This window comes from Xenopus laevis, chromosome 5L (assembly GCF_017654675.1).
Source record: "Xenopus laevis strain J_2021 chromosome 5L, Xenopus_laevis_v10.1, whole genome shotgun sequence".
Classification (NCBI taxonomy): Eukaryota; Metazoa; Chordata; class Amphibia; order Anura; family Pipidae; genus Xenopus; species Xenopus laevis.
In genome coordinates, this window is record NC_054379.1 from 24,051,629 (window position 1) to 24,183,073 (window position 131,445).

At 43.6% G+C, this 131,445-nt stretch overlaps 4 protein-coding genes and 1 long non-coding RNA gene across 10 annotated transcripts in view; 2 read left to right on the plus strand and 3 right to left on the minus strand.

The window, feature by feature from the left end:
• Window positions 1-23,930: 23,930 nt before the first annotated feature.
• On the minus strand, window positions 23,931-37,457 carry LOC432208 (uncharacterized). Its single transcript, NM_001091662.1, is given in 4 exon segments — window positions 23,931-25,219; window positions 27,308-27,465; window positions 27,545-27,741; window positions 37,282-37,457. Coding segments are annotated over 4 exon segments (1,320 nt in total). The 5' UTR covers window positions 37,311-37,457; the 3' UTR covers window positions 23,931-24,283.
• A 5,868-nt stretch (window positions 37,458-43,325) lies between these two features.
• Window positions 43,326-56,097, minus strand: nfkbie.L (nuclear factor of kappa light polypeptide gene enhancer in B-cells inhibitor, epsilon L homeolog). The gene is given in 7 exon segments (NM_001096126.2): window positions 43,326-44,734; window positions 45,011-45,259; window positions 46,304-46,392; window positions 46,583-46,784; window positions 49,313-49,415; window positions 55,036-55,445; window positions 55,897-56,097. Coding segments are annotated over 6 exon segments (1,050 nt in total). The 5' UTR covers window positions 55,377-55,445; window positions 55,897-56,097; the 3' UTR covers window positions 43,326-44,668.
• Window positions 56,098-56,222: 125 nt separating this feature from the next.
• LOC108716555 lies at window positions 56,223-62,882 on the plus strand. Its single transcript, XR_001935694.2, has 2 exons — window positions 56,223-56,412; window positions 61,662-62,882. It is a non-coding gene; the product is annotated as an uncharacterized LOC108716555 (long non-coding RNA).
• A 146-nt stretch (window positions 62,883-63,028) lies between these two features.
• Window positions 63,029-99,496, minus strand: LOC108716554 (spectrin beta chain, non-erythrocytic 5). Of its 5 annotated transcripts, XM_018262752.2 has the most exons (32): window positions 99,195-99,496; window positions 98,049-98,383; window positions 96,115-96,552; window positions 85,312-85,446; window positions 83,415-83,555; window positions 82,496-82,687; window positions 82,005-82,088; window positions 81,028-81,146; window positions 80,624-80,738; window positions 80,268-80,351; window positions 79,670-79,785; window positions 78,764-78,896; window positions 78,556-78,671; window positions 77,297-77,381; window positions 76,775-77,025; window positions 76,268-76,385; window positions 76,008-76,181; window positions 75,349-75,504; window positions 74,649-74,869; window positions 74,351-74,525; window positions 74,101-74,244; window positions 73,686-74,006; window positions 72,333-72,446; window positions 70,302-71,828; window positions 67,901-67,978; window positions 67,545-67,631; window positions 67,283-67,374; window positions 66,793-66,878; window positions 66,626-66,695; window positions 66,249-66,349; window positions 65,363-65,500; window positions 63,029-64,813 (listed from the first exon to the last, which is right to left on the minus strand). In XM_018262752.2, exons 3-32 carry the CDS (start codon window positions 96,535-96,537, stop codon window positions 64,596-64,598), a joined length of 5,814 nt encoding a protein of 1,937 aa, XP_018118241.1. In that variant the 5' UTR covers window positions 96,538-96,552; window positions 98,049-98,383; window positions 99,195-99,496; the 3' UTR covers window positions 63,029-64,595. The 5 variants fall into 5 exon arrangements, with proteins under 5 accessions (XP_018118241.1, XP_018118242.1, XP_018118240.1 ...); XM_018262753.2 differs by lacking the exons at window positions 98,049-98,383; window positions 99,195-99,496 and adding an exon at window positions 97,018-97,216 and having other exon boundaries at window positions 77,297-77,378; XM_018262751.2 differs by lacking the exons at window positions 98,049-98,383; window positions 99,195-99,496 and adding an exon at window positions 97,018-97,214.
• Window positions 99,497-109,458: 9,962 nt separating this feature from the next.
• Window positions 109,459-131,445, plus strand: part of capn11.L (calpain 11, (mu/I) large subunit a L homeolog) — a 33,821-nt gene continuing 11,834 nt past the window's right edge. The window contains 14 exon segments of one of the 2 annotated variants that reach the window (NM_001089681.1): window positions 109,459-109,501; window positions 118,982-119,235; window positions 121,749-121,818; window positions 124,550-124,668; window positions 125,027-125,160; window positions 125,309-125,477; window positions 125,955-126,038; window positions 127,002-127,087; window positions 128,544-128,618; window positions 128,806-128,966; window positions 129,301-129,470; window positions 129,838-129,849; window positions 130,276-130,487; window positions 131,399-131,438. In NM_001089681.1, coding sequence (NP_001083150.1) covers window positions 118,990-119,235; window positions 121,749-121,818; window positions 124,550-124,668; window positions 125,027-125,160; window positions 125,309-125,477; window positions 125,955-126,038; window positions 127,002-127,087; window positions 128,544-128,618; window positions 128,806-128,966; window positions 129,301-129,470; window positions 129,838-129,849; window positions 130,276-130,487; window positions 131,399-131,438 — 1,578 coding nt within the window. In that variant the 5' untranslated portion in view covers window positions 109,459-109,501; window positions 118,982-118,989. 2 annotated transcript variants of the gene reach the window in all.

Below are 131,445 nucleotides of genomic sequence, written 5' to 3' on the forward strand. Positions count from 1 at the left end.
TGCCTCCAGACAGACGGCATTACCAGCTGAAGACGCAGCCTTTAGAGAACCATTACATTGCCGTATGGAATTCACACTTAAAAAATCATGTCCAGGCAGCAGCAAAACTTTGACCAGTGGCTGCCTCAGCTGATTTGACTCGTATAGCCAGATTTTGGGCACAGGAGTTGGCCAAAAACCACCATCATCAAAACAAAAATTCCAGGTGGAAGTGGACAGACTAATGGCTGCACTCTCATTCCTTGCAGAGGCAGCAATGGAAATAGTAAAATTAGCAGCCAAGTCAACAGCAAATTCAGTTTTCACAAGAGGTGCCCTATGGCTCCTGCACTGGTCAGGGGAGACAGCCTCTAAACTCAGATTATTCTTAATGTTTACAGATGAGTCACTGTTTGGGCCCGATCTAAAAAATTATAGCAGAGGTAACTGGAGGGAAGAGCACATTCCTACATACGGGAAAGAAACAAAGGTTTGATACTCCAAACAGATTTTCTAGTAGAAGAGGTTGGACAACTCAGTCCAGACCTTTTTGCCCCTTTCAACCTACCTTTCGTTGCCTCACAACTGACCGAAACAAAACACCTTGGCAACAACAAGGTCGCCTCAACACCAAATAAACAGCCACAAACAGAACATCAGCCTGACTCGGTCCCTCAAGGACCAAAGTGGGAAGGGGGCAGATTGCAGAGATATCTCGGAGAATGGGAAGCACATGTAACAGACTCTTGGGTACTGACTATAATCCCCTTTTCACACCTACCACCAAAGAGGTTCCGTACATCTTCCACCACACCTCAAAGAGAACATCTCTTACAAGTGGTTCAACTGCTCCTCCAAACAGGCGTGATACAAGATGTCCCACGCAGTTAAAAATACAGAAGGTTCTACTCAAAAAGTCAGGAAGAAACAGGATACCTTCAAACCCATACTCAATTTATAGATTTCTAAACCTAATGGTCACCAATCAAAGGTTCAAGATGTTTGTCTGGTCAGTCATCGCTGCCATGGAACCAAACAATTTTATGACTTCCATAGACTTACAGGACGCCTACCTACACACACCAATTTCTCTAGAATCTCACAGGTTCCTCCTTGCTATCAGGGACCGCCATTACCAATTGACAGCATTACCCTTTGGACTCTGTACTTCGTCACATGACCACGCGCGTTGGGCAGACCGAGCAGAAATCCGACAGTTTTTTAAGCGCGTAGCCAGAATACGTCCCCCGCTGAAGCAACCACTCCTGAACTTGGACTTACCACTTTTGCTGACTGACTTGCAGAAACCTCCTTTTGAACCACTGACATTGTGCGACCTAAAGTGGCTGTCACTAAAAGTGGCATTCTTGGTAGCAATCACATCTGCAAAATGGGTGTCCGAATTGGCCGCCCTCTCATGCAAGGAACCATGGACCTCTCTCCATTTAGACAAAGCTGTACTTAGTACTGTCTGGGCTTCCTGTCCAAGGTAGTGTCCACATTAACCATGACATTATATTACCGTCATTTTTCCTGCAGCCGACACACGAGCGAGAAAAACACCTATAATTACTAGATGTAGTAAGGGCCCTGAGAGTCTACTTAAAAAGATCATCGCGTACAGACGTGCCGACAGCTTGTTCGTCTCCTGTTTGTATGCTGTTAAACATAAAGGGCTAGCGTTATTGAAAAGAACAAATGCCCGCTGGGTGGTAGAGACTATCAATACGGCTCCCCTGTCTTCTTCCAGCGCGTCCTATGGCTACACGGCTGCCTGTTATCTCAGTAAGTAGTATCCATCTGGGCGCACATGTATTATGTTTCATTTCCAGCAGCCCTCAAGACTAGATACATTAAAGTGTAGCTTTGGTAGGCGAGTGTGTTACAATGTAACTAATTATACATCCCTGTCGCAATACAAGCAGAAGATGTTACTGTTACAAATGAGTGTCCAAGTCCAGGGACCTGCCTGATAGGAACTGGTAAAACTGGGATAAAATGCAAATTTCTTTGACCTGGAGGAGAATTCTTCGCTGGGCAAGGGGTTGCTGGGCTCTGGGTATTTCTCGGCCGGATGATAAGAGCAAGTTTTCTGTAAATTTATGTTGTGGGACTGAGATAACCGGCAGCTGTAGCCAAATGACGCGCTGGAAGAAGACAGGGGAGCCGTGCATTGCCTCGCGGCTTCTAGAGAGGTAATGTCCGTGTACAGAGGTCCTTGGCCTCGCGGCTTCTAGAGAGGTAATGTCCGTGTACAGAGGTCCTTGGTGAGATCCAAATCCAATCCCACCAGAATGGCGCCACCAAAGCCGGGTGAGAGATAAAATCCCGACAGTGGCTGCTTGCACAGTTCCCACTCAGTCCTTCCATGGCTGTGCTTTTCCTGGGATTCTTTTCATTCAGGCTGTTTCATACAGTACATCGAGGTATCCGCAATGCACAACGCAGCTTCACACGCTGTCAGTACAATATGGGCGATAGCCAGGGAGAAGAAATAGAGCGCCGCAGGATGGATCATCGCCGTGTCGCCTTTTCTGTACAGGAGCGGAAGTGGAGATTCGGTAAGTTATTTCTTAATAAAGGCTTTGCAATTTTAAAGTTTTATTTGGGTTGGTGTATATTTTTTGATGTATACTAACGAATTTTTTAAAAAAAATTTTTGATGTTACTGGTCCTTTAAGTTTTACAAATTAAATGTTTTTGCGTTACAACTTGCCGCGTTTGGCGTTTGAAAAGTTCTTCAGGCTGCCAATTCCTAGTAACCTATGAAAAGGAGATTTTGGACTCACCTGAAAATCTTTTTCTCGTAGGCCAGAACTGTCAGTGCAGTAAGTCCCACCGAGGCTGATTTTAGTATGTTGCTATCATTTATATCTGTTGTCTCTTGATCTTCTTTCTATCAATACTGTCTCCACTGACTGAGCTTTCCAAAAGAACTGAGGTGACGAGGTGGAGCCAGACCATATACAAGGGGAGGGACCAAGACACAACATTCGTCTGTCCTGCCTCCAAAGTTGAAGGGTGACATAACCCATGCGTCTGCAGTTTGGGCCTACAAGAAAAGGATTTTCAGGTGAGTCCAAAATTGGTGTATTTCCACATTTCAAAACAATGTATCTCACATATAATTAACAACAGTATCAATTTAGACCAATATATCATGTCGGAACACGCATATATACCTGTGTGAAAAAAGTCCCATCACCAAAAGTCCAATATATTTTCTTTAGGAATCTGGGTTTTTTAATCAAATTAATTGTACTAAAACAAATCTAAGATTGACTCTACATTGTAATTTAAATGATATTGCATTTCTAGACACTACAAATACCCGGATGGGTGATGAATGGACTTCAAACCTATATGTGTAACCAACAGATAAGAATACTTTATTGCCTTGTAAATCGTTTCATCCCCTACAGATAAAGAAATCGGTACCATAATCTTAATTTAGTAGGGTTAAGAGAATAGTGTCTGATGCATTAAAAATCCAGATGGACCAGATGAAGAAACAATGGTTAAACATAGAAAAAGGTGATAGTGGTATAAAAAGGCAAAAAACACAGGAGGATAGGATTGTTTTTGTTTCTCGATACAACATAGTGGGGGTCATTTATAAAGTTTGCGCAGCACATATTTTTGCAAATGGTTGTATTGCGCATGTTTTTTCCTGAATGCTAATATATTGCACTGCTCTGCCCGTCTTTCCGTTTTTTGCGAATTTGCAGTGTGAATACATTATCGCGAATGGTGCGACGGGAGTTTGCACGAGTGCCCCCAATGTGCGAGGTTGTTGTGTGCAAAAATAGCGTTGACAGTAACTTAAATTCGCAGTTTGCAAAACTGTTTTGAATCGCAGAGTGTGCACATAAAGATTCGCAATTTGCGAATTTTGATATATTTATAAAGCTCCTATAGACATTCGCATTGTGAAAAAAAAATTCGCAATTCTGTTTGCACCCTCTTATTCAGCTTTATAAATATAACCATGCGCAGGTAAAATATATTCACTTTGCGAACCAATCTGCCCTGTGCAAAGTTTATAAATGACCCCCAGTAAGTTCTCATTAGGGATGTAGCGAACGTCGGAAAAAAAGTTCGCGAACATATTCGCGAACTTGCGCAAAAATGCGAGCGGTTCGCGAACGGTTCGCGAACCCCATAGACTTCAATGGGAAGGCGAACTTTAACATCTAGAAAAGACATTTCTGGCCAGAAAAATGATTTTAAAGTTGTTTAAAGGGTGCAACGACCTGGACAGTGGCATGCCAGAGGGGGATCAAGGGCAAAAATGTATCTGAAAAATCTGCCTGTGTGTGCTTGGAAGAGATAGTGTAGGGGGAGAGCTGTTAGTGATTTCAGGGACAGATGATAGTAAGCTTGCTGGCTAGTAATCTGCTTGATACTGCTCTGTATTGGAGGGACAGAAGTCTGCAGGGATTTGAGGGACATTTTAGCTTAGGTAGCTTTGCTGGCTAGTAATCTACTGTTCTCTTTAAACAACTGCCATACGTTGACCTTGTAGGCATTGTTTGCCCAGTTTTTTTGGACGCAGCCACTGAAGCACAGTTGCCAGAAAAAATATGCCATATAAATGCTGAAAATAGTAATTTTTCGCCATACGTTGACCTTGTAGACATTGTTTGCCCAGTTTTTTTGGACGCAGCCACTGAAGCACAGTTGCCAGAAAAATTATGCCATATAAATGCTGAAAATATAAATTTTTTTGGTTGCAGCCACTGAAGCACAGAGGCCAGAAAAATTATGCCATATAAATGCAGAAAATATGCATTTTTTTGGTCGCAGCCACTGAAGCACAGTTGCCAGAATAATTATGCCATATAAATGCTGAAAATATAAATTTTTTTGGTTGCAGCCACTGAAGCACAGAGGCCAGAAAAATTATGCCATATAAATGCAGAAAATATGCATTTTTTTGGTCGCAGCCACTGAAGCACAGTTGCCAGAAAAAAATATGCCATATAAATGCTGAAAATAGTCATTTTTTGCCATATACGTTGAGTCAACGTATGGCAAAAAATTACTATTTTCAGCATTTATATGGCATATTTTTTCTGGCCTCTGTGCTTCAGTGGCTGCGGCCAAAAAAACTGGGCAAACAATGCCTACAAGGTCAACGTCGTTGACCTTGTAGGCATTGTTTGCCCAGTTTTTTTGGCCGCAGCCACTGAAGCACAGAGGCCAGAAAAAATATGCCATATAAATGCTGAAAATAGTAATTTTTTTGGTCGCAGCCACTGAAGCACAGTTGCCAGAAAAATTATGCCATATAAATGCTGAAAATATAAATTTTTTTGGTTGCAGCCACTGAAGCACAGAGGCCAGAAAAATTATGCCATATAAATGCTGAAAATATAAATTTTTTGGTTGCAGCCACTGAAGCACAGAGGCCAGAAAAATTATGCCATATAAATGCAGAAAATATGCATTTTTTTGGTCGCAGCCACTGAAGCACAGTTGCCAGAAAAATTATGCCATATAAATGCAGAAAATATGCATTTTTTTGGACGCAGCCACTGAAGCACAGTTGCCAGAAAAAATATGCCATATAAATGCTGAAAATAGTCATTTTTTGCCATACGTTGACCTTGTAGACATTGTTTGCCCAGTTTTTTTGGTTGCAGCCACTGAAGCACAGAGGCCAGAAAAAATTAAACCAGTAGGGTTTGCACCCTAGTTTGTAACGGTGGCGGAGGGAGGAGGAGGACGCTAAAGGACAGCTGTGTGTGGAGTCATGAGGCTTGAAGAGAAGGACAGCTGCATAGAAGTCAGAACAAGTCTTCCGGCGTGCAGTAACCCTCCGAGATCCACCCCTCATTCATTTTAATAAAGGTCAGGTAATCGACACTTTTGTGACCTAGGCGAGTTCTCTTCTCAGTTACAATCCCTCCTGCTGCACTGAAGGTCCTTTCTGAGAGCACACTTGAGGCTGGGCAAGACAAGAGGTTCATGGCAAATTGTGACAGCTCTGGCCACAGATCAAGCCTGCGCACCCAGTAGTCCAGGGGTTCATCGCTCCTCAGAGTGTCGATATCTGCAGTTAATGCCAGGTAGTCCGCTACCTGCCGGTCGAGGCGTTCTTTGAGGGTGGATCCAGAAGGGTTGTGGCGCTGCCTTGGACAGAAAAACATTTGCATGTCTGACGTTACAGACTGGCCAAAGGGCTTTGTCCTTGCAGGTGTGCTCGTGGCAGGATTACTGGCACCTCTGCCCCTGGAATGTTGATGAGTTCCTGAAGTGACATCACCCTTAAAAGCATTGTACAACATGTTTTGCAGGCTGGTTTGTAAATGCCGCATCTTTTCGGACTTGTGGTATGTTGGTAACATTTCTGACACTTTATGCTTGTACCGAGGGTCTAGTAGCGTTGCGACCCAGTACAGGTCCTTCTCCTTAAGCCTCTTGATACGGGGGTCCTTCAACAGGCATGACAGCATGAAAGACCCCATTCTCACAAGGTTGGATGCAGAGCTATCCATCTCCGCTTCCTCATTATCAAGGACTGCATCATCCACGGTCTCCTCCCCCCAGCCACGTACAAGACCAGGGGTCCCCAAAAGGTCACCACTAGCCCCCTGGGAAGCCTGCTCCTGTTGGTCCTCCTCCTCCTCCTCCACAAAGCCACCTTCCTCCTCTGACTCCACTTCTGGCACCTCTCCCTGCGTTGCAGCAGGTGCCTGGGTTCGTTCTGGTGATTCCGACCAGAAATCGTGCGCTTCCAGCTCCTCGTCACGCTGGTCTACAGCCTCATCTGTCACTCGTCGCACGGCACGCTCCAGGAAGAAAGCGAAGGGTATTAGGTCGCTGATGGTGCCTTCGGTGCGACTGACCATATTTGTCACCTCTTCAAAAGGTCGCATGAGCCTGCAGGCATCGCGCATAAGCACCCAGTAACGGGGGAAAAAAATCCCCAGCTGTGCAGATCCAGTCCTACCACCCAGTTCAAAAAGGTACTCGTTGACGGCCCTTTGTTGTTGCAGCAGACGTTCCAACATAAGGAGCGTTGAATTCCAGCGAGTCTGGCTTTCAGAAATCAAACGCCTGACTGGCATGTTGTAGCGCTGCTGAATGTCAGCAAGGCGTGCCATGGCTGTGTAGGAACGTCTGAAATGGGCCGACACCTTTCTGGACTGGGTGAGAACGTCCTGGAATCCTGGGTACTTGGAGACAAAAACGTTGGACTATTAAATTTAACACATGTGCCATGCAGGGCACATGTGTTAAATTGCCTAGTCTCAACGCTGCCAACAGATTGCTTCCATTGTCACACACCACTTTTCCGATCTGCAGTTGGTGTGGGGTCAGCCACCGATCGGCCTGTGACTGCAGAGATGACAGGAGTACAGATCCGGTATGGTTTTTGCTTTCCAGGCACGTCATCCCCAAGACAGCGTGACAACGGCGTACCTGGCACGTCGAATAGCCTAGGGGGAGCTGGGGGTGCACAGGTGTGGAGGAGGAGAAGGAGGACCCAGCAGCAGAGTAAGAAGAAGAAGAAGACGAGGTAGAGAGCGATGGAGGAGTAGAGGTGGTGGCAGAACCGCGTGCAATCCGTGGCGGTGACACCAACTCCACTGTTGTTGTTGAGCTACCCATTCCCTGCTTCCCAGCCATTACCAAGTTCACCCAGTGGGCAGTGTAGGTGACATACCTGCCCTGACCATGCTTGGAGGACCATGCGTCAGTAGTCATATGGACCTTTGGCCCAACACTAAGTGACAGAGATGCGGTAACTTGGCTCTGCACATGTTGGTACAGGTGTGGTATTCCCTTTTTAGAAAAAAATTGCGGCTGGGTACCTTCCACTGCGGTGTCCCAATTGCTACAAATTTGCGGAAGGCCTCAGAGTCCACCAGCTGGTATGGTAAAAGCTGGCGGGCTAAGAGTGCAGACAAGCCAGCTGTCAGACGCCGGGCAAGGGGGTGACAGTCAGACATTGGCTTCTTACGCTCAAACATGGCCTTCACAGAAACTTGGCTGGTGGCAGATGACTGGGAATGGGAACAGGTGGTCAAGGTGGAAGGCGGAGTGGAGGGTGGTTCAGACGGGTCAAGGAGAGCAGAGGTAGAGCAGTAAGATGCTGGACCAGAAGGAGTGTGGCTTTTAGTTTGCCTGTTGCCTTTGAGGTGTTGCTCCCAAAGTGCTTTGTGCTTGCCGCTCATGTGCCTTCGCATAGAAGTTGTACCTATGTGGCTGTTGGGCTTACCAAGGCTCAGTTTCTGACTGCACTCATTGCAAATTACAATGCTTTTGTCAGAGGCACACACATTAAAAAAATCCCACACTGCTGACTTTTGGAAGTGTGCGATCTGGCGGTAACAGTAGAAGTTGGCGGAGTTGGCGGTATTGGCGGCAATGGCGGGTGCGTTGGCCGGCTGAACACAGGTGCCGATACATGTTGTTGCCCTGCTGATCCCTGCGGGCTGTCCTCCCTGCTTCTTCTAAGTCTTATTCTCCTACTGCCTCTCTGACTCTCCGTCTCTCCATCTGAACTACCCTCCTCTTGCTCTCTTCTACTAGGCACCCACAAAACATCAATCTCCTCATCATCATTCTCCTCAGATGCATCAATTTCTTCTGACACATCACAGAAGGAAGCAGCAGCGGGGACCTCCTCCTCATCACTCATTATGTCCATCTCTATCGTGTTCTCTGCCAGAATTAAATCTGGTGTAAGGTCCTCATCTCCTTCATCTTCTTCTGGCAATAATGGTTGCGCATTACTCAGTTCAAGAAACTCATTGGAAAATAACTCCTCTGACCCCAGTGAAGAAGGGGCACCGGTGGTGGAGGAAGTGTTACGTGGGGTGGCCATAGCAGTGGAGGATGAGGAGGATGTTGTGGTAAAGTTAGAAACGGTAGAGGATGGGGTGTGCTGTGTAAGCCAGTCAACTACCTCTTCAGCATTTTGGGAGTTCAGGGTCATTGGCTTTTTAAAACTGGGAAATTTGCTAGGGCCACAGGATTGCATAGCAGCACGGCCCCTAGCACGGCCTCTGCGTGGCGGCCTGCCTTTGCCTGGCATTATTTTTAAAAAAACAACAACAACAACAAAAACTCAGTTGGTTTTTCTGGAAACGATAATACACACAGCTAGATGGCGGGTTGAAGAAAACACTGTGCAAATAATGCCTACAAAGTCAACGTATACACTACTACAGCGGTGGATACGGATTACGTAAAATATATGAATGCTGCTTGAAAAAAAGTAACTCAAGTGGTTTTTCTAGAGACGATAATATTATCAATATTTAGACAAAATGTGAACAAGGTCACACAGCTCGATGGCGGGTTGAAGAAAACAGTGTGCAAATAATGCCTACAAGGTCAACGTATACACTACTACAGCGGTGGATACGGATTACGTAAAATATATGAATGCTGCTTGAAAAAAAGTAACTCAAGTGGTTTTTCTAGAGACGATAATATTATCAATATTTAGACAAAATGTGAACAAGCTCACACAGCTCGATGGCGGGTTGAAGAAAACAGTGTGTAAATAATGCCTACAAGGTCAACGTATACACTACTACAGCGGTGGATACGGATTACGTAAAATATATGAATGCTGCTTGAAAAAAAGTAACTCAAGTGGTTTTTCTAGAGACGATAATATTATCAATATTTAGACAAAATGTGAACAAGCTCACACAGCTCGATGGCGGGTTGAAGAAAACACTGTGCAAATAATGCCTACAAGGTCAACGTATACACTACTACAGCGGTGGATACGGATTACGTAAAATATATGAATGCTGCTTGAAAAAAAGTAACTCAAGTGGTTTTTCTAGAGACGATAATATTATCAATATTTAGACAAAATGTGAACAAGCTCACACAGCTCGATGGCGGGTTGAAGAAAACAGTGTGCAAATAATGCCTACAAGGTCAACGTATACACTACTACAGCGGTGGATACGGATTACGTAAAATATATGAATGCTGCTTGAAAAAAAGTAACTCAAGTGGTTTTTCTAGAGACGATAATATTATCAATATTTAGACAAAATGTGAACAAGCTCACACAGCTCGATGGCGGGTTGAAGAAAACAGTGTGCAAATAATGCCTACAAGGTCAACGTATACACTACTACAGCGGTGGATACGGATTACGTAAAATATATGAATGCTGCTTGAAAAAAAGTAACTCAAGTGGTTTTTCTAGAGACGATAATATTATCAATATTTAGACAAAATGTGAACAAGCTCACACAGCTCGATGGCGGGTTGAAGAAAACAGTGTGCAAATAATGCCTACAAGGTCAACGTATACACTACTACAGCGGTGGATACGGATTACGTAAAATATATGAATGCTGCTTGAAAAAAAAGTAACTCAAGTGGTTTTTCTAGAGACGATAATATTATCAATATTTAGACAAATGTGAACAAGCTCACACAGCTCGATGGCGGGTTGAAGAAAACACTGTGCAAATAATGCCTACAAGGCCAACGTATACACTACTACAGCGGTGGATACGGATTACGTAAAATATATGAATGCTGCTTGAAAAAAGTGACTCCGGTGTTTTTTCTGGAGACGGTAATATTATGGATATTTAGACAGAATGGGAACAAGGTCACACAGCTCGATGGCGGGTTGAAGAAAACAGTGTGCAAATAATGCCTACAAGGCCAACGTATACACTACTACAGCGGTGGATACGGATTACGTAAAATATATGAATGCTGCTTGAAAAAAGTGACTCCGGTGTTTTTTCTGGAGACGGTAATATTATGGATATTTAGACAGAATGGGAACAAGGTCACACAGCTCGATGGCGGGTTGAAGAAAACAGTGTGCAAATAATGCCTACAAGGCCAACGTATACACTACTACAGCGGTGGATACGGATTACGTAAAATATATGAATGCTGCTTGAAAAAAGTGACTCCGGTGTTTTTTCTGGAGACGGTAATATTATGGATATTTAGACAGAATGGGAACAAGGTCACACAGCTCGATGGCGGGTTGAAGAAAACAGTGTGCAAATAATGCCTACAAGGCCAACGTATACACTACTACAGCGGTGGATACGGATTACGTAAAATATATTATGGCTGCTTGAAAAAAGTGACTCCGGTGTTTTTTCTGGAGACGGTAATATTATGGATATTTAGACAGAATGTGAACAAGGTCACACAGCTCGATGGCGGGTTGAAGAAAACAGTGTGCAAATAATGCCTACAGGGCAAATAATGCCTAAAAGGTCAACTTATACACTACTACAGCGGTAGTAAAATAAAAAAAAGTAAAATAAAAAAAAAATGAATATTAAAAAAAAAAAATTAAAGTTGGTGCTGCTGAACTACTAGGAGCAGCAGATTAGCACACCAGTCCCACTCCCCAACACTGCTAGACTAATAGCACTGGGCTCTTATAGTAGTAGTAGTAGTAGTAGTAGTAAAACAACAAAAAAATAAATAAAAGCAGTCCTTACAAGGACTACTGTTATTGCAGCAGTCAGCAGATGAGATCAGAAGCAGGACAGCTGCCCACTGCAGCTACATACAGAGCACTGCAGTAGAAGGTAGATTACTAGCCAGCAAAGCTACCTAAGCTTAAATGTCCCTCAAACCCCTGCAGACTTCTGTCCCTCCAATAACAGAGCAGTATCAAAACGATTACTAGCCAGCAAACTTTCAACTGTCCCTGAAATCACTAACAGGCAGCAGCTCTCTCCCTACACTATCTCTTCAGCACACACAGGCAGAGTGAAAAAACGCTGCAGGGCTTCGGTTTTTATAGGGAAGGGGAGTGGTCCAGGGGAGAGCTTCCTGATTGGCTGCCATGTACCTGCTGGTCTGGGGTGAGAGGGCAAAAAAAAGCGCCAACAATGGCGAACCCAAAATGGCGAACGTCGCGCGACGTTCGCGAACTTCCGGCGAGCGCGAACACCCGATGTTCGCGCGAACAAGTTCGCCGGCGAACAGTTCGCGACATCTCTAGTTCTCATATAGGGAAGGCCATTGAAAAGCATTGGCCCCTTCTTAGGGAGGGTTTGCCAGAGATAAATGTTTTTATAAATCCCCCGATCATTTCATACAGGAAATTTAAGACAATCGGATCTATGACTGTACGATCCGAAAATGGGGGCGTTCACTACCAGGAGCGACAGCTGTGTCCTAGTAGGAACGGAACATATCTGTGCCTTGGATGCAGCTGCTGCTCTAATTGTCAAAAAGGTGAATTCATTTACCATCCAAGGAAGAGGACAGCGATTAAGATTATTGGCTTCTACATATGTGAAAGTGCCTTTGTAATATGTTATAAAGTGCCCATTTGGGTTAGTTTATGTTTGACAGACCTCAAGAAGTGTTAGAGAATGCATAAGAGAACAGCTATTGATACTAAAAAGAGTGTTTAAGCAGTTGCAGGTCATTTCCTTATTGTGGGCCATGGGGTACAGCAATTAAAATAAATAGGATAGTGTCCCCAAAACACATCAGGTGGAGATAGAGTAAAAATTAGGGATGCACCAAATCTACTGTTTTGGATTCGGCTGAACCCCCAAATCCTTTGCGAAAGATTCAGCTGAATACCGAACTGAATCGGAATCCTTATTTGCATATGCAAATTAGGGTGTGGGAAGGGGAAAACATTTTTTACTTCCTTGCTTTGTGACAAAAAATTCAAGCAACTTCCCTCCCCATTCCTAATTTGCATGTGCAAATTAGGATTTGGTTCGGCCAGGCCGAAGGATTTGCCCGAATCCAAATCCTGCTGAAAAAGGCCGAAGCCTGGATTCCGTGCATCCCAAATAAAAATGCTGCTCAAAAAAGAAAGCTAGATGGATTCGTAAATTAGAAACATTAGCTCCCATTGGCCTCAATAGGGAATATGACTTAAGTAAGATTTATTGGTAATTTGTATACCTTTTAAATACAGTGGTATGTCTTTCATTTAACAGGAACATCTGGGGTGTTTTCTGAACAAAGTTTTTTAGTAAAGCAGTATTCAGTAGTATGAAATTAAATTAAATGTGTAAAACTGGCTGTGCAAAAATTTGGGTGCCCTTGTAATTTTGCTAATTTGAATGCATGTAACTGCTCAATACTGATTACTGGCAACACCAAATTGGTTGGATTAGCTCATGAAGTCCTGAACTTCATAGGCAGGTGTGTCCAATCATGAGAAAAGGTATTTAAGGTTGTCAATTGCAGGTTGTGCTTCTGTTTAACTCTTCTCTGAAGAGTGACCGTATGGGATCCTCAAAGCAACTCTCAAAAGATCTGAAAACAAAGATTGTTCAGTATCATGGTTTAGGGGAAGGCTACAAAAAGCCATCTCAGAGGTTTAAGCTGTCCGTTTCAACTGTAAGGAATGTAATCAGGAAATGGGAGGCCACAGGCACAGTTGCTGTAAAACCCAGGTCTGGCAGGCCAAGAAAAATACAGGAGCGGCATATGCTGAGGATTGTGAGAATGGTTACAGACAACCCAAAGATCACCTCCAAAGACCTGCAAGAACATCTTGCTGCAGATGGTGTATCTATACATTGTTCTACAATTTAGCGCAATTTTCACAAAGAACATCTGTATGGCAAGGTGATGAGAAAGAAGCCCTTTCTGCACTCACGCCACAAACAGAGTTGCTAGTTGTATGCAAAAGCTCATTCAGACAAGCCATAGTCATTTTGGAACAAAGTGCTTTGGATTGATGAGACAAAAATTGAGTTATTTGGTCATAACAAAAAACGTTTTGCATGGTGGAAGAACAACACCGCATTCCCAGAAAAACACCTGCTACCTTCTGTCAAATGAAATGAATTCAACCCAATATCAACAAATGCTTCAGGATAATGTTCAAGCATCAGTCACTAAGTTGAGGCGACGATCCATCGTGTGCGGGGCTGGATTTCTCCTCCCTGGCAATCTCCCATATTCTGCTGACAGCATGTGAAAGAGGGTGGTCCTTGGTAAGAAGCAGGCAGCCAACCAGATGTCTAGGATTCAAGGGTAGATGGAGCCATGGGGTAAAGCCGTGTGCCGCTACTGTTCCTGAGCGCTGGGCCAGTGGAAGTGTTGGGTGGCAAGGACTGTACCAGTGCTGTTAGCGCTTCTCTGTGCCTGGTTCCCCTCACGTGTAGTGGAATACTCAAAAGCAAAGAGAATGCAATCCGTGCCGAAGGGAAGAAAAGCGAAGCCAGCGCAAAATGCCAACTTCTCCAAAATGTTCTTCTGGTAAGAGAGGCAGCGAGTCTGCGCTGTATCCGGTTGCTAATGCCACACACAGCATTTACATTCTACCTGTCATGTGGCGCAGTCATTTCAGCAGTAATAATAATGGCAGGAATTAAGAGTCTCGACTGGGGCTCAGTGCACTTTGTTTCATGACTTTCTGTCATTCTGGGGGATAGATGAGACAGACATGGAGCCCTGTTGCTGGATGACCTACCGCCAGCACCGGGAGGCCACATAGTTACATAGTTAAATCGGCTTGAAAAAAGACAAAGTCCAACCCCTCCACATGAAAACCCAGCATCCATACACACACCCCTCCCTACTTTCACACAAATTCTATATACCCATACCTATACTAACTATAGAGTTTAGTATCACAATAGCCTATATTCTGTCTGTCCAAAAAATCATCCAAGCCATTCTTAAAGGCATTAACTGAATCAGCCATCACATCACCCGGCAGTGCATTCCACAACCTCACTGTCCTGACTGTGAAGAACCCCCTACGTTGCTTCAAATGAAAGTTCTTTTCTTCTAGTCTGAAGGGGAGGCTTCTGGTACGGTGATCCTCTTTATGGGTAAAAAGGTCCCCTGCTATTTGTCTATAATGTCCTCTAATGTACTTGTAAAGTGTAATCATGTCCCCTCGCAAGCGCCTTTTTTCCAGAGTAAACAACCCCAACCTTGACAGTCTCCCCTCATAATATAAATCTTCCACAGCTTTAACCAGTTTAGTTACACGTCTCTGCACTCTCTCCAGCTCATTTATATCCCTCTTAAGGACTGGAGTCCAAAACTGCACTGCATACTCCAGATGAGGCCTTACCAGGGACCTATAAAGAGGCATAATTATGTTTTCATCCCTTGAGTTAATGCCGTTTTTTATGCAAGACAGAACTTTATTTGCTTTAGTAGTCACAGAATGACACTGCCCAGAATTAGACAACTTGTTACCTACAAAAACCCCTAGTTCTGCACAATTTAGTATCATCTGCAAAAATAGAAACAGTACTTTCAATGCCCACCTCCAGGTCATTAATAAACAAGTTGAAAAGCAAAGGACCTAGTACAGAGCCCTGTGGTACTCCACTAACAACACTGGTCCAATTAGAAAATGTTCCATTTACCACCACTCTTTGTAGTCTATCTTTTAGCCAGTTCTCTATCCAGGTACAAATACTATGTTCCAGGCCAACATTCCTTAAAGGATAAGGAAAGGTTAAAGTTAATTCTGTTTTATTTTAACATGATTTTCAAACAGTGTTCTAAGCACTCACTGTTTCCCCTCACCTTGCTTCCTTTCTCTCTGTACGCTCCAGTCTTCCAAAGCTCTCCTTAGAAGTACTGTGACATCACTGCACTGCTAGCATTCCACACCCCCACTGCCAGGGGCAGTATCTTTGTTGTCTCTCATTATGGCGCATGCTCCATCTGATCCTTCATGCTCCTTCTGTAGAAGGGACTTTAGCGCATGCCCAAAAGGGTCTACAGTTTGGACAGATAGAGTCATGATTTATGGGTAGCTGAATGCCTTTACAGCAATAAAAAACTAGCAATTCACTACACTATCAGGAGGTCATACATTCCAGCAAACTATGTCGGGTAAGCTTTCGTTCTCCTTTAATTTAACCAGTGACCTTTTGTGTGGCACTGTATCAAATGCATTAGCAAAGTCTAAGTGAATCACATCCACTGCCATCCCAGAATCGAGGTCCCTGCTTACCTTCTCATAAAAAGAAATTATGTTAGTCTGGCAAGATCTATTATGCATAAAACCATGCTGGCACAAACTCATAGTATTATGATTTGCTATAAAGTCCAGTATCTTATCCTTTAATAACCCTTCAAAAAGCTTTCCTACTACTGACATCAGACTAACTGGCCTATAATTTTGAGGCTGAGAACGGGATCCTTTTTTGAATAGAGGCACCACATTAGCAATTTGCCAGTCTCTCGGCACTATGCCAGACCTCAATGAATCCTGAAAAATTAAGTAAAGAGGTTTGGCAATCACAGAGCTAAACTCGCTAAGTACCCTGGGATGAATACCATCTGGCCCCGGACCTTTGTTTATCGTAACATGTTCTAGTCTCTTTTGAATTTCCTCATGTGTGAACCATGCATCATTAGTTGTATTACTAGAATTGGGACTATTAAGAAGAAAACCTTCAATAACTGGTTCCTCATTTGTGTAGACAGACGAAAAATATGAATTCAGAATCTGCGCTTTTAATTTGTTTTCATCAACCAGCTGACCCCCCTCTGAAACTAAAGGTCCCATCCCTTCCTGCTTAATTTTTTTTTAACTATTAACATATTTAAAAAATAATTTTGGACTATTTTTACTGCTTGCTGCAATATCCTTTTCCATATCAATTTTAGCTTACCTTATAGCTTCTTTGCATGATTTATTGGCCTCCTTGTACCTTATAAATGATTTGGCTGTCCCAGCTAACTTGAAAGCCTTAAAAGCACGTATTTTCTTACCCACCTCAACACCAACACTTCTACTGAACCAAAAAGGTTTTGCTTTGCAATGTTGTTCCTTGCTTCCAAGGGGAATATACTGATGTATATTTATTAAGCATCATTTTAAAGACTTCCCATTTTTGTTCTGTGTTTAACCCTGTGAAAAGCATTTCCCACTTAATATGTTGCAGAGATGCCCTTATACTGTCAAAGTTTGCACGTCTGAAATTTAGTGTACTGCTCTGACTGCAAACCTGCAGAACTGCCGGTATTATCCCCTCAGAATAACGCACTTGAGACTAACTCTGATTTTAGGGGCCCATAGGGTTGAGGAGACACTATCCTAAGGTGACATTCACACTCCTAAGCACACAACTGATCTAGATCAGCCAATCACACCACAGCTCTCTCCTCAGATAGGGGATTTCCTAGTGTGGATAAAGTCCACTTTTCAATCACCTCTTGAACAGTCTTAGGCAGTAAAATGTAATGCACATGTGGCATTGGCTGACCTCTCAGACTCTGATGAGGGCCCAGCATCTAACCTAGATGCCCTGTCCATGCAGGAGTCAGAACTACAACTCTCAGATCAAGGTGATTCAAAGACACAAATTGACTCAGACACTGAGCAGAACACCGTTGCAAAGCAAGAGATCTCTAGAAAGCTCCTGGGAGATATGCTAGAGACACTATATATCAAAGATGAGTCGGTTACAGTCTCAAAAGCAGATAAAGGGGTTGGTGTCCATCAAAAAAACAGGTGCATTCCCTTTGTTTAAATCAATCACTTAGACAGTAAACATGAACAACCGGACCACTGGGAGACTATAACAAAATGTTTCTATGATACTTTCCTGTTTCCGGAGAAACAACATAAGTTATGGGATAAACCTCACAGGGTAGACTCAGCCATTGCTAGATCCATGTGCTACCATACCTTGACGACCTCCTCCTGAAGGCACCATCGGAGAACCAGGCAAACAAAACATTAATAGCTATACAGGTTTTAACACAGCACAGATGGCTGATAAATCACTCCTAGAGTCCATCACAATGAATACGCTTCTTGGGACTACTGTTCGACTCCAGACATCAGTCAGTACAGCTAAGGTAGGTCAAAGTCGAGACTATAGTTTCCAGCACACAACACTTTCTAAGAAAGCATCACAGCAGAAGATTGTCATCCCATATGCCAGATTCCATTTATGACCACTACAACACAACTTCCTGCAGTGCTTGAACAAAGATCACCACAACCTTCAACAGACCATTCCACTCTTCCCACAGACAAGGGGTAGTCCCTCTTGGTGGACAGTCCAACATGTCCATATCCAGACCATGGCGGCTCCCCCTACGTCCAGATCTACTACTCAAGGGGCCAGCTCGACACCCCAATCTGACCTTGCTCCGTTTGCGGCTTGGCACTAGAGACCAAACTGTAGATCCAGAGGGGATTTTTACCACCAGCGATAAACATCCTCATTCAGGCTCGTAAAGTATCCACAGCAAGAGCCTAACACAAGGTCTGGCAAACCTTCCTTTCCTGAGAATTCCGCTAGACTGCTATTCTGGAAACATAGCACGCCACAAATAATAACAGAATTCCTCACTTTAGGATTCAAGAAAGGCCTGGCACCAAACACTCTTAAAACACAGGTTTCGGCTCTGTCCGTACTATTGCAAGTCAAATGGGCTGAGAACCCCAATATTTAACAACTCATACAAGGGGCTCTAAGACTTAGGTCCCATTGTGGTGTGGGATCCCTGAAGTGGCTAACTCTAAAGGTCACATTCCTTATTGCAATTACTTCTGCCAAAAGAGTCAAATTAGCGGCCCTTTCACATAAGGAAACTTAGCTAATTATCCACACCGATAGTCCTTGGAACAGTTCCTGGCAAGAACTCATCCTACCGTCATTCTGCCCAAATCCGAGGAACGACAAAGAAAAACAGCTCCACAAACTAGATGTAGTAAGAGCGGTGTAGATTTAAAAAAAAAAAAACAAACAGCTGCCTTCAGGCGCTCAGATTGGCTCCTAATATCCTACTCACTGACAAACAAGGGCTTGGCGGTATCCAAGCAGACTATTATAAGGTGGCTGGTGGAAACAATCGACCATGCATACACTCTGCAGAATAAGAGAAGACCAATTCACATTGAAGCTTGGCTCCTAATATCCTACTCACTGACAAACAAGGGCTTGGCCGTATCCAAGCAGACTATTACAAGGTGGCTGGTGGAAACAATCGACCATGCATACACTCTGCAGAATAAGAGAAGACCAATTCACATTGAAGCAAACTCAACGAGGGCACAAAGCACTTCCTAAACTCTTTAAAAATTGTCTAAACCTGAACAAGTCTGTAGTGCAGCCACATGCATGCGAGAATTTGCGCTCGCGTGCGCATGTGCGAGGTGGAGTTTGCTCCCATGTGCAGAAGTGAAAAAAAAACGATAAAAAGTACAGAGAGTCGGGCAGAGAAGGGAACTGGACTTGGGTAGGCAACAGAGGAGGTACGTGCCTGGCGACCCCCAGCTTTGTGCCCTAGTCACGTGCCTACTCTGCCTACCCCTAGTTCCGGCCCTGATTCACTGAAAAATCCTTTTCTAGTAGGCCAGAACTGTCAGTGCAGTTAGTTCCACCCAGGCTGATTTTATTATAGGAAAAAGGGGCTCTATTCTTCTTATCTCTCTATCACTATTTCATACTGTTGTCTCTTGTCCTTCCTTTGTACTTGCTGTCTCACAAATCACCTCACCAAGCTTTACAACAGAACTGGGTAACAGAGGCAGAGCCAGCCTATATATCCTAAGGCAGGAGCAAAGAGACCAATTCTTCTGTCCTGCCTCCAGAGGTGAACCTGGGCATAACCCATCAGTTCGGGAAAACTAGAAAAGGATTTTTCAGCGAGTACAAAATCCCTTTATCTTGAAGATTGTCCCTTTAAATTAGAATTTGGGGGAGCACTGTAAAAGCCTCGCGTGAGAGGTCAATAACTATTGGATGGGGGGAGGCTGACAAAACCCTTTGGCTCTCCAGAGGTAGAAAAGTAGAAAAAGTACCTGAAATGTGAGGGTTGCACCCCTGCACTCAGTCAAGCCAAGCCATTACTGCAATTTATAACTATATTGGTACATGGGAGCAGCACTGTTGCTTAACATCAATGATTTCTCCCTGAAGTGTCCCAGGGTACTCAGTAGGACTTGTGCTATTATCACACAGAAACAATGCATTAGGAGCATTTTATTAAAGGGAAAGTTGCCTCACAATCTGCCATTATATGAAGGGGAGGGGTTGGTGGTCACCAAATACATTCCACTGCCAGTCTGATATCTGCAAAATCCAACAACACAGCCAATAAGAATATGGCCTACTTTAAAGACTGGTGCAGTGCTGGAGCTGCCGTTTGGGTTATGGGCACATTCAGAGGGAAAGAATGGGGCCTTCCAGATTTGCCCTTTTGATATAAAATGCAGTCTCTGTCCTGGAATTATATTGGCCCAAAAGACTTCCTATTAAATTTGTTTGCTACATTTTTCAGTTTCTCCCATCACTAGCTAATGAGCAAAGTGGGGGCACAATTGGCCGAGAATAATTTTAACCCTCATTTCCTTCATCCACCAGTTTCTATGCCATGTGGTGGCCCTCCAGCCTCACCTCATGTGGCAGTTGCCTTGGGCGCCAAACTGAGGGCCCCACCCAGGGCCGCCATTAGAAATCACGGGGCCCCGTACAAATTTTCAGGGGCCCCGCCCACGCCAGCCCCCAAGCCCCATCCCAGATCCCGCCCACTCCACATTACAGTTAAAAGACCACACAGACATCAGAGCTAAAAAAGGTAACCCCCCCGCACACACAAGTTGTAAAAAACTATTGATGGTCAGTCCCCCTTATAAGTGAAAAAAAACTGTGGTGCCAGGGCCCCCCATATTTTTTTTTTAAAAAAACAATTGGTGGTCAGGGCCTCCCTACAAGTAAAAAAAATAATTGGTGATCAGGGCCCCATAAAAGTTTTTTTTTTTAAAAAAACATTGGTGGCAAGAAAAAAAAATGATGGCCTGCCCCCCCCCCCCCCACAAGATAAAAAGCCATTGTTGATCAGTGCCCCCCTACAAGTTTAAAAAATAATTGGTGATCAGGGCCCCCCTATAAGTTAAAAAAACATTGGCGCCAGGGTCCCCCATAAAAGTTTTTTTTTAAAAAAAATAAAACAAAACAGTGGTGACAGGGCCCCCCTTACAAGTAAAAAAAAAATTTGATGGTCTCCCCCCCCCCCACAAATTATAAAAAGCCATTGGTGATCAGGGCCCCCCCCCAATCCCCAATGCAGATTTACCGGGACTTATTCTTAAAGGAATAGTTCAGTGTGAAAATAAAAACTGTGTAAATAGATAGGCTGTGCAAAATAAAAAATGTTTCTAATATAGTTAGTCAAATATGTGATATATAAAGGCTGGAGTGAACAGATGTCTAATAAAACAGTCAGAATCCAACTTCCTGCTTTTCAGCTCTCTAACTCTGAGTTAGTCAGTGATTTGAAGGGGGGCCACATGGTACATTTCTGTTCAGTGAGTTTGTAATTGATCCTCAGCATTCAGCTCAGATTCAAAAGCAACAGATATGACCCATGTGCCCCCCCCCTCTCAAGTCTCTGATTGGTTACTGCCTGGTAACCAGTCAGTGTAAACCAAGAGAGCTGAAAAGCAGGAAGTAGTGTTCAGACTGACAAGTTATACATCAAATCACTCCAGCCTTTATACATTACATTTTGGGCTAACTAACTATATTAGAAACATTTTTTATTTTGCACAGCCTATCTATTTACCCAGTTTTAATTTTTACACTGAACAATTCCTTTAAAGGACCAATGAGGGTACAGGAAATCTAAATAGAAGAAAAGTTACCGTGCGCAGAGCTGCAGTCTCCTATTTTGTGCAGCTGGCAGCACAAAAGCAGGGGGGCCTTGCTAATCAAGTAAGTGAAGCATGGCTAAGCCCCGCCTTAGACACAAAATCCTGGGGGCCCGGGACAACTGTCCCCCCTGTGACCCCCTGATGGCGGCCCGGCCCCCAATACCCAAGGGATGTAGAAAATATCCCCTTTCCCATCTCCCATCCATTGGGGTATGAGAAAGGCACACAGGCAGGCACATACCCCCCCCCCCCCGACCTGCAGGGAGCTCCCTGGCATATATCAGGTTAATGCAATGAGCTCTTTAGCACATGTGAGGTTAATGCAGGAAGCTGTCTTAACGGGAAAGCACAAAAAATGTTCAGGGATGCAAATAGTGTATTGTTCTGCTGGCAGTTAAAGGCTTAATTCACTCAGCTAATCAAATGTGACGCATGTGTGGCCCTCAGGCTCTTTATGTTGATTGTGTTTGACTTCTCCACCCACCAGGATATGGTTCAGGATTAGGAAAAGATCCGAGCACTTTTTGCAGTATTCTGCCTACTCCTTAGTGCCCATCCCACCCTGCTCTCAATGAAGAATGCACCAGCACCCATAGGAGAGGGCCTCACAGGCAGGGACAGCCATAACTCACTGAATCCATGCCATAGGAAGCACAAGCCCACATCAGATTTTGTGGAATTTTCTAAGTTAAAAACTTTGAATTTCAAACTATTTTTTGTGTACTTCGACTAGGGAATAGTCCAAATTCGATTTGAATTTAAAAAAAACGTCGAAATTCGAATATCGAAATGTATCATGTACTGTCTCTTTAAAACTTCGACCATTCGCCATCTTAAACCTGCCAAAGTGCTGTTTTAGCCTATGGGGGACCTCCTAGTACCTATTTGGAGTCAATTGGTGGACTTTGAGAAATCAAAGTTTTTTTGGGGAAAAACTTTTAATTAAATTCGATCGAATGCACTATTCTTTCGATCGTACCATTACAATTTGTCCGAATATGGACCTCTTTGACCTTTTGACTTTTATTTTTCTATTGCAGTGCATTATCAGATTTTATCTTGTCAGATGAAGGCGTAGAATGCAGTAGAGTCCTGCACGGAACCAATTTGTTAAACCCGAACCGTGACCTGCAACCCGGACCCGCATACTTACTCGCTTGGACCCGCAAGTACCTTATCCGTAATCCCAAACCACTGACAATCAAGAAAGAGGAAGTGCTGACATTGTAACCGGGAAGTGACATCATTAGAAGTTGGCTTGATCAGAAAAAAAGGAGTAAAACAGGAAGTGCTGTAGTTGAAACCAGAAGTGACATCATTGGAAGTAGGCGTGATCAGAAAAAAACTAGTAAAACTCGCTATTGAGAAGACCTACGACCCGAAACCGCGACCCGCAAACCTGGAGAACCGCCGACCCGCGTCTATACCTGCTCCCGAAACCTCCCGTAACCCTGCAGGGCTCACATTATTATTATTACAGATCGAAAATATCCATGTAGTTTACACATTAGATTTTTGTATCAGTCTCATTATACTGACCCATGCGACTACATCTGACTAATTGTTCCTATACCATCTTACAAAATCTTCTGTGGAGTTTACCTAACTCTTTTCCAACCAATCAGTGCAACAGGTAGGGGTGGGTTTATCAGGGGGGCACAGGAAGGAGCGCCAGAGATGGAGTGACAGCTAAAGTAGACACTGATTCTCTGACATGGGAAAAAACATTTTTTCAAAACACCTGTTAATAGTGCTCCTTCAGCAGAATTCTGCACTGAATCCGTTTCTCAAAAGAGCAAACAGATTTCTTTAATATTTAATTTTGAAATCTGACATGAGGCTAGACATATTGTCAGATTCCCAGCTGTCCCCAGTCATGTGACTTGTGCTCTGATAAACTTCAGTCACTCTATACTGTTGTACTGCAAGTTGGAGTGATATCACAATGGGAAGGTAACCAGATAGCAGCTCCTAGTAGTAAAATCCAGGTCCCATTGCGACTCCTCCAGTTACATTGAGTAGGAGAAACAACAGCCTGCCAGAAAGCAGTTCCATCCTAAAGTGCTGGCTATTTCTGAAAGCACATGACCAGGCAAAATGACCTGAGATGGTACCTACACACCAATATTACAACTAACAAAAAAAAATACACTTGCTGGTTCAGGAATTAAATTTTAGTGTTAATTATTTGCAGTCTAAACAGTGTTATTTAGAAATAAAAACTACAGCATAAAAATCATGACAGAATCCCAAATCATGACTCATATCCCAACTGCAGGGCCTTGTGCTACAAAATTCCCTGGTCCAGAAAGGAAGCGATAAAGCTTCTCTGTGGAGCGAGAAATAAGAGCAAAGAGAGGAAAAGGAAATTTACCCTTTAATACAGCAGATCATTCTGTTTCGGAATTAGAAAAAATAGAGGGGGACAAGTTTCATTTGAACACGGGATACCTACAGCTCCACAAACTATCCTTCTACCAGTTTATAATATTGAGCATCCATTTAAGGCTGCAGGGAGTTGCTTGGTCTCTCAGGTTTCAGCCCGGGGGTCAGGCCCCTTGAGGCTAAAAAGCTAAAATGCCATTAAATCCATATAGAAATGTATTAAAATGATATACACAATGGCAGGAGTTTCATTAAAGGGGTGAGTGTTCTGTGGTTCCATCAGACGAGGCGAATCTCACACGGCGGGAGGTGCATGTAGTAATGTGGACGTCAAACCTTCTGCACCACTGGGGTATCAGCAGTCTTTCTGACCTTCTTCCTCATCCTCCCCCTGGCATAGACCCGGAGAAAAAGGGCAAGAAAGACAATAGCCACCCCGACTCCTCCCACTGCCGTGACGGGATGCCCATAGAGCAAACAGGACAGCAAGATGGCCAGCGCCTGGCGTAAAGTCATGATGATGGTGAAGATAGCAGCTCCAAACTTGTTGATGGTGTAGAAGATGAAGAGCTGCCCAAAAGCCGAGCAAACGGAGAGGAGAGCAGCATGGAAGGCAAAATCGGGGTGCCTATTCATGAAGTGAATATCCTCCAGCAAGGCCCCCTGCTCCAGGAGAGAGCCCACTGTAAAGAGGCAGGAGAACAAGTTCACCCCGAACATCATCTGCACCGAGGACATCTTGTACTTGAAGAGCGAGTCCTGCCAGTTGGACGTGAAGCTGTCAAACACTATATACCCAGCCAGAATGACCACCCCGGAGAAGGTGGTGACACCCCATGGGCGGTCACCCCCTCCGTTTGACAACAAAAACATGCTGACCCCAACAGAGATAAGCACAGCAGTCAGGTACTCCCAGTATTCGTAGCTCTTGTGCGACACCAGTTTGCCCATAAGCATGACTGGGATGACCTTGGAGGCTTTGGCAAGTACCTGGGTGGGGAAGCTGATGAACTTGAGGGCTTCATACTGGCACCAGCTGCTGAGGATGTTAGAGAGGGAGGCGAATGAGTATTTGTACATGGGGGCACCGTGGCGCGGCTGCTTGGTCACACTGCAGTATAGGCCTGCCACCGTCAGAGCCAGGATGCGGTTCATGAAGACGAGAAACTGTGAATCACGGAAACGTTCCCCGGGGCCTCCTTCCTCCGAGCCATATGTGCGGGTCATTACACGTTCCTGTAGAACTCCCCATGTGAGATACGAGACCTGCAAGGGGCAGCAAACACAAGTGTATTTATACATCAGCTTAAGGAACACTGTGTGGTCTCTTGGGACCCAGGAAATATACTCTCCGCCCCCCCATGCAATTAGGAGAGCAAACCCCTGCCTTCTCTCAGCTGCAGCCTGTATCTCAAGTTTACAGATAAACAAACACTTTTTCCAGTTCAGTTTGTTTCAGATTGTTCACCAGAAATAAAGACTTTATCCCAATTACTTTCCATTTTTTATTTTTTACCTAATTTAGCTAAAATTAATGTTTAAAGGAGACATATAGGATAAATAAAAAAAAACTTAATTTTGTAGGCAATCATAAGTAATACATGGTGTAGCATTTACATGGTGCTAAAAATTTATATTATCTTTAAAAATAGCCCCTTTATTAGAGCTCCCTATAGATGTTCTCTGGTCCCTGTCTGTGTTTCAAATGAGGGGTGGGCGTGTCCTAACGCTCCCTGCCAGAAGCACAGTAGGAGGGGGACAGCCAATCACAGTCACACAAGCACAGATAGGCTTCAGTTCCCTATCAGGTCCTGCTAGCTGCTGATTGGTTCCTGTCCTACAGTGCAGTGAGCTGAGAGCCGCCAGCTCCCCTGCACAGCCTGGGAATTCAGGAAAGTGGAAGAGAAGGGAGGAAGGGATTATAAGGGTTTGCGGATATATTCAATAAATCAGCCTGAAACATTACTTTTTTTAAAGGGATACTGTCATGGGAAAATAGTGCTACTCTAGCAGTCTTCTGCACGGGAATCCATTTCTCAAAAGAGCAAACAGATTTGACATATTGACATATTTGACACATTGTCAGTTTCCCAGCTACCCCCAGTCATGTGACTTGTGCCCGCACTTTAGGATGGAACTACTTTCTGTCAGGCTGTTATTTCTCCTACTTAATGTAACTGAATCAGTCTCAGTGGGACTTGGCTTTTACTATTGAGTGTTGTTTTTAAATCTACCAGGGAGCTGTTATCTTGTGTTAGGTGAAGTTTATCAGAGCACAAGTCACATGGATTTCAGTGCAGAATTCTGAAGCAGCACTATTAACTGATGAGTTTTGAAAACTGTCTCCTTTAATGTTCCTGTCTCTCTGGTGTTTATCTGGCAGCTCAATAATTCAGATGTAGAATCTAAACTGTTACAATTTTGCAACATTTAGTTGATACATTCCTCAGCAGCATCTCTGGAGTATTAGAAACTATTGTATCAATTCTAACTTTAAAGGAAGTGTAACATCAAAAAATGTTTTAAAGCAATAAAAAATATAATGCAGTGTTGCCCTGCACTGGTAAAACTGATGTGTTTGCTTCAGAAACACTACTATTGTTTATATAAATAAACTGCTGTGTAGCAATGGGGGCCGCCATTCAAAGGAGAAAAGGCTCAGGTTACACAGCAGATAAGCTCCTTAGAACATAATATTATCTGTTATCCACTATTTAACCTGTGCCATATAGCCTTTTTTCAATTTCTGCCGTTACACAACAGCTTGTTTATATGAACTATAGTAGTTTTTCTGCAAACAAACCAGTTTTAACAATGCAGGGCAACACTACATGATATTTTTATTACTTTAAAACATTTTCATTTTTTGGTGTTACCAGGGATTCTGCTCAGCAGGGCCAAAGTTAAGAAATGTATCAACTAAATGTATTATTTTAGAACAGTTTACAGGGTTGGCGACCTCCCTTTCCCAGAGCTGCTTTAGAAGTTGAAAAATGATACTTCACACTTCAATAATAATAGAAAGTAATTGGAAAAAGTCTTTATTTCTGGTAAACTATCTGAAACCAACTGAATTGAAAAAAGTGTTGGAAGTTGAACAACCCCTTTAATAATACAGGGGGCTTTATGTAGGAAGGGTTTTGATTCACTGCCTTCTTCTCTTTCCACAACTGCTCTCAAGAACCAGAACATAGCAAAATATAAGTACGTTCAATTACAGATGCAGCAATCCATGAAAGAAGTGCTGTGTCTGACAGGAAGGAAGTACATCTCATGCACACACAACACCACAGACAGAAGGCAGCTACAAAAGGTGAGGGATAATGGATGCCTTATAACCCAATTTTCTCTGACCTGGAGTCCAGCTGCACAGAAGAGAAGCTTAAGGGCCTGTTGAGTAGTGGAAGGGTCACCCTCAACCCTGGGGGCTGCAGCTGTTTCTTCAGGGGCCGAAGACTTAGACTCATGGCCAAAAACACAAGACTTCACCACAGGGTAACAGAGGCCTCTACCTGTGGCACACATTAAAAGTCAATAGTCAATATATATATATTTACAGAAAAATATACAGAGCACAATGTGAGCACTTACCAGTTTCTAGGTAGTTCTTTCGCTTGAAGTAGTGAATTAGCAAGTATCCTGGCAGGAGAATGGTCCCATAACCAGCAATATTAAGGAAAAAACGCACCAGCCACAGATCTCCCCAAGAGTCCTGAGGGGGCAGTTCAGGGGGAGTTTTATCAGCACATACCCTCGAGACAGAGACCAGAATGAGCAGCAGCAGGTGCCTGGGAAACAGATAGAGAGAGTTAGTGGGGGATTCTCCCATTAAGTAGCACTGCAGATACACTACCAGGCCACACTCACAAGCTGCTGCCTTAAGTTGCCCACACACATTGGTTTACTTTTCAATTCAGCCACGGTAGCCACCAACACGTGGCCCAAATCCAAATGCCTTTGGACCAATGACTGGATCAGGAAGGGGGTCAGTGCAATTTGGTGAGCTGCTCAGTGTGGCCCTCAAGGGATTTTCTGCACTTGCGCACATCAGTATCAGATTGTCTGTCCCATGCAGAGGGTGAATGTCTGTCAAAATGCCTGTCCATGCCTCCTTTAGCCACTAGATTGACTAGCCTTGACAAGTAGTTGCTACTAGTAGCTCTGTGTGTCTTCACCCTTATAGGTACTAGGAAGTGATCCAATTTAGAAGCCAGGGGTTGGGCAAGGGAATGACAGATAAAGAAGTGAGTGTGTATCTGAAAGTGAGAGTCTGAGAGGGGGCAGTTGCCCTTGTGATCATCTTTATCTGAAATCACACTGAGCAACAGGAAACAGAACCGTTTACATTCCTTCCAACTCGATCACTAAAAGGGCATCTACACCCAAAAATCATTTCTGTCTAATGAAAGAAAATCTAGCCAATTATTCCTCACTGACTAGAGTGTCTGTCTGGCTGTGTATATTCTCTGAACTGCTGGTCCTGACTCCTGAAACAATGTAGCAGAAGCCAGATATTTAAAAGACTTGGAGAGCTGACTTCTCTGGGATAAAGGTTAAAGAAGCAGTGCCTAGAAGGCAAGGAGATTCAGGAAGCTGACTAAAGTGGGGCAGGTTAGGGGGTATTTTCCCTACATGTTTCCTTAAAGGGGTGGTTCACCTTTCGGCTAACTTTTAAAATGTTATAGAATGGACAATTCTAAGCAAAGTCTCAATTGGCCTTCATTTTATTCTTTTTTATCGTTTTTGAATTATTTGCCTTCTTCTTTCGACTGTTTCCAGCATTGCTTGGGTAAATTGGACCAGATTGCTAAAAACTATAAACTGGAGAGCTGCTGAATAAAAAGTTAAATAACTCAAGAACCACAAATAATAATAAATGAAAATCTATTGCAATTTGTCGCAGAATATCAATCGCATCATCATATTAAAATTTAATTCAAAGGTAAACAACCCTTTTAATGCTTTAGGATTAAATATGCTGCTGGGTCAGTTTCAGTACTAGAATACTGCACATAACCTTTGAAGTGCCATGGATGCCCCCAGAAAACCATCTGTAAGTATTTTATTTTACCCACAATGCATGAAATATTCCTGCACAGTGAGAATGGAGACAGTGTAGGGGCACAATGGATGGCGCTGGGGTCCTGGTTTCAATCACTGTCAACCAGTGTAGACTTCATAAGCTTACTCGAGTATAAGCCGACCCAAGTATAAGCCGAGGTACCGAATTTTACTTACGAAAACCGGGAAAACATATTGACTTGAGTATAAGCCTATACACAACTAAGACCGTTGGACAAGCAGGTATAGCCGGTAATTTTTGGCAAAATTAAACTACATTTCATTCCTTTTATAAGCAGAAAGTTCCTATTTATTACCCTTTATGCTGCAATCACTACAGCGCAAAACTAAATCACTGAAAATTTGTCCCCCCCAGTGGATTTATATTACAGACATTTTTCAGCTGAGACAAAATATACTTTTAGCAATTATACCTTTTGTTTAGTGCCTAAAACACTGTTGAGATTGTTGCGTGGGCTCCTGAGGTTTATGTAGGCAACCTTATGAATTCCATTTCTAGCTGATGTCAAACAAAGGTCCAAATTGCACCCCCTGAGAGTCTCAGAAATATCTAACAGTTGGTTTAATGTTAAAAATCATGCGCGATGCTTAAAACGTTAATTCATCCTACAATGATAAAGAAAAACTTCTGGTAGATGAAATAGATATATTAATAAGACAGGTGCCTTACCGGTAAATTTGCAGAGAACTATTAGGAACTTTGAATCTGTATCTGAGTTACCCGGCTGTTGGATAGGAACGTCAAAGTTGTGTAACTATAGAGGAAGCAGACCCTGCAGCCGCGGGGGGGCTCGGACCTTGGGGTCAGCTTCCTCTATTGCTTGGGGTCAGCTTCCACCTGTGAAGGAAGACACGCATGCGCTCCAAAGGGGAGAGTCAGGAAGCGGCTCCCTGTAGTAGGTGCCGAGTGCCTTCAAAGATTTTTTGCCGGTGGGACCGGGCTGCCCAAAGTTGTTAGCGGGTGGGAGGGGAAGCTGCTCTCTGCTGCTGGGCCCCTTCAAAGATTAATCGTTTCGCCGGGGTAGAGGCGGTCCAAAGATGCTGGCGGGCGGAAGGGGAGAGCCGGGGATACTGCTGTCTGCAGCAAGTGCCGGGCCCCTTCAAGATTTTTTGTCAGGGGAGAGGCGGCCCTGAGTTACTGGTGGGCAGGAGGGGAGAGTCAGGGATACTGCTTCCTGCAGCAGGCGCCGGGCCCCTTCAAGATTTTTCGTGGGAGGGCCCGGCCCTGAGTTGTTACGTCGCTCAGCTACGTCATCAAAACCCACATGATCTGTAACGTCAGCGTGCACACCACGCGCACTTCAGCCGGCAACGCGCCACTCACTCCTTGCGTAAAGTTGCACGCTGCTGCTCCTTCTGCACCGCGGATAAACGCCATTGTTTCTGGCTGGGAGGGGGGTGTTAGGATCGGGGCCCCATGGATGGGTTGCGGGCCCCATCCGGGGTGCAGGGGTATGGGACTCCGGTGAGTAGCACAGCTACAGATCATGTGGGATACAGATCCAAAGTTCCTAAAAGTTCTCTGCAAATTTACCGGTAAGGCAGCTGTCTTCTTAATACATCTGTTTCATCTACCAGAGTTTTTTTTACTGACTCGAGTATAAACCGAGGTAGACTTTTTCAGCACATTTTGGATGCTGAAAAACTCTGCTTATACTCAAGTATATACCGTAAACTGGGAGAACTACTGAGCCCCACAGCAAAATCCTTTTAGGCCCCCTAAATTTTGGACATTTTTGAATATCACATACTGAAATTGCCCATTGGTAAGCGCCTCATTGGGCTCTTTATATCCCTTGGGGCCGCCAGTAGTCATGAGTTTGGTCTATATACTTACAACCCATGGGTGTTCCTGTTGGTGGGGCCTAAACAACCTGCTCACAATGGAAGATCACTGTATTCTTTTTTGCCAGATGCAACGCAGCCCCCACCTGTCTGACTTACAGAATCTTCAGTTCCACCTGTGGATGTCAAACCCCAGTGATGCTGAAGACAGTTTGAGCCCCAGGCCAGACACTGGGCAAACACGCTGGTACCAGTGACACAGAGGGGCTGAGAGAGATACATAACAAATATAAAACTTCCGGCTGTCTAACTCCCAGCAAAGGATCATTCTCTGATTACCAAGGCTTCAGCCTCACACTGACGCACTGAACTGCTGTGTTGCTTTGGGGAGGATCAGACTGACTGATAGACAGATCTCAATGCACTGGTGAGTGTCACAGCCACAGTGCTGCACCCTCCCCATGCTCAGCCCTAACTGTGACTACTTATGGATCTTCTAGATGTGGTACAGTGAGAGTTCTAGTGTGGGGGTGCTTGGATAGATACCCTGCAGTGTGTTCTCTGGGCTCAGCGCCATACAGGGCTGGAACTAGGGGTAGGCATGTGCCTAGGGCACAAAGCTGGGGGGGGGGGTGCCAGGCACGTACCTTACTTGCCTCTTATCCCTAGTCCGGTCCCTTCTCTCCTAGGTGATTCTGTGCACGCGAGCGTCAATTGGCGCATGCCTGGTAGTGTGGATTTGCACACGCATGCTCCCATTCGGCGTCGTGACCGGCCAGGTTGCCTAAGGCGCCAGAGCCGGGCCAGACTGGGGCGCGACGACTGGGAGCACGCATACGCCAATTGACGCAAGTGAGCATGCGTCAGTTGACACTCGCATGAACGGAAGCCCGAATCACCAAGGAGAGAGGGGACTCGACTAGAGGGTAGAAGGCAGGTAAGGTACTCTCTAATGAAAGGAGACATTTTGTGTAAAAAATAAGAATGTACCAATGCGTTACACTCATTTAGATATAGAAGAATTGTGCTTAAATAAGTAGTGTTTCAGGCTGATTTATTGAATATTTCTGCAAAAAAACCTAATAATCCCTCCCTTTTTTTCCCACTTCCTGAATTCCCAGGCTGTGCAGGGGAGCCGGCAGCACTCAGCTCACTGCACTGTAGGACAGGATAAGGAACTAAAGCCTGTATTTGCTTGTCTGATTGCAGGGCTGTGATTGGCTGTCCCCCTCCTACTGGACTACTGTCAGGGACCGTTAGGACATGCCCACCCCTCATTTGAAACGGGGACCAGTGAACATCTATAGGGAGCTTTAGGGTTCAAGCACACGGGTAGATTTGGGGAGATTTAGTCGCCTTGTAAGAAATGTCCATTTTGGGTATGCCATTATGTTATGTTACATATGAATTTGTGAATTAATGCAGTGTCTGCAAAGTCTTCCAGGAAGCTTACATTCCATGTCACACCCTTACAAAAATTTCAATATCAAAGGGTAGTCTTGGAATTGTAGCTGGTTTCAACAGGAGCTATAAAACTGATTTTGTACGCAAAAACTTGCTCAACAGGATCTTGGCAGTTGGGAGGGTTTCTGTGGGCGCAGGTGAGAACTCAGAATAAAAGAACGCTGGACAAAGGACAAGAGGGGGCATCTGAGAAGAGGCAGCTAGAGAGCTGGAGAAGCCGGAAGAGCCTGGGACAAGACAACATGTGAGGAATGCAGACCAGAGGGGAAGGCAGAGATGCTGTACTCTATTCCCCTGCCTTTTTGGTAACAACAATGTAGACTTGTGTAATGTGTAACTGTAAATATTGCAATTATTGTTTAGTCCGAGTGTAATCATTTATATATAACAATCCATTGATTTATTTCGCAATATATCACTTTAATATACGCTTATTGGTGTGGATTCATTGTCTGCTTGCTCAAAAGAACCAAAACCCTAATAAGTGGGTTGAGGTATATTATTAACATTGATATATTATTATTAATATTGATATATATACTAAAGAAACTTACAGCCTGGTGAATAATTATCTCTTCTGCTGGGCGACAATCTCCCCAAACTGCCTTCCCCCTGCCTGCCGCCTGCTATAATGACAAAACACCAGCACAGATGCACTTGCGGCGCTTCGATTTCCAAAGTCGCCCAAAGTTTCCTCTTGAGGCAACTTCGGAAATCGAAGCGCCGCAAGTGAATTGTTGCTGGCGTTTTGTCATTATAGCAGAGGCAGGCAGGGGGAAGGCAGTTCGGGGAGATTATCGCCCCACAGAAGAGCCAAATCTTCCCGTGTGCTTGAACCCTTAAAAAAAGGGGCTATTTTTAAAGATAATATAAATTTTTAACACCATGTAAAAGCAACACCATATATTACTCATAATTGCCTACAATTATGAGTAATCATAATTGCGCTACACTACCCGAACCGGGAGGGTGCTCCCGGTGCGAGCAGCCATGTCCAGTCAATCGCATGCGCATAATGAAAATGTGCCCCGAATCGCTCGTTATGCGCATGCGAGTGACATCACATGCGCGTTAAGCGCATGCGAGTGACACAATATGGTTGCTCGCACCGGGAGCTCCCTCCTGGTGCGGACATCCCAAGCGGAATGTGGGCTCTATTAGCCCGTACCTTTGGTTGGGGATAACATTTTGACACAACAGGTGCCCTTTAAAGGAAAAGTAACATCAAAAAATAAAAGTGTTTTAAAGTAATACAAATATAATGCAGTGTTGCACTGCACTGGTAAAACTGCAGTGTTTATATGAACATCAGTAGTGTTTCTGAAGCAATCTGCTGTGTAGCAATGAGGGCAGCTATTCAAAGGATCAAAAGTTCAGGTTACACAGCAGATAAGCTCTGTCGAACATAATGGTGTTATCTGTTATCCACTATTTAACCTGTGCCATATAGCCTTTTTTCAATTTAAGCCATTGCTACACAACAGCTTGTTTATATGAACTATAGTAGTGTTTCTGAAGCAACCATCAGTTTTATCAGTGTAGGACAACAGTACATGATATTTTCATTACTTTAAAACACTTTCATTGTCTGGTGTAACAATAGAGGACCCAGAATGTAAAGGGAAGGAGATGTCTTTATGTGCCGTCTTTATGTGCCGTCTATCTGTCAGGGCCTTTGTTCCATACACACCCCACTGACATCACAGAGCATTTATTATGTGTATATAAAGGAGCCTGCGCCGACCAACTGCAAGGGTAAAGTCCAAGAGCAGCAACACCCACTTCTGCCCATCCTATTATTATACATCCCGTGTAAGTACAGAAGGGCTGCTCCCCAGTGAGCTGTGTGTTCCCTGCAGGCAGTGGCAACCTAGGACTTGGAACTTTTGTATTACAGGATTAGCAGGGAAAAGCACCATAGCAACAAGGCAGTAATGGAAGATGAATAGGAAAGGAATAACCCTACCCAGATCCTGCAGAGACAGGGGTTATCCGTACCATCTATAATCCTACCCAGGCCCTGCAGAGAGTCAGCCCATCAGTATCAAGTATAACTTTACCCTGGTCCTGTAGAGAGTCAGCCCATCAGTATCAAGTATAACTTTACCCAGGACTTGCAAAGTCAGCCCATCATTACCAAGTATAAATTCACCCAGGTCCTGCAGAGAGTCAGCCCATCAGTACCAAGTATAACTTTACCCAGGCCCTGCAAAGAGTCAGCCCATCAGTATCAAGTATAACTTTACCCAGGACTTGCAAAGTCAGCCCATCAGTACCAAGTATAAATTTACCCAGGACCTGCAGAGAGTCAGCCCATCAGTATCAAGTATAACTTTACCCAGGACTTGCAAAGTCAGCCCATCAGTACCAAGTATAACTTTACCCAGGACCTGCAGAGAGTCAGCCCATCAGTATCAAGTATAACTTTACCCAGGACTTGCAAAGTCAGCCCATCAGTACCAAGTATAAATTTACCCAGGACCTGCAGAGAGTCAGCCCATCAGTACCAAGTATAAATTTACCCAGGACCTGCAGAGAGTCAGCCCATCAGTATCAAGTATAACTTTACCCAGGACTTGCAAAGTCAGCCCATCAGTACCAAGTATAAATTTACCCAGGACCTGCACAGTCAGCCCATCAGTACCAAGTATAAATTTACCCAGGACCTGCAGAGAGTCAGCCCATCAGTACCAAGTATAACTTTACCCAGGACCTGCAGAGAGTCAGCCCATCAGTACCAAGTATAAATTTACCCAGGACCTGCAGAGAGTCAGCCCATCAGTATCAAGTATAACTTTACCCAGGACTTGCAAAGTCAGCCCATCAGTACCAAGTATAACTTTACCCAGGTCCTGCAGAGAGTCAGCCCATCAGTACCAAGTATAACTTTACCCAGATCCTGCAAAGAGTCAGCCCATCAGTACCAAGTATAACTTTACACAGGTCCTGCAAAGAGTCAGCCCATCAGTACCAAGTATAACTTTACCCAGGACCTGCAGAGAGTCAGCCCATCAGTACCAAGTATAACTTTACCCAGGACCTGCAGACAGTCAGCCCATCAGTAACAAGTATAACTTTACCCAGATCCTGCAGAGAGTCAGCCCATCAGTACCAAGTATAACTTTACCCAGGACCTGCAGAGAGTCAGCCCATCAGTACCAAGTATAACTTTACCCCGGACCTGCAGAGAGTCAGCCCATCAGTACCAAGTATAACTTTACTCTGGTCCTGCAGACAGTCAGCCCATCAGTATCAAGTATAACTTTACCCAGGTCCTGCAGAGAGTCAGCCCATCAGTACCAAGTATAACTTTACCCTGGTCCTGCAGAGAGTCAGCCCATCAGTACCAAGTACAACTTTACCCAGATCCTGCAAAGAGTCAGCCCATCAGTACCAAGTATTTCTTTACACAGGCCCTGCAGAGAGTCAGCCCATCAGTACCAAGTACAACTCTACCCAGATCCTGCAGAGAGTCAGCCCATTAATACCATTTATTAGTCAGAGAGAGAGAGGCAGAGCAGTGTCTGTTTAGCCAGACAGAGCGAGTGAATTGCCCCACTGGAGGCAAAGAAAGGCCTTTATGCAGTGAGGGGCTTGGAATAAAAGGGCAATTGAGAAAGAAGAGAGATGCTGCTTCCCCCCCCCCCTCCCTCCCTAATTCCTTTCCTGGCAGAACCTGGAAAATTCTATTCAGTGACCGGGAGGTGAAGCGTTGGTGCAAGCAGACATGTCCCACTAGTCTGTCTCTAATGGAGCAAAGAGCGAGATGTGTATTGCATCCTAAAAAGGCAACTGCCCCACTCACTGCACCTGGGAACTTGCTAATGATCTGCCCCCACACACACAGTGCCTGGCTAACTGGTATCTCAATGATTTGCCCCACATGTAGGACCAAGCACGTTCAAGAAATATTGATTCTGTGAGTGAAACCAGTCAGTTCATCTGAGATGCATATGTCAAATTGCCTGGCAGGGAACTCCTGTCCCTTCCCCTGGCAACTGGTGCCCCTTTGTAGCTTTGCTGCCTCCCCACAATCTAGTATTCAGTGCCAAGCCTTACTCTTGGGATATCTATGGGGTGTTGGGAGTTGGCCATCTATGCTGTACACTCTCCCTTCTCCCCGGGTGGGCGAGATAATTGGGAACACAAATGGCACTAGGGGAGGCAACCAGCTCACGCTCTGCCAGGCTCCAATTAAAACTCTGCAAGTCCAATAACTTTGCACCAATAAAACACTTGTTGTGTACAGTTCTCGGAGTGGGAGCAGCGTGACAAACATACTTCTGTAAAGACCTACCCCAGCAATGGCTATCTATGGGTGCCAAGCCCAACGCAGTGTCTGTGAACTACTACTCATGAAATGTGGCTGGGGCACATGTACTTTTACTGACACAAAATGCCAAACAGTAACTAATTTAGCCTCCTCCTTTATCCTTATGGGCAAATTAATGTAACTGCCATATATAGAGCTTATATTATCCTGTCCCAATATAATCACCAGCAGTTCCCTGTAACCTAGTGATACGATCTACAACTCCCTGTGACCCAGTGATACGGTCTACAACTACCTGTGACCCAGTGATACAGTCTACTACTCCCGGTAACCCAGTGACGAGGTCTACAACTCTGTAACAAAGTGACGCAGTCTACAAATCCCTTTAACCCAGTGCCAAACATATTCATCTCCAACTCCCTGTGACACAGCCTATCCAACTCCCACTCCCTGTAATACAGTTTGTCTAACTCCCTCTAACCTAGTGATACAGTCTGTCCATCTTAAATTCCCTGTAACCAAGTGATACAGTCAATCCATCTCCCACTCCCTGCGACACAGTGATATAGTCTACAACTCCCTGTAACCCCGTGATACAATCTGTCCATCTCTCACTCTCTGTAATACAGTGTGTCCAACTCACTGTAACCCTGTGGTACGGTCTACAACTCCCTGTGACACACAGCCTGACAATAGACAGACAGATTGAGCCAAAGTTCCTTACCTGCAACCGGTCCGGTCGGGGCCCCCCATTCTAAGCGCTGGAGGTACCGCTGTGGGGAAACTCACTGTCCCCTTCCCTCCCTCACTGACTATCACAATCGCTGCTAGCGGCCTCTTTCTTTCTCACCAGTGAGCTGAGCCCCCGGCCAGACGGGTTCCCGCTGCCAAGCAACAGCGCCACCTTCCAGCGCGGCGGGGGACGGTCGCTGCTTGTCGCAAGCAGCCTCGGGTGACGTCACGACAAGTGACTTTAGGCCGCGGGAACGTCTTTAACATGTGACATTCGGATTCGGCTCCGCCTCCCTCTTCAAGTGGCTCTATAACTATAAAACGCGAATGAAGTTCTTGGTGGTTAGTCGGGGGATGCTTGGAGTAGAACGCATTGGGGTCAGTGCCACTTTCACAAGCTTGAAGCTTCTCTAAATGAGTATTGGATTGCGCTGGGAAGCATTATTATTTTTTTTTCTTGGGTTAGAATTAAATGCAGAAGTTTATTCAGTTTTTCTCTTAGTAGAATACATGTGTAGTTTTGCAAAACGCGTGAGCTTGCTGTTCAGTGGAGGCTGCGGATCTGAGACCCATTTGCTGCTCTCTCTGTAATGAGGTGTGTGCCCTTATTATGAGGTTATTGGAGCCTAATTATAGGTGGAGTGGGTTTCTTTTTTTGGTGTGTGGATAGTGATGAGCGAATTTGTCCCGTTTTGCTTCGCCGTGAATTTCCCGTGAATCGGGCGAAAAATCAGCGAAACGCCAATTGTGACACCAGCGCCCATTAAATCAATGGGCGTCCGTTAATCGCCGCCGGCATCTAAATTCACGACGGCGTCAAAAACGGGTGCCGGCGAATTCGAGAATTTATTTGCCAGCGCCGAAATGCGGAAATTCATGCAAATTCGTGTCTGCCAAATAAATTCGCCCATCACTATGTGTGGATGCTAAGTTTTTAGGTGTGTGTGCTTTTTTTGAAGGTGGGGGTGGAGACTTGTTTTGTGGAGGGGTTTTAGAATGTGCGTGTTTTTTGGGGGATGGCTAAATTTATTTTGGTGGGGGGAGGTTGTTGTGTGCTTTTTTTTTTTTTTAAAGGAGACATTTTGTGTAAAAAAATAAGAATGTACCAGTGTGTTATACTAATTTAGATATAGAAGAATTCTGCTTTTAAAAGGTAGTGTTTCAGGCTGATTTATTGCATATTTCTGCAAAAACCCTAATAATTCCTCCATTCTCTTCCACTTCCTGCTCTCTGAATTCCCAGGCTGTGCAGGGGAGCCGGAGTCTCTCAGATCACTGCACTGTAGGACAGGAACCAATCAACAGCTAGCAGGACTGGATAGGGAACTGAAGCCTGTCTGTGCTTGTGTGACTGCAGGGCTGTGATTTGCTGTCCCCCCTCCTACTGTGCTTCTGGCAGGGACCATTAGGACACACCCACCCCTCATTTGAAACAGGGACCAGTGAACATCTATAGGGAGCTCTAATAAAGGGGCTATTTTTAAAGATATTAATGTTTAGCACCATGCTAAAGTAACACCATATATTACTTATAATTGGCTTCAAAATTAGGGTTTTTTCATTTATCCTATATGTCTCCTTTAACCAGAATTTTGAGGGGAGAGTGGGTTAGTCCTATGGGGGGAAGGTGCAGAAGCTTGTCCCCAAAACCACATGCATTTTCTGTGTCCTGTAAGCAGCAGCCTGAACTTCATGGCTGGGTCCAGTTCCGAACGGCACCTGCCTGAACCAGCAGTCCAGTTGGTGCCCAAAGCAACTGCCGTGCTCTGTTGGCTTTCACTGGTACGACCTTATCTGGAGTATGCAGTGCAGTTTTGGACTCCAATCCATAAAAGGGATATAAATGAGCTTGAGAGAGTGTAGATACTAAGTGCAACTAAACTGGTTAGAGGGATGGAAGACTTAAATTATGAGGGTAGACTGTCAAGGTTGGGGCTGTTTTCTCTGTAAAAAAGGTGCTTGCAAGGTGACATGATTACACTTTACAAGTACATTAGAGGACATTATAGACAAATAGCAGGGGACCTTTTTACCCATAAAGAGGATCACCATACCAGAGGCCACCCCTTCAGACTAGAAGAAAAGAACTTTCATTTGAAGCAATGTAGGTGGTTCTTCACAGTGAGGTCGTGGAATGCACTGCTGATGGCTGATTCTGTTAATGCCTTTAAGAGTGGCTTGGATGATTTTTTGGACAGACATAATATCAAAGACTATTGTGATACTAAGCTCTATAGGTAGTATAGATATGGATATATATAATTTATGTGAAAGTATGGAGGGGTGTGTGTATCTATGCTGGTTTTTATTTGGAGGGATTGAACTTGATGTCCACTATATCAGACTCTGTTTGGTAGTTCCATCTATGGCTATTGGCTGCCTGAGGTCTTTGTGATTTTTGTTCAATCGCCCTAGGAAGTTGAGTTGCAGGGACATAAGATGGAACCTGTCAAATCATATGGCCTCCAACGTTTCCAGTGGCACTCCACCCGAAAGGTTGCATCTTTGTACTTGCTGCCCTGACATGTGATCATTAAAGGGCTTTTAAAGGAAAAAAAAACACCCAAAACAGAAATGAGTAAATGCGGTTTGTTTGGAACGTTTTAGCCTAGGAGGTGTAGGCAGTCTTCTGGTGAGACTCCTTTCGCGGCTAGAAATGAATTAGTTGTAGAGATCACTTTGCCTGGTGGTAGGAACACCTTCTGGCGTAGTGTGTCGAACTGTAGTCCTAGGAACAGGATTGTTTGGCTTGAGTTGAGAGCTCTTGTGGTGGCTGACTAGCCACCCGTGTTGGGTTAGCACCCAAAGGCAAGCCTTTGTGTCCTTGATTGCTTCTGTAGCTACTGGTGCTTTGATTATTAGGTCCTCCTAGTACAGGATTATGTGTATTCCAAGGGATATGATGTAGGCTACTATTGGGGTGAGTACCTTGGTGAATACTTATGGTCCTGCACAAAGCCCAAAGGGCAGCGCCGTCAATTGATAAGAACAGTCTTTGATGGCAAACCGTAGAAATCGACAGGACTCAGGTATACTGAAGTCATGAATATATTTGGCTGCAATTACCATGCGGACTGATTCCATTTTGAATTTCTGTTTAGCTACAATTGGGTTTAGTGGCTTTAAATTGAGTATTGGCCTGAAGGTTCCTTTTTTCTTCCTTAAACAGAAGAGGTTTGAGTAAAAGACCCTGAATTCTGGCAGTGTGACTGCATGCTGCAGGTGGTGTTCCCTGTGTGGAGCTGTGCTGGAGGGCATACATTTCCTTTGTGGTAGATGAAGGGAAAAGGGTATTCTGTGGCTTTGTCAATTATGGTTAGTACCCAGGTGTCCATCACGTGTTTGCCATTCCCTTGGCTATGGTTGGATTCTGCCTCCAACCTGCCTCGGTCCATCCATCGGAATTTTGTTTGCAGCGATTTGGTTTTCGGTTTCGATTTTGCTGCTGCCAGGTTGGCCTGGGACATTCTGCTGGAATACCTATTGAGGCATCTAATTTCTGCCTCTTTCCAGTGGGTATGTCACCACCTTGATCTGTCAGATCTGGTCCGAACAGTGATTTACCAGTGACTTTTAGGGACAGTAGTCTTAGTTTGGATGCCATATCTTCCGACCAGTGACAAAGCCAAAGGGCTCGTCTTGCCACCACAGTGTTCAATATTGTTTTGGCTGTTAACTTGGCTACCTGCGTGGCTGAGTTGGCTAAAAAAGCCGGTGTAATGGATAGTTTGTCTACCTCTAATAGGAGCTGTCGGTGTGATGCTGGGAAAGGGTGATGCACCAGGTCTTGTGTCCAGTGTTTGTCAGTGTGCGCTAAGCCAGCTGATGCTGTAGCTGGCCTGAGTACTGCCTCTGCTTGTACAAAGGTTCTTTTCAGTGTCGATTCTATGCCCCGATATAATTGGATCTTTAAACACCTCCTCCTCGGCCGGCAACGTGGTCTGTCCGGATAGATGGGCCACTGCTGAATCCCGTTTCTTTTGATGTTACTGGGTAAGTCTTGTATGCGCCTATCCGGCTGAGCCCATTCAGCTTCAATGGCCTGCGTGACAGCGGCGAAGACTGGCAATGTTTGTTTTGATTTATTTTGTATTCCGAAGAGCTTATCCGCCTTTGAGAGAGGCACTGTTTCATCCTTTATCTCTAGACTTTGTAGAATCTCCCGAAGTCAATTTTTTCCCAACCTCTAGGTTGGATGTGGATGAGATGTCATCCTCTGAATCTGTGTCTGTATCTGAGAGTACTTGATCTGATATGTCAGAATCTAACATGGCCCTTCGTTCTCCAGAATCCGGAGGGGGGGGATTGGGGAGCTAGAGTTTTATGATTCTTGTCATATCATGTTGGACACTGTTTTTGAGGCTGAACGGTATTCACTATCCTTTGGAAAAATTCCCCCAAATTATTTTGGCACAGAGGTTGGTAATGACGCTTGTGTGGGGTGTAAAACTGGGGTTTGATCCCAAGGCATAGGTGGTGGACTCTGTGATGCAGGGTTGAAGGCATGTTAGGAATGACATTGTGTCCGATATGCACGGGGACTGAACTGTTTAATGATAAGGGGGGGGGGGGCACTGTACTATTTAATGCTGGGTGTTACTATATGTGCTACATGTTCCAGGTGGAGTTAATGCATTTACTATAATATCATACTCTATAACAGAAGTGCTGGGGTAACCAGTGACTTATTGGATAATATTCTACTACAAACTAGTTGTCCCTAACTGCAAGGCTGAGTATTTAATGGAGAACTAAAGCCCCGTTAATAAAAAAAAAAAAAAATCCCCATTCCTTGCATTCCCCCCCCCCCCCGCTTTCTCCCTCCTTAGTAGTTTAAAAAGTGTCCCTGTCATTTACATTGACATATTCATGCAGAGAAGCGCAGCAGAGCGCTTTGGCGACATCTTCTGCATCTTCGGATCCTCTTCTTTAACTTTGACAATCTTCAGAGCTTTCCACGCATGAGCAGTAGGCATGTATACCAAAATGACCCCAACTGCGCTTACGCGAAAAAGCTCAGTGTCTGAACATACAGAAGATGGCGCTGAAGAGCTCCGATGTACTTCTTATTGACGGTGATTATATTAAAGGCTCCAAAAGTGCCCTATGGGTCCATCTGCAGTAAATAGGGAGCCAATGGAGGGAAGGGGATGTGTGTTTAGTTTTACTTTGAGACCCCATTAAGTGTTGGAAACCAAAGAAAAGGGGGTTATTGTTATGCCCCCGTTTCTTGAAGAGAACCAGTTTAGATTATGACCTTTATTTATTTGAAGTGTCCTGGCATTAAAACATAACCTTTACTACCAGACAAACAGATTAACATTGTTTGGTACCATGGGAGGGAGGGATTGCAGCTCAAATTATTAATATCCCCCCTTAACACTATAGGGCAACTCATGTATACCTAGAGAGGTGAGTGACACGGAAACTCGTGTTATAAATAGCAACACACCCCTGGAGTTACTTCAAAATATTACATTTTGAAAATGGACTTGGGGCTAGACATTAGTTTCTTAGGTGCTCTCAGTCATGTGACTTGTGCTCTGATGAGCTTCAGCCACTTTTTACTGCAAGGCAGTAATTGTTCTGTAGCCAACAACAGAACAATTGGAAGGTAACCCCATAACAGCTCCCTGGTAGATACAAGAACAGCGCTCAATAGTAAAAATCCAGGTCCCGCCAACAAAAAAAAATTCCAGGTAGGTCCCACTAACACCTTCGGTTACATTGATTAGAACAAAAAACAGCCTGTCAAAAAGCAGTTCCATAGTGCAGCACTGGTCCTTTCTGAAAGCACATGACCAGGCAAAATGACCTGAGATGGCTGCCTACCTTGCAGTGTAATCTAGAATCCCTTTATTGATCAAGGCTGGCTAGGTTATTTACGGTAATAAGTTATTTCTGGAATATCAATTCCAAAAAAGAACAAGTGTATATTAATAAATGCTGTAGCCATTCTACATTCAGTCCTGGTGTCATTTATAGTTATTCGGTGCTGTTTATAAGGTAACAGGTAAGGTCACTCACTGGCAATTATAATAGAAAGTTTGCTAGGTTTTATTTCAATGATGCATACCCTCCCCATGGTAAAACACCCACATATAAGTTATCAAACACACGTCATACATATACAATTTATATAGTACAGGACTGAGCCATGAAACCCCCAAAGCACAGCATATTTCCTTGGAGATGGGTAGCCACTCCCAAATAGCAGGTACAAACATAAACGCTGCCCCAGTTTGATCTTATGCAAGGGTCGCACACTTTCAGCAAAGGGCACTGTCACCTGTAGGGATTTCAAACTTCCTGAGGGCAACAAAGTGAGTGAAATGACCTAGCAGCGCCAGGAATATCTTCTAAACTTCCGTGATTGTGACACGGAAAGGATGCCCGTCAATGCAAAGGTAATTTTTGGTTAATTTGTTGCCCCTGTGGGGAGAGGGATTTCCCTTCAATGACAAGTCACCTCATCTCATGTAACACTTCTAGTTCTTAAATATCCTCCCATTAGGAGCTTGGTCTTGGGTATCACTGGAAATCACAGGCACCGTCATGAATTTGGCACTAATAGCAGCGGTCTTTGCAGAGATGTGGTTGGCACTCTTAACAACGGCCTTGGCTACTGGGAGAAGATGCGGAGTTCTGCTTGATTGGAAGAAAGGGGTTGGTGATATCACTGCTGATGCAATACAAAGGGTCACTGTGATCGGCTGCTCACCAAGCTGAGCTACACCCACAGTTAAATGTCCTATAAGCAATGCCATTAGCAGTGTAGCTCAGGGGGTATCCCAGCTGACACCACTTGTTTGCCTGCAGAGGGACACATAGGGCACTTCTGGAGCCTTTGTTAATATAATCACAGTCAATAAGAAGGAATAAATGGGGAGAATAAAATAAACTGCTTTTTCAGTAGGGAGAGATAAAGTAGCCAAGCCATTAGCATTTTCTTGAGCTGAATGGCATTTACTACTGGAGGAAGGTGATCATGCCCAAAACTACAAAGCCAGTTGTGGAGTTATTAGTTTGCTGTGGGCACGGTAGCTGGGCTTGGGTACAACATGGCATCATCATGTGGCTTAATCCATTATTCCCAAATATCCCAGAGAAAGATTTCTCCATACACATCACAACTCTTTACCTTTGTCTTTAATATGTAATTGGTTAATGCTGTGTCGCAGCAAGATCAAGCAATACCTCCTCTTCTGTACGGGATGGGGCAGTTACAGGATGGTGCCCCCTGGCAGAGAGTATCCTGCACATTAAATGCAAGACAAAGTTCTGAATATAGAAGCAATGTACAAAGCCAGTTTGGGGGAGCTCTCAACGTGCAGTCTTGAAAGCTATTTTACGGTGCTCTTTAATTCCGAACGGTGGGGTCATGCAGTGGTTACAACTGGTCTGCCAGAAATCTTCAGGTCATCGAAGGGTAAAAGAGCGAGAAGCTGTGGGAGAAAATTTAAAGGGGACTTTTAGAGAACAGATAGACATGTGGAATGGTGGCTGCTGGGGGCAAGGGAAGATGTACTCAACGAGTGTGCACTGGGGATGTACTGTATGATGCTAGTCATGCACAATGCTCCTTATCATGTAGATAGTGATGACTATATGGTTTAAATTGGGGCTAAAATGATTGTAACCCCTTAGGAGTCCCCATAGATCCTCATTGGCCCCTCTAGTGCAGAATTCCCCCCCCCCCTTTAGAGGCAATTGCCACTTACTTGGTTATTGCCCTCAGCCAAGTCCTGTGGGGTGTCCCCTTCTCGATTTCTCCGCAGCGTATCGGCTCCGGCCTGACACAGCAAACGGGCAAGGCCACCATCTTTCCTACCCACAGCCAAGTGCAAAGGGGTGCAGCCATTGTACATGAGAGAGTCCACTTCAGGGCGGTGGTGTAACAGGTGAGTGAGCAAAAGGCCATCCAGCATCTCCACAGCCAAATGTAATGCAGTCTTCCCACTTGTACCCTCCTGCAGGGTTAAGTAGACTGGTTAAATTTTTGTCATTGGGAGGGGAATGGGAGGACTGGCAGCCAATGGAGATGCAGGAAGAACAAAGGCTGCATCAGATTTACATGAAAGCAGACTATTTATCTGTCCTGGGATTATTTACTGGCAGACAGGAAGGAGTTAAAGGGGACCCGTCACCCTAAAAAATAATTCCAAATCCTGTTTCATGATGTTAGTCAAGCAAAATAAACGTCACATATACATTATTTCAATATTCTTTATTTTAGTCTTGTAAATCGCAATCACATCAAGCAGGCAACAGCCATTTTGTGGATACGGTTATTAAGGCAAGCTAAAATCTTGCCAAAATCTTGTTTATACAACATAATGGGGCACCCGATGCCCATGTCCGTACACTGGCTACAAAATTAAATGTTGGAGACGGAGGAGGAATGTAAGGAGTGCAGTGACAGCTAGGAAGTGCAGAATGGAAAGTAATAGTAATTGCCTTTCCCGCCTCTATGCCTAAGGCATAGAGGAGGGGCCGGCAATATAGGATTGACAGCTGAAAGTTTTAAATGAGTTTATAACCAGTATGGTTGTTTTAATAATAAAAAAAAAGAATTTGGGTTTCATGATTGTATAATAAAAGTCCTTTTAAAATTAGATTTTCATGTGTGAGTGACAGGTCCCCTTTAATTTACATGCTGTAAATTCTAATACCTATACTTGTCTCCCTCTGTAACATAATATGGGCAAACAGGGGCTTTTTCTGCTAAATTGTGCTTAGTACAGGGAGTACCTATGTTCCCATAGATCTAAGGTATTTCTCTATACAAGCTATGAGCAAACTATTGGGGCTGCTCTTGCTGAATTTTGCTTAGCACAGGGGAATATCTAAGATGCCATAGTTTTATGGTGCTTGGCTAATTAACACAATAATGAGACTGTTCTTCCTGTAAAACTGTATAATCAATTTTCAAGTGGGCATGCTCCCTTTAAGAGGATTATGAGTGATCTAAGCCACATGTTGATACATAGCCACCTTGCTATTTCAGTACACACCTGATCATTGATATCTGCTCCATGTTCTAGCAGTAAGGATATAAGACTGCGGTTCCCTTTCAGAGTGGCGATGTGCAGACAGGAGAGGCCTGGGGGAACAATGAACAGAAATCATTAGGCAGCACCACAGGGGCCAGAGATACTGACCCAGGATTGGGCTGAAGACTGGTGGTGTTATGGTTCCAAGCTTGCTTTTCGGACATTACGCAGAGTCTGGGCCTGGTATATAAGATGAATCACTCAGGGAAAGTTGGGTAATCATGGATGTAGGCCACTTACCTTTCCAGTTCTGCAGATGGAGGTTCTGGGGGCCATTTGGCCCCTGCAGCAAGACTTTTGCACAAGCCAAGTTCTGGTTCTTACAAGCCACATGGAGGGCGGTGTCCCCTTTCCTGTCCTGTAGTTCTAAGTTGACTCCTTTAGATACCAAAGCCTCCACCACTTCCAGCTGGCCCAGGTATGTAGCCAAGTGCAGTCCTGTCTGAGAAATAAACAGGGAGATTATAGGAACTCCAGCAGCTACCCACAGCCATCAAGCAAGAGGGATAATGGCTGAACCAAAGAATGGGCTGGTGTGTCTATCCTGCCCACTGCGGGGTCACACGGAGTTTGCCCCACCTAATGAAGGGCAACATGACTATGGTATATGGGCTCACCCTGAGGCCCAGACTGGCAATCTTTGGGTTCTGGCAAATGCCAGAGGGGCTGCTGTCTCATAGACAGTCCTCCACCAGTCCACTAAATATTGACTATTTGGGCCTCTGTTTACTTGGAATGCCAAGGCCTATTTTGATTCCCAGTCCAGATCTGCTCACCTCTCCCAATCAGCACCAGTTCATACAGAATTAAACCAGAATTTGACCCTACCTCCTGCCACTAGTGAATGCTCATTAACCCCGTTGGTTTGACACAATGTCTGGAGGTAACCTTTAAAGGGGTTGTTCACCTATAAATTGATGTGGAGAGAAATATTCTGAGACACAATTTGCTATTGATTTTCATTTATAGGTATTTAGGTTTTTTTTATCAAGTTTTTTTAGTTCAATACAGTACATTAACATGGACTAAATACAAGTTTACTCAGTATATACATGTAACACAGACATTATTTGTGATCAGTTTACAACAGCCTATGTCATCTTCATACCATGCTTGTACCATTATTCCTTGTATGCACTACCTTAATTACTCTGCTAATATATTTCCAATAAACCTAACTAAACTTAACTTTTGCACTGCTTCATTATGTTTGTATTGCACTCTACCTATGGAGGGGAAGGGTCTGAGTAGGGCATGTTTATTCTCCTTCCTTGTTTAGGTTATCCTTGGAATCATTAGGGTAGTTGCCTTGGTTCTAATTGTGACCATCATGTGCGTCAATCCATGGGGACCATATTTTCTCAAACTTTGCCGGGCATCCTCGTCTTTTATAGAGAAGTTTGTACAGCATGTGTAATCTGCGTCTCCCAGAATTGTATAGTTAGGGCCTTAGGCGCCTTCCATTGCATGGTAATGGATTTACGGGCATAAGCAAACATTATGGAGATCAATGCTTTCTCTGCTACCGTGGGAGCTAGATACGCAACTTGATTCAGAAGCATTCCCCGCGATTCCACCATGATTGGTATATCCATCATGTCAGACATATACTGTGCTATTTCCCCCCAGAACCTTTGTATCTTATTACACGACCAAACCATGTGCATGAAGTTTGCTGGGGAGAGATGGCACCTGGGGCACTCATCCACCTGGGTTTGGGAAACTTTGGCTAGCACACTAGGGGTAAGATAAGCTCCGTGTAAGAATTTATATTGTACCATTTTATCTCGGGATGCAACTATATGGTCGAAAATAGAATCAAGGACCTCTTTCCAGGCGTCAGTGTCTAACTCTCGAGTAGTTTACCCAGTGGAGAATTCCCCGCAGTTATCAAAATGGCATAGAAACTGGACAGGTTTTTGGTGTGAACCTTAGCTAGTGCCCTTTTTTCTATTTGCGTAGGCTCGGTATTCATTATCACCCTTTGAACTGGTATTGTGTGGAATGTCTAAGTTGGATATACCTAAATAAAAAACATTTTATTGGGCAGATCGTACATCTCTTTCAGGGTTTGAAAATCCATTAGTTTACCATCTGACATTATATCCTGAATATACTTTATTCTGTAGTTTGCCCAGGCTTTAGGATCCAGTATAGTTTGCATATGTGGTAGTTTGGGGTTGCACCAAATAGGGTTGAGCCCTGAGCAGTGACCCTCCAGTTTGGGGAGAAGACCATGAGCTGTGTTCCATGCCCAAACTACTTCTCTCACAGGTGTTGTTGCATTTATTGCATATTTACAACCTCTGTAGAGGAGATTTTTAAGTTCCTCATATGACCCAATATTTTGTGCCTCTAAACGTGTGGCAGGATTGTCCAAGCATGGGGTCACCCACCCTTTTGCTGTAGCCAGCTTCACTGCTAGATAATACAAGAAAAGATTTGGGGCTGCCAACCCCCCTGCATGGGTTGGGAGCTATAATTTTGCCATGGCAATTTTTGGTGTAGAGGGGTGCCAATATAGCTGCGTAAGCTATAAGAAAGTATTTGGGATCCTTAGTTATTTAGGTTTTTATTCACCAGCTCTCCAGTTTGCAATTTCAGCAACCTGGTTGCTAGGGTTCATATTACCCTAGCAACAATATATTGATTTGAATAAGAGACTGGAATATGAATAGGAGAAGCCTGAATAGAAGGATCAGTAATAAAAAGTAGCAATAACCATGTTTGTAGACTTTACAGAGCATTTGTTTTTAAGATGGGGTCATTGACCCCCATGTGAAAACTGGAAAGTCAGGGGAAGAAGGCAAATAATTCAGAAACTATAAAAAACAAAAAAATTAAGGCCAATTGAAAAGTTGTATCTAGTATAGGTAAATCTAAAAATCAGATGTCACCTCTTTGAAGAGTTAGTATACTGGTATTGTAAAGAAATAACGTGTAACATCAAGTGAGGAGCCCACAGCATACCTGGTAGAGATCATTCTGGATACTGAGCACGTCGGCAGGAGCCAGGGAGATGAAGTAGAGGGAGCTGTCTGTCCAGCCATGAATCACAGTAAGGTGCAGGAACCTATAGAGGTAACAGGAGTTCAGTGAGTAGTGCAGGCAGGGAAGGTGGGTGGGGGACAACAGAGAGGTATGAAACGGTCTATGTGTGGTAGCAGTGGCCTGGCTTGAAGGGGGAAGTACACACAATAAACAGAACTTGTGTTGCCATGAATTCTGCCTGTTCTTTTAATTAAAACAAATTCACATTTTCTGCATATTTTGCCCTTATAAAGTACTAATGCAAAATAGGTTTCTGTTTCACTGAACTCATCCCCCTCCCATAAACAGGGTCATTTTCCACTGCTTGGTTGAACCAGGAAATGCAAGAAATAACAAAGAACGATTTAAAATAATACACACAAGCCCTGTTCATTGCGATCATACTGAAAAGTGGGGTATATTGAGGTAACTGCTGGAAGGGATGGGGTTAAATAGGGAGGAACTTCCCAAGGACTCTCAATTTCTCCTTCAGCACTTGCACAACTGCCATGCGGCCTCCCTGCCCATAAAGAGGACACACCACATGCTGGGGGGATCCACCCTGTCACATGACTGTAATCCCTACTCATACCCATGATATACCTGGCTTGTTGTGCACAAACTACTACAGTAAAACCCCCATTTTACGCTTTTCAGGCAACCAGTAAAAAAAATATATAAAATCAGGGAAATGTGTTAAAAGTAGCTTTTTCTTCAAGTACTGAAAGGATATAGAAGCAAAGGAGTCTGTTTTACTATGAGATACAATATTTACTGTGTTAAAGGGTTAAGCATTGCACTGTTAATGATACACTGTGGGGGAATGTGCAAGGCCTCTCTGTCAGTCACATACACAACCTGAAGCAATAAGTGCAGGACTGTATAAAGGGCAGACTTTGGAATTGACCATTTACAGGCCATGGCAAAATATACATCTGGTTAGTATTTCAAACCTCTTTATTTCACCAATAATAACATTCATAGGGTAAAAAAAATCAGTTTTGGTTACATCAGGACGAAATATTTATGTAAAATCCAGGAAAACATTACTTAAAATCAGGGAAATGCACCCATTGATATGCATTATAAATTGGTGGGACCACCAATGGGTGGTGGCACAAATAAAAAATGTAAAATGAGGGGAAACAAAATCAGGATACTTAAAATCAAGGTGTCACTGTACTTTGTGTGTGTGCGCGAGGGAAGGCAAGATGCAGGGAGTGCAGGGATTCCAAGTGTTGCAGCCACTAGAGAGAGAAGTTCATGATAAACGGATTAAGCAGGGTTTTTATGAATTGAGCCTCTCAGGAGACAGAGTGAGTGACAGGAGGGTGGGCAAGAGGTGGTGCAGTCAGGGAATAGAGCCAGTGCTACACAGGGAATTTCCACCTACAATAGAAATAACTGAGCCACTTCCTCCCGTGAATTCCACTCTCTCAGGTCAGACCAGCAGAACCAGCTGGGCTGCTCCCAGTACCCCAACATGAGCCGACTCTTGTCTAGGTTTTGTAAAGCACTCAGTATATGCTCCCAGCAGTGTTGCTTAGGGCCCCAGTGATGTTAGAAACAGCCCCTCTCATAACCCAAGCCACTATATTGTACTCTCATAGGATAGGCTGACCAGTTAAAAGGATGGTTCACATTTAAGTTAACTTTTAGTGCGTTATAGAATGGGCAATTCTAAGTAGGGATGCACCGAATCCAGGATTCGGCCTATTTCAGTAGGATTTGGATTCGGCTGAATCCTTCTGCCCCGGGCCAAAGGGAATTTGAATTTGCATATGCAAATTAGGGGCGGGGAGGGAAATCACGTGACTGTCACAAAACAAGAAAGTAAAATGTTTTCCCCCCTTCGCACCGCTAGTTTGCATATGCAAATTCGGATTTGGTTCGGTATTTGGCCAAATCTTTCGCAAAGTATTAGGGGGTTCGGCCAAATCCAAAATAGTGGATTCGGTGCATCCCTAATTCTAAGCAACTTTTTAATTGGTCTTCATCATTAATTTTTTATAGTTTAATAATTATTTGCCTTCTTTTTCGGACTCTTTCAAGGTTTCAAATGGGGGCCACTGACCCCATCTAAAAAACAAATGGTCTGTAAGGCTACACATTTATTATTGCTACCTTTCAGACCCTCTAATATTTATTCTCCAGTCTTATTCCAATCAGTGCATTGTTGCTAGGGTAATTTGCAATATCAGCAACCTGGTTGCTGGAGTTCAAACTGGAGAGCTGCTGAATAAAAAGATAAATACAGTAACTCAAAAACCACAAATCATAAAAAATGAAAACCAATTGCAAATTGTCTCATAATATAACTCTGCATCATACTAAAAGTTAATTCAAAGGGGTTGTTCATCTTTGAGTTAACTTAGTATGATTAAAGGTGGCCATACACGGGCCGATAAAAGCTGCCGACAGACCGTGTTGGCAGCTTATTGGCCCGTGTATGGGGGCCCCCGACGGGCTTCCCCGATCGAGATCTGGCCGATCTCGATCGGATGGGATTAAAAATCCCGTCGGATCGCGGCCGCATCTGTTCGTTGATGCGGTCCCGCGATCCGACCGCCCGTTTGGTGAACGCTAGGATCCGATCGTTGGGCCCTAGGGCCCACGATCGGATCAGCCCGATATTGCCCACCTCAAGGTGGGCATATCGGAGGGAGATCCGCTCGTTTGGCGACATCGCCAAACGAGCGGATCTATCCGTGTATGGCCACCTATAGAGAGTGATATTCTGAGACAATTTGCAATTATTTTTTATATTTTTGAGTTATTTAGCTTTTTATTCTGCAGCTCTCCAGTTTGCTATGTCGGCAAACTGGTTGGTAGAGTCCAAATTACCATAGCAACCATGCATTGATTTGAATGAAAATATGTAATATTAATAGGGGAGGGTCTGAATAGAAAGATGAGTAAAAAGTAGCAATAATAAATTTGTAGCCTTACAGAGCATTTGTTTTTAGACGAGGTCAGTGACCCCCAATTTGAAGAACAAAAACTATTCAAAATAAATAATGAAGACCAATTGAAATGTGGCTTAGAATTGGCCATTCTATAACATACTAAAAGTTAACTTGAAGGTGAACCACCTTTAAGGGGCATTTCCATCAAGTGAAGTGAAGCAATGGTGGTGTTCACCTTTGAGTTCATTTTTAGTATGATGTAGAGAGACATATCTGTAATAGGCTTTCATTATTTGTGGATTTTGAGTTATTTAGCTTTTTATTCAGCAGCTCTCCAGTTTGCTATTTGGTATGGTCCAAATTACAATAGCAACCATGCATTGATTGGAATTAAAAACTGGAATATGAATCAAAAAGGACCCGAATAGAAAGAAAAGTAATACAAATTAACAATACATTTCTAGCCTTACAGAGCATTTGTTTTTGATGGTTCAAAGCTGGAAAAAGACTGAAGAAAAAGGCAAACAATTCAAAAACTATAAAAGAGAGAGAAAACATGAAAACCAATTGAAAAGTTGTCTAGAACTGTCCATTCGATAACATACCAACAATTAACTTAAAGGTGGAACCACCCCTTAAAATGTGATGTTGCCCACAGTGATTCATCTGCAATTAAGAGTTCAAGTCAGAAAACAAAAGCAAAGATCTGATAGGTTCTATGAGCAACATCACCAGTAAATAGACCTGTACTTCTACACTGCAGAAAAAAAAAGGGTTAACTCCCACCACAGACCACAAGAGACTAATGTGACGCACAAACTTCCGAATCCTCAATCGTACTGACATCATAACCAGCACTCCAAGCGTGACCAGTCTGGCGGCTCACACAGGAAACTAATGTATTCCCACTTCCACATTCACCAGTACTGAAGCTGCCCCAATCACATGAGCAACCACAAACCAGCTCCCCAAGTCCTGCACACCGACTGCACATTAACAGGGACAGGTTTAGACGGGTGAGTTTGTAACTAATATCGGGAAACCAATGGCTGCACAGTATCAGGGACAGGCTCAGGCAGGGGTGGATTTGTATATAATTTAGGGGAACCAATGGCTGCACAGTATCAGGGACAGGCTCGGGCAGGGATGGGGTTGTATATAATGTAGGGGAACCAATGGCTGCACAGTATCAGGGACAGGCTCAGGCAGGGGTGGGTTTATATTAATCTAGGGGGAACCAATGGCTGCACAGTATCAGGGACAGGCTCAGGCAAGGGTAGGTTGGTATCTAATGTAGAGGGAACCAATGGTTGCACAGTATCAGGGACAGATTCAGGCAGGGGTGGATTTGCATATAATGTAGGAGAACCAATGGCTGCACAGTATCAGGGACAGGCTTAGGCAGGGGTGGGTTTGTATATAATGTAGGGGAACCAATGGTTGCACAGTATCAGGGACAGGCTCAGGCAGGGGTGGGTTTTTATATAATGTAGGGCAACCAATGGATGCACAGTATCAGGGACAGGCTCAGGCAGGGGTGAGTTTGTACCCAATGTAGGAGAACCAATGGCTGCACAGTATCAGGGACAGTGGGCCCCCATACAGAGCTCCCAGTGAGTGGGATTCCCTATGACAAGTCTCAGAGTCAAATGTCTGGGTGACTCTTTCTTTCCATTTCCTTCTAAGCAGGAAATCCCCATTCTTACACCCATTCACCTCAACGAGCCCCCCCTCTCCCTTTTTTTCCAGGAATGACAGTAGTATGGGATCCCCCAGGCTATTTTAGGCACAGCACTGAATCAATTAAAGGGCAAGTTGCACTAACCTTTATTTCATTACATTACTGATTTCCTCAGAAACCAATTTTTGCTACAGTTTTGCTTAAAGTGGACCTGTCACCCAGACACAAAAAGCTGTATAATAAAAGTCCTTTTCAAATTTAACATGAAATCCAATTTCTATTTTTCATTAAAGCATTCATAGCTGTTGTAAGCTCATTTAAAAATCTCAGCTGTCAATCAAATATTGCCAGCCCCTCCTCTGACTAGGCATAGAGGTGGGGCAGACAATTACTTTCACTTTCCATTCAGCACTTCCTACATGTCACTGCTCTCCCCACATTCCCCTGTTCTCTTCACCATTTATTTGAGTAGCCAGGACATCAGGTCCCCCATTCTGGTGCACAAACAAGATTTTAAGATGATGCAAGACTAGTCTTAAAACAGTGTCCACAAAATGGCTCATGCCTGCTTGCTATAATTACATTTCCAGACTGAAGGAAACGATTCAAATAATTTATATAGTGTAAAATATAAAAGACCTGGAGTTGATTTGAGGGGGCGGTGCTTGTATGTGTAAGATTTTACTGTGAACAGACAACATGTGGTCAAAGGAGCTCTCCATGCAGGTTCAACCCATTGAATTAAAGCTGAAAGTCTGCAGTTCAGCTGCATCTGAGTTGTTTCATTTAAAATTCATTGTGGTAATGTACAGAACCAAAATTTGAATAAAGTCTGTCCGAATATTTATGGACTTAACTGTAAGTAAATCAGTCACAGAAATACATGGGCACCCCTATTCTGAGAATTGTCAAATACAACTGGTGCAATTTAGAGCCCCAAGCTGTTCTTGTTCCACACTATCATTTGGGGGAACCTAACAAGGCATTTGCCGGTGATCTGGAGCCTGGAAGCCTGACTCTCACTCCAAGCACACACAGCTCTGGTTAGGGTATAAGGGTGTCACAGAGTAACTCACGTATCGCCCTCCTCAGACACATAGGTGAGGCATTCCAACTGCTGAGAGTCTGGGATATCAGGCTCCTCAGGGATACTTTTGGGCAGGTAAGCTTCCGACAGCAACCCCGTCAAGGATGACGAGCCATACAGTGAGTCCTGTCTGTCAAGTTCTTGAGGATCCAGAACTTTGTCCCCAGATGGGGCAGGTTGCTCAGTCCAAGCTCCTGGTTTCTCAGGTAGGGACTGCAGGTGGCCAACCGATGTATCCGATAGGGACTGCACAGAATCTCCCACCCCTGAATCATAGCGTCCCTCCTCTGGCTGCACCGAAAGCTTCTTCTCATCCCAGCAGTCCGACATGGCCAGGGGTAGATGGCGAGGGTGCTACTGAGGAACAGGCACCAAGGGGACACGTGGATGCTCTGAGAACTGGAGCAGAAATATAAACATTACAATGAGGGTCCCCAAAGGTTTGCAATGGAAGTTAATATGAATGTAGGGGGGAGGGCCACAAGGTGTCAGGGGCAAAGATTGAATTCGTTTGGGGCTAAAACACGAGGTAAACACAGTATGCAAAATCCCAGTAGTGCCCCGAGTTTACTAGAGTCAGATTTCCATGCAAGGTGGGCCCATCCTTCATACCAGCAAGATGTCCACCCTAATGTACCAGAAGAGGAGGGTTAGTTAGGGGTGGTCAGAGGGGAGTAATAGAGGGAGGATACGGGAGTAACAGAGGAGTGAACTAAGAGTAGCAGAGTAAGGAGGAGAAACCGAGGAGGGAGTTGAGAGTTACAAAGTAAAGGGGGCAAACAGACGGGGGAGTAGCGGAGAGGGGAGTCGTTATGCGGCTCTCTTGGTATTACCCCAGTCACGTGCTTACCATGAGGGGCAAGAAAACTGGTGAGAGGGTCCCAGTCAATGTTCAGACAGAAAAATCCCAGAGGCCTCAGGCCCGGGCAGCCTGGGCGGATGAGACAGTTCCAGGTTGACTAGCGGTGCCCGAGAGGCGATCAAGGGACAGGTCGGGAGTGTGCGAAGAAACAGCGAGACAGGCGTAACTGACAGTCCAGTGAGGAAGTAGCAAGGAATTCTGGGGCAGGGAAATCCCGCGGGGCAGAGACTAAATGGGGGCGCGGCTGTATAAACCCCTCCCCCGACCCGTATTAATACCAATCAGCGCGCTCCTAAAGCTGAATTCTTGGGGAGAGTTCAGGGGATAATAACATTGACCCTCACAGGTGCTTATCGACGTGCTCTCGGATTTACGGTTACGGACTTGAGAGTCCCAGACTGAGCGTGACTTTTAATTCTGCAGTTTGAGACCGCAATGTCCTCCTTGAGGGGGACATACACCAAAGGTTGCGGGGCTCCTAGATTTGTGGTGAATTCATGTTAAGTATGAGTCCATCTATTTCATTCTTATTATAACTTGTGTGTGTACTTTATTGCTTACTAACTGTACAGGAGAAGGTTTTATTATTGATCCTACTTTATTCACATTTGTTATTAATGTTAACACGAATTATTTATAAAAAAAAGTTCACCCTTTTATTACAATAATGAATTCTGTTTTAGAGAGAGTTAGAGATTGTACCTCTGACTCTGCCCTGGGCATGAAATAGGCAGCGGGCTTCCCTGGGGCAGAGCTGGAGTGGTGGCTAGGCCCCCCACATGAGACTTAACTGCCAAGGTCTGAAAAAGTTTTGCAGATGGGATGTCATCATGTGAAAAAAATGTTTTTTCAAAATGAATCAGTTAATAGTGCTGATCCAGCAGAATTCTGCACTGAAATCCATTTCTCAAAAGACCAAACAGATTTTTTTATATTCAATTTTGAAATCTGACATGGGGCTAGGCATATTGTCAATTTCCCAGCTGTCCCAAGTCATGTGACTTGTGCTCTGATAAACTTCAATCACTCTTTACTGCTGTACTGCAAGCTGGAGTGATATCACCCCCTCCCTCCCCCCCCCCAGCAGCCAAACAAAAGAACAATGGGAAGGTAACCAGATAGCAGCTCCCTAACACAAGATAACAGCTGCCTGGTAGATCTAAGAACAAAACTCAATAGTAAAAACCCATGTCTCATTGTGACACATTCAGTTACATTGAGAAGGAAAAACAGCAGCCTGCCAGAAAGCATTTCTAAAGTGCAGGCACACGTCACATGACTGGGGGCAGCTGGGGAATTGACAATGTCTAGCCCAATGTTAGATTTCAAAATTGAATATAAAAAAATCTGTTTGCTCTTTTGAGAAATGGATTTCAGTGCAGAATTCTGCTGGAGTAGCACTATTAACTGATGCGTTATGAAAAAAACATGTTTTCCAATGACAGGATCCCTTTAAGAACATTGCTCAGCTCCTACAGGCGGCACCTGTAATTGCAGGTTTGCCACCGGAACTAGCAACCATTATCCAATCAGCAGCATTTTCTCCAGCTCCACATCATATCTGTTAGGAACAGTCCCTACCTCCAGGCCCGGACAATCTGTGGGTTCTGGCAAATGCCAGAGGGGCTGCTATAAGGTCCCATAGAAAGGCACTATTTAGTGGGCTGGTGGGGGCTGTCTGGGCCTCTATGTTCCTGAAATGCCAGGGCCTATTTTAATTCTCAGTCCGGACCTCCTCAGAGGAGCTGTTGGCAGATAACAGGCAAATACCTTTGCTTGCTAAAGCTGGCCATAGATGCAAAGATCTGATCTTTCGAATCCTCGAACGATCGGACTTTCCCATCTCCCTACCTGCCATTAACCATTCAGATCAAATAAAGTAGTAAAATAACAGATCAGCCGATGTTCTGCCCCTGACAGCAATCGTACGAAAGTTATCTCCGACAAAAGCTAGTGACAGTCTCCCACTGAAAAAAGTACGATCGGCAATACATGCAGAGATATTTTTCACCTGTCCAATCGACCAAATGACCGATCTCCGCGGGACGAAAAATGTCAGGACTCTCCACACATGGTCCGAAAATCATGTTTCAAGCTTGCGAGGCTTTGTCAAGTGTGAAACAGAACAGTGAAAATGCATATTTAAAGTGCTCTACAGGAAGTGACATACACAGGTAGAGTCCCTTCCCCCCCAAAAAATAGTAACTACCTATGCAAGTTACAATGTTTAAACTTGTTACAACCCTGTGTTCCCTTTGTCAGTACTATAAGTCAATACAGTTGTATTAGAATGGGCTGGTAGGCTTTAAAGGGCAACCAAAGTCCAAAATAGAATAATGTTAGAAATGCTGTATTTTGTATACTAAATATAAACATGAACTTACTGCACTGGAAGCCCAATTAAACAAATGATTCATGCTTTTAAAGTTGGCGCAGGGGACTGTCATCTTGTAACTTTGTTAAACATCTTTGCAATACCAAGACTACGCACATGCTCAGTGTGGTCTGGGCTTCAGTTGGGAGGTTAAGCTTAGGGATCGACATAAATGATCAAAACAGCAGAGGTCAAATAATATCTGCCAGAAGCCAATACAGCAAGACTGATTAATAATCAGAATATACAGACTGCACTGGGTCTGTGGATACAAATCTACATAGTTGTTACAGGGAAACAAACAACGCTGCTCGAGTTCTGGGAAGTAAGGTGGAGGGGCTCCCCCCTGTCGTTTGAAAGTGTTATCATTTCCCTGCACAGCAGTTAGGGACCGTCTGAAGTTTCCTAACTGCAGCTGTCAGAGCAAGTAAAACGAAGGGGGAATTTTACTGCATACAGTCAGGTTTCTTATAAAAACGGTACACATTTTTTAATTAAAGTATATTGGCGATAGGTTTCTTTTTCATTAATGAAAGTAAAAATGGGATTTTATTTTTTTGCCTTTACATCCCCTTTAATATAGAGGCAGTACCAGGTAACACTCGTTTCATTCAATTTGTTATTCTTCACAGCACTTCATAGTATATGCACTTTTTATACACAGTGACTTGCTCCTAGTATCAGATTCTTGACTTGGACTTTAATTGGACTTTCTTGGCTACCAACCTATTGCATAGGTGGTCACTATTTTTTGGGGGGAGGGACCTGTATATGTCACTTCCTGTAAAGCACTTTAAATATGCATTTTCACTATGCTGTTTCACACTTGACAAAGAGCCTCACAAGCTCGAAACATGTGTGTTAAAAAAAATACTGAGCAGTTAATCTGCGTTGGAGTACCATATTCTTGTAATTCTACTTTCTTGGATAATATTTTTGCATCCAAGGCGGAGGTTAACTCAAGAAAACAGGCACATTATTTTTCAAAAATTCTCTAGGATTAACAGTCTTCTCTATCCTGAGCACAGTTTGACTTATGTCTGATGGAAAAATACTTCTGTGGTTCATAATGTTGGATAGTGCCAGAAGCCCCCATGTCCTATGCATAATGTTTTGGTTGACCTTTTATTAACCCTTTAAGTGCGGTATCCACACACTTCCTGGGGCCATCGTTGGTATTCATGAATCTGACATTCGGGTCAGGGTTTAAAGGGACCAACCCTGTTATGTTCCAGACCCTTTAGAAAACCAAAAGGAGGAACCCGCACACAGGAGCATATGCAATAGGGGTTAACCCCTTACATGTTTATTAACGTCACAGTGATGCACAACATTTCGGGGGCTGTGCATCACTGTGACGTTAATAAACATGTAAGTGGTTAACCCATATTGCATATGCTCCTGTGTGCTGGTTCCTCCTTTTGGATTTCTACAGTGAATTTCGGGGAGTGCCGTCTCCCTAGAGGACTGTGCACCAGGCAATTACTCATAGGAAGGCCAGCGCGTGCACTCGCATCGTTACTACATGTTCCAGACCCTTGCAATGGCTGGGGCCACACTGGCAGTTAAACCATTTATGATGGGTAGCATCCCATACAGTGCAATGCCATGCACAATAGAAATAGTAGAGTGTTTGAGAGTTTGGGGTAGCTCTGACTGCTAAACAGAGAATATACAGTAACTATACCCCAACTTCATTAGAGGATTTGCTTTGTGTCAGTCTATATGTCCCAGAGGAATTTGCAGACATTTATGTTATTCACCCATCGCACCTATGTTTGGGGGGCAGTAACCATCCATCCACATTAGTTGCAGCATATGACCTGCCCAAACAACACTCCTTTCCATGAAGCCCTGTCTCTTTTGGCATATGAGAATCAGGGCTGGACACAGGGCCCCTAGAAGGAGGGGCCATGAATATTCACATGTTTTTCTTTTCCTCTAGATCTACATTATGGGGAACTACGTTGCACAGCCTAAACCTCACAATGTCTGCTGCCTTAATACATGAGTATGTTTGTACAGTATGATTGTGAACATACTGTAGGAGTAACTACTAGGCCTGGCTTATTAGTATAGCTTGTTATTACATCAGATCATTGGACCCTGGATTAGTTTAGCTGTTTTCGCCTGATTTTCATTTCCATTAAAGAAAAAGGTTGAATACAATCAAGGATCTATGGGAAGGTGTACCTTTTAAAGGAGCATTTTAGTGAAAAAAATAAAAACTGGGTAAATAGATAGTTTGTGCAAAATAAAACATGTTTCTAATATAGTTAGTTAGCCAATAATGTAATCTATAAAGGCTGGAATGAGCAGATATCTAACATAACAGAAGAGAACCCAACTTTCTGCTTTTCAACTGTAACTCTGAGTTAGTCAGCAAATGCAGTGGCGTAACTACCGGGGGAGCAGGGGGTGTAATTGGGCCAGGGCCCACGCCCCCTCAGGGCCCCCCGGCAGCTCGCGCGCCACTGGATTCCAGGCAGAAAATTGCAAAGCAGGAAGTAGTGTTCTGGCTGTTATGTTAGACATCCAGTCACTCCAGCCTTGAGACATTACATTTTTGGCTAACTAACTATATTGAAAATATTTTTTATTTTGCACAGCCTATCTATTTACCCAGTTTTTATACTGAGCAATTCCGTTAATACTGTGTAACAATACTCTTGTGTCTTCCTCTGAGCTATTAGAGAATGGATAAGCAGTGTGTTCAGCTATTTTAATAATTACTGGCACCTTTAGGGTAAGGGCAAACAGGCAGATTCGGGGAGATTAGTTGCCCTAGCGACAAATCACCTCTTCTTTGGGGCGACAATCTCCTCAAACTGCCTTCCCCTACCTTCCCACCGACTATAATGAAAAATCGCCAGCGGGATGGCACTCGCGGCACTTCGTTTTCCGAAGACGCCGGAAGTTTGCTCTTGAGGCAACTTCGAACGACTTCGGAAAACAAAGCGCCGCGAGTGCCATCCTGCTGGTGATTTTTCATTATAGCCAGCGGGAAGGTAGGGGAAGGCAGTTCAGGGAGATTGTTGCCCCGAAGAAGAGGCAATTTGTCGCCGGGGGGACTAATCTCCCCGAATCTGCCCATGTGCCCTTACCCTTAGGGAGAAAATAGAGATCCTGCGGAAAAGCTGCTGCTCATGTGTAATTGCACTGACCCACTCTCTCCCTATATCTACTCAGTGATCTGATCCACTGGCCAATCCATCAGTTCATTCATGTGTGTTGCCAGATTGTACTTTTGTATGACCAATCATTCTGCAGGTCGGCCTGTGTATATGCAAAAGATGATTGGCTGCTCTTTGATATTGGACTGGTGCAAATCTGCCTGTGTGTATAGCTGACACGTCTCTAATCACTTTATCATTTCCAGGCACCGACCCTGTGGCCCCTGTCATGGCTCTCTGTTACCTTCCTTTTGTACTCTGAGCATTACCATATAACATATAAGGTCAGCCACCACCACCCTGGTGTGGAGACTGGGAAAAGCAAGACATCAGGAATGTGGCAGCCTCAGTTATTCAGGCTCATTGGCGGGCTACTGGACAAGGAAGAAGCTGCGGGAAAGGAACCAAGCCTGTTGTGTTGCACAAGAAACTGCTAGGTCCCAGGGTCTTGGAGAGAAGATTGCTTTACAAGACCAAGGTGCCAGTGTCATTTGAATCAGATCCAAGGGCCACAGATCCAGGAAAAGGCTCATACCCACTGATGCTAGTGTGGGGTGCTGTGGTAGATCAGATAATAGAGGCTGCAAGACTCCATCATATGCATCACTGGAGGGCAAAGCTGCAGCCATTATCCAGGCTCATTATAGAGGCTACAGAGACCGGCAGACTTCATGTCATACCCAAAATTCACAGCACATATACCATTCACTAAACCCGTTCTCCATAACTGCTTCACCCAGACCAAGCTGAGTCCTGTGTCAGCTCTGTGCAATCATGGGCAAAAAGAGCCTCAGCGGGAGTGGAAGGATGTTTCCTGTCAGACCAGTGCCCCAGGACAGAAAGAGGCCAGTACCAAAGAATGAGGCAACATGCCCAATGACTAGCCTTTGGTGGTGCCACCTAAGATAGCAGAGGCAGATTCTGCCACCAAGAACCAGAACACATTCAGCAAAGACGAGGTACTGGAAGGGTTAGGAAGAGCCCCCACCAATAACACTAGAGAGACGAGTGAGTCCTGAGGAACCTGTGTATTGTAAATCAATCGTAAAGAAACATTCAACCAGTCTCCGAGGGACAGGATCCACCCTGGTGGGGGAATAATGAGCTGTTCCCCATCAATACTGCCTCCAATACTGCCACATGCAACATTGCCTTGCCTCTCGATGACCAGTGACCAACTAAGCAACATTTCTACTTATGGGAAATAATCTTTCTACCTACGATTTTTACTTTTATTCGTGTGTTTATCTGTCTGTTCCCCTATTGTGAACTTACTATTCCTCCACCTCTTTGTGACATCAATTTTGAACTTGTTAACTGGGTTACATCACGCACCCCATTTTATTTCCGATTCTGACCACAACACAAATGCCCACCCCAACAGGTTATGTAGAAAATGCCTGGCCTAATAAATTCGGTAGGAAAAGCTCAGCACTAAGGTTCTATAGTAAATTTCCAGGTCCAATAGGTTCTGTAAAAAACAATCCTGGACCGAAATGTTTCTGTAGGAAATTCCCAGCCGGATAAGTTCTGTAGGAAATCTCAGATAGATTTTGTAGAAAATGCCCAGCCCAACAGGAAAAACAAATGCTTTATTGTAAGGAACAAAACAACACAACTGAGGTAGGGCCAGAGTGTCTGCGTATGTAGAGTGAGGGTGCCCACAAATTAATTTACATTTGCCTAAAAATAATGTGTAATACTTGGGATAAATATTACCTTTCCCTGCTTGAGGTGGTGGTGGGAAGTGTCTGGTCCTGGTCTTTTCTGGTCCTGGTAATGAGTGACCAGTCATACAAAGGAAGACGTTACCACACTGCAGAGCCCCATGTTATGTGAGGCCCCAGTTTCGGAGGCATTTGCCCGATATGATGCACCAAGCAGCACAGACTCTCTCTTTTCTATGAATGAGTTTGTAGTATAGAATCTCTACCATAAAGCAAGACAGAATTGAGTAGCAAGTCCCATGGGCTCTGAGCAGTAGTCTCAACATGGCAGGGTTAGATACCCTTTATCACAGTGGTCCCCAACCAGTGGCGCGTGAGCAACATGTTGCTCTCCAACACCTTGGATATTGCTTCTGGAGCCCTCAAAGCAGGTGCTTATTTTTGAATTTCTTACTTGGAGGCAAGTTTTGGTTGTATAAAAACAATATGTACTACCAAACAGAGTCTCCTGTAGGCTGCCGGTGGGCATAAGGGCTACCAAATAGCCATTCCCAGCCTTAGGGACTTTTTCATGCTTGTGTTACTCCCCAACTCTTTTTACATTTGAATGTGACTCACGGGTAAAAATGGTTGGGGACCCCTGCTTTATCATATCAGTACAACCCTGCTGCCTAGAGAGGCCTAGAGAATGGGACAGATAGGAATGACTGATAAAGGCAGTGCAATGAGGATTAATGAATGTATGATCCCCACAGTAGAACTCAGCACTGCTGGGGTTGCTCTACTGCTGAGATTATGTAACAGCAGGCAGATCATCAGGGAACGGGCACTCCCGTATATGTAGAGATAATGGTGCCTGGGCCAAACAATCCAACACAGCAGGAAAAAGGGTCTGCACTCACAGGACTTAGATGAAAAATAATAAAGGTGTTTATCTAGACAAGGCAACCACTAATGTTTCGGCCAGCAATCTAGCCTTTATCGTTAGTGGTTGCCTTGTCTAAATAAACTCCACAACCTAAAGTTAGTAATTACAAGATAACACAGTACCAGCTGTAGCAGATTTGTGCACAGTTTCCCACAGGTGGCGGCTGCTGCTGATACATAGTTTATACACACATTGTACATATATTTTCTGTAAAAACTGGGTTTGGACAATGGAATCCATACTTAACGGCCAGTACAGGCTGCAGCCCACAACCTGAGCATTAAGTTCTCACAAGCGTCAAGTGTGAAGGGCTTCAAGGAGCCTACAGCTACGTCACCTCCTATCTTGGGCAGATAAATTGGGTGTCGTGGTCTTTCCATGCTGCGCACTTTCCTCCATTCCCAGGGTGCTGCTCCCCGCTACTTCCATTAGTTCTGCCCAGTGGGGCCTGAGAGCCAGGACATGGGCAGCACTTTTATTCCTTAACCAATGTGAGGACTAACAAGCAGGGAAAAGTGGGAATAGTCATAATGGTTGGATCCCAGCTATTCTTTCTTGCGGAAAAATTTCCTAAATACAGATTGGCGAGGCTTTGGGTCCCCAATATGGAATTCTTCCTTCCCCAGTCCGATAAGCGGGCGGCACTCTTCTGGGCTTGTGGCAAATGAATGGCATCGCCCCCGAGGAGCTGCGGATTCACTGATATAGAGTGTGACAGAGTAGCTGGGAGTGGTCTCCTTGCCCGGCACCTTTTGGTATGTAACTGGGATAAAAGAAAGAGGAGGTTACGTGGGTGCCAGGGCACCAGCCTGGGACAGAAACTGAACAGTAGTAGGTTCATTTGGAATGAAACACAGCACTATTAATTGTGTACACTATTATTCCTAAGAGCAGCCCAGGAGCAGAAAGTACAGAGAATCAGAGCTCTGTACCAGGGTAAGTACTGAGAGGAAACTGAATTCTCTTACCCGGGAGGAGGGTTCTGCCTGACTACGGGAAAGAGAACCTTTGTGGGGTCCATCTGGGTGCAAACAAAATAATAATGTTCTGATATTTATGAAGTTCCCATTTATAGGCATCACACAAGAAAGCTATAAAGAAATCCTTATGTTACCTGACACTTGATGTGGGCAGGGGGCACAGTCCACTTGGATTTGGATGAAATGTAACAATGATTCTACTTGGTAACTCTGGAATTAGCAGCAATGTTGCCCTCATATAGGCTTTCTGGCTCAATAAACATTTTTGCTGCAGCAATGCCCCCATCTCACACCTCCTGAACATGTGTCATAAGTGTTACACTTGCTCTTACCTGCACTGAAAGAGCGTGATCGCCTCCTGTTGGCTATATCGCTGTCCCACTGGGAGCTGTGAGTTAGTCTGGCTGATTCCCCTGGGAGTTCTTCTGGCCAATGAGAAGAGGTAGGGTGAGATGGCATTCTATTGCCCTCTATGTGGGGGAGAAATGAAAAGAAAAAAGGTAAATTGAACTGATAATTGTGCCATAGAACCCAGCCTTACCCCATGCCCTTGCAACTCGAAATGATAATAACAACATTGAACCAAAGTTTTCATAGCTGAAAGGTATGTACAGGGAAAGATACACTTGTAATTAAACAATACATACATGTATGTACCTACAATGAAACATGGCACAGTTTTCCCTTATCCTCACTCAGACCCAACCCCCCACCATGTAACTGAATTTAGTTTCTTCAGTACTTTCCAATTTCTGGACTGATCTCTTCCCCATAAGCAGGATCGGAGTTAAACGCCCTTCCTATGTGAAAGAAAGCTGCCCAAGAACAGAAAGTACAGAGAATCAAATCTCTGTACCTGGGTAAGGACTGGGGGAAATCAAATTCACTTACCCAGGGTGGTTCCTGTCTAAGCATGGGAATGAGCACAGCCCAGAGATGGAAGTAAAGAGAGTCCCGGCTATGGGCCTGGCTAAGGACTAGTGGATTCACAACAATACATAACATCTAACCTTATGATCAGTCTCCTGGGGACACTAACCCTAGCATCAAGCAGACCTTTAGGTTTACAGAGAGGCAGAAAATACCATTTGAAAAGTTGTTTAGTCCTATCTGCAACATATTGAACCTTAATTTGAAGGTGAACTTCCCCTTTATTTATAGGAAACAGATGATATGGACACAGGCTGCTGGCAGTTTAGCTGGACCATAGCTTCTCACCTGATTCATTATCAGGCAGCTCTTTCTTGTCCTTGACTCCCTTGATCATCCCTGCTGCCCTCTGGCACAAATCTGCCCTCCTAGGACTCAAGGATCCAACTCTGTTAGAAAATGAACCATGGAACTTGTCAGCACTGAGTAAAACGGGGGATTCAATAAGAGGGGCCGTGAATGACTAAATGAGAGGGGTGGGGAGTTGCTGAATAAGAAGGGGAATGGCTGAATGAGAGGGCAGGGAATGGCTGGATATGAGGGAAGAGGAGAGGTTGAATAAGAGGGGAGTAGCTGAATGAGAGGGGTAGGGGTCGGCTGTATGAGAGGATGGTTCAATCAGAGAAATGGGACAAGTGTCATTGCGCCAAGAAGTTAAGGCCAACCTGGAAGCAAGGTGAGGAGAGAACTCTTGGCCCAATATTTTGTCTCCAAGCAGATCTGTTTCTTTAAGTCCTGGAGAGATACAAGTTGCACAATCAGCCAAAATCCATCCCTGTAGCTCATAATACCCAGTTCTCACAGATACAATATATGTAATGAGATCCCTCACCTGCATTCTGTTGGAGTTTTGAAACCCATTCTTGGCGAAAAGATGAGGAAGGGGCCTGCAGCAGGTACTCTGATCCATCTGCTAATCTGTTGGGAACAGATCAGAAAAGTTCATTAGTCAGGAGCAAATAAATATCAATTAATTAAGAAAATGAGAAATGTAGACTTTAGGGGATGATACAGTATGAAAAGATGGGGACATTAGTACAAGATGAAGACAGGAGCAAGATGGAGACAGTAGAACAAAATAGACACACTAAGATTGAGACAAAAGAGGGCAAAATGGAGACAGTAGAAAAAAGACACTAGGGCAAGACAGAGACAATAGGAAAAGGACTCTAGGGCAAAATTGAGATAGTAAGATGTAGACCTTAGGGCAAGACTGAGACTGTAGAACAATATAGAGATACTAGGGCACAATGGAGACACTAGGGCAAGATGGAGATCAGGATGGATGAAATCCATCATTGTGCTTGTGCATTATCACTTACTGCAGCCGGAAACAGTTGCCTCTCTTAGTGTAAGCAGAGTCAGGGTAGCATGTGGCTCCAGTGAGGTGTAAGGGAGGAGCAGAAACAGAGCTCTGTCAGGCAGAGAGATGAGAAAGGTCATACTGAGTAAACATAGAAGGTTATATGTAAATCTGATTTATTTGTATTTTGTTTATAATCTGAAATCTTTGACTACATGAATAGAACATTTCTTTGAAAGTTACTAGGGACCATCTGGTAGAGACTGTTGAGACACCCTTACCTTGCTGGAAAATTTCTTATCACTGTAGAAGCAGAGTGTCCGTCTCACCAGCACAGCATAGTGCATAGTCCATGTGCGACAAGAAGCCTGGGAAGCAAAAACCAAGAGATGAACCACTCTTAATACTCTTGTTATGTATTTTACAAAAGGAATGCAGAGCAGGCAGTAACCACTCCGTGTATCTCTATATTAGTCACCTATCTAGTGCTACCAATTCCTATTCTGTAGGGAATGAGAGCAGAACAGGCAGCAACCCTTCCAACGCGTTCCCTTTTTTCTGTCCCTATATATTAGGCAGTTCAATCTATAATCATTTTGTCAATCTATAATTATTATCTCAGACACCCCAAACTCACCTTTTTGCCTCCCTGCTGTAGGATGTGTTTCCTTTCCAGGGGACCCTCCATCAGCTGGAAGTCCAATTTGCGTGTGTGCTGAAAGGAAGAGAGAGTAAGGGCTGAACAGCAGTAAGGTCAATATTATACAGTGAACAGAGCTTGGGGAAATATTCAGATACTGGAAGATGAGATGTTCCAACATTGAGCTGCTCACTACTGTTGATGGTGATTGGCTGTTTGATCTAAGTCAAATACAGACTCAAGTTCATCTGCCATTATATGTCATGGTGGGTGCAATAACCTGGGGGAAAATTGCCTGTAGGGATTCCACTGTATCATTTTTACAACAATAATGGTAGGTGGGAATAGCATCCAGTCATGGAAACATAGGAAATCAACCCAAATCATGTTAGAAAATCTAATTCTAAGCCACTTCCCAATATCCTTTCATTCCTCCTTCTCAATTTATAGTGTAAATGGCATTGCTGTTGTCTCTGTCCTTTACTTTTCCCTTCTCAGTTTGGCAGAAGGAATCCATAAGAACTCCAGCTTTCACAATGCCTTGCACAATTCTGTTATGCCCCTGCTTGTTAGGGCTGTTATTCACAGAGCAAGCAAGTCATTGTGGGAACTAGAGTTTTGGCTAGAGAGAAAGCTGACTAGTGATTACAACAGGGGTGCACAAGCAATCTCTCCTTAGTGCTCACTTCCAGAGTACTTGGTCCTCATCAAAAATTAGGAAGGGCAGCATGTGGTAAGGACTGTCTACTGAGACTCAATAACATGTGCATCTAAATGATGCCTACGTGCCTTCCTCTGCCCTCCATTTTGGATCGAGCGCTGTTCTTTTGCACTTTGCACAGTGTCCTGCAAAGTTACTGAGGGAGCATGCAAGGCATTGTGGGAATTTGAGTTTTTGACTAATGAGAGCTGACTAATGATGCAATGTTGCAGAGGTCTTATTAGTGAGGTATCAGCCATTCATCATGTAGGGAAGTGCAAACCTATGTGCTGAATTCATCAAGGGATTAATGGAAATGTAACCTCTCACAACACCACCTGTTTGAAAACAGCTAATATCTTGATTACATATTTTATTGGTTTGTTTTGATGGGTTTACATTTCCTTTAGGGGCTCCTCTCGTCCCCACCTTCAATTGTGGCAGGATTTGCCCTGAAGGCTGGTCAGAACCTCCCCATAACCTTGTTTATTTATTTTTTTATGTGCAATTCCCTTCTTTATTCCCATGGCCCTTGCTTGTGATACTTCCAGCTCCATTATTGTAATGCAACCCCTCCCTTTTTTTGAAGTGATGAATTCTGGAACTTAAAGGGGACCTGTCACTCACACATAAAAAGCTGTAAAATAACAGTCAAATTAAACATGAACTTCAAATTCTTATTGTTATGAAAACATCTAAACCTGTTATAAGCTGTCAAAAGTCTCAGCTGCCAATCATATTTTTCCCACCCCTCCTCGGGGCAGGCAATTACTTTCACTTTCCATTCTGCACTTACTAGATGTCTATGTATTCTCCACATTATCCCTATCTCCTCACCATCAAATTGTGTAGTCAGCGCATGGGCATGAGCATCAGGCCTCCATTCTGGCAGATTAACCAGATTTTGGCATCATACAAAGCTTGCATTAAATACAGTGTCCACAAAATGTCTGCTGCCTGCTTGCTGTGTTTGTGAATTCCAAGACTAAAAATAATTTTTATAATGTAAGTAAAGTTTATTTTACTTGAGTAACATCATAAAATAAGATTTGAAATTATTTCTTAAGGTGACAGATCCCCTTTAAAATTTTCTGCCTCTGCTTTTTAGAAAATCTGTCCACCACCCACTATGGAACACAGAGAGCTCCACGTACAAGTACATTCCTTTAAGTGATTTGGGGACAATGTACTCCTATATGAACAACACACAGTTGGATGAGTATGAGTTGGAATAGCTAAAAGGCACCAAAGCTCTTGTCTAGGGACTCCAACCCACAGTTGTTAAGTTAGTGTTGACATTATTAAAGTAAATATATATATATAACTTTTGGTGTTAGCTTTACCTATATTGAAGTGTTGTCCAACTTCTCCAATGTAGTGGGCCTAATATACGATACACTACATGACTGAGGGTCTGATTATAATGAAACCAAGGAGTCTACAGAGCTCTTGGGTAGGGTGACATCTTTATTTGTTGTGTTTATACATGTTTTTAGGTCAGAACATAAAGGCTTCAAAACAAAATGTTATTGCCACATGCTGCCCCTGCCTTGCTTGCCCTTCATGCCACGGAGTGAGAGTTGGGTGCTGTGCAGTCTATTGGGGGTGACAATCCAGTGACTAATGTTATATCTAGATGCTGCTTTTGGGGACCTACATCCAAGCTCCAGGGAGAAATGGAAAGAACAACTGTCTCACCTTTTCGCTCTCTCCTTTCATTTCATCTCTCTTCTCTTTGCTGATCTGTACAGGATCCCACTGACCCAGTGCTGGGCAAGACTCTGAACTTAGGCCCAGTCTGGTACTAGTATTATCTTGGTTCTCCCCTGCAGGTGCCCTAACAGAACTCTTCTTTAATGAATCTGCTGCCAGGACAGTGTTGGGTAGAGTGAAAGTGGCCACCAGCATGTTCTGTTTTGCCGTCATCACTACTTGCCCACTTTGTGCCTTCTCACACAAGTTCACAGGCTCTGCAGTCTTTGGCAAATTCCCCACTTCCACCATATTATGATAAGTGACTTGAGAGGTTTTTGGGACACCCTCCCCACGGCTTTTAGCATTATTCCAGATGCCCTCCAGCTCCTCATCATCTTGTTCCAGAAGCTCATGATCCGGGTGTAGAACCTCTGGTACAGAACATGATCTCCATTTTAAAGGTTCCCTTTTTTGTGCACTGTAGTCCGGAGAGACAGAAAGTCCTTCCAGGCAGAGGGGTTGATTACTATTGAGATGCCCAGAATGACACTGTGCCTTGGTACTGCCTATTGGAACTACACTGAAAGAATAGTCAGCTCCATGAGGAGCCAAGGGAACATGGCTGAAGCCCTTGCCTTCATATATCCAGGAACAATCAAATCCTTTACTGTCATCTGTAGCTTTGGAGCTGCTGTGATCTTGTGGGATATCTAACACAGCTCTCATTCTGTCCCACTCTGGCCCCAGTTGTTCATGAAGGCCCCCTATGGGTGAAAGCCTGTCTAAGTCAAAGCTGAGAAAGTCCTCAGTTGCACTTTCTAGAGCCTTTAGCTCATTGCTAGGACCTTTCCCATATCCATGGAGGTTCTTCCTACAGTAGCCAGGGCAGTTATTTAGCTCCTCCATCCAGGAGTCAACGTTTTGTGAATGCTCTGCTTCTTGTTGACTGGCTCCATGCATTTTGACTTGACTAGTCACTGATAGTTTAGGAGAACCTGGAATGTCCTTGGCTAACTCTATGCTTAGTGTGGAACCTAGGGAGACACATCTGTAGGTTTGAGGTAAGACTAAGTTTCCCAAATTAATCTTCTGTCTGAATGTTTCAACTTTCTTTACACTTAAGCCAGAATCTGAACATTCAGCATCAATATCTTTGGCAAGTGGGTTTTTCACATAATGCACAGCACAATCTGAGCTTTCTGCTGGTTCTGGGACTTTTCTTTGTTGTTTTGGTGGCCAAGTGTGGCTCTGGCTTATCTTGACATCTTCATGAATTGCCCTAACTGGTTCTGAGTGTAATTCCATGATTCCCTGGACTGTACATCTGTGTCCTTTATTTTTTCTCTTTAAGCTGTTGAAAAGGCTGTTGGCCCTAAATTTGGGCAAGGAGGGGCCACCTGTCCTAGGCTTGCAAGGCATGGAATACTGATCACAGGCTCGTGATTTTTTAGCAGGTCGTGGCACAGTCAGACTTTGGCATGGAGTTGGTTGTGATTGCTCACTGTCCTTCTCGTGCAAAAAGCTGCTGACCTATACAAAGTGATATAGAAAATGATTGGTGCCATGCTCCAGTAGGTTTGGACAACACACAATCACTCTCAAGACATCAGTACTGGCAAAGATATTAAAGGCAAGTGAACCTAAAAAGGGTAATTTTGGAATACAAAGTAGTCTATGGAACCCTTGGCCAGTCCTACTATCATTAAAAATCCCTCAAATTACCAAATATAGCCCAAGGACTTTCACTTACAAACCATAATAAAGGGTAAGTAATGTCAGCACGCAGCAAAACAACAACTTCATACTTTGTCAATGAGCTGCAGCCACTAGGTGGCAGCACAATCCAGTCTGTAAGAGAGAAAACACAGTTCGCCAAAGATTGGGGCTTGGGGGCAGTCCAAGTGGGTTAAATCTCTGATCAATAATTCAATAATAATAGGTAGGGTTAGAGGACACAGCAGATAACAGCAATCACTGGTTATGGGTCCACAAACAATCAAACCATGCAAACCAGACAGCACTGAGGCAGGTTACCTCTTCCACACAAGGGAGCGAAACCCTTTTCTTTCTTTTTAAGCTACCAAAAGTGTTCTCTAATAGCCCTTGACATCGCTTCCAAAAAGAACTGTAGGGTTTGGGAAGAGGGTTCTGCCCAGAGAAAAGCACAATTAGGATAGAGTTCTACAAAGGCCAAGTGTTATGTATAGGGGAAATCTCTCCCCAGAAAGTCCCAGATTGGAGGGTCATTTGTTAACAATGTGCACTGTATAGTAATGTATTATTGGATTCACACAGAACACACATAAGTCTTAACCCAGATGAAGACAAAAGGCAAATCTGTACAGATCTAAACTAATGCTTAGTGTCCAGGCTTGCTAGCATTTTTCGATTTAGGAACCTCATTTTGAAAAAGCAAATCCCCCACCAGCACGGATTCCCTGTACTTTTTCTTTTAGCTGCTCTCTTTGCTATGGTCAGGAAGGGAAAGTGTATCCAGCCTACTCACAGTACTGACCCAGGTACTGAGCTCTGATTCTCTGGGATAAGTTGAAAGCAGCCTTGTGGAGCTAGGGTGTCCTCTAGAGACTAAAGATCTATCAGGCTATTTGACACTGCTCTAAAAGAGCTTATGCAGTATAAACTATTTCCTAAGGCGGGATCTTGGCTACACATGTAAAATGGAGCAGAATGCAAATGAGTCCAGGATTCATGTCAATTGCACTAACCTTTTGAAACAGCGATTCCCAGTGTGGGCACAAAAGGACTCAGCTTTAGGCTAAAGCCTAAAATATGCAAGCCGAAAATCAGCCCGTACACTGGCATTAGCCTCTTGTCCTGTGTGTACCCAGAACTATTGCGTTGCCCCGGGTGCAGGCACACGATGCAGATTTCAGCACATGAGTTAAAACTATCGCGTTTTGATGCTTTATAAATATGCAATCAAGTTTACACCAATGTTTATAGATTTTGTTGTGGCCATTTTTTTATAGGCCCTAAAGTCTTAATTGAAGGTTGCTGTAAGAGTAATTGCTAGTGAATGCAGGATCTGTCTGTCCCTTCAAGGTATCCAGGATCTGTCTGTCCCTTTCAGGTCTCAGATTCTGGCTCCTGGTCTGTTCAAATGATTTTGCTACCATGAGCGAATAATGGGAAGTTGCTTAGAGTTAGGATTTTCCTGCTCAATAACGGGGAAGGATTATTACAGATGCTAAGGAGATACCTTTGAAAGAAGAAAGGAAGATGGTGGTGGGGACCTTCTTGAAAGAGGGCATCATGAATTATGCTTACATAATCAACTATTCAAAAGTGACACCCAGCTGAGGGTAGAAATTAGACGCCACTACATGCCTCCTGAGGGCTCATATACACACACTAATGTCTTCTTACCATATGATGTTCTGCATGTTCCTCCACTGTCCCTGCAGCAGATGGTAACTCTCGTGGCTCCAGCCACAAGGGACCCTCAGAACACTTTGACCTTGAAGTTTCTTCTAGCAGTTCTGCCCCCAGTGGACTCTCCCTTTGTGAGCCTGCAGACAGCAGACAAAGGTGCTGCTCTAAGGACATAGGGCTGTGGGTCTTTCGCCCATATCTTCGCAATGTCGGCCCCTTCGTAGGGATAGAGGTGAGTCTACTGCCCTTACTCTGCAGCTTCTCAAATGCCTCTGGTGGGATAATGGCCATTTGGTGCCTGTTTGATGGTTCCTCCTGCAGAAACATGGGGGGAAAGAAGAATTAAACTAGCACATGGTAAAAACCCATAGATAAACAGAGGAGGTCCTTTGCATTTTAACACACTGACCTGTGGAACCTGACTGGAGTCTTGCTTGTCCTTGGACCTTCGCCACTCTGTCTTGTTTTCCATGGTCTTCTGCTTTTTTTGGCACCTCCACCTCATCAGCACCCAACTTAACATTCCCTGCAGTTCCTCAAGGCGCTCCTTAATCTGTGGGCCAATAAGTTAAAGGTGTGAAATATGGTGCATATCATCCATCAATGATTATAAACATATACAAATACACTGTGTATCTACTGGAATCCAGAGGTTGTACCGTTTGTGCAAGGAAATGCTCCTCTCCAATGAACTTCCATCCAATGCTGGCCAACTCTTCAAACTCCTTTAACTTCTCCTCAATTCTTCTCTCAAGCTCCTCCCTCCACGTTAGGGTAACTTTCTCTCCAGGGTTTTCCAGAAAGATTTGAGATCTGGTCTCCTCTGTCCAGGATCTGCAAAAAAACAACAAATGCTTTATAAGGGTGTGGCCCCTATTGCACTCCAATGAATGTGCCCAAACTTATGAAACCTCAGTGCTGTATGCTGGAATAGGACAGGGGTAGTATGGCACTCACATCATATCCAGGTAACTCTGGAAAAATCGTCGGAGCTGGGAAGCTCTCTGCATCCTAGAATTGTTACCCTGAACCCCATTCTGCAGCTGCGTCCAGGCCCCAAGGGTCTCTTTCACATTCCTGCCTATCATCTGGGTCTTCTCTGGGCACAGCTCCTGCATCCGTGTCACCTGCTCTTCCAGCTGCCTTACCTCCAACCGGAGCAGCCCAGATATGTTGGCCTGTGTTAGACAATACGGATCAGTGCTGTTAGGTCTATGACAAACTGGGCTACTTGTAGCCAGCTACTTAAGGTTCTGTTGCCAGACTAAACACTGATTACTTATACCAACATACAAAGTGTAAAAAGGTGCAGCTTTGGATAAATTTACTCTAGTATCACAAAAACACCAGAAAACATTGGTTATCCTTTATCTGATAATACTGCTGCCTAGAGAGAACTATGAATGTGTTTGGTAGGAGAGGGTTGTTAAGAAAGGTTAGATACACACAGCAAGCAAAGAAGCTGCATCACCCTAATGTCCCAGTAAGATAAGCATGGGCTGTAGCAGTTCCATTGCAGTAACAGCAGTGAGAAGAGCAGTGGCACAGTATTTTAGCAGATGACTTAGGTGCAGTTACTCAGTAAGTTTGTAGGACTGGTTGTGCAAGAGTTAATGTTGTACTGCAGAGTTGCCATACTGTATCACACAGAACTTACCTCAAGCTGCTTCTGCTGAATGAACACTTCTTGCAAATCCTTTAGTTCTGCCCGACTCTTCACCATCGCAAACCCACTCTCCCTCTCCTCTGTCTCCTTCCTCAACTCATCCAGTCTCTTCTGAGCTGCTTCAACACTTTCACTCACTGCCGAGAGCTGGAAACATTGAAAGTTTGTGATACAGGGGCCAGTACTACAGCTCCAACAAAAAACGGCATATCCTGTGCCCCAATGAGTAACACTACCTCTCCAGCACATAACATAGGCCATAAGAAACACTACATCTCCAGAACATTACACTGCACACAATAATTTAAACAAGGTTCAGTTTAAACCTCATTTAAATTTACTACATAAAGTGGACGCGTGGATTCACATTTTTTCTGTGCAGTTTATCCTTTAGACCTCATATAAACAGCGCAGAACTCTTAATATAAAGTCTACTGCCCACAATAAGTATCACTACCTCCCCAGCACAATACACTACCCACAATAATTAACACTACCTACCCAACACATTATACTGTCCCCAATAGATAACACTACCTCCCTAGTACATTACATTGCCCACAATAAGAAACAATACCTCCCCAGCACAATACACAGCTACCTTATAAGTACCACTTCCCCCACCATGTAATGGCTTTCCTGCAACTCACCAGTTCCCTTAGTTTTTCCATTTCCCTGGTAAGAGCCAATGTCTTCTCTCGCTCCTTCGCTGCATCATTCAACATTTCCACTGCTTCCTGCAACTCCTCCAGGGGAGTGAACCTGTCCTCTCTCTCCATTCCAGTGCCATCTGACCCATGTGCAGGAGAACCTCTGGCCTCCAGCTAAGGGAAAGCATTAGGTAATAAGGACATAGACCTCTGTATAGGAATACATTTTCATACTGATTGTTCCCAACCAGCTTTTGTACCTTCTGTTTCTTTCTCCGGTTCTCTTCCTTCTGCACAATTTCCATGAATTCTGACAGCACCAAGGTGTCTCTCAGATCAGAGACCCGACGCTGGAGAGCCTCACGTACCATCTGAAACCTGCCAGTGAAACAGTAACCAATGCAAACATTTTTAGATAGAAAGCTTCATTATGGGTCTGAGTATGGAAGCTGTATCTATGGATCCCCAGCTGCTTTGGGTTGAATGTTTCCATTTCAGTCATCATCATCCCCCCCCCCCCTTCCTAACGCGCCATTCATAAGGAATTTCCCATGGCACTGAAACCCAACTGCTGTGCAGAGAGACCAAGATCCATTGAGGAACTTGAGCGCTGAAACTGCCCTGAAAGGTTTGTGCAAATATTGTTCTAATCCTAGCTGCACTGGGTGAATGGAAGCTCTTACAATTGGAGACTACACAAAACTATCCTTCTCCAACATCTCAGCAGACAGTAACCACAAAGAATAAGGTATTAGAAGTGTTCTCACCTTTCTTCCACCTCCTGTATTTTCCCCTTCATGCCCTCCCTCATATTCTGCTCTGCTGGTCCCCTTGCTTTGGCCAACAGCGAGTGCAAAGCTAGAGCTCTGGATTTCAGCTCTCTCTCCATAACTGACACCTTCTTCAGGTCCTGGCGTATGGTTTCTGGATTCTGCAAGACTGCAGGCTCAGAGATGAGACACTCGAGGCTTTGAAGCCACTGTTCAGTAGAAGTCAACTCACCAAGAACCCAAGTCTCCTAGGAAGAAGGTGTCCATGACATGAGTACACAGAGAGAGAGAGACATTAGGGCACCACTATTATTATGAGAGACTTGGGTTACTATGTAAGGATGGAGGGAAGACTCTCAATAACATGAGGATGCTTGTGGCACTTCATAAGAGGTTTATAGTATAGCAGTGGAGGCTGAGGCATAGCAGTAGATTTGTGTCTGTGGTTTAGTGGGTTCTGACCCTATGAAAACATATGGTCCAGCCAGAGGAATCTAGGCACAGTCACAATGGACTTACCTCTGTGTTCTGCTCAGTAGATTCACCTCCCAGACTTTCTTCTTGCTCAAGCCCCTCTCTTTGCTCCAGGTAATTGTCCCTCCTGCTGTTTGATAGAAGTCTCATGAGCTCAAGCATATGGACAATGAATTGGTACAAAAACATCCCATGTGCCTGCCTTTTGCCTGTGACTGGTCTGTGGTACCTGTACCATTAACTGGGGGATTAAAGCGGCGCACAATAATAATACCCACAACCACAAATAATAAGCACTGTATTACACAATGGGCTTGTCTGTGTATTAAAAATGGCATATACTGTAGTGTTTTTAACCCCCACATATACTGTAGGTAATAATGAATATAGTCTAATATAGTCTAAAAAGGTCCCTTCCATTTACCCTTTTATTGGAGGGGTAGATCCGCTCTGGTCCCTGTTTATGTTACAAATAAGTGTCTCTTGGTCATGTCATTAGGGGAGAGGTAGATACCTGATATCAGTATATGGGGGGCAGGTACCTAATGTCAATATTTTGGAGGAGAGGTAGGTACCTAATGTCAATATACTGGAGGCAAGAGGTAAGTACCTGATGTCAGTATAATGGAGAAGATGTAGGTACCTGATGTCAGAGTATTGGGGGAGAGATAGGTACCTGATGTCAATATATTGGGGAGGATAGGTAGGTACCTGATGTCAGTATATTGGGGGAGAGGTAGGTACCTGATGTCTGTGTATTATGTGTAAGGAAGACATAGGTGCCCAGATAAAAACTCAACTAACAGATAGGTAAGTTTTCCCAGGAAAAAAATGGAACTTGATAGTGCTACTATGATACAAACCCACCAACATTTTTACTAAAAAACAGGAAGGGAGCTATAGAATAAACAGAACCTGCAACTACTAGATGGGGCAGGAACTATAGGAGGCCCAGTTGGGCTGAAAAGCAGCAGCAAACTATTTTCACTGAAAATTTCTTGTTCCCAAAGTTTAGGGGTCCAATGATATTGTTGTGGGGCCCAATAATGAATCATTTGCATTGCTGGAAACTTCACATGGAAAATACTTATATCATTCAGTAAATAGATCCCAATAGAAACAGCTGATGTTACTCTATAATAACTAGTCATTCCCACTAATGGAAAGTTCATGTAACTGCCCCTGCCACACAAGATATATAAATTGTGTAACTTTAGGGGGCCCCGGGACAACATCAAGTCTCTCATATATTTACATGACTGTACTGACGCACAATCAGATACTTCTGCAAGACAAGGACTAACCTTTTAAGCTCAGGTGCATGCCCGCTGATGACCCCGCTGACCTTAGGCACAGGGCCACCATACTTGAACTCCTCTTTGTTTTTTTTATTTCCAGCTTTACCACTGGTGGTGCCATTCTATAAAAAAAAAACAAGAGTGAATTACTGTTACATTAATGTCCCCCCTAGGGCTGGATTTTAAATCAAGAAAAAACTCAGCACTTACTAACCTGCGGCACTGCAGACAAGCCTCCCAGAAACTCTTGCTGTTTGATTCTCATGCTGCTTTGTACTGGGAGAGGGGGGCTGCATGGTTCTCTGGAGAAAGTGCAGCCCCCATTGGTTCTGGGTGTTTTGTCGGCCCTAAGGGACAGAACAAAAGTGACATTGGGATACTGTTTATATCTGGCCTGGGAACTGGAGCATATTACATTCATTATGGGGAGGAAATCCCAAAGCAATGAGTTTAAAATACCGACCAATCATCCTCTCTGAGCATCAAAACACCAGGTTCCACCACATCCCCTAAAAAGATTTATTCCAGGAAATATCTGTCATCCCTTCCCCCTATCCCTCCTGTATGTCCATTGTTTAACACAAGCTCTCAGTTGCTGCTGGGTATCAGAGATTTTTATGATCTATGATTAATGGCATACTGTCAGGGGAAAAACTTTTTTTTTTTTCAAAACACATTAGTTAATAGTGCTGCTCCAACAGACTTCTGCACTGAAATATTACACCAATATTACAACTAAAAAATGCACTTGGTTCAGGAATAAAATATTATATGACATTTTATTTGCAGTGTAAACAGTATAATTTAGATATATAAACTACATCATAACAATCATGACAGAATCCCTTTAAGCAACATATGAGAGGGACCAAAAAATAACTGGCCAGCATCTTATAAGAGAGGTGGGGAAAGTGTGTGTGCATATACCTGAATGTAATTGTGCACTCTTCCTACATGGGGATGTATAACTGTTACTGTGTTTTCTGTATCTGGGGGGGGGGTGTATAAGCAAGCTCTGTCACCTGTGTGTATATCTGTGTGTGAGTGGGCATTTTCTGCACTATAACTATGACTATTATTGTGCACTTTGTACCTGTGTGTATATATAAACTCTTTGTACCTGAGTGATTCCTGTAGCTGTGCCCAACACTCCTTCACCTGCCGCTGCTTTTGATTGGCTTTGGATGCCAGGACAGGGTGTAGACTGGAAACTTGAGAGACTGTAACATCCAAAATCTGCAAATCACAGAATAATAAGAAGAGCTGGCAGGGGGGCAAAGAGGGACAGCAGTGAGGCAAACTACGGGGAAACTAAACTGGGATAAGTGGGAATAAAAATGGGGGAGAGAAGCATGAGGGGTCATGGTGACCTTACTGAAAGGAAATTAGGAGAGGCTGGAATGAGAGCAGATAAGGAAGACCCGAGTGAGATGAGGGGAGGCTGGAAGGAGAGAGAGGGAGAGAGAGGGGAACTGAATGACAGGATATTAGAGGAGGCTGGAAGGAAATGGTTAGGGGAGACAGCCCTAGTTAGGTCCTTTATCACATTTATCACAATATATTTATATAGATATATCTTATAAACATAGCTAATACACGGCAAGGTATAAAGGGTACAGATCACATTAGTGGGTATGTCAGTGTATATTCTTAAGTAGCCCTGGCTTGGTGTCTACTTGTCATTATTTAGCATGATGGGTGGGGGGACATGAACTTACCATAATCTGGCTTGCAATGTCCCTCAGTTCCCGGTCTCTGATCCCCTTTAGGTCTTCACCATTGCTTACAACACTCATACTTTTCTAGCAGAAGAAACTTTATTTGAATCTCATGCCAAATATTTCCCCTGCCCACATTGATCCTGAGTACCCCAATCTCATCCACCCACCCATATGAATATGATTATCTCTGTAAACAGTTCTTTTTGCCAGTCTGCTGTGAGGAGAAAGTCTTGCATCGCTTACTTTAACTGCAGGGCAGAAAAGCAAACCATCTACAATCTGCCTGCTCCATCCTAAAGCCTAATATCCACCTTACACAGTTACAGAACATGGCAGCCCTACATCCATCTTACCTGCCCCTCCATGGCTCTAAGGATGCTATCTGCCTGTTGCCACAAGGTGGCAGCCTCCAAGGCCAGCTGTAAGGTTTGCTGATGTTCCAGTAATGTCTCCTGCAACCTGAGCCACCTAGAGGGAACAAGGGGAAAACTTAAAATACCCGCCATGTGCCATTGGTTCACAAAGCCCTAGTGAATAAATAAACCAGTTGCCTGCAGTACTTATCTGCTTTCTGTACATGCCTATGTTCTGTACTTCCTGGTTTCCTGCTGAACCATTGACTGTCCAGCTGATGAAATAAACCTTTTTCCATTAGCTAGTCAGCAATAGGATCATTTTGGCAGAGCATGTATTTCATTTACTGGTTTGCAGCTACAGGCAACAGGTAGAGGATCCGTAGTCTCCCCCCCTTACTCACATCTTGTTGAGCTGCTTGCGCCTGTTTGAGGCTGCTTTGCTCTCCATTCTTCCCTGTTTCTCCAGCTTCTGAGCCAGGCTGTTGATGTTCTCCTGTAGGTTCCGGTAGTGAAGTTGTTCCTGTTGATACCAAGAATTGCATATCAGATTGAAAGTAAGCTTGCCCACCCTGTGAGTGACCTGAATGTGGCTCAGTATTAAACAAGGAAGCAGCCAGGTAAATAGACAGCGGCCCAAACAGCCCCCACAGACCCAATAAATGGTGAATGTCTATGGCATCTTATAGCATCCCCATTGGCATTTGCCAGAATGCACAGTTTTCCAGTTCGGGCCTGGAAGCACCTGTTGCCAAGGGGCATGATATCAAGTTTCAGCTCCTGTAGATATGTTAGTTGCCATCTATTAGTTAGAAAAAAGAAACCAGGAGAAATCATTATGCTTATGTGGCCCAGTGCAAAACAGACTCTGTGGTGCCACCAATTTGTTTTAGAGTTTACATCTTTTCATACTAACTCCATCCACTCATTTTGACACTTTTTTTGACCAATGGTCACCATTTAACACTGTTGTCTCTATCTTGGCCTTCTGTCTCCATCTTGTCTTACAGTCTCCATCTTGTCTTACAGTCTCCATTTGCCCTACTGTTTTACTCTTGTCTTACTGTTTCCATCTTGCCCTATGGTAACATCTTTTCCTACTGTCTCAATCTTGTTCTACTGTCTCAATTTTGCCCTATTCTTGCCTACCCGTCCCCTATCTAAAAATTTTCCTACTCTCACCTCCCTGCCCTATGGTCTCCATAATAACCTACGATATAAATTGCATTCTACAAACTCTTTCTTTCTCTATTTTCCCTATTATTCTCTTACAACTGCTCTTACAAATGCTAATGTGGGCCCAGCAATAGTGGTTGCTGCTGTTTTGACCCCCTTAAAGACAGCTTTGGAGAGAAAGACAATGAGGCATTATCAAAATTACCTGTTTCAGGTCGAGAATGCGACGAGTCAGTTGTATTTTGTCATTGTTCTCATCCAATAGGAGACTCATTGAAGGCTTCTCTTCCTGGCAAGTTAAGAGGGCAGAATGGAATTTACAGAGAAAAAGCCATGATAAAAATACATGGGAGTGGGCAGAAGGGAAGGGGTGTAAGGAAAGTGATGCTGTTTAACATGTTCCTATGAAAATTCCAAAATTAAAACAGTACTCCAGCCTATGAAAGTCTGATGCTGCCTCCATCCTAATGTGACTGACAACTGCAGAGGAGCCTTAAGCCGTCTCTGAGTGTTGGCTCAGGTAATTATAGCTGGGCTGTGGGAGGTTTTTGGGTACTTTTAGCCAGAAATATTCAGTTTCTGCTACTTTTTAGTAATAAATTCCTATAGATTTTCATAGGAACATGTCAGTATCGCTTTAAAAAAATTGGAGTTCCTGTTATGTTCCATAATGTTCCTCCAGTTTATGAACATTACCTTCTCTCTCATCCACATCTCCAGTTCATCTGCCTTCTTATTGAACTCCTGCAGGGCCTTAGCTCCTCCCAGGGCTCTTTTTTGATTGGTCAAAGTTTGCTTTAGAAGCTGCCATTGGTCTCTTAGAGCCTGAAGCTGTAACCTGATGGAATGTGCACTCTCGGTTTCGCCCTTGCAGAAATACTCACTCCTCTACAGCCAGGAAGAACCAACAGGAAGAAAATGATGTTCACATGTAGCACAAAATATACCAGCTTCCCACCATTAAAGGGATACTCCCACATGCAGGAATATGCTCCCGATCTACTCCCCTTTAATAACAAACTGAAGTTTGAGTCAGTGGTTTTGTTGAAAAACCCACTTGCTGAGCAGGGTTATCACAAGGATCCAAAGATTGACAATATTTGCTTTTTCTCCAGATTTCCTTCACTTATACTGCCCCTACATTATTACCCTTTCTCCCTGTTTCTTTCTTCCCCGGCTGCACTGTCCCATTTTCTATTCATTGTTTTCCTTGTCTATTCTACTGTTCTATTACCCCTATTTAGTTTGCATTTGACCCAGTAAAAGGGAACACTGCATATAATTTGTCCACGAGACAGGACTCCCTTGCACCCATGTGCCCTGTACTTTACCCCATGTGACTTATGTAGTAGAGCGTATAAATGCCATTGCTTCTATAGAGGAGGCCATATAAAAACAAGCACCTTTGGGACCAATGTTTAAATTGGCACAGTTTTGCCCTTGTATATGAGCCCTCTGAAGTGCACCCCTCAGATGGCTGGTTATCACTCTTTGACATACTATAAAATAAAGGTATAAATGCTTGGGTTTCTCAGCCTATAAAATAGAAGGTATAAATGTGTCATCTAAAAAACTGAAAATGTATAATTTCTGTTCTCTGCCCCCCCCCCATTACCTGGTTCAGCTTCACTATTGTGTCCTCAAATAGCGCCATGTCCTTCTGTGTGGTCTGTGCCCGCTGATCCCCGTCTGGGAGTGAAGCCACATCACAGGTGTCCGTAAGGTCACGGAGCCTCCCCCGAACCCACATTTGGGCCTGAAAAAGACCACAAGACAAGGGTCATCCGTTAGGGACACCTACTATTTAAAAAAGTGGTGTTGATCCAGCTTATTCCTGTGCAATAAATCAGGGGATATGAGCTGAGTGACATTCCACCTCCTGCACTGACATGGATTGTATGGCCCAAAACAGAAACGGCCACTTTGGTTGCTATAAACATTTTCATGTTTGGCCCCAGGGGTCACACAAGAGAGACCGTGGAGTTGTGGTTGGGGTAGTTTTATACAAATGCATCTTAGAAGTGTTGGGTGTAAGTACAGTCAGTAAATTCCTGGGAGTGTTAGGGTATAAGTACAGTTACTAGGTAACTGTGAGTATTGGGGTATAAGTACAGTCAGTAGGCTCCTAGCAGTGTTGAGGTGTGAGTTCAATGAGTAGGTACCTGAGAGTAGGCTTGGCGAATTTGACCCATTTAGTTTCGCCAAAAATTCAACGCCAGTGAAATGTCGCAGATGGCCATTAAAGTCTATGGGCGGCGAAATGTTTTGACGCGCATCATTTTTTGACACACTACACCATGCAAGTCTATGGGCGTCATTTCTGCGGCAAAACAAGGCAAAAAAAATCTCCCATCTCTAGAGTGTTGTGGTATATGTACAGTAAGTAGGTAACTGGGAGTGTTGGGGTATAAGTACAGTCATTGGGCCCCTCCAGTGTTTGGGGGTAAGTACAGTCAGTAGGCTTCTGACAGTTTGGGGTGCAAATGCAGTCAGTAGGCTCCTGGCAGTGTTCTGGTGCAAGTACAGTCAGCAGGCCCCTAGCGGTGTTGGGTTTAAGTACAGTCTGTAAGTCGCTAAGCACTGAAAAGATTCCCAGCAGTGGAGCAGACTATAGAGAATGCACTGTGGATCCCAAGGGACTGGACTCTCACACGCTCCTTAAACCCTCAAAGGAACAGGTGGGAGGAGCTAGTTATTTTGAGACATTTCTTCCAAAATAATGATTTCATCAGGACGGAACTTAGCAACCTCCTGTATCCCTCCCCCACCCCCATATCCTTCCTCTCCACACCCTTGTCTAGTATGTTTCAATAATCTTTCATTCCCAAATCTATTGAAGGGGATGTTCACTCACAGCTGTTTTTGCCTAATCAAAGAAAATGTAGCTCTAAACAACTTTCCAATATCCATGCATTCCTTATTCTCACTGGGTTTATACAGTAATTATATGTAACTGCCACTGCTATTTTCTGTGACTGTCTGTCTGTCCAGTTGTCTTCTCTGCACTGCTGGTTCTGACTCCTGAAACAATGTAGCAGAAGCCAGGCAATTAAGATACCAGGAGGGGAACTATGTGAAAATCTATTGGGAAGTTGCTTAGAATTCGATATTTTTCATTAGGAAAAAGCATTTCGAGTAAAATTTCCCTTTAAGTTATATTTAACATTTAAGAAAAATGTCAGCAGCTAAGGGCTTAAGTAGCAATGTCCAGCAAATATATAGAAGTGGTTATAGAGGGAGAAGAAAAGGGGACTCTCAAAATTTCAGGTGCAAGCCTACTCATGGGGCCAGGTTGGGGCCACCTCTAGTCCATTAGAGTTCTTACCTCTGTGTGTACGGTATATATATATATATATATATATATATATATATATATATATATTATATATATATATATATATATATATATATATATATATATATATATATAGCCCATTACAGGCTATTATAAATGGAACCATGTGCCAGGTATGCCAATCCCAAATCTTGGGGAGGTACAAGAGAAATATTACCTGGATTATGTCCTGGCTGAGCTGAGTCACCCCATCCTCAAGGCCGGTAGGTCTCCGTCCCATTAGATCATTTCTACTGCAGGCTGAAGGCTGAGCACTAGGTCTCTGAAGGACAAGGCAGGGGGGTTCCAGGCTCTAAAGTGAGAGACATTAGGCAGAGTCAAATACATGTCAATGAGAAGTCTAAGCACCACAAGCCCCACAGGATTTCCAACTGATTCCTACTCTGACCTCACAACTTCAATAATAACTCCAGTCCAGTCCTGATCATCTACTAGTGCCCCTGCTTGCTGGATGCACCTTGTTCTGGTCTTTGTTCTGTAATATTATATGTGATTCTGTGCTACCTGCTCTGATCTGTATCTTGTTATGCTATCTGTGATTTTTTGCTGCCTGCTCTGATCTCTATCCTATTATACCATCTCTGACCTCATGCTGTTTGACCTCATCTCCTGTGCTGCCTGCTCTGATCTCAATCCTGTAATGCATTCTGCAATATTTTTTGCTGCCTGCCCTGATATCTATCCTGCTATACTATATCTGACCCCATGCTGCCTCCCGGATCTCTGGCTTTTATATCAAAAGTGATGCTTTGCTTCTTGCCTGGATCTCTGGCTTTTATATCACAAAAAATCCTGTGCTGTCTGCTCTGATCTCTATCCGGTTAAGCTATTTGTGATTTTGGGCTGCCTGTCCTGATCTCTACCATGTTATACCATCTCTCATCCCATGCTGCTTGCCGAAATCTCTGGCATTAAAATCATGTGACCCCATGCTGCCTGCCCTGATCTCATGCTTTTATATCCAAAGTGATTGTATGGTGCCTTCTCTGATCTGTATACACTAGCTGTGATTCTGTGTTGCCAGCTCTGATCTCTACCCAATTAAACTATCTCTGACCCCTTGCTGCCTGCCCTGATCTCAGTCCTATTATACTTGTAGGGACCCTGAGATTTGGGTTAAATTACTCAGGCAGTTCCCCTTTAGTATTTGAACACCTAAGGGTCCTTTAGTTATCTCAGGCAGCTATGTCCCTTGCTGGGTCCACACGAGTTCACAGAGATTCAGTGGCGGAACTACTGGGGGAGCATGGGGCGCAAGCTGGCCAGGGCCCGCACCCCCTCAGGGCCCCCGGCAGCTTGTGCGCCACTGAAATCCGGGCTGAAAATCATACATGGAGGGGGGCTGGCTGCACGTCCCGCACCAGGGCCCGCCCCCCTCTAGTTACGTTACTGCAGAGATTGCCCACTAGATGGCACTGTTTGTCAATATAAAGGGGTTTAGCACCATGTGGTCTGGGTCTGTCCTGGGACTTTGCCTCACTGAGAGGTACTACAGGTCCAGGTCTGCCGGTGAAGTTAAGTGTGAGTTAGTGATAGTGAATACGGTAATAGTCACTCTAGGAGTGAGAGTCAGCACAGGGTAGCTAGTGAGCAGATGTGGCTCCAACGAGGAGAAATAGTGGGGTTAGGACCCCGTGGTATGTGAACCACTAGAGCAGGGACTACAGTGGGTGAGTTGAGAACCAGATAGGGTGCCAAGACCCAAGACCCCAGGCTGAATACAGTGGGTGAGGTGAGGACCAAGTCCGGTGCCAAGATACCAAGGCCCAAGGCTGAGAAATCCAAGCCTTAGTGTGCATCCGGAGGGATAGTGCCTAGTGAGAGTTGTAACTATCTCCTAAGTCTATTATTGCTGTTACTTTGATAAATTGGATATTAGCTCACCTGGAGCCCCTTATACCCCCTGGAGGGAATATTGATGTTTGAAGCTATCCTATTATGCCTGTGAACATCTAAGTACCTGTGAACAACTCCATTGCAACAGTTCTCTGTTAATAAAGAAGTTTATGTTACTGCAAAGAAACTTGTCTGGCTGATTATCCTGCTGCATGGGTACACGGGGGTCCGAGGCACACTACAAGCAGTTTTAGCCTGGTCACACATCGCATTAATACACAGCAAAAGTACACTCAAGGGTGTGCTGCATACTATCTCTGACTCCATGCTGCTTTCCCTCCATGCTGCTTTTACCCAGTTATACCAATGCCGATCCTTTGCTGCCCTAACTGAACTGTACAGACACAGATCCCTAGGAACTAATCCATCCACCACCTAGAAGTTCTGGCCCTGATTCCAACCTTATTAGAGGGTGTGACTGGTGAATGTTCCGCTGCTTCCCTGTGTCTTTCCCCCAAGCCTCACCTTTACAGGCTGTTGTGGAGTTAATCTCCCTGTAGTAATGCATCAATGTTATGAATGTGAGTTATGGACTCAGTAGAGATAAAATATAATCCCATATTATTCTCATTTGAGGCAAAGGGGGAAGTTTGGATGAATCCAGCATTTTCCTCTCAGTAATTTTCCATGACTGGGTGAAGGGTGAGTACTGTGACCTTCAGACAGTCTGGATGAGATCAGTCCGTAGGCTCCAAAGCTCCAGTCTTCTTTGTATAAAGATCTTACTGAGCTGAGGTTCTGTTCATTCAAGTGGGCAGCACATTGGGGAGGCCAGAGGGTCAAAAGGACCCTGGGGGCACACAGAATACAATCAACTTGATACAGTAAGATTTATGGGAAGGCACCATCCCTGTGTAGCTGGGACATGGTACTCTGAACAAAATGCAAAGAGACAGAGGAAAGGGGTAGGTTATACCCACAGTTCCCTGGGGCTCAGCAAATAATTAAGAATCTTAAAGTTACTACAAACTCCCAGCATAAAGGAAGAGTGGAGAAGCCAGAGGGGGCAGGGTTAGGGTTAGAGTGAGATTAAGGGCTGCACTGTGGCACTTGACTTATGGTTAAAGTCTCAGCATATTATGGACAGGGAAGAAACTGAGGAGGTTATTTTGGACTGGTACCTGCTTTGTGCTACTCTTTATTTCGTTCCTTGCTGCACCCTTCCAGAACAGGCTCCGGACAAGTTTGTGGCCAGTACTAAATCTGCAAAGAAAACATTTCTCCTCCACTTCTCATTGTTTTAGAGACTTTACAAAATGAGCTTGGCCGCTATTGTCCAGTCAGTATCTGTAGGCCCAAAATAATGGCACTGAGTAGTGAGTAAGTGAGTAGTAAGCAAATTTTTTCGGCAGCCATGGATTTGCGGCGAACTTCCGCATTTCGCCATCTGCACATTTTTTTGCGAAACTGGGGCAAAAATTTGCCGCAGAAAAATTTGCCGCTGCAAAAAAAGATGCCAAGACAAAAATGTTGCAGAGACAAAAAAATTTGCTGAAAGAAAAAAACGCCCATTGACTTTAATTAATTTGGTCAAAAAAGTCCCAGAGAAGAAATAAATCACCACAACCATTGCCTTTAATGCATTTGGAGCGAGAAAATTGTCATGCACATATTGGCTTCTATGCGTTTTGCGCATTTTTTAGCATTCACAAATTCTTTATCAGTTTCGCAAATTTTTCAAAATGGGACAAATTCGCTTATCACTAGCCCTGAGCGCATAGTGCTCCTTGGTCTGGATTATGTGACCTCTAGCCATGGAGCCTGCTCCCCTTTTAAGTCAGCACAATATCATGCAATATTTTTGCCACTAGGTAGAAAAAATATGATTTGTCTTTTCACATAGCCACAGCTTCTAGACTCTGTGTCATTTGCTGATTTGGGTTTCTTGAAAGACAAATATGTTTCTGTTCTACAATTATATTTATATATGGTGGTGTACAATAAACTTTGCAATGCCTTATTCCTTCCAGGGGGCAAGAAGGAGCCAATCAGATTAGTGTAAAGGCTCTTCTGAAGGGGAAGTGTTGTTACAGGGAGAACTAGGAGTTGTGGGATTCTCCACTGAAAAAGAAGTACTGGTAGGTACATCAGATATAGTGATGGGTCAGCTGCCTTTTTAGCAAGGTAGAAAATACAAGATTACAGATACAGAGCTGATGCAGGGACTGGTGCTATTACAATTTGCCCCAGTGCCTTGCTCTGGAGGGAACTTCACCCTCTCTGGGGCAAACTGGAGACATTCAGATATTTTTGCCTTCCTAACAAGAGGAGATTTTAGTGAAGTGTTTGTTCAACCTTAGCAGCTAACATACGAATGTGGGACGTGCTTACAATGTGGCACCTTCGTTTCCATGTCATGTTCACTAAGACATTATATGGATATTGACTATGACTGTAGGTAGTGTCCTGATATTAAGGATGATTAATTCAATACCAGGAGGGGGTAATTATGCCAAGCTTGCAAGCCAGAGGCATTAACCAATGCACTGACCAATTTAACCTGTACCCAAAAGTACACTTACCACCCTAATTAGTCAATAGTGGGTGTACAGGATTAGCCAAGGGTTTATAATAATGTTTCAAAGTGCCAGGCATTTTCCCAGGAAATCCTTCCATAATGCCCTTAGTGGCTTAAAGTGCACCCCCCTGCTAAAGGCCAGCAGTACTTGGCATGACGGGTAAAGAACAAAGCATTCTGGGAAAATAATTGGTACATTTTGTACCAGACATCATAGTGGACTTACCAAGGCATATACGGGCTGTTGGCTAGTTCCTTATTAAAGGAAAACTATACCCCCAAAATGAATACTTAATCAACAGATAGTTTATATCAAATTGAATGACATATTAAAGAATCTTACCAAACTGGAATATATATTTACATAAATATTGCCCTTTTACATCTCTTGCCTTGAACCACCATTTCGTGACTCTATCTGTGCTGCCTCAGAGATCACCTGACCAGAAATACTACAACACTAACTGTAACAGGAAGAAGTGAGGAAGCAAAAGGCAGAACTCTGTCTGTTAATTGGCTCATGTGACCTTACATGTGGTTTGTATGTGTGCACAGTGAATCTTACGATCTCAGGGGGCAGCCTTTATTTTTTAAAATGGCAATTTTCTATTTATGATTACCCAATGGCACATACTACTAAATAAGTATATTATTATGATAATGGTTCATTTACATGAAGCAGGGTTTTACATATGAGATGTTTTACTCAGTATCTTTTAATAGAGACCTACATTGTTTGGGGGGTATAGTTTTCCTTTAAGGGCTAGTCCACACGAGGAGATTCGGGGAGATTTTGTCGCCTGGCGACTACTGACCCCATTAAAAAAAACAAATGTATTGTTATTGCTACTTTTTATTACTCATCTTTCTATTCAGGCCCTCTCCTATTCATATTACAGTCTCTTATTCAATGCATGGTTGCTAGGGTAATTTGGACCCTAACAACCACATTGCTGAAATTACAAACTGGAGATCTGCTGAATAAAAAGCTAAATAACTCAAAACCCAGTTCCAAATTGTCTCAAAATTTTACTCTCTACATCATACTAAAAGTTAATTTAAAGGTGAACAACCCCTTTAAAGGATAAGTAAACCTTCAAAATAAGTCAGTGTAAAATTGACGAGCGTGCAATTCTAAGAAATTGTGCAATTTACATTCATTATTTATTTTCTTTTTATTCCAAGATATTAAGGGATGCTTGTGCTATTAATATGAATTACCTTTCTACCAACCGTGCCACCTGCTGGTCAATTTTTCCACCAGTCTGACCACCAAGTAGTTAAGGAAGTTGTCAGGAGAAATAAAGTTGCTGCTCTGATGTTCTTCTGCTTTGGAGAAAAAATAGAAACCATTTCTCAAATCTTTCCTAAGCAGAAGAACATCAGAGCAGCCTCTTTCTTGCTCCTGACAACTTCCTTGAATACTTGGTGGTCAGACTGGTCAGAAACTGACCAGCAGGTGGCGCTGTTGGGATAAAATTCATTCATATTAACAGCACAGGCATCATTAAGATCTTGGAATAAAAAGAAAATAAATTATTCATGTAAATTACAAAAGCATTTAGAATAGCACTCTCGACAATTTTACATTCACTTGCTTTAAAGGTTTGCTTATCACTGGAATCAAGCATCATTACTGGCCAGATGAATAAATTACTGGGCAGATGGCAACCCATGACTCTGCCTTGTTTAACGATTCCCTGTGCATTTATTTAAAGTATATTTCTATTGCAATATTTTTCCCAATATTTCTCATGCCGGTTCTCATATGGGTCCACTTACAGGAATATACAGTCAGGAACATCATTCCCATAATGCACATAAGAGCCACCAGATATGCTACAATGGCATAGAAATAGGATGATACTCCTCCCCTGAATAAGCAGGGACAGATCTATGATGTTTTTATAGGAAGAAACTGCTTTGCCTTTCCTGTGATCCTTTGTCTGGGAGTTTACAGCATTAATAATGAGAGCTCAGGGGGCACAGGCAAATACCGACATATTTCAGTAAACCTGGAATCTGTACTTTTACCTAGAAGATACTATGAGCAAGGGCCCCTCGCAAAGCTGGAGTGCCCCAGGCTACAGCTTTCTTGGCCTTTCCCCTAAGACTGTACTTGGGTGGAGGCCACATAAGAGAACATATTTAAAGGCATAGTGTACTTTTAGTTTAAAGCATATTCAGGGACAGGGTGCTAGGGCGGCTAAATATATTTAGTATTAATGTCCATTCCTACTGTCCCATAATCCCATTCCTAACTACTACATCTGCTGCAAAACTAAAATTCCCATCATCCTTTCCCCACCAACTCAGCTCAAGCCTCTCTGCTGCTGAGATCCCAGGTTTTATGCCCTCTTTTTTCTTTTTCTGATAACTTTCCCTGCATTGAGCTGTGCCCGGTGCTAGGGTGCAGAGTAGTCATTAAAGGAACAGTAACACCAAAAAATGAAAGTGTTTTAAAGTAATGAAAATATCATGTACAATTGCCCAGCACTGGTAAAACTAATCTTTTTGCTTCAGAAACACTGCTATAGTTCATATAAACAAGCTGCTGTGTAGCAATGGCGGAAATGGAAAAGTCTATATGGCACAGGTTAAATAGTAGATAACAGATAATACCATTATGTTCTACAGAGCTTATCTGCTGTGTAACCTAACTTTAAAACACTTTTATCTTTGATGTAGTGTAGTGGCGGAAATCTCATCCATTTTTCTAAGTTTATTCCCAATATCCATTTATTTCTATAGTTATGTGTCATTGTCATTGCTACTGTCTGTCCCTTTCTGCTCACTGAACTGCAGGCTCTGGCTCCTTAAACAATGCTAATTGATTTACAGACCAGGAGATCGGACAGACACACAATGACAGACAGAAACGATGACAGTTACACATAACTATAAACCCAGTGAGAATGAGGAATGAATGGACATTGGAAAATACATGGAAAATTGTGACTCTGAGGGGTCAGGTGTCAGTAACAAACTGATGCCAATGTGGAATGTCCAAGTGCCAAGCAGCAGAAGTAAGGGCAAGTAAAAGAGGGTCAGAGACAGGATATACAGATCACCTATTTATTAAATGACAAACATTCATCACAGCAAATGCCTCAGATTATTGCACATAGGAGGAGGGGGCAAGTAGCACAAATGGCACAATAACAAAAGTAAACCAGTATAAAAATAATCATCAATCTGTAACGAGTTGCTGAATATAAAAATGGAATACTGAGCCCCAAAGAGCTTCCAATGTAAAAGTGTCAGACACAGTCAGGGTGGGAGCGGCAGGGAGAGGGGGGTCCCGTAAATCTCCTCTGGATCGAGAATCTAGAAGAGAACGATAAAGACTCAGTCAGCTGAAAGGTAGTGTCCGGGCCTCTCTCTTTTCACTGCCTCCCCCACCCCAGCTTGAGAGTCCAGCCTATTGCCACTAATGCCCAAAGCAAAAACCTCTGTGCCACCTGCTAACAGCAAGTATCCCCTGCAAGAACAGTGCCAATCAATGCCACTCTTTCCTGCCACCAGATCAATTGCAACAACCGATACTGTCCAGTGCCAAACTACCCTACAACCAGGTGTAATGTACCATACAATACTACCCAGCATCCAACTTTTCCACCCCAAATTAATTGTACCAACTAATACTGCCCTGCAAAAATCTTTCCTACCACTAGAACAATTGCACCAATCAATACTGCCCAGCACTCAAACATCCTACCACCAGATCAACTGCAGCAACCAATACTTCCCAGCATCCAACTTTCCCACCACCATATCTCCATATCTACTGTAACAATAATACTGGCCAGCACCCAACTTTCCTACCACCATATCTACTGTACCAACTAATCCAGCACCCAACTTCTCTATCACCAGATCAACTGTATGGACTAATTTAGCCCAGCACCCAACTTCCTTACCCCCCCAGATCAATTGCACCAACCAATACTGGCCAGCACCCAGCTTTCCTACTACTACATCTACTGTATCAACTAATACTGCCCAGCACCCAACTTATGATTAAGTGTCCTTTGGTGACATGACATGCGGAAGACTTTTTTTTCTTATATATTCATAATGAAAATAAAATACATTCACATTCTTTTAAACTATAATTTATGGTTCTTAGTTTCAACTAGTCTGGATTTGTACCAGTTTACAATTGTGTATTCCTGTGCAAACTCCCTCTACTGAAGGTTTGGGGCATGTGCACCCAGACCCACAGTTACCTACAGTAAGTTTACACTGATATCCACTGAACTGATGTCTCAGCACTCAACCTTCATAGCACCAGATCAGTGGTACCAACCAATACTGCCTAGTGCCAAATGGCCCTACCCCCAGATCTACTGTACCAACTAAAACTGCCCAACACCCAACTTTCCCACCCACAGATCCACTGCATCAACCAATACTGCCCAGCACCCAACTTCCCTGCTACCAGATGAACTGTACCAACTAATACTGCCCAGCACCCAATTTTTCTACAACCAGATCAACTGGTCCAACCAATACTGTCCAGCACACGACTTTTCCTGGGTCTCTCTCGACAGGAAAATTTGGCCTAATATAAGTACTTAGGGATATAGAGTTGTTTGCCTTCTTGAATTACAACTCCCAGCAATCCTTCAATCTTATTTTTGAGTCTTTTTTGAACAGTTTTTGTCAGGGGTTAAACTGATTCAGGACAATATGGAGCAGTGGAGGGAGGGAGTTTGCTGAACATGCACAGCCCCCCATCTCTGTGCAGGAAAGGGCCCCAGGGAATCTCCCGAAGGATGAGATCACAGCTCAGTGCCTGTGGCTATGAGGGAGAAAGGAGTTAAAGCTCCATCCATCACATTATGTCAGGCTCCACATTACATCACCCTTCCTGCTTCCCAGCCCAGGGCAGCCAGCCAACACAGGGTTAACCCTTACTGGCTTACAGCTCTTTCCATGCCACTGGCCATGAATTCTGTTATGACCCAGCCTGGCAGTGAAGGGGTGCAGGTTGCTTCCCACTCCTTGTCCTGTTATCAGCACATTAGGGGCTCCCTGGTACCAAACCCACGTGCAGATCTGACCCCCAGAGGAGAGGGTTTTCGTATTACAGAAGGAAAGATAGAACTGACCTCTAATTCACACCAAAATCTGAGCAGAAAAAAAAGACTCCTACTCCTCCGCACACAGGTGTCCCCCACAGTGCACTCACATATACACACCCCTATGCCCCCAGTGCTCTTACATATACATACCACCATGTCCCCCCCCAGTGCTCTCACATATACACATCCCCATGGCCCCCATTACTCTCACATATGCAAACCCTTGTGCCCCCAGTTCTCTCTCTTATACACACCCAAGTCCCCCCAGTACAGTACATATACACACGCCAGTATCCCCAGTGCTCTCACATCTACACACACCAGTATATACAGTGCTCTCACATATACACACACCAGTATCCCCAGTGCTCTCACATATACACACACCAGTATATACAGTACTCTCACATATACACACGCCAGTATATACAGTACTCTCACATATACACACACCAGTATATACAGTGCTCTCACATATACACACACCAGTATCCCCAGTGCTCTCACATATACACACACCAGTATATACAGTACTCTCACATATACACACACCAGTATATACAGTGCTCTCACATATACACACACCAGTATCCCCAGTGCTCTCAGATATACACACACCAGTATATACAGTACTCTCACATATACACACGCCAGTATCCCCAGTGCTCTCACATATACACACACCAGTATCCCCAGTGCTCTCACATATACACACACCAGTATATACAGTGCTCTCACATATACACACACCAGTATCCCCAGTGCTCTCACATAAACACACGCCTGTATCCCCAGTGCTCTCACATATACACACGCCAGTATCCCCAAGTTCCCCCCGGTACTCTCATGTATACACATGCCAGTGTCCCCAGTATTCTCACATATACACATAGATTATTCCCTCATGCAAATATACATACATACATATTGATTTGTACACTGCCCCCGCTGCCCATCTTACGTACACTAACTGCTCAGACCCTCTGGTTGACACCCTTTCCTATATTTTTAACTTTCTTCCCTATTAATGACATTGGCACAGACAATCATTTTTACTTGCCAGGTGGCACCCTACTCTCCATATAATATACTGAGTTGGATCACCCCAACTCGATAACCATACAATCTCCCCCACAAAGATTTGCCCTAATTATGGTCTCACCCATTAGGAACACTCCCAGGGAACACTCCCTGTGACTCCCCCACTCTGAATCAATTGGGAAGCTCTGGTGTCCATATGAGCGGATACTGATCAGTCATTACTAGCTGCGCTCAGCCCAGAAACAGTACTTGAATTAGTATTTGGAGGACTTGGTCCTTATGTGTGGCCCAATCTATGGCCCTTTAGTTTCTGTTGGAGTAGAATTCCAACACACATCCAGGCAGAAGCTCAGACACACACACATACAGCCTAGTGACAGATACATACAAAAACACAATAGCAAAAGCAAGCACTTACCTTGAAACAGTCTGGCCTAAGGTCTTCCCCTCCAGATATTCTTGGTATGGGTACTGCCCACTGGCACAATGCTCTCGGGGAGCCATCCCTGAGTGCCCGGCTGTTGTTATTGTTATAGTTGCCCCTGGAGTATTGCTGATGGACTCCTACTGCCTCACCACTAGGAGGGGATCTCGGGCTGGAGAGGGTGATTTTCCTGATAGAACGTGCCAGGACACAGTGCTCAGATACTGTCCCAGTGGGACTGGCACATTGTGATGCGTAAGTGTGGCCTGTAGGGCAAGCTTGTGCCAGGTACTGTGATACCCGCTCATTCAGAGGCAGGGGGCCACTGTCCAAAGTACCAACCACTGGATATTTCGGTAATGAAAGTTTTGTCCCAATTGTGAAGGGCTGAGCTTTCCTCATCACACTCTGTGGCATGTTCCTCACTGTCCCCTGCAGACAACCCAAGAATTGGCACAGCATCAGTGACATGAACTTCAAACAAATGGCACAATCACCACATAGCACCCATCCACTCACTGGCACAGATCTCAAACACTGCCCAGTAATACTGGAACCGAAGCTAGACCCCCACAGACACTGTCCATGCATTACACAGGTATAGACTCTGGGCATTGCACACTCACATTGGCACAGAACCCAAGCATGGTGCAGAACTCAGGCACTGAGTGCTTACTCATATTGGCACAGACTCACCCAGGCACAGCCCAGTAACTCAGAGCCTAAGCACTCACAGTAACACTCACCATAACACTATTTACAGTCACTAGTATCGGCACAAACTCATCAGAAGCTGAATGCATTGACACAGCCATCATGCACTGCCCTCTCACACTGGCACAGACCTCCAGCAGTACCCTGTGTGATTGGCACAGACTTTTATCAGTATGTACTCACTCAATGCAGGGTCCAACATGGGCAAAGACCCCAAGCAGTGCCCACTCACGCAGTGCAGACTGGGTCCAACCCCAGCTCCCGCATCCCTGCTGGGATACACGCGTCTCTCCCACTGAGCTATGAGACGGAGCCTCAAACAGAGAGAGGCACATCCTGTGTGTGGGATACAGCTGCTCTGCATTCCTAGGAGTGGGGCAGGGGGGCTGTCATTTCTGCTCCCCTCCCCTTTCCTTATACAGAGAGTCCAGGGTACATCCCCATCCCCTGGTCTAATACACAGAAAGTTCAAGGTGCATCCCCACTGCTGGTTCTGACTCCTTAAACAATGTAGCAGAAGCCAACAGAATGACAGACCTGTAGGAGAACTGAATTCTACTACACCGTTTTAAAGGAACAGTAACACCAAAAAAAATGAAAGTGTTTTAAAGTAATGAAAATATAATGTACAGTTTCCCTGCACTGGTAAGACTGATCTGCTTGCTTCAGAAATGCTAGTATAGTTCATATAAACAAGCTGCTGTGTAGCAATGGTGGAAATTGAAAAAAAAGGCTATATGGCACAGGATAAATAATGGATAACAGATAACATTATGTTCTACAGAGCTTATCTGCTGCGTAACCTGAGCCTTTTGTTCTTTGAATGGCTGCCCCCATGTCTACACAGCAGCTTGTTTATATGAACTATAGTAGTGTTTCCTAAGCAATCACAGCAGTTTTACTAGTGCAGGGCAACACCACATTATATTTGTATTACTTTAAAACACTTTTATTTTTTGACGTTACTGTTCCTTTAAGAGTTAGAACCAGGAATACAGAAAGGGAAAGACAGACATACAATAGTAACGACATATAAACATAACTATAAGCTCAGTGAGAATGAATGAATATTGGGAAGTTGCTTAAAGTACCTACCTCTCCTAGTATCATGACATGAGGCACCTACCTCTAGCCCCCCCAACCCCACTCTGCAACAATAACTGACTGATACTGAGGAAGCTGAATTTACATGTTATGCTGAGTTTGGAGCTCACCTGCTGGAGTCTCTGCACTGCTTGTCTTTGGGTCTCAGCACACGTTGCCCCTCTGTCCTGGGCTGGGACCCCTCTAACGTCCTGGCTCCTAGGTGTTGGACTTGTGTTTCAGATTCAGTAAGCACAGAACACAACTCAGCAGTGCCTGGCGGGTTTCTTCTGATGTCAGACGGTCCCAGAGCCTCTGCAGAAGAATGAGGAGGCGAGCTCTTGCCCAACGTGCTCCCTTTGTGAGTTGTCGGGCACCTGAGACTGCTAGCCTACTGCCTGCAGCACGAACCAGGAGGGTACGAATCAGCAGGAATGGGACTGGCATAGTGTGACTACTGGAAGTCCTGAAGGAGAAATAGAGACTCACTCATGGAATTGCAACAGCCACAACCCATCCAATATATATATAACCTGGGAGCTTTATGTTCTTATAACCATGAGCTCATATTCTCTCCATTACTTCTACTATACAGTAACAAGCTCATATTCTCTGCATTACTTCTACTGTACTCATGTCCTCAGAGCCCTCTGATGTCAAAGATGTACAGTTAGGGGCTTGTTTATAATGCTGTGTAAAAAAAACAGCACGATAATACATCACACATCGCCAGGTTTAGCCAAGTAAAAAAACAGCACAAAAAATGGTGCAAAATTTGTATTATTTGTGTTTTAACTTAGAGTAACTTCCAACGGAAGCAATGTAAAATAATGGCAGTAAATCTGGCGTTCGCATGGCGTAAATATTACACACACCATAAATTTGCCATTTATTTTACACCACTTTTTATTCTATTTTTTCAGTGAATTTTGTTCTACACATGATAATAAATATGCCCCTTATTGTACAGTCAAATCAATTATTACATCACTTCTTTATTCTCTTTCTTGGATACCTACCTCCAGCTGCAATCCACAGGGGAGTTCCAGGGTTTAACTGCACTCTGAAGACAATGGCACATATGATGATTCTGAGCACTTCAGAAGGGGGTCTGAAATCACCCCCCCATCCATTGCCCTAGTGGCAATGGCCTAAACACATTAGTGCAATGGCTAATAAGACAATAATCAAGAGAAAGAAAGTCTGTTTTTGCCCCATGTGCCATTGCCTATGTCCTGTGCTAAGGGGATTGCCGGAGCACAAGGGTAGGGTCTTACCTCAGTGTTGGGCAGGAGCTGCCTATGGATCTGCACACAAAACCAGCTGGGAGACTCACAGAAGATGCTCAGGCTTCCACCTGGCTCTTTAAATATGGCCTGTCCCATTCGCTCTGATGAGGGCCGACAACTGCCCGCTAGGCTGGGAACAGCTGTCCTCTGTCCCTTTAACTTTCCCTGCAGCCTCTGCTTATTAACCCTATATTTGCCAACTGTGGGCCTACCTGCCAGTCTGTACATAAATGGGTAGCAACTAGGGTTTCCACCTTTTCTGGAAAAAAATACCTGAAAAAAATGCCTTCCTATATATTTATCTTTTTTCCCTATTAATAACATTGGGATCAACTATAATTTTTACCAGCCAGGCCGGTAAGATACCGGCCAGGTGGCAAACCCTAGTAGCAACCAGGCATAAATTGCTAGCCCTAGCACTAAACCACATGCACTTTGGATACCTTAGGGAGCCTGGCAGAGGACACTGGGCATTATAGTCTAGAAATAGCTTAAGAAGGTCTGATCTGACTCCACAGGATTATACTAAGGCCACTGGTGCTTTAAGAAAATATTTTCATTCCCCCTTCCCTCAGTCACCCCATTTTGGCACAGGCACCATTCTGTCTATATATCTGTCCCTGGTATAACCCAAGCAATTGTGTCTGTACAGACATACACACGTTGTACTGACATCTTCATATATAATATTCTACTATATCTTAATTTCACTTCAGCCCAGTAAGCAGCTCCTCGTGTTAAAGGGGAACTAAATTCAGACTCAAATGGGGCTACGAAAGGGCAAAATTTGGCAATTGAGAGGAACAAGGAGACATGAACCCAGGGAGACTGTCTCTATGTGGGGAATGTGATCAAACCCCCAAACAAGAAGCAAATCCCCCCCACCCTCCATAATTGTTCACAGTTTTGCAGAACCATCCCACATTCCCAGCTGGAGGTTCCAGTTGCCCACAGGGGCGAGTTTGATAAATGAGACTCATTCGCATGTGTTCCTGGGGGCCAGCTGGCAGGCTGAGTGGAACAGCCGGCATAGCACAGGTTCTTGTTCCAAATGCACTTAGCACTCCAGCTGTTGTACAACTACATCTCCCAGCATTCCCTGCAAGATCAGACAAGTACTTCAACTGCAACTGATCCAGTCATTTGGCTCCTGTGCTAACACTCAGTTGTCAGAGGGGAGTGGGGGAGGGGCATAACAACCTACTATGACCTGATGCCCTTCTCTGGTGATGGGATATTCAATCCTCCCCAAATATCAGTATGTATGCCCCCACACATCAAGATAAATACAGTTGTATAAAACATCTGTCCTTGGTGTTGTAGGAAATGAATTGCTGTTGATTTGGGAAGACTTAGCCTCCCCACATCTTTATTAAAATCCACCTACAATCACCTGGATATTGTTTGCTATGTTCCCTGACCCTAGCAACCAGGCATTTGGCTGAATGTCAGAATGAAGCAGTAACATGAAAGTAAGTGAAAAGAAAGTAGAGGTGGCCAAATACTTTCCAACCCTTGTGATGTGACTTAGATGGTCCAATATTATGGTTCTGTTATGGGCTAAACAGTAAACACTCACATATGACAGGAAGTGAAGAAGAGCCAATGCCCCTACCCTTCCACCCACCGAGACAGAGAACCAGCAGATGAGACTTTCACTCGGGACAGATGACAGAATAGTCTTTTAAAACTGATATAGAATATGAGAGAAAAGGGCCAAAGCTGGGCATGATCACCTTATAAGACAATAAAACCTAAATTCACTTCTGAGGGGTGCAATTTGTTAGTACGTGTATAAAATGTCATATGACAGGGAAACGATACAGGGGGCAGCGTGATTGCTCTTTTTGTAGATTACAGGAAGGGAAGGGTTAAATGGGGCACGTGCGAGTGACTATGTATGGAGGGTCCCAGGGCACCAGCCCCAGTACTTGCACAAAGGGCCCATTGTTAGTAATGGATAGGAGGCCGAGATATAAATATCAGCATAACAGCTGCCTCCCCTCTGCTCCCACACATGCACATATCAGGGATAGGAGAGGGAGGGGGGTCCCACAGAATTCCTGCCAGTATCACGGAATCCAGAGCACTGTGCACAGGCTCTGATGCTGGACATTGTTATGTGGGTAATGGGACAAATATGCTCCTATTCTCTGTATTGAGTATTTGCTTTGCTCCAGGGTATGGGCAGCTGCGGGCCCCCTTAGCTCATAACAAGGTTACAGATGTATAGAAACATTGGGGTAACAGTCACCCTTCTATAGGTCCAGTGGTACCCAGGGCACAAATAATCACTCACCCCAAATTTCACCCTAACTGGCCTTCAGGCTGGGCCCCCCTAGCTCATAACAAGGTTACAGATATATAGAAACATTGGGGTAACAGTCACCCTGCTATAGTTCCAGCAGTACCCAGGACAGGAATAAGCTTTCACCCCAAATCGCCCCCTAACTGGCCTTCAGGCTGGGCCCCCTTAGCTCATAACAAGGTTACAGATGTATAGAAACATTGGGGTAACAGTCACCCTGCTATAGTTCCAGGGGTACCCAGGGCACAAATAAGCACTCTACCCAAATCTCCCCCTAACTGACCTTCAGGCTGGTTCCCCTTAGCTCATAACAAGGTTACAGATGTATAGAAACATTGGGGTAACAGTCACCCTGCTATATTTACAGGGGTATCCAGGGCACAAATAAGCACTCACCCCAAATCTCACTATAACTGGCCTTCAGGCTGGACCAGGGGCTTTGGGCCCCAGCCTCTGCCTCAAAGCAACTGCTGAGCCCCCAGCTGCAACCGGTCTTCAGCTTGCATCCCTCTCACCGTGGCTGGGCCGGACTGGGCCCGGAAAGGGGGGTCAGGTCTGGGCCCACTTAGCTCATGACAAGGTTACAGATATATAATTATCAATCTGGCCTTCAGCTTGTTCTCTCCTGCCACTATCACTGCTGCACCCTCCACCCCTAGGGGTTCAACTCCACAGTTTACAAGTTGCCCAGGACATTTCTTCTCTATATGTTTGCAGTGATAAATATAGCTGGGAGCTGCCAAATTGTTTCTCCAAAAGAATAGCTTACTCTGTCGCAGACCAGAATGATATGAACGTGCCAGAGCTTAGTGCCCCACAGCATACTCTTAGTGCGCCATTTTGTTTGGAAGTTGACAAATTGTGGCTAGTAAAGAGTTAAAAGTGGCCATCCGATGAAGTCATTGATTGCTATGACAGGCAAGTCTTGTTAGGGGTCTTATTAGCTACAGACCCCAGATCAAATGAGCTCACACCACTGGAATGTTAATCTCCCCCTTGTGCCTGTGCTCTAACACTAATTTTCTGCTGCTTGCAAAGCTAGACTGTAAGCTCCTGGGGTCAGTGAATATCACTTACACCTCATTGTACCTCAAGGGAATACAGGTCTTTTTATTCACACTCCCAGCAGCATTGGCCAGAGAATGGGGGGCACAATTATATTTGTTGCTTATACAGCCCCATGCCCCCCATGGCAAGGGCTATACCAAGTGCTCCAGGGGCGGAATATGTCACACTTAAACAGGGATCAGATGTTATGGGCAAAATGACCCTGTCTGTTTGTGGCTGATCAGAATATTATTTATTGAATGGAGTGTTCTGACCTGTGACAAATGGAAAGGGGAATTTTGTCTAAAAGCCCAGCTGACAGGGAAAACTTTGAGCTGTAGTCATAAAAAAACAGCAATAACAACATTGCAGACTAGGGTAAAATTAGGTGATTCCCCACTGGGGGGGGGGGCAAAGAGAGTCAGTGACACTGAATAAGTAAGAAGTGGCTAGGCATCTGTATAAATGACTGACACGTTACTGCGCTGCTGCACCTGTTGAATCTCTAAATTCAGAAAATACTCTTTCTAGGATGAACAGCCTGTCTCCCAAATAAACCTGTAGCACATGGGGGTACAAGGCCATTCCTCCCCGTGGGGACAGCAATATTAGTAGCAATTCCCTCAGACACTAGATCAGGCAGCCCCCAAACAATGAAGGGATTGTTCCAGTTGTAGGGCCAGAACAGCTGAGAGGGGCCAGTTGCCAGACATATGTTGTTTGTGGCAATAACTGGGCAGCAAATGTCTGTTTGCCATTGTGTTGGGGGTAACACCTCAGCCCCTCTGACCCATTAAAAGCACAGAGCCATTAGAAAATCTCCCAATCGACACACAGCAAGCAGAGTGGGGTTTATTTACAGTATTTGGCATTCAGGGAGGGGCACTCAGGGATATATTATTATATAGATACCTAAGGGGGTAGCCCATATATTAAAAAAAACGTTTCTTTAATTCCCTAGGACACTGGGAATGCAGTGGCAGAGCTGCTGGGACGGCAGTACCACTCTCCTCCCCTATCTGCATAGAATAGGCATGCGGTTGATGGGGTGTGCCTGCCAGCTCTGGATATCAATCATTATTATCTCTGTATCACCAGCCTGGGCAATGGTCAAAACTCAGAGGGGACCCCCAGCTCCCTATCCTACACCCACAGGCAGCCTGTATTTGTGTCAGGGTAAGTGCCAGGGGGTTTAAACAGAGATATGGACTGGGGGACTTGGTTTGGTTTTAAAGTCCTACTGTTCCTGGAATTAACTTGGATAACAGAGCTATGTTATATATCTCAATATGATTGGTCGCTCGGTGTAAGAGAAATGTGGATTTGATTATTGACCAGCCACAGCTCAAAATGTTGTAATATTAGATGTTCTTCAGAGGGCCCTCTTGTCCTCTGTCTAAATAGAGCATCAGATTTAGTAGCAGGGCCCTAACACTGTTTTTCTCAAATTTTTATTCTCCCCATTTGTTTGTCCTTACTCTCCCTTATTCATAAACCATAATGGGATAATATGTGCCGTAAAGTCAGCACTGAGTGCAAGAAAAAGCCCCAGTATCAAGGGGATACCATGAAAATCACAAAAACATTCCGCACTCAAAAATTATTTAAAAATGAAAAACAATTTATTATAACATGAGTAAAATATATACTAACCCCACAGTCTACTAACCCCTTACACATTTTATGCCCAAATAGCACTTATTCATAGGCAGTTATTCTCCCTTATACTTGTCTCCTATTACATATATACTGGTCTACCCAGCACTTTACTCCATTGTTCAATGGAATCCTGCCCTCTGCTGCCATCTGCTGGAAATCCCGTTGACCATTTTGTGCAGCTTGTTCTATTGCAGACACTGCTGTTTTTCTGAATCCCGACATAGGGTTTCCATCTTTTCTGGAAAGAAAAACCGACCTTCCTATATATTTATCTTTTTTCCCTATTAATAACATTGGGATCAGCCATCATTTTTACTGGCCAGATGGCAACCCCCAACCTATGTGCCCTGACCAGCGCATGATCCTGGCAGCACGTGCGGTGCTTTCACTGCGCAGTGGGAGCATAGGACTAAACCGGCCTCTGGGTGCTCCTACAAGAAATCTGATCCTGGGGATATTGTGAACCGAGCATTCTGTCAAATTAGCACAGATACTATCTGATCCCCATTGTAAGAAGAAGTCCTGCCCTGCTTTATTGCTGAGATTCTAGCTATCTGTATAACAGAGCATTCTCTCACAGGTAGTGATGGGCGATTCTATTCGGCAGGCGCAAATTCACAGCTAATTTCTGCGTTTCTCAAATTTGCCGTGAAAATTCACCCGCATCAAAGTAATTTTTAAGCCAATTTAGATGCCGGTGACGATTCAAGGAGCCCATTAAAGTCAATGGGTGTCAAATGTCGCTGGCGTCGAAGTTGCGAATTTTTCACCCGTTTCATCACCATCACTGGTCAAAGGGTCAAATATCGTATCCGATCACCATTGTAAGCAAAAGTCCTGCCCTGCTGTATGGCTGAGATTCTAATTTCTAACTATCTGTATAACAGAGCATTCTGTCCTAGTGGCTGCACAGATCCTATCTGATCCCCATTGTAAGCAGCAGTCCTGCCCTGCTTTATGGCTGAGATTCTAGCTATCTGTATAACAGAGCATTCTGTCCTAGTGGCTGCACAGATCCTATCTGATTACCATTGTAAGCAGTCCTGTCCTACTGTATAGCTGAAATTCTAGCTATCTGTATGAAAGCATTCTCTCACAGTGACACAGATCCTATGTTATAACCATTGTAAGCTGCAGTCCTGCTCTGCTTTATGGCTGAGGTCCTAGCTATCTTTACAATACAATGGTCAAAGATCATGCCTGAAAGCTACAGTATACAATAAAGTAGGATTTACAGCCATGAAAGACAGACATTATGTCACTTGTGCTAAATATTCTGTGTGGGTGAAGTTCCCTTTCTACTGACATTAATATAAATAGCTGGTGGATAGACATATGCATCACCTTGAAAGGCAACTATTGGCTACTATGTAATATATATGTGATGCATATGTTTTACCAACAGCAATTTTCATTAATCCCCAACAATTTGTCGCATTTGCTGATGACAATTAAGAGCAAGCAAACATCTCCCATGAGCCTTAAAGGAATTTTCAAATATACCTATGGGATTTTGGTGCAAGCTGCACTCTTTTACCTTGTGTAGACCGAAGGGGACCCTGTACTTAAAGGAGAAGGAAAGCTACCAAGGCAGTTTATTGCTAATAGCTTACCCACAATAGTGCAAGCTAGAACACAGCTATAGATACGGTCTCTGTTTGTTTAGTATAGCAGCTGCCATATTAGCTTGCTGTGACATCACTTCCTGTCTGAGTCTCACTTGCTCGCTCATAGCTCTGAGCTCAGATTACAACAGGGAGGGGAGGAGGGAGGGGGAGAGGAGCAAATTGAGCATGCTCAAACTCAAACCCTGGAGATTAAAGCTGAAAAAAGGAAGTTGGATATAGAAAGAAAGAAATGTGGTGTTTCTTTTGACAGAGGACTCTGAGCAGCATTACTTTGACTGTTTATTAGTGTATTCCTATAGACCTTTCTGATAAAGATATAAAGAAGACTACTACAATGACTTTCCTTGGTTCTTCCACATCAGAACTCTTAAATCCAATCTGAGGTATAGTTGAACCCACTGAGACATCTGTGTTCTTCCTTGTAAAGTCAAGATCAAAGTTTTTCATAGATTTTGGGTATAAGTAGGGATCTGATCTGCCCTCCAACAGTATTCTATAACAAAACAATGAATCAAAGAGAGGTTTAAAAGTATTATGTGATGTTCAGGCAGATAAAATAGGATTTGGAATAATTCTTTTGGGTGACGGGTCCCCTTTTAGTCTTTTTTACTCATTTATTTGAACAATGCACCATGTTTAGTAAATCAATATTAATTAATATAAGATTACTAACTACATCAGTAGGACAATATATTGCAGAACTCACAGAATCAGATATTTCCAGTGCTTCTCCCTTGGTTTGGGATAGCAATAGACCAAATCAAACCCAACTCCACTTGTTCGGTGACCTTGCTAAACTAGCGGATCTGGCAGGGTATGGCCACCTTTAGACTGTGCAGTTTGAGACAGACGACACTAATTTGTACACTTTATTTTAAGCATTACACAAACTTTGGGACTGTGGATGAATGACTTATACACCAATACCTTTTCCTATATCTGTCATCTTATTATGAGCTAGGGGGGCCTGGCCAATGGAGCATAAAGTCATTAGTATTAGACAATCCCTTTTAAGGATGGGAAAATAACCTAACCAACCTGTTCAATCAATGTATTCTATCTCAGTTTTTCCCCTCTCCTAATCTCACTTTGCTTGAGTTGCCTGGTGGCATAATCATTTGACTGACCCTGTAGCTATATCTTTAGGAAAAACACCAAAAAAATAAAAGTGTATTAAAGTAATTCCAATATAAAACACTGTTGTCCAACACTAGTATAACTAGTGTGTTTGCTTCAGAAAGACCGCTATAGTTTATATCAGTGCTTTCCAACTGGTGGCCTGCTGCCTCTTTCCATTGTGTGGCCCTCCAGTATATTCTCGCCACTTTGATTGCTAACCTTTGTGTAAGCTTTAAAAAGTATCAGAACTAAGACCAGCTGGATCATGCATTGTTCACACATCACAGTCAGGCTGTAAATGCCTTGCATTGTTCACATTTGTAATCTCATTTATTGTTCACACCTGTAAAACACTGTATTTTCCACACCTGTAAGGACCTGCACTGTTCACATTTGTAAGACCCAGTATTGTCCATACACTTAAGACACTTCACCCCAGACTGTCAGTGCCCACATTGTTCCACCTCTGCCTACCTCAGACAGACTTTAGGTGCAGTGCTGGCATTCTGCTACTGTTTGTAGCACAGTATGCATAGCTCCCAACTGTCCCTTTTTTGGTGGGACAGTCCCTCTTTTGACAGCTCAACCCACAGTCCCTCATTTGTACTGGAAAGTCCCTCTTTTCTCTGCACTGAACAGCCAGAAAAAGAAACAAAGTTTCTCACTTAATTGGCTTTTAGCAGAGAGCCCAGAACAACTAACAGGTGCAAATAAGATACTTTGTAACAATTTTGAGACACAAAAACACAGTTTTCAAACTTTCATAACCTGCCAAATTTTGTAAAACAAACATGGTAATTAGGGGGTGTGGCCACAGAAAGGGGTGTGGTCAGAAAATTGCTCTACCTACCCTATTCTCCCTGTGTGTGCCATACTCTGCCTGCCTTATGCTCCCTGTGTGTGCCAGACTCTGTCTGCCCTATGCTCCCTGTGTGTGCTATACTCTGCCTGCCCTATGCTCCATGTGTGTGCCATACTCTGCTTGCCCTATGCTCCATGTGTGTGCCATACTCTGCCTGCCCTATGCTCCCTGTGTGTGCCATACTCTGCCTGTCCTATGCTGTTTGTGTGTGCCATACTCTGCCTGTTCTGCCTGTGAGGTGAAACTGGTGGGAGTTTGTTAGCATTTGCAAATACTTGTTAGGGGGTACCCAATGTGTTTAATCATGTGTTGGGGTTGCTGTGCTTTCCACAGGGGAGGAGGTATATGGATTTAAGGGTATGTCTTAATATGACAAATTATTATCACATATGAGTGATTAATGATATCGCTGCAGTGAGAACCAACCATTTGGTCTTTTTGTGTGCTAACAGAGGTGGGCCATGCCGGCCGGTTGCCCTAGGCAACCCAGCAGACCAGCTAGCCCCCCTTTCCCCCATCACACAGACATGCTTGGTGACGTCACATGCATGCATACGCCAGGTGGCAGGTGAGTCTGGTCTAGGGGTAGGCAGAAGAGTTAACTGCTCAGCGCCCTCCAATAGTTGCAACCTAGGCCAGTAGCCTCACTAGAGGGGGGCGGGCCCTGGTGCTTGACGCACAGCTGGGCCCGCCCCCTCCGTACAGCCGCATTTTCAGTGGCGCATGGGCTGCCGTGGGGGGCCCTGAGGGGGTGCAGGCCCTGGCCTGCTCGCACCCCCTGCTCCCCCGGTAGTTCCGCCACTGACCTAGGCAGTTGCCTCTCCTGCCTACCTCTAGTTCCAGCCCTGTGTACTACCATTATTAAATTTAAAATTTTCCATTATCGGCCCTCCACCACGTAGGCCAGAATAATTCCAGCCCTCCGTATTACAGAATTTGGACAGCATTGGCAGTAACGTAACTAGAGGGGGGCGGGCCCTGGCCCGGGACGTGCAGCCGGCCCGGTCCCCCTCCGTACGGCCGAAGAACTCAGTGGCGCACAAGCTGCCAGGGGGCCCTGAGGGGATACGGCCCTGTCCCAATCACACCCCCCCTGCTCCCCCGGTAGTTACGCCACTGAGCATTGGTTTATATAAACAAGCTGTTGCCTAGCCATGGGGGAAGCCATTCAGTCCGGAAAAAAAGGAGAAAAGGCACAGGATATACAGCAGATAACTGAAACTTTCTACATAATCCCATTCTATTCTACAGTGCTTATCTTTTATCTACAATGTAAACCTGTGCATTTTCTCCTTTTTCAGCTTTGAATGGCTGCTCCATGGCTACACAGCAGCTTGTTTATATAAACTACAGTAGCCTTTCTGAAACAGACGCAACATTTTTGCCAGTTTAGGACAACAGTAATTATATTTGAATGACTTTAAAAGTTTTCATTTTTTGGCGTTTCTGTTTCTTTAAGCTTAGCACATCACAATATTCTCACCCCTCCTTTATGCACCATCAGCCACATCCCCTGTAAGCTCCACCCCACAGAACCCGGGCCTGCCTGCACTACAGACGGGGTTACAATCAAAGTCTGGTGGGAGTGATACAAGCAGATACATTTCCTGTTGGACAGACAGACAGACTGCTGCAGCCGCTGACAGACTGAGATTCACAGCGCCTGTATAAAGTGAGTTCTCTCTGCCATTCCCCTCCCTGACACTCATCTCATTCACTCTGTGGGGGAGTGATAGCAATTTAACCCTTTAGAGACACTTTTCTTTCTCTCTGTTTCTGATGCACTTCCCTGCATAGTTCTGTCCCATCCCACTTCAAGCCTAGAGCTTTTTCTATTTGGGCTGTGCATTGTAATCCATCCACATGCTACTTGATTGTTCTGAAACAACTTGGTGGTTATACTAATGCCTCTGATCATTAAAAGGTGATCTGCTTCCTCATTCCAGCCCAATCTCAACTCTGAGAGTTTCTGGGGTCCAACATCCAGATAAGGGCCATCTGCCTGCCTCTATCACGCCTCTATCATACCCTGTTCTGAGCAAGGGCTAGGGGGTGCATGTTGTCTAAAGCCCTCAGAGTGGGCTGGCCCAGGGCCTGTGTTTATATGGAAGTTCTCCGTCCTACTCTGAGAGCGAGTCTTGGGCCTATTTAGGGGGCTGGTGTGTCAGTTTTGGATATACCGTGACTAAAGCTGTGCACTATTAATCACAATAGTGCAAATCTGTCAAAGTGCTGCGAGCCAGTAAGTGTGCCTACATACGTGTGTGTGCATGAATCTGTATTTTATATATGTTAGTAGAAGATAACTGGGTCCCCAGACGGTGCTTTATTTAAATTACACTTAATAGACCAGCTCTATGTCACATATCAGCATTTCTGTTGGTTGTCCAGGGTTTGGATACAATGTGGGACATACAGACCTCTGCTCTCTACAAGTATGTCATATACAATTATGAAGGCTTTACTCTGATTGCCTGTCATACTGGCTCACAGGGGACCCAAATACAAAGGGCCGCCATCAGAACTCAAACCCAATAACTGCTCTGTTGGATAAGTACTTAGCAAAGGGCCACTGACATTGGGTTTGATGTTTAGGGAATATAGTAATTTGCAGAGATGGATGGGCCACATCTGTATATAAAATATTGAACGGTCCCCGACTAGGTACCTCATCTAGTTAATATATATTATACACAAAAGCCATGAATATCTTGTAAATGATATCCTTATAAATGGTGACTAGTGATGTCCTCAGTTAGAAATGGTGAGTAGTGATGTTATTTTTCTCACATGACTCACTAAAACTTGTGTATTATAATAAATAAAGTACCGGTTTATGGAAAATATGAGGATATTATAAGTCACCTCGGAGTTCTATGACTTGTATAAAAGCACAAGGCTTTAAGCCTTGTGCTTTTATATGGTCATGGAACTCCTCTGTGACTTATAATATCCTTATAATACACAAAAGCCATGAATATCTTGGTAATGATATCCTTATAAACGGTGACTGTGATGTCATCAGTTATAAACGGTAAGTAGTGATGTCATTTTTGTCACATGACAGTAAAACTTTTGTATTTTAATAAATAAAGTACCCCTTGTTGCAAAATATAAGGATATTAGAAGTCACCTTGGAGTTCCATGACCTGTATATATATATATATATATATATATATATATATGGTCATGGAACTCCTCGGTGACTTGTAATATCCTTATATTTTACAATAAGGGCTACTTTATTCACTATATATTTTACTATAGGGGGTACTTTTTTCACTAAATAATCAATTATATGAACACATACATACAGGCATTAGATGGGTAACTGTGTGATCTAAAATACCAAACACTTCTACCTTCAACCTCCTATATGCATTAGGCCCATATACAGCAACGTAACTAGAGAGGGGCGGGTCCTGGCGCGGGACACACAGCTGGGCCCCCCGCCCACCTCCGTACGCCCGGAATTTGTGGCGCGCGAGCTGTCGGGGGGCCCTAGCCCAATTGCACCCCCTGCTCCCCCGGTAGTTACACCACTGCCCATATACATAAAAAAATGTATCCCCTAAACATGGCAAAGTGTTGTGTGCATGTTTCATCCAGTTGACCAATTCCATACATTCTGCATTTCATTGGTGTACCTCCATTTTTATAGTAAAACTGTTTACAAAGTGGACTATCTTTGTCATCTTTCCAGCCCCTGTAAATGTTCCCCTAGGAACATAATAAACCACATTCACATTGTACAGCAGCTGATATATCATGTGTGTAACAGGATGTACATGTATCCATTAAACTATGTATCTTTATATTAATTGAAAAGGGCAAGTATCATTACTAGGTTACAAGCGTTACAAGAAACATTGTTTCCTCCAGCCAACCTTCTTCTGTGCTGTTCCTATAAATAATATTAAACATAAGTCTCTTCCTATAAAGTTAACAAATCTCCGAGTCTAGTATATGGTTAGTCCCTAGAGGGTCTCAAACTCAGTAATGAGTACCATTCAGGTACTCATTACTGTTCTCAAATAGTTTATTTAATGACCAGTAATGAGTACCTGAATGGATTTTGATGTAGACATATAGTATATGGTCTTATGTTTAAGATTATTTATGGGATGGATAGTTTAGTTGATCACTATTTGAGACCCTCTTGAGACTAACCATATACTAGATTCGGAGGTTTGTTAACTTTATAGGAAGAGACTTATTCTTAAGATGCAATATGCTATCTATGAAAAAAGCTATATATATATATATATATATATATATATATATATATATATATATATATATATATATATATATATATATATATATATATATATATATATATATATATATATTTGACACATGAGTTTGGCACATTAACACTTTAGTTAGTTACCATATCCAATTAGTTTGCAACATTGTATTGGTTGTATTAGAACAAAAATAGACATAGAAAGATGTTATATTATTTCATTATAATAAGGTGGATATTAAAATAATTTATTTTTAGAATTTAATACATATGTAAAGTTTGAAAATAAGTAACAATAGCTGTATTAATCGATTGACTATGCACAGTGCACTTTGCCCACTAGGATGAATCAGGTGAATTACATTTATGACACTTGTGGGTGTGATGACTTAAGGGTGGGGGGTATTTAAGTTATTTAAATTATGTTGTGTGCACATCCTGATAACGGTCCCTAGAAGATTGAAACACGTTGATGTCTCAATTTGTTGTGATGCAGTAAAGCATTATATTTGCTTCTATCAGTTTTTGAGTTTTTGTGAGCACCTGGCCAATTGCTAAAACAGGAGAGGCGAGTTCCAGTACCAAATATATATATGTGTGTGTGTGTGCGCACACACACACACACACACACACACACACACCTGCCTAATATAAGTCCTGTATCACTCTTCTGTATGAAAAAATGGCTGTATGCTTCTGGTAACTAAGGTTGTATTGCCTAGCAACAGCATGTGTAAGGGCGAGGTATGGAGACTTGGTATGCAGAAATGCACACACTCACCGCTGCCAGATGTAAATCCCTACCAAACCTTTTGGGAATCGTTAATTGGGTGCTTAAGATGGTAAAAAGGTACTGCGTTTAAGGGTAGTTTTACCTCTGCATTTTGCTTGATTTTGGTGTGCGATTTTTCTCTTTCTGATATAAGCCTATAATTTCTGTTATTCCTTCTTTTCTAACTGCTGTTAGACGTCTAGGTCTAGATATATATATATATATATATATATATATATATATATATATATATATATATATATATATATATATATATATATATATATTAGCATGTATAATCTATTCAGGGCCTTTAGCAGAAGGTCACACATATAATAAGCTGCATTCTCTTATACATTCATTGGCTTTTTCTTTACATCCTGTATATTACATATATTTTAGAATGTTGGTGGCTGAAGCAATATTGCTCAATTGGAAAATTCTCCTGATTCTTTTCCCCTTCATACATGCATATTCTGTGTGCTGGTGTGCTTTTGTCAGTCTGTCCACACTGAAGCCTATATTTGATAAATTTACTTATACGCATAGGAATAATGTATGTGCAGTATACCTTCACCGTGCACTCCCTGTCCCACAAGGGGAGTTGTCTGAGTCTGTCTCTTCACTAGTAGAGATGGTAAATTCAACTGGCTCAAGTTTTATTTGTTGGCATAATACCACTTTCCACACATATATGATATGGGGGTTGCACTGTCACAGAGTCTGACAAAAGTGGAAGTAAATCCTCACCCAAAATCCTGGGTGCCTAGCACTTATATGCGAGTTGGCAGTTACACAAAAGTAAGTAAGGTTCATAGGGAGTAGTGGCAGCTGCACAAATACTTCCTATATTGGAATGGTACCTGCTTTATGTTCCATACTGATAATGAGGTAGACACCTTAGCAGCCCTGGAACTTGCTTTCCTCTTATATTGGGGAAGTTTATATACTACTCGCCATCCAGGAAGGGGTGTGACTGTACAGGGTCAGAGCATCATGGGAAACCTTCGATTAGGTACCAGACAATGTGGCCTTCCCTGTAAATGAAACATGTAGGTAAAGCTGTAGAGCTTGTTCATGCTATTGCTTCATCCCTGGGGGAAGTTGTAGATTTTAGGATTCGCCTTGGGGTGAGACGAGGGGGGAAAGCTTTTAATAAGCCTTCAGTAAACATGCAAATATTATTAAATATTATTATTACTTAGTAGTATACTGCCCTGTAAAGCGCATCTGAATTTATTACTAATCAGCCTTGTATTGTGACTGTTGTTTTTATATATATATATCTATATATCTATCTATCTAGATAGATATATATATATATATATATATATATATATATAGATATAGATATATATATATATATATATAGATATATATATAGAGATATATATATATATATATATATATATATATATATATATATATATATATATATGTCCCCAAAGCTCAGTTAAGTGACAGCAGCCCAGAATATATGCTAAGAATCAGTAGAAGATGGGAGCTACTGGGGGCATCTTCAGGTGTTTTTTGCTAAAGGGACTTGGGCTTGTGCAGTACATACCTAGCCTAATTTTTTGATGAGTTTAGTTGTCCTTTACCTTTTACAATGATGTAGAACATGGTATATTAAGACAAATTTTCTATTGTTATTTTTAAATGGGACCTGTCACCCAAAAAAATAATTCCAAATCCTATTTTATTATATTAGTCAAGCAAAGTGAACTTTAATTGCACTGTAAAAATTATTTGAATCTTGTTTCCTTCCGTTTAGGAATTAATAATTATAGCAAGCAGGCAGGAGCCATTTTGTGGACACTGTTATCAACAAGCCTGGTGTCATCTCAAAATCTTGTTTGTGCACCAGAACTGGGGACCTGATGTGCATCCCCATGCACTGGTTACACAATAAAATAGTGAAAAGAACTGGGGGAATGTGGGGAGAGCAGTTACCTAGTTATCTAGTAAGTGCAGAATGGAAAGTGAAAGTAATTGCCTGCCCCCAGGCCCGGACTGGCAATCTGTGGGTTCTGGCAAATGCCAGAGGGGCTGCTGTATGGTTCCATAGAAAGTTACCATATAGTGGGCTGGTAGGAGGCTGTTTGGGCTGGTGGGGGGCTGTTTGGGCCTCTGTGTACTTGGAATGGCAGGGCCTATTTTGACTCCCAGTCCAGGCCTGCCTGCCCCACCTCTATGCCTAAGGCATAGAGGAGGGGCAGGCAATATTTGATTGACAGCTGAGAATTTTAAATGAGTTAAACAGCTATGAATGCTTAAATACAAAAAATAATTTGGGTTTCATGTTTAATATGAAAAGGACATTTATTATACAGATTTTTATGTCTGGGTGACAGGACCACTTTAAATTGATCAAATTCCTAGTGGGCATGGCAGTGACTCAAGCAGGAAGATGACTAAGAGAGACCAGAAGAGAAAGCTAACAGTATGAGCAATATGTTGTAGTCCCACTATGACTGTTATAAAGGGGAACTCCTTTTTTGCACAATAAATGAAATGCCATTCTATGCAACTTCCCAGTCAGGGCTGCTCCTACCAAGGTGGGCAAAAAGCCGCCCCTGGTAACTTTAAAAGACAATTTTCTCTTTTCTTAACATGGAAATTTGTCTTTGCTTGTGCAGCGAGTGCCAAATAACTCTCTGTACTAGCAATGCGGCCCCCTTTGGCCAGCTCCGACAGTTAAGTTGTAAATGCAGCGTGGGCTAGGAGCAGCATCAGGGCTTTTTTCAGTATCCATTCATTAAAGTTAGTTTGTTTTCTATTGAAAGCTGTGTCTGTCTGTCTGTTACTCTGCACTGCTGGTTATGAAACGCTGTAGCAACCTGTTCCTGTTCCGTGAGTCCCCAGATGTGGCTAGATTAAAACTAACAGAATTCTTCAACATATAATCAAGGCCTAAGGCATTCTGGGAGTTGTAGTCTAGTAACATCTGGAACTGTAGCACAAGCCATCTGATTGGATGGCACTATTGGGTACACCCTAACACTTGTACATTTGTGTGCACAATGAAAAATGTTTGCACATTGACAGAATATTGTGGCCTTATGGAGAGGCAGAAAATGAAGGAAATAATTGAAATAAGAAAGAGACACACAAATATTAATTGTCCAGATGCTTAGATTCCTTCAGCCTACCCGGTATTAAAAGTTCAGGTTTAGGTTAACTTTCCCTTTAAATTTGTGTTGGCTAATTCTCATTGGTAATTAAATGCTGGGGGAGCCTATAGTACTTGTGTTTAAAGCTGATAGGGGCTGATTGGAATGGTGTATGATGGAAGCACAGCGTTATGGGACATATGAGTGGATTGGATGGAGCTCAGCTCTTGGCTATTTTCCATATAAAGTCTGTTTACATTCTGGCAGTGTAGGGAATGGAGGGAGTGGGAGAGAGAAGAATACAAAATAATTCCTCCCCTCGTCTGTAGGGAGGAGCCACATAGAAACTCAGTTTGCTCAATTGCAATGCAATAACTTGGTACAGAGAATAGGAAACCAATAAACATAAAAAAATAGGGCCCCAAATACAGAAACTGCATTTAACTGCATCCCAACAGCTCCCTTCTAAGTATCTGCTCAACAGCCTACAAATAAACTGCTGGGGTCGCTCCCATTCATGCCTTGTACACCTTTGTAAATATTCACTAACAGAGCACAAATTTGCTTTACTTTTCTATCAATATCCAAGGAAATGCCATCTCCACAACCTACCAACTGTTTTGTATTCTTTTTACAGTATTTGTATGTGTGCTATACTCTCTCCAAAGTAAAACTGCTTAAACGCTTCCTGTTGCTAAGGCAACTGATCCTAGCAACCAGAACACAAAGTGCTCAAATGTCACATTTGCTCAGTAGAATGTTTGCTGTTGGGCAGGGGCATAACTACAGATGAAGCAGACACTGCAGTTGCAGATGGGCTCAGGAGTGTAGGGGGCCTAGTAAAGCCATATTTAATGTGCAATTTTAAAATAACTTGGTAGAATAGGTCGATTTACTAAAGCTTTTCGGCTCTAAATTGAATTTGCTGTGACCCTGTAACATCTAGTTACAACACTGCTGTGGGATTGTAGAGTGGGGCACAGAGGGCATGAAGCCTGTGCTCCTAGGTAAAGGGACAGAAATGCCATATAATGATTATTTTATTGTGCTCTACCTGATACATTTAGTAATTAGGTTGTAAATGTCCAGCTCCAACCAAATCTCTGTACTGCAATCTCATTATCCCCGGGCCATGCAATTTGTATTGGCCAACCAGTATTGTAGCAATATGATATGGTTTGGGCTGATGCTGACTTTCGTGTGGGTCGCTCCTTATACTCCTTCCTTAGGCAAGACTGTTCAAGGAGAGATTTCCTAAGCACTGATGTTATAGATGATAAACAAGCTCCTATGCCCACAATGTGCCCCAAGCTCCCATCCAACCATATGCCCCATGTCAGTTGCCCTGCACTCTGATAAGCACCCCACTTTTTATCAGCCATGGGCTTTGATGGCATACGCAGTAGGAGCAACCTGACTCTCCCCATTTTGAAATGAATGGGAAATATACAATTCAGGAGCGTAAGAGAGTTGCTGTTCTATAGGCGATTGTCTGCAGTGAGCTCTCCAGTTGAACATCCATCCCGAATTGCAGGAATTTGTCTGATTGTGTCCTATTGTCCTATTACCACCCCCTTCCTCAGGATGAGTAATAACCGCAGATTCTTTGGATCCTGGCTGGGGCTGGAATCCCTGTGCATCTGTTACAGATTTCTCTTCCTCCCTCACCAGAAATGTATTTTATTTAAAACAGAGCTCTGCTAAGTTAAAGGGAAACTCTACCACATTTCCACTGGTTCTAACGTTCAAGCTAAACATAATTGCTTATTTTGTTCTGCTGGTTCTTACTCTCAAAACAATTTTGGAGAAACCATGCTCTCCTGCAGCCAAAAGTCGAGTTTCCACAGTGCTGTGCACTCATCTACACAGATGCGTTTCTGCTACATTGGTTCAAGAGTCAGACCCAGACAACAGAAATGACCATTACACATAACTATAAACCAAGTGAGAATGAGGAATGATTGGATATCAGGACGTTGTTTAGAGTTGCATTGTTTCAGGAGTCAGAGCCAGCAGTGCAAAGAACATAAAGAGACAGATGGGAACAATGACAGTAACATATAACTATAAGAACAGTGAAAATAAGGAATTATTGGATATTGTGAAGTTGCTTAGAATTAGATTTTCTTTCATTATGACAAATACTATTTTTGGATGGAATTCCCTTTAATTTCTTTGGATAGGGAAAATATTTCCCATATATGTAAACAAGGAGTACTACCTGTTGGCCCAAGCATGGCGGTGCATTGGCAGATATTGCTACCTTACATTACTGGGTTTGATGCTGCCCAGGAAACTCCCTATATGGGATGCCTCCCCATGGGCTATAGACTGTAAAAGACAAAAGGGTTCTCATTTTACAGCAGTGTCCCCAATATTGACACTTAATGAGCTTAGAGTACTGTCCCACAGACTTGCAGCGAAGTTGCTGCTGCATTCCTCCTCAATTACCAAGGCCTAGCCTCAGTCTTCCAGGTTTTGCAGGGGGTGCTATATTTTTTGCCTGCTTCATAACACAATAGTCAAAACACTTAAAGAGTCCAGTGTGCTGTTACCCTATAAAAAGTCACTGATAAAGAGTCCCAACTTGCCAAGACAGGTGATCAGTGAATGGCAAAGCGGGTCACACAGCCTCCTACGATTTTTGCACAACTGCTGCTCTGTCATTTATTTGTATTCTTCTGATTCCCTATGGTATAGAACACAACCTGCATTTTATGCCCACACAGAACCACTACTTAACCTGACCCATAACAGATGTACAGCCCAACCTGCCACCTGTTGCCCCTAAAAATAAGGGAAGTCTCCTAGGTGTGGGCTGAACTTGGATGGGAGGGGGAAGGATTGTGAGAAAGAGAGCAAAATTAACCCAAGGTAAACATGATTATAACTACCCACCCTAAACTCTTTTATCACTTTGTTTACCCAGGAATACTTTTCAGGACTGTACCTTATGCTTCCTCCTCCATACTCTCCTTTCCCTGGTTTCCTCATGTTGTCCCTCTTGTCCCCCCTCAGACACCGGTATGATGCCGTTTGGGGGCATAGCATCCAAACTCAAGATCGACCGCCTGAAGGCATCTGGCGTGGGCTCACATGATTGCGCCATAAAGTACCAGAACCAGGATTATGAGAGTCTGAAACAGCAGTGTCTGGAGAGTGGCATCCTCTTCGAAGATCCACATTTCCCAGCCACTCCCTCTTCCTTGGGCTTCAAGGAACTGGGCCCTGGATCCAGCAAAACTAGGGGAGTGCAATGGAAGCGACCCTCAGTAAGTACAGTAAAAACTGAGTTTTACATGTCAACCTCTAAACATTCTAAAATAATCTGTATGGGGTACACCACTGCTGTTACCCCCCACCTGGTGCCAAAATTGCTACCAGTACCGAAAAGGGGGCAACGCACCAGCCCAGGATACCTTATTCTTCCAGAGGACTGCGCCAGCATTCTTTTCCTGCTCCCAAATATCACTTTTGCATGAATAAAATGGCGGCATTCTGGAGAAAAATACCTCATGCCCTCTGGATTATAAAAACTGAGAGACAGACCCGCTGAGAGACAAACACAGACAGACAAAGAGATAAACAAAGACAGAAAAATAAGAGACAAACACTCTGACAAACTGAGAGACATAGGAAGACATAAAGGGACTGACACACTGAGAGGCAGACTGCCACAGAGACAGGCACACTGACACTCAAAGAGACAGACACACATAAAGAGACAGACAGAAACCCTGAATGATCATTTGACTGCAGTGGGCAGCTGAATGCCTGTCTAAACTGGCACAGCCATTGTGTTTATAAAGTCGTAACCATATATATAGCACTGCCATTGAGCTAGGTTTGCCACAGACTTTCTGAGGCCCGGATTTGTGGAAAGGCCACAAAAGGCTCAGGTCTAGGGCGGCAGAATTTTAGGGGCGGCATGTGGCCCTGCTCCATCTCAATGGGTTTGGAAGCACTGGGACAGGCAGGAGATTTACTCCCATGTGCCAATCCCTGTGCTCTAGACCCAACAAGATAATGGTGGCAGGTGGCGACAAGTGGTCCCAGCCTAGGAGCGTCCTATGTATAAATCCAGCCCTGGGCTTTTTTATAGGTTTTGTGTATTTTTCTTATTAATAACATTGCTATTGAGCATTATTAGTGACCAGGCCAGTAAAATATGGACCAAGAGGCAACCTTACATCAAACTGAGCTGGAAAGTACCAGCCAAGTGGCAGGCAGCCATATACTGTATATATAATAAATTAGTTGGTATGTTACAAGACCCAAGAGGAAGAGGATGGGTCCCTTGCACAAGATTAGAAAGCTTTCTCTTATTGTTGAATTCAGGGTGGTACCGGCTCTGAGGGGATAGAAACTGCTGGGGCCAATTGTGGGTTCGGCAAAAGCTGGGCATCATTTTTACAAACATATTTTTAAAGGGGTTGTTTACCTTTTAGTATTATGCATAGAGTAATATTCTAAGACCGTCCAACTTCTATGGTACCGAGGGCCGGAATTTTTCTGGCCTACATGGTGGAGGGCCGATTACGGAAGCCAGTGTTAGCCACCCCCTGTTTTTAGACTCCACCCACTTTAAACCACACCTATGTTACCACAAGAACACATCCACATTAATAGCACACTAAAAAAAAACATATGGTTGGTGCTTATTGCAGGCCAGGGATGTCACTCATAAGTGAAAAAGTTAAGTCATATTAAGACATACCCTTAAATCCATATGCCTCCTCCTCCCTGTGTATAATACAGTACCCCCAGCATATGAATAAACACCTTAGGGGCCCCTAACAATAATTTTCAAATGCTAACAAACCCCCAGAGCAAATACCAGACCTAGATCATAGGGATCATAGGACAGGCAGAGTATGGCACACACAGGGTGCAAAGAGCAGGCAAAGTATGATACACATAAGGAGGGCACAGCATGGCACATTGGCACATACAGGGAGCATAGGGAAGGCACAGCATGGCACATTGGCACATACAGGGAGCATAGGGAAGGCAGAATAGAGCAGGAGACAGGGAAACCCATCAGGACCAATCTAAGATGTACTACATACAGTGACACAGTGCTGGTGCCCCAATAGCATTTTGAATAAGGTGTGAACAATGTGGCTAGTTTCAGTCTGGGTCTCAGGTGTGAACAGTACAGGGTTTTAGTATGTGAACAATAGAGGTGTCAGAAGTGTGAACAATGCAGGGGAGATTACATGTGTGTACAATACAGAGGATTACAGTCTGAATTTGAGATTTAAACAATGCAGCGGCCAGTTAATCTCTGTAGTGATACCTTTTAAAACGTACTCATGGTAAGCAGACACAACAGGCAGACTTTCATGTGGAGGGCAACACAAGGGGGGGCACCCGTTGGACAGCCCTGTTCTAAGACGATATGCAATTGGTTTTAATTTTTATGTGAATTTTGAGTTGAGCTTTTTATTCAGCAACAGTCAGACTGTAACACACTTCTGCAGGGAATAGTTATTATTGACAGGTATTTATAAAGATCCAAAGTATCCTGCAGTGCTGGACAACACATGGTTATACATTGTACTTAAGAGTTACATACAAAAATACAATCAATAACCTGTACAAGAGGCAAAAAGGGCAAATACATGGCATATATTTCAGAGGGTGGATTTTCGGGATTCTACTTAAATTCTGGATAACTTTTCTGTTTGATGGCAAAGTATCTCTGACCGGTCAAAGGAGTGGGGGATACTGTATATTCTTCAGATCATCCAAAAGGCTAACACTCACCTTTTCTTCTACTCAGGAAATTGTTGATGACCCACAGTTTATTGTTGGTGGAGCAACCAGGACAGACATATGCCAGGGGGCACTGGGTGAGTTACCCTGAGTCATGGACTATAACAGAGGAGTGTATATGTATATTTATTTTATTATATGACTTTTAAAATGACCAGCACACACTCTCAGTGATTATCAGGATTTATTAGTTATCACATTGCATCCAAGTCTCCCTGGTGGGTCTATATCAAAGATGGGGGCTCTCCTTACCATTATTGTGGCTGCTCTTTCCTGCCCAGCTCATGTCCTGGCTTATAGATTTGGGAGTGTTGGATCCAAAGGGGAAGATGAAGAAAGAGCTAAATATAGCAAAGGTATTTCTCTTGGATTTGTAACCCTTTCACTGCTTCCCCTGCCGTTAAAGGGGTTGTTCACCTTTGATTTAACTTTTAGTTTGATGCAGGGAGCGATTTTCTGAGACAATTTGCAATTGGTTTTTATTTTTTATTAGTTGTGTTTGTGTTGTAGATGAGTAATAGAAAGTAGCAATAACAGTAAACTTGTGGCTTTACAGAGCATTTGTTTTTAAACGGGGTCAGTGACCCCCTTTTGAAAGCTAGAAATAGTCAGGAGAAAAAGGCAAATAATTCATAAACTATAAAAAAGAAATAATGAAGACCAATTGAAACGTTTCTTAGAATTGGCCATTCTATAACATACTAAAAGTTAACCTGAAGGAGAACCACCCCTTTAAGTTATGTAGTGAAAGAGTTAAACAAAGCAGGGTCCTGTAAATCATATTTAGACTTACAGCCTATATCTGAGGGATAAGAAGCAGTTATGACTTATTCACATTGAATCTGCAGCAGCAATTCACCTCTTGGTTCATATTTGAATATACTACAATCACCGAATATAGCTTTGTATAGCCTATTTAGGGTGCACCAATCAGGAAAAGGAACCAACCCCTCTCAATAAAGTGTTTAAGAAGAGAAGCTGACCCAGGGATGCCATGTTTTTCTAATACCAACCCTGGACAGTTGCAGTAAAACCAGAATCACCTCAAATTCACGATTTTAGATTTTTTTTGTTTCTGATGTCCCTTTCAGGCCTGTGAAAGTCTCGCAGTCTTATTTGATGCCCATTTTAGCAGACTGATGAAAAAAATGCTTTAGGGACTATGTTCTGGGCTCTGTTTGTTGGTGGGTATTTGCATTGGTGGTACCAGTAAAGTGTTCAGATCAGGTTCATCCATCTGCAGGATATGGAAATATAAATTATAATGTGTCATTTATCTTGGCGCACACACATGGCATTACACAGCACAGGGCGGGGTCTCTCCAGGCCCTACTGTGTCTCGTTAGAGATAACCCACTAATGAACTTTTGTGCAGGACGGGAGCCCACTAACTCAGGAACAGCAAAAACCAAAACTCACTATAGGCATGTTTATAATAAAGGCAACGCTCAACTGTACCCGCTTTATGTAGCGCCAGGTACAAGCTGCTTGTTCCACTGCCAGGGAACCATATAACACAGGGGTCCCCAACCTTTTTTACCTGTGAGCCACATTCAAATGTAAAAAAAGTTGGAGAGCAACATAAGCATGCAAAAAGTTCCTGGGGGTACCAATTAAGGGCTGTGATCGACACATAGGAAGCCCCTTTGTGGACTCTGTTTGGCAGTACACATAGTTTTTATGCAACTAAAGCTCACCTTTAAGCCACAAATTCAAAAAGAAACACCTGCTTTAAGGCCATTGGGACCAACATCTAAGTCTGGATGCACCAAAAGGTAGATTGGGATCTAACAGTAGACTTTTAGCTGGTGACCAGTATATCTCAAAACAGTGAACAAACAGCTTGTCTAAATCACCCTCCAATTTTATGCTTTTCATTCAGATATTTAATATGTTAAGGTTACATAAGAAATAGTTGTTTGTTAAAATATAACAATATAAATTCTCTCATAAATCAATATAATATTTAAGTAACATTTTCAATTGAACTTAATGCTAACAATGCTTTTATGGATGTAAATAATAATGGGACATCATCACTAAAAGTAGACCTTGCATTAGTAAAGTATGGGCACTCCTAATCTAAGTACTCACAGGCCATTGGTTGGGGACCACTAATATAACAAGTCTGAGAGGGTCACATCTGGCCCACAGCCTCTTGGGGGGAGGGAGATTTAGAGTAACAGAGTCATGTCCGTAGGTGGAAAAGCTTGTAGCCTCTCAAAGGAACTAGATATATAAGATATATTCCATTTTACAAAATACACCAGTTAATAGCACTCCTCCAGCATAATCCTGTTTTGAAATCCATGGTGCTAGACATGCTGTTAGTTTCCCAGTGCACTTAGCCATGTGACTGAGTCACAATAAACTTAAGTCACTCTTTACTGCTGCACTGCAAGTTGGAGCGATATCACCCGTGTACCTTTCCCCCCAAGCATCCTATCAAGAGAACAATGGGAATGTAACCAGATAACAGCTCACTGGCACCTGCATTGCTAAAAATGCCCCCATGCTCTAGTGGTAGCTATGAGAACAGCACTCAATGTTAAAAATGAAAATCCTTCAATTAAATTGAGTTGGAGAAAAAATAGCTTATCTGAAAGCAGTTCCATTGTGAAGTACTGGCTCTTTCTGAAAGCACAGGATCAGGTATAATGACCTTAGATGGCTGCTTACACACCAATAATACAACTACAAAAATACATTTATTTGTTCAATAATAACATTTTAAATGGCAGAATTAATTACTTGCAATGTAAACAGTGTAATTTAGTAATAAAAACTATACTGGCTTATTATTGGCAGGGGACTGTTGGCTCCTGGCTGCCATTGGCTCTCTGACGCTGAATGAGGATTTGCTGCACAGAGTGGTACCGCATGGGCAGAGCTTCCAGGAGGAATATGCTGGGATATTCCACTTCCAGGTACACAGAAGGCCGGGAAATTTAGTTGGACTCGTTTATACATTGCAGCTGTACACAGCAGAACTGATTTTGGCAATGGAGCTGATGGCACTTAATTTCTGTAAACAATAATATGGTCCCTAGGTATATTGCCTTATATTTTAGGCCAAGAAGCATTCAATTGTTTAACCACTTCACTCCCAGAAAGGTCAGGAAAGTGCCTATTCCTATTCAGTAAACAACTGCTTTTTCTCCACTCAGGGACTCACTTCTTCCTCTCTATGTCCATTCCCTGCCTCGCTATTACTCCTTTTGTGCTCCCTCAGATTTCTGAATTTCAGTCCCAACCTGTCCCTCACTCCACTCTCCTCCCCTGTAGATCTGGCAGTTTGGTGAGTGGGTCGATGTGGTGATAGATGACCGTTTGCCAGTAAAGGATGGAGAGCTGGTATTTGTGCACTCAGCCGAGTGTACTGAGTTCTGGAGTGGTCTACTGGAAAAGGCCTATGCCAAGTGAGTCTTAAGTGTGGGCACTGCCCATTATTGTGAGTGGAAAAATACAAGCAATGAGAACTGAATCTGTGGGTTCCTTTGACATGGAACCTCGTCATAAGTGTCCATTGTGAATGTTTTTTTACCTCTCTCTCTTTATTCCCCACAGGCTGAACAGTTCGTATGAGTCCCTGTCTGGTGGGAGCACCACTGAGGGATTTGAGGACTTTACCGGAGGAGTTGCAGAAATGTACGAATTACGCAAAGCACCTCGAGACTTAGATAAGATTATAAAACGTGCTTTGGAGAGAGGGTCCCTTCTGGGATGTTCAATAGATGTGAGTCCTACTTGTTTGTCCTCAGTCCCTTCCAGTTCAGGGCCCCTTCTCACCTAGTACATAGGTCCTATTCATTGGGCTACTTCCTACTCCTATATAATATGAGTCCTACTCATATGGACCCAGTCCCTTCCATCCTTTTTCAGGGTAATTTTTCACTCCTCTGTAGGTGTGAATTCTTCTTGTATGTCCTCAAACCCCCAAAGTCAAACCCCTTTTTAATTCATCTTTAGATATGAGTCCTACTTGTATGAGCATTGCCAGGAGTCCTTATATATACGAGTCAGACTCATATTGAATCTGAGAGAGGTACTGGCCTAGGACCTCTCTCATATTCAATATGAGTCTGACTCGTATATACTCCCAGTTAAGGGCCCAAGTTTCTTGTATAACCTGTACCCTCTTTCTCAATTACATACTCCCCACTCAAATTGTCTCACCTTTTTTCTTGACAATCCCACTGTGACTTATCTTTAGATAACAAGTGCCTTTGACATGGAAGCTGTCACATTTAAGAAGCTTGTGAAGGGACACGCATACTCAGTCACTGCTCTCAAAGAGGTAAGTGCAGCAGGGCCCCCCAGTTAGAATAAGGGCCAATATACATAATGATCACAGGGGATTAGTATGGGAAAGTCAATGGTGTAAGGCACCATTCAGCCTTCCTAATTACTGCTTATATTTGGCTATGTATGTTACACCACTGACATCCAGGATTGTCCAACTTGTGACCCCAGCTGTTGAATTAGTACTGAAGGGTCAAATGTTTGACATTACTACACTTTTGTCCTTTGTACATGTGTCCCATTATCAGCCCCCCCCCAACCAAAATAATGAATCCAGTCTCTCCCAATACTGACGCAGATTCAGAGGATTGATTCTGCATGGTCACTCAATTGTAGGGGTTTGAATGCAACTGAAGATGCCAAGTGGGGTTCCTTACTGCATTAATATCAATGGGCTGAGGAAATAGTTTAAAGCAGTTTAACACATTAAGCAGTGCACTACAATTAATGGGTGCATACACTGAATATACAGATTCCATAAAAAAAAACATAACTTATACATGAGTCAAAGAGGGCCCTATAATGGCCAAAGCTCCACAACCAGCTTTACACTGGCCAATAGGAAACACTTGATTGGCCTCACAGTTGCAAAAGCCACACCCACAAGATCATGGCAAAGAGAGCAATAAAGTATTTAAGCTCTGTACTTGCATAAATCAGGTTCACTCAACCTAGTCAGGGTCAGACTGGGTCAGTGGGACACTGGGAAAAAATTCAATGTGTGGGGGGCTGTTGGGGCTCACAATTTAAGTGTCCCCATGCAACAGCACCATTGAACACTGGGCACCCGCAGTCCGTCGCTAACCCTAGTCTGCCAAATATAACTCAGCCCAGCTATAGTTCCAGGATTAATTAACACTGAGCCCAGTTCTGATCTGTAGGGCTATCCCTTTGCACCCTAAGCCTGGTGGAGGGCATTGTTAAACAACATGATGTCTTTCAAATCATTCCCTGGCAGGTTGATTACAGAGGAGGAATGGAAAAGCTCATTCGCATCAGAAATCCCTGGGGGCAGGTGGAATGGACCGGAGCCTGGAGTGATAAGTAAGTTCCACCAAATATGAAACAGATTCTTAACCAAAGGATTGGGACCAAATAATAGGGTTCCCTGTGCTGGTTAGAGTGGGTCTCCATATCCTGAGAAAAAAAGTTTTTTTCAAAATGCATCAGTTAATAATGCTGCTCCAGCAGACTTCCACACTGAAATCCATTTTTCAAATGAGCAAACTGCTTTTTTAATATTTAATTTTGAAATCTGACATGGGGATAGACATATTGCCACTTTCCCAGGTCCCCCTAGTCATGTGACTTGTGCTCTGATAAACTTCAGTCACTCTTTACTACTGCTCTGCCACCCCCTCCCTTCCATCCCAGCAGCCCATCAACAGAACAATGGGAAGGTAACCAGATAACAGCTCCCTGGTACATATAAGAACAGCACTCAATAGTAAAAATCCATGTCCCACTGCGATTTGTTCAGTTACATTGAGTAGGAGAAACAATAGCTATTCAGAAAGCAGTTCATTTCTGAAAGCAAATGACCAGGCCAAGTGACCTAAGATGGCTGCCTACACACCAATATTACAACTAAAAAAATACATTTGTTGAGTTAGAAATTAAATTTTACATGGTAGAGTGAATTATTTACAGTGTAAACAGTGTAATTTAGAAATAAAAACTACACCATAAATTCATGACAGAATCCCTTTAATAATGTGAAGTTTTTTCAGACAGTTGATTATGATTAGGTTCACAAATTAGTTTGGGCCCCCTGAGAAACAAGTTTGAAAACTCTTGGCAGAACTGGCACTAATAAGTGGAGACTCATCCTGATTGAGCAATAGAAGGAGGAGCTGCAGTTCAGATGACCACTAGGCCAGCACTGATTGGGAAGTACTATGTAGAGCTAATGTCTGGGTAGGTAATGAGGGAACTGAATCAGATAACTCATTGGGATATGAGGCTCACTGATGTGGCAAAAAGAGGGTGACAAAGCTTTTGAATGGCCCAAGTGGGAATTGGTACCAGAATAACCTGGAGGCCTTACAGTGATTCGGCCAAGCAGTATCGTGCACAGGCAGTCGGAAACTCCATTTAATTTTTTTAAAATCATGTTTAATAGGTTTATATCAGACATGTGACCCAACAACATTAACCCTTTAGCACAATTTCAAAGTCTTATTGGTAAAAACTAGTTCTGTCCAACCTTAAATTACTTAACATCTGGTAGATATATTATGTGGAGGGATATATGATGTAAATATAGAAATAAAAGGTAGGAATGAATCTGATTACAAGTAGAGAGTAACGTGCCCGAGATCAATATCAAACATGCCTGGCCATTCTTTACCCATGTGACTTTAAATGTTGTCAATAAAATGAATTATAAAATATACCCAGAGCACAGAGGTCATGCAGTGTTTAGGTGGAAGGGCACAGAGGACATGCAATAGCTGTCTTATGTGCAGATTTTAGGCCTAATGTCTGCTTTGCCCCCCAGTTCGTCGGAATGGAATGAAGTGGACCCTTCAGAGCAGGAGGACTTGCAGCTGAAGATGGAGGATGGAGAGTTCTGGTGAGTTAGGCAGAGAAAGTTTGTGATGGGGTCAGAGCATTAGATGTGTGGAAATGAGCAGAGAAAAAGAGAGTAATGGGAGGAGTCCTATATATATATATATATTAACCTAAATGTATTGTATCAGCTCTCACCTCTCCCCCCATCACTGAATGTGCCCTCTCCTGTCCCTCATTTCCTTTCCCAGGATGTCTTTCCAAGAATTCCTGCGCCAGTTTTCCCGTCTGGAGATCTGTAACCTGACCCCGGATGCTTTGAATAAAGACGGGCTCGGCAAGTGGCACACCACTCTGTATGATGGCACTTGGCGCCGCGGAAGCACCGCCGGGGGCTGCAGGAACAACCCAGGTGACTGGCCTGTGAAAGTGGAGAACTTAACTCACAGTGGGGGCCCTGGCTCTTTCCTATAGTATGATGCCATTTAAGGGGATAGGAAATAATTATTGTAAGAATGTGCAGGGCCCTCCAGCCAACTCTAAGCTGCTGATACACGTCTGGATATAACTCCTCTTTCCAGTTATTAGACTTTTTACTGCTCCTGGGTCAACATTATAGAACACATACTTTAGGAACTGCAGCCCCCTTGCTGTTACTGAACCACAACTCCCAGCATCACACCAACAGTGGGAATGCTTGGGAGTTACTGTACCTGCTGCCTCTTTACCCCAGTCTCTGCCCGCAGCCACATTTTGGATCAACCCTCAGTTCAAAATTACCCTGATGGAGGAAGATGATGACCCTGATGACAATGAGTTGGCCTGCAGTTTCCTGGTGGCGCTGATGCAGAAGAACCGGCGGAAGGAAATGAAGGCAGGACAAGACACGCACACCATTGGCTTTGCTGTGTATGAGGTACCTGGCTCCTTGGGGTGGGTCCTGTTTCCTCAGTGGAGGTAAATTGGTAGCCAGTAGGTTTCCTAACTCTCACTTTAGATTTCTGTTATAAAGCCGATAATTTCTTCTATTCAGATGTATGAGCCTCTGCCATATAGAGCTTGCAATCTAATTGTTCTGCAAGGAAGGTGATCTTATGAGGCTCAGAAAGGTTTGATAGAAGAGATGTAACCACACGAGGCGTTTTATGTACAGTGAACACTAGGGATCTCTGTGTTTATATCAGTTACTTACACTATGAAACCCTATGGCAGATCTGCATTATGTTGTTTGGGCCCACACACCAGGACTTTAATAATGTGTGTTTATTCTGCTTTCCCTGCAGGTTCCTGATGAGGTACGTGTCTATGTGGCTCCTGCTCCATGCCTCCCCATGTCTGGTTTGTAGATCTTGAGTGTGGGAGGGGACTAGCAGTTTGTGAGTGGTGAATTATAGTTGGGATAACACAAGTTAAAATAATCCGGCATTGAGTGGGCCCAACTTGGCCTTGAATCCTATTCCAGAATGAGCACCTGCCATATGGTGCTGTATGTTGGGCTCACAGTGGTGTTAGTGTTTATTATGTTTCCTCAGACAAAGTAAAAGGCAAAATAGTTTTTATTGTGATTTTCTTATTATTTGAGTGTGTTCCCTCAACCTTACATTATATCTTGCTGCAAACAACCCAACCACACTGTGGATATCAGCCAACCAGAGCAACAGAAATCAGTGAGTGACTGGCAGCATGAGTTTAACTTCTGCTGTGGGCTTTGTGCTTTGCAGTTTAAGGGCTGCCAGAATGTGCATCTGAAGAAAGATTTCTTCCTACGCCACCAATCCTGTGCCCGCTCTGAAACCTTTATCAACCTGCGTGAGGTCAGCACGCAGATCCGCCTGCCCCCTGGGGAGTACATCATTGTTCCTTCGACCTTCGAACCCCACAAGGAGGCAGACTTTATCATCCGAATATTCACTGAGAAACATTCAGATACACAGTGAGTCCCACACCTGTTCTGTACACTGGCTTCTGTACCTGCATTGTACAATTACCCAATGTCCCACACCTGCACTATACACTCACACAGGCTTCTGTAGCTGCACTATACATTCACTATACACTATACATTCAGACAGTGTCCTACTTCTGCAATGTACACTCCCACAGGTTTCTGTACCTGCACTGTACACTCACACAGTGTCCTACCTCTGTACTATAGACTCCCACAGGCTTCTGTAGCTGCACTATACACTCAAACAGTGTCCCACCTCTGTACTATACACTCTCACAGGCTTCTGTAGCTGCACTATACACTCACACAGTGTCCCACTCCTGTACTATATACTCTCACAGGTTCTGTGACTGCACTATACGTTTACACAGTGTCCCACCTCTGTACTATAGACTCCCACTGGCTTCTGTAGCTGCACTATACACTCACACAGTGTCCCACTCCTGTACTATACTCTCTCACAGGCTTCTGTACCTGCACTACACATTTACCCAGTGTCCCACCTCCATACTGTACACTCCCACAGGCTTCTACACCTGCACTATGCACTTACCCCTTGTCCCACTCCTGTACTGTATACTCCCACACTTCTGTATCTGCACTGTACACTTACCCAGTGTCCCACACCTGAACTGTTCACTCCCACACTTTTGTACCTGCAATGTACACTTATACAGTGTCCCACCTCTGTACTATAGACTCCCACAGGCTTCTGTAGCTGCACTATGCACTCACACAGTGTTCTGCTCCTGTTCTGTTCACTGACAGAGGCTTCTGTACCTGCACTATGCACTTATCCAGTGTCTCACAACACTGTACACTCTCACAGGCTTCTGTATCTGCACTGTACACTTGCTGTTGGAGGTAGCTCCTCAATCATTTCTGGTATTTTGCAGGGAGCTGGATGAGGAGGTATCTGCAGATCTTCCTGATGAGGTAGGTA

Bases quoted from the DNA above. Each gene is read 5' to 3' on its own strand.
- LOC108716554 (XM_018262752.2), bottom strand. From the start codon at position 96,537: ATGCCACAGAGTGTGATGAGGAAAGCTCAGCCCTTCACAATTGGGACA. The intron at 82,089-82,495 runs GTAATGTTCATA...TTAACTTGCCAG, and splicing joins AGATGTGGATGAGAGAGAAG to GAAGAGAAGCCTTCAATGAG. The intron at 78,672-78,763 runs GTTAGTAAGTGC...TTTTTTTTATAG, and splicing joins GCTTGTCTGCAGTGCCGCAG to AATGGCACCACCAGTGGTAA.